Source organism: Meriones unguiculatus, chromosome X (genome assembly GCF_030254825.1).
Source record: "Meriones unguiculatus strain TT.TT164.6M chromosome X, Bangor_MerUng_6.1, whole genome shotgun sequence".
Taxonomy (NCBI): domain Eukaryota; kingdom Metazoa; phylum Chordata; class Mammalia; order Rodentia; family Muridae; genus Meriones; species Meriones unguiculatus.
In genome coordinates, this window is record NC_083369.1 from 101,826,605 (window position 1) to 101,970,783 (window position 144,179).

Here is a 144,179-nt window from a genome sequence, read left to right on the forward strand (position 1 = left end):
GAAGAACACCCTTACAAAAGCAGCAATGGTGAACTGGCTTCACACCTCAAGCCATTGGCCTTCCATGTGGCACCGGGAAGAGCTTCTAAGCTTCTGAGCCATAATTGTCCTTTCTCCTACATATTCAAAAATGACTGACTCTATTCTGAGCCATCTGTGACATGTGTCCACTACCAAACATGTGAGATTTTAAGCAAACCTATGAGCCAGCAGTCTCAGCACCAAGGCCTCAATGGATTTTGCCGAGGGCACTTGCAGTCACTATGTAAGAGCCATTAGTACATTCCAAACTGTTGTAGTTACTTAGCCTAGATGGGCTGAAACATGCTGGTATAATATTGGAAGTGACAGACTAAAATAGAACTCTTTCTGAGCAAAGAAAAGTGTGTTAATATCATGCACACATTTACCTTGATGTTTAAATCTAATTACTTTTAGTTCTTTCTAATATAAGTTGCTTTATGGTGTCAGGAAACAAATATGTCCTGGTTTTCTCTGTCAAGGGACAAAGAAAGGGCACTCTCCTGAACACAACCATTTCCCAACTGCTTCCTTATAAATTCTGCATAATTTCAGGCTGAGAGTGTGAAAGACACAAGGTCCATTAAACACCATCCAATCCACTGTGCTTTTACAAATGAGGTTACTGAGAAGGCCAGGCCCAGGTAATACAATGGTAGAGCCTGAAAGAGATTTCAGCTCTCCGATGCTGCAATGTGAAGCACAGCACTTTCAACTAGAGTACATTCATGCTACTGTCTGCATTTTTATGGCACTCATGCTGGGTCCGAGCAAGATCCCATTCTGCAGTTGTCCTTTGCTCAAATAAATGGTGTTAAGTTTATTTTTGTCTAAAGTGTTCCTTTTTCACAGTTATCTTATTTGTTTTGTTTTCTCTGTACACCATGTGTATACCTGGTGCCTGTGGATGTCAGAAGACAGCATCAGATCCCTGGTACTATAGCATTATCTGTTCCTCAAATTTTACATTTTATAAACCATATCATGTACAGGACTATTTCATAAGCTAAATAACTGCTATCTTCAGGAGTTTTACTGAGCCCAGAAACTCAATTATTGATGTGAATGAGCACTAAATACATGTTGCAAACTAAGACTCATAACCAAACCTTCGGCAGAGTACAGGGAATCATAACAAAGAAGGGGAGTTAATATGATGTGGAAAGGATAGGAGCTCCACAAGGATCAAATGTATCTGCACAGGGGTCTTTTCTGAGACTGACTCTCCACCAAGGACCATGTATGGATATAGCCTAGAACCTCTGCTCAGATGTAGCCTGTGGTAGCTCAGTAACCAATTGGTTTCCCAAAGTGAGGGGAACAAGGACTATTTCTGACAGGAACTCAATGGCAGGCTCTTAGACCTCCCCACCCCCCAAGGGAGGAGCAGTCCTGCTAGGCCACACAGGAGGACTCTGCAGCCAGTCCTGAAGATACCTGATAAAACAGGATCAGATGAAAGAGGAGGAGGTCCTCCCCTATCAGTGGACTTGGAAAGGGGCAGGGAGGAGATGAGGAAGGGAGGGTGGGATTGGGAGGGAATGAGGGAGCGGGATACAGCTGAGATACAGAGTTAACAAAATGTAACTAATAAGAAAAATAAAAAATAAACATAAAAACTTTAAAAGGGGAATGAAGGGCCAGAGATGGCTCAGCAATCAAAAGCATTTGCTGCTCTTGCAGAGGACCTGGGTTTGGTTTTGTCAGCTCAACACTATCTGTAAGTCCAGTACCAGGGGGTTTTTCTGCCCTTTTCTTGCCTCTGCAGGCACTTGTCAGAAATGTGACATATATGCTCACAAGCAGGAACACACATATGCATAAATAAAAAGATTTTAAAAGAAGTAGAATGAACCAGACATCGTAGAACATTCCAGTATTCAGGAGGCAGAAGCAAGGGGATTTCTGTGAGTTTGAGGCCAGTCTAGTCTACATAGCAATTTCCAGGCCAGCCGGTACTAAACAGTGAGATTTTGTCCCAAGATTTTCTAAAAAGCAGGATGTTCGTTCATGTGGTAAAAATATCACATTATAATAGCTTTAAAGAGGTTCTCAGATGACAACTGTTTACCACATTCTTAAGTGAAAGTATTTCTTCACACAACACATTCACTCATTGTAAGTTCATAAAGATGTATTTTATAATAACTCTCCACTATGCAAGTATGTTTATAGTAATTTGTAGGTATTTATAAATACTGTGAGAAAGGGTTCTTGCCTGATTTTCAATCTGCTTGTAATATTACAACAACAAAAATAAAACCCACAGGAACATATGGAAGGTAAGATAAATGCAATTTCAATCATCATGAGAGAAGACATTTTATTCTACTTTTCTAGTACTAAAAGAGAACAAAATTTTTTCATGTGAAAATATTACTGAAATAAAATTGTATAGAGAATAACATGAACTTTTGGGTGCTCATGTCTCTCTTTCTCCCTCTTCCTTTACTATCCTTGATTTTCTGTTCATTATACAAAATCACATCCTTTTTCTAAGTTATGTATTAAAATGTAATTTGAATAATTTATATTTCATAATTTTATATAAGTGTTTATATAACTGTTTCTATCCTACTTTTGTGTGAGATTATATTTATTGGTGATACTCTGTGTGACTTTATTTAGATCATCTGTTTTTTATTCTTTTTTAATTTTTAGTTTTTAATTTTTTTCTTCACAATTTATTCATTATGTACCCCTATTGAAGACCTCTCCCTCGACTCCCTCCAGTCACATCCTTCCTCCCTCCTCCCCTTATTCCCTTCCCCTAGTCCACTGAAAGGGGGAGTTTTCCACTATTGCCATCCTCCCAGAGCTGTTTAAGTCTCATCAGGACTGCCTGGATCCTCTTCCTCTGTGGCCTTGAAGGCCACATAACTGGGGGAGAGTGATCAAAGATCCAGGCACTAAGTTCCTGATAGAGCCAGAACCTGCTCCTTTCACTCAGAGATCCACATGGAGACTGAGCTGCCAATAGGCCACATCTGAGCAGGGGGTCTAGATCCTCTCCATGCATGGTCCTCCACTGGTGCATAAGTCTCTGTAGGACCACTGGGCTCAGATATTTTAGTATTGTTGGTCTCCTTGTGGAGCTCCTGTCCCCAAAATTTTGCTCTATTCTCACCCCTTTCTTCCTCCATAAGACTCCCTGTGCTCTACCCAAAGTTTGACCATGAGTCTCAGCATCTTCTTTGATCCCCTGTTGGGTGAATACTTTCAGAGGCTCCTATATAGTAGCCTACTATCCTGTTTCCTCTCTTCCACTGCTTCTGGTATCTATACTATTTGCCATTCTGAATGAGATTTGAGCATCTAGAATCCTCCTTAGTATTTAGAGTCCTTTTTTAATTTATTTTTATTTTTATTAATTACAGTTTATTCACTTTGTATCCCAACTGTAGCTCCCTCCACCCTCCCCTCCCAATCCCACCCTCCTTCTCCCTTCCCTATCCATGCCCCTCCCCCACTGATAGGGGAGGTCTTGTTCCCCTTCCTTCTGATCCTAGTCATTCAATTCTCATCAGGAGTGGCTGCATTGTCTTCCTCTGTGGCCTGGTAAGGCTGCTCCCCCCTCAGGAGGAAGTGATCAAAGAGCCAGCCACTGAGTTCATGTCAGAGACAGTCCCTGTTCCCATTACTATGGAACACACTTGGACACTGAACTGCCACGGGCTACATCTGTGCAGGAGTTCTAGGTTATCTCCATGAATGGTCCTTGATTGGAGTATCAGTCTCAGAAAAGACCCCTGTGCCCAAAATTTTTGGTTCTGTTGCTTTCCTTGTATATGGGAAAGCTCCTGTCCTCTCGAGGTCTTACTATTTCCCATTTCTTGATTTCTTTTTAAATTGTTTTATTTGTTTCTTATTTATTGATTTCAGCCAAGTTTGATTATCTCCAGCTGTCTACTCCTCTTGGATGTGTCTGCTTCTTTTTTTTTTTTTTAACCTAGGGCTTTCAGGTGAGCTGTTAAGTTGCTTGTATGAGATGTTTCGAATTTCTTCTTGAAGGCACTAAGTGAGATGAACTTTCCTGTTGGCACTGCTTCATTGTGTCCCAAGCATGATTTTGAGTATGTACTGCCTTCATTTTCATTGAATTCTAGGAAGGCTTTAATTTCTTTCTTTATTTCTTCCCTGGTCAAGCTGTCATTTGGTAGCAAATTGTTCAGTTTCCATGTGTGTGTAGGCTTTTTGCTATTTCTGTTGTTGTTGAGGTCCAAATTTAATCCATGGTGTTCTGATTGGATCCAAGGGATTATTGCAATCTTATTGTATCTGTTAAGGCTTGCTTTGTGACCAACTATATGATCTATTATGGAGAAGATTCCAAGAGGTGCTGAGAAGAAGGTAAATTATTTTGTGTTTGGGTGAAAGGTTCTGTAGATGTCTGTTAAGTCCATTTGAATTGTGACATCTGTTAGTGTCTTTGTTTCTTTGTTTAATTTCTGTTTTGTTGACCTGTCCTTTGTTGAGAGTAGGGTGTTGAAGTCTCCCACTATTAATGTGTGGGGATGTATATGTGGTTTAAGTTTTATTAATATTTCTTTTTAAATGTGGTTGCCCTTGTATTTCTGGCATAGATGTTCAGAATTGTGATGTCTTCTTGGTGGAATTTTACTTTGATGAATTTAAGTGACTTTTCCCATCTCTTTTCATTAATTTTGGTTGAAAGGCTATTTTATTAGATATTAGAATGGCTACTCCTCCTTGCTTCTTGGGTCCATTTACTTGGAAAACCATCTTCCAGGCCTTTACTCTCAGGTAATATCTATCTTTTGACTTATGTGTGTTTCTTGTATGCAACAGATTGTTGGGTCTTGTTTATGCATCCATTCTATTAGTCTGTGTCTTTTTATTGGAGAGTTGAGTACATTGGTGTTGGGAGAGATTAATGACCAGTGTCTGTTAGATCCTTTGATTTTGATGTTGGTTGTGGTAATGTGTTTGTGTGCTTGGCTACTTTTAGTTTTGCTGTAGTGATGTTATTTATTTCCTGTGTTTTCCTGAATGTAGTGAGCTTTCTTGGGTTGTATTTTTCCTTCTAATATCTTCTGTAAGGCTGGATTTGGGAGTAGGTATTGTTTAAATTTGGTTTTGTCATTGAATATCTTGTTTTCTCCACCTATGATGATTGAGAGTTTTTCTGGGTAGAGTAGCCTGGGCTGACATCTATTGTTCTCTTAGGGTCTGCATGATATCCATCCAGGCCTTCCTGGCTTTCATAGTCTCTTTTGAGAAGTCAGGTGTGATTCTGATCAGTTTGCCATTATGTTACTTGGCCTTTTTCCCTTGCAGCTTTTAGTATTTTTTCTTTGTTCTGTATTTTTACTGTTTTGATTATTATGTGGTGGGAGGATTTTCTTTTCTGGCCTAATTTATTAGGTGTTCTGTAGGCCTCTTGTATGCTTATAGGCCTCTTCTTTACATTGGGGAAATTTTCTTCTATGATTTTGTTGAAAATATTTTCTGGGTCTTGGAGACGGGAATCTTTTTTTTTTCCTCCATTCCTACTATTCTTAGGTTTTGTCTTTTTATGTTGTCTTGGATTTCTTGGACGGTCTGTGTCAGGAATTTTTGGATTTAACATTTTCTTTGACAGATACATCTATTTCTTCCATTGTATCTTCCACACCTGAGATTCTTTCTTCCATCTCTTATAGTCTATTGGTTATGCTAACCTCTGTAGTTGCTGTTTTCTTCCCTAAATTCTTCCTCTCCTTGATTTCCTCCCTTTGTGTTTGCTTTAATTTTTCAAATTCTATATCTTCCGATCTTGAACCATTTTTTTTAATTTCCTTCACCTGTCCCACTGCATTTTCCTATTTTGCCTTCAATTCCTTCACCTGTTTGTTTGAACTTTTCTGTATTTATTTTTTATTTCTTTCAGTGATTTAATTATTTCCTCTCTAAATGCCACAAGCTGTTTGGCAGTATCTTTCTTTACAGAATTTGTTTGACTTTATCTTCCTCTATTTTTATGCATTTTATTTGTTTCCTCCATTATCCTCTTTGTAAGCATAGATGTAAGGTTATCTTCTTGAATTTCAATTATGTTAGGGTGTCCAGGGCTACTTGCCCCTGGATAACTGGGTTCTGGAGATACCATACTGCTTTGGCTTTTGTTGATTGTGCTTTTACTATAGCCTCTAACCATCTGGCTGTCTCAGGCGTTGGTTGTTAGTTTTTGGTGCTTGCTGGATTCCTGTGGTTGGTAGAATCCCTTAGCAGGAATATTGTTGTTCCTGAAGGAGGCCTCCTCAGCTTTTTTGATGTAGTCAGGGACTGGCTGGTGCTTCTCTGAGAATTGCCACAGCTATCCTCAGGTGTATTATCCTGTGGGGTAACTGGAATCGTTGGTAATCAGGGGGGCTATCCTCTCACTGGGAGAAGTGAGAGACATCTGGAGACAGCTTCCCTGCCACTGCATTTGTTGCTCTGAATTTAGTGAGCAGCTGCTGCTGCTCTCACACTGTGTTTGCTAGGTGCAGCCCTCTTTAAGAACAAGGGAACCCTGAAGTTTGGTGAGTTTAGCAAGGAAGGTTGTGCTTTGGAACAGCACCTGGGGGCTATAGGTCATAGGTTGGAGCTCTGTGCTGCAGTACACAAGTGGTAATCATTGGCAGGTGAGAGCAGCACACAGGCATCTGGCTGGAGGCTAGAGCCTGGAGCCTGTGGGAACCCAGGAACTTTCCCAAGGATTAGCTGGGTGTCCTGAGATCAGACCTGATATTTCCCTTACCATGTGCTTTCCTCCCAACAGGGAGACCCAGTCTGTCGTGTTTTGGGGTCCACAGTTCACACTGGGATGGTAAATAGAGCAAACAGGAGCAGGAGAGTGACTCATTGCTGGTGACTGGAAGCCTGCGGGAACCCTGGAACTTCTCCCGGAAACTTTTTGGGGTTGGGGTTTGGGACAGGGGGTTCTGCTGGGTGCCCGGAGGTCGAACCTGGTGTTTCCTTCACCGTGTGGTTTCCTCTTGACAGGAAAACCCAGTCTGTGGTGTTTGGGGGCCCACAGTTCTGTCTGAGACCATGAGTCAGGTGCACAGGCAGGTCTCTGGGCTGGCAGCTGAGCACCTGCAGGAGCCTGGGACCATTTCCAGGGATTGCCTGGGTGACCTGAGGTTGGTCAGACCCTATTGTTTCCTTCATTTTGGTGTTTTCTCTCGACTGGAAAACCCAGTCTCTGACGTTGTGGGGCTCACAGTTCAGTCTGGAATGGTGATCAGAGCATGCAGGCTTGTGTCTCTGGGCTGACAACTGAACGTCTGCCAGGACCCTGGAACTCTTCAGGGATTTAGCTGGGTGACCAGAGAAAGGACCCGATTGCTTCCCACACCGTGGGGTTTCCTCTTGCCTGGGAAAACAATCACTGTTGTTTTAAGGATGATAGTTCGGTCTGTTGGTTTCTGTGCAGTCACTGCTGTCCTGCTCATCAAACACACTGTCCTCTCAGTGATGCCATCTTGGATTCTCCCCTAATTTCTTTTTTTTTTTAAGATTTTTTTTTTATTTTATATATTAATGCTCTACTTGCATGTCCACCTGAATGCCAGAAGAGGGCAGTAGAGGATATAGATGGTTATGAGCCACCATGTGATTACTGAAAATTGAACTCAGGACCTCTGGAAGAGCAGACAGTGCTCTTAACCCTTGAGCCATCTGTCCAGCCCTGTTTTTATTTATATACAAATTTTATTGTACCACATTCCATAATGTAGTTTTCTGAATGCCTGCTTGTTGTTTTTGTTATCTTCATTTTTTTTTTTTTATTCTGCCAAGCAATGCTAGTGAAACTATCCTGGCAAATGTGTACATGCATGTCCACAGGAGAAATCACTAAACCTTAGTGCACATACTTTAACTTCATGTGATATAAACAAACAGGCCATTAACAACTCCTACCAACATACATTCCCATTAACCATGATTTAAACACACATACACACAGATTTTTTAATTATTTTTTTATTTTTATATTAGTTATAGTATATTCACTTTGTATCCCAGATGTACCCCCTCCCTCACTCCCTCCCAATCCCACCCTACCTCCCTCATCTCCTCCCATGCCCCTCCCAAAGTCCACTGATAGGGGAGGTTTTCCTCCCCTTCCATCTGAGCCTAGATTATCAGGTCTCATCAGGACTGGCTGCACTGACTTTCTCTGTGGCCTAGCAAGGCTGCTTCCCCCTGAGGGGGAGGTGATCAAAGAGCCTGCCACTGAGTTTATGTCAGAGATAGTTCCTATTCCTCTTACTAGGAAACCCACTTAGATATTGAGCTGCCATGGGCTACATCTGTGCAGGGGTTCTAGGTTATATCCATGCATGGTCCTTGTTTGGAGATACAGTCTCAGAAAAGACCCCTGTGCTCAGATATTTTGGTTCTGTTGCTATGCTTGTGGAGCTCCTGTCCTCTCCAGGTCTTGCTATCTTCCTTTTCTTTCCTAAGATTCCCTGCACTCTGCCCAAAGTTTGTTTATGAGTCTCATTATCTGCTTTAATACAGTGCTGGGTAGAGTCTTTCAGAGGTCTTCCAATGGTAGGTTCCTGTCCTGTTTCCGGTTTTCTCCTTCTTCCAATGTCAGTATAATTTGCCTTTCTGAGTGAGGATTGGTCATCTTACCCAGGGTCCTGCTTCCAGCTCACCTTCTTTAGGTGTACAGATTTTTATAGGTTTATCCTATATTATAGGTCTAGTACCCACTTATAAGTGGTATATACAGTGTGTGTTTTTCTGTTTCTGGAATACCTCACTCAGGATGATCTTTCTAGTTCCTACCATTTGACTGCAAATCTTATGATTTCCTTGTTAATTGTTGAGTAGTATTCCATTGTGTAGATGTACCACAATTTTTGTATCCATTCCTCAGTTGAGACACATCTGGGTTGTTTCCAGGTTCTGGTTATAATGAATAAAGCTGCTACAAACATAGTTGAACAAATGTCCTTGTTGCATACTTGAGCATATTTTGGATATATGCCTAGGAGTGGTATAGCTGGATCTTGAGGAAGCTCTATTCCTAATTGTCTGAGAAAGCACCAAATTGATTTCCAAAGTGGCATACACAGATTTTAAAGCTAATAAAGCTCATAGATAAAACACCTATTTTGTATCAGGTCCTGGTATTTTGAAACTACTGAAGATGTAAATATACAGTTACATTCATATCTTTTCTATGTTCAAGATGTAACTTATTTTAGCCTCTAATATTAAAATCTGAAATGCCATTAGGACTTTTCCTTTTCACTTACAAGTCACATTTATTATGTCTGTAAAAGCACAACCTACTAAGTTACTTACCTGTTTATCATTTGATAGCTCATAACTTGCCATCTGAAAAGGTATATTCAGACTCTCCAACAAGATATTAACCAAGGGAGCTCAGACCACCATGTTGTTTTTTTTTTCATGTTCTAAATTACTCTCTTCATTGTGATTCTTCTCAGCTCTGATGCTTCCATCTGCTCTGCAGACTGGCTAGATTGACTTATTTGGGGAGTAATAACACTCATGAGTTTCTCTCTCAAATACTTAGATAAAATCTATCATTGAAATGCTTTACATCTTGCTTTGTTCTGGGTTTCAGGCATGTTCTGTTTAGCTTAAGGAACTTATCTTTACAAAGTACAAACATTGGCTGTTCTCAGGATGCATCACTAGACCTATTCAGTAGAAACAATCTAAAAATACTCCCTCAGAATTCAATGTGTTTATTTATACATGCGATCAAACAGCAGCAAGTAGGCCCCTACAACATACCAGGGAAATGGTAACTGAGTAGTTCATGAAATTTAATAAACAAAATGAATTTTGAAAAAGAAAAGAATATTTTTTTTTCGTTCCCAGTAGTACTACTGAGCTACACATAGCCATTTAAAGGCTAGGCTCAAAGCAAAATAGTCACTTTTTTATTAATTATTTTTTAATTTTTTTTATTAATTACACTTTATTCACTTTGTATCCCCCCATAAGCCCCTCCCTTCTCACCTCCCGGTCCCACCCTCCTTCCCCTTCTTCACAAATGCTCCTCCCCAAATCCACTGAGAGGGGAGGTCCTCCTCTCCTTCCTTCTGATCTTACCTATCAGATCTCATCAGGAGTGGCTGCATTGTCATCTTCTGTGGCCTGGTAAGGCTGCTCCCCCCTCAGGGGGAGGTGATCAAAGAGCAGGCCAATCAGATTATGTTAGAGGCAGACCCTCTTCCCATTACTATGGAAACTACTTGGACACTGAACTGCCATGGACTACATCTATGCAGGGGTTGTAGGTTATCTCCATGCATGGTACCTGGTTGGAGCATGAGTCTCTGGGAAGACCCCTGTGTTCAAATTTCTGGTTCTGTTGCTCTCCTTGTGGAGTTCCTGTCCACTCCAGATCTTAATATTTCCCACTTCTTACATAAGATTCCATGCACTCTGCCCAACAGTTGGCCATAAGTCTCAGCATCTGCTTTGATAGTCTGCAGGGCAGAGGCTTTCAGAGGCCCTCTGTGGTAGGTTCCTAGTTTGTTTCCTGTTTTCTTCTTCTGGCTTTCAGAGGCCCTCTGTAGAAGGTTCCTAGGTTGTTTCCTGTTTTCTTCTTCTTCTTCTGATGTCCATCCTCTTTGCCTTTCAGGATGGGGATTGAGCATTTTAGTTAGGGTCCTCTCTCTTGCTTAGTTTCTTTAAATGCACAGATTTTAGTGGGTTTTTCCTATGTTGTATGTCTATATGAGTGAGTATATACCGTGTGTGTCTTTTTGCTTCTGGGACAGCTCACTCAGGATGATCCTTTCCAGGTCCCACCATTTACCTGCAAATTTCATGATTTCCTTATTTTTCATTGCTGAGTAATATTCCACTGTGTAGATGCACCACAATTTCTGCATCCATTCTTCAGTTGAGGGGCATCTGGGTTGTTTCCAGCTTCTGGCTATTACAAATAAAGCTACTATAAACATGTTTGAGCAAATGTCCTTATTGTGAACTTGAGCCTCTTTGGGATATATACCTAGGAGTGGTATGGCTGGATTTTGAGGAAGCACTATTCCTAGTTGTCTAAGAAAACACGAGATTGATTTCCAGAGTGGTTGTACGAGTTTACATTCCCACCAGCAGTGGAGGAGGGTTCCCCTTTCTCCACAACCTCTCCAGCATGTGTTGTCACTCGAGTTTTTCATCTTGGCCATTCTGATGGGTGTATGGTGAAATCTCAGGGTCGTTTTGATTTGCATTTCCCTGATGACTAAGGACATTGAGTATTTCTTTAAGTGTTTCTCTGCCATTCTATATTCCTCTACAGAAATTCTCTATATAGCTCTGTTCCCCATTTTTTAATTGGATTACTTGGTTTGCTGCTTTTCAGCTTCTTTAGTTCTTTATATATACTGGATATGAGTCCTCTGTCAGATAAAGGGTTGGTGAATATTCTTTCCCAATCTGTAGGCAGTCGTTTGGTTTTGGTGACAGTGTCCTTTGCTTTACAGCTTTTCAGTTTCAATAGATCCCATTTATTGATTGTTGCTCTTAGAGCCTGTGCTGTTGGTGTTCTGTTCAGGAAGTTGTCTCCTGTACCAATGAGTTCTAGGGTTTTCCCCAGTTTTTCTTCTAACCAATTTAATGTGTCTGGTTTTATGTTGAGGTCTTTGATCCACTTGGACTTTAACTTTGTGCAGGGTGATAAGTATGGATCTATTCTTTCCTTCTGATCCTAGTCAATTAGGTCTCATCAGGAGTGGCTGCATTGTCTTCTTCTGTGACCTGGTAACTCCTCTTCCCCCTCAGGGGGAGGTAATTAAAGAGCAGGCCAATCAGTTCATGTCAAAGACAGTCCCTGTTCCTATTACAATGGAACCCACTTAGATACTGACCTGCCATGGGCTACATCTCTGCAGGGGTCTTAGGTTATCTCCATGCATGGTCCTTGGTTGGAGTATCAGTCTCAGGAAAAATACTCAATAAAATACCTGCAAACCGAATCCAAGAACACATCAAAGATATCATCCACTACGACCAAGTAGACTTCATCCCAGGCATGCAGGGATGGTTCAATATATGGAAATCCATCAATGTGATCCACCACATAAACAAACTGAAGGAGAAAAACCACATGATCATCTCCTTAGATGCTGAAAAGGCATTTGACAAAATCCAACATCCATTCATGTTTAAAGTCTTGGAGAGATCAGGGATACAAGGCACATATCTAAACATAGTAAAGGCAATATACAGCAAGCCTATAGCCAATATCAAACTCAATGGAGAGAAACTTAAATCAGTCCCACTGAAATCAGGGACAAGGCAAGGCTGCCCACTCTCTCCATATCTCTTCAACATAGTTCTGGAAATCCTTGCTAGAGCAATAAGACAATTGAAGGAGATCAAGGGGATACAAATCGGAAAGAAGTCAAAGTATCACTATTTGCAGATGATATGATAGTATACCTGAGTGACTCCATTAGAATTTCTAAGATCAAAAACTCAAGTGAACAGGGACTGTCTCTGATATGAACTCAGTTGCTTGCTGTTTGATCACCTCCCCCTAATGGGGGAGCAGCCTTAACAGGCCACAGAGGAAGACAATGCAGCCAGTCCTGATAAGACCTGATAGGCTAAGGTCAGATGGAGGTAGAGGAGTACCTCCTCTATCAGTGGACTTGGAGAGAGGCATGGGAGGAGATGAGGGAGAGATGGTGAGATTGGTAGGGAATGAGGGAGAGGGCTACAGCTGGGATACAAAGTGAATAAACTGTAATTAATATAAAAATAAAATTTTAAATTAAAAAAATCTTAAGTGACAACAGGTGCCGGAGAGTTTGTGGAGAAAGGGGAACCCTCTTCCATTGCTGGTGAGAATGTAAACTTGTACAACCACTTTGGAAATCAATCTGGCACTTTCTCAGACAATTAGGAATAGTGCTTCCTTAAGATCCAGCTATACCACTCCTAGGCATATATCCAAAAGATGCTCAAGTACACAAGGACATTTGCTCAACAATGTTTGTAACAGATTTATTTGTAATACCCAGAACCTGGAAACAACCCAGATGCCTCTCAACTGAGGAATGGATACAGAAATTGTGGTACCTTTACACAATGGAATACTACTCAGCAATTAAAAACAAGGACATCATGCAGGCAAATGGTGGGAACTAGAAAAAAATCGTTCTGAGTGAGGTATCCCAGAAGGAAAAAGACACACATGGTATATACTCACTTATAAGTGGGTATTAGACCTATAATATAGGATAAACTTATAAAAGTCTGTACACCTAAAAAAGGTGAGCTAGAAGGAGGACCCTGGGTAAGATGATCAATCCTCACTCAGAAAGGCAAATGAAACGGACATTGACTATAAGAGAAAACAAGTAACAGGACAGGAGCCTACCACAGAGGGCCTCTGAAAGACTCTACCTAGCAGTGTATCAAAGCAGATACTGAGACTCATAACCAAATCCTCGGCAGAGCGCAGGGAGTCATGTGAAAGAAGGGGGAGTTAATATGACCTGGAGAGAACAGGAGCTCTACAAGGACCAAATGTATCTGGGCACAGGGGTCTTTTCTGAGACTGTATCTCCAACCAAGGACCATGTATGGATATAACCTAGAACCCCTGCCTGGATGTAGCCCATGGTAGCTCAGTATCCAAGTAGGTATCCTAGTAAGGGGAACAGGGACTATTTCTGACATGAACTCAATGGCTGGCTCTATGACCCCCCCACCTCTACTCCAGAGGGAGGAGCAGCCTTGCTAGGCCACAGAGGAGGACTTTGCAGCCAGGCCTGAGGATACCTGATAAGCTATGGTCAGATGAAAGGGGAGGAGGTCCTCCCCTATCATTGAACTTGGAAAGGGGCAGGGAGAAGTTGAGGGAGAGAGGGTAGTGTTGGGAGGGAATGAGGGAGCAGGATACAGCTTGGCTACAAAGTTAATAAACTGTAAATAATATTTAAAAAAATAAAAATTTAATAAAGAAAAAAAGACCCCTTCCGGAATGATTGTCCAAAACATTGCAGAGAAAGGAGTAGTCACTGGCTTTTGTTTGCTCACTTGGCTGTATAGTCTGTGGCCCTGAAGAAATGAGGTTTCTGTGTTATTATACTTACTAGTGATAGGCATTTTCCTCAGACGTCCATGACATCCTAAACTAATTTCTTCCTAAACCCTGACCATTATCACAGACCTAATTGCTCTTTAAGTGGAGTACTTCTTCTCGCTCACATTTTCCAAAATGTATTCTGAATGTCTTTGCTTCCTAACAGAGTATTATCACCCAGATAGTGACTTTTCTAACGTCTATGTATTCTATACTATACTAAGAATGCATCATTTTGAAAATCTCAACAATAATATTTACTCCTCAACCAACACAAAAATAACTTGAACACGCATTTTATTTCTCAGGTAATTATCTGGAGATGAATTAAATATTTATTAATTCACTGATGGTACTGCCTCAAGAGCTCAAAATAAACACACAAAAATGTACTTATGATGGATTCCAAACAAACTCAATGGTCCAAAATTTGGAAAATTCAATCAAGTTAATGTTATAGGTTGTCTTTCCCCCTCTACCTTAAGACAAAAATTCTAACTTCTATATGGAATGTAAAGAGATTGGTAGGTCTGCCACACCCAAGTAAGAGACCTTTGCAAAAGCAAATGATAATTCAAACAAAAGTATGTAACTAGACGCTTTCCAGGGCTGAAAGTGGACTTTTTTTCTTGGTGATCTAAGACCTGACACTTTCTTAATTGTGAATCATTCATATTGGAGTAAAGAATCATTTAAGCAAAGCAATTTACCAACATTTTTAAATTTCTGATCAGACATACCCTCACCTTCTCTGTCATACACATGCAATCAGGAAGCAAAACTGAAGATAAACATTTAAGTGAAGTACTTACAAATCTGTCTTAGTTACGATTTCTATTGCTGTGATAGACTACCATAACCAATATCAGCTTGGACAAGAAAGAGTTTCTTGCATCTTAACACTTCCAGGTCACACTGAGGGAAGTCAAGGAAAGAAATCAAGGCAGGAACCTGGAGGCAGGAACTGAAGTAGAAGCCATGGAAGAGTTCAGTTTACTGGTTTGCTCCTTCCTGGCTTCCTTAGGACTGCTTTCTTACAGTACCAAGGATCACCAGTTCAGAAGTAGCACCACCAAAAATGAGCTGGACCTCTCATATCAATCACTAATTAAGAAAATCACCATAAACTTGCCTTCAAGACATTTTCTCAGTTGGACCTCCCTCTTCCCAAATGACTATGGCTTCTGACTGGTTGACAGAAAATAGACAGGAAAGCTCCCCATAAGGGAAAAAAAAGATTTTCAACTACAAATAATATCATACTAACCACAAAGAGTATGCTAAGAAATTAAGATTAGATATTTTAATGTAGAGTTAATGCAAGTACATTTGCATTGCAAGTACATTTAAAATGTAATTAAATTTTGAAGACTTCAAGAGAAATTGCTGCTATGTTTTATAGTAACACACATTCATGGCCTAATAAAATTAATATACAACAGTTACATTTATAACCAAATTCAAATACAGCATTTTGTGTTCATTGATTACAGCATTCTAGGTCATAACTGCATTTGAAACTGCAGAACTTGATATTGTCTTAAATTGCTGAAATCTCTACTAATAGCACTGTATGACATATAAGACATAATTTTGGATATTTTAAAGACATATTTATCTTCATTTTATGTGTATACATGCTTTATCTAGATGTATGTATGTGCACCATCTGTGTGCTTGGTCCCCATGAAGGCTAAAACAGACCTTCAATCTCTTGGGAATGGTGTTGCAGATGGTTGTGAGCCCCTCTGTGGGTTCTGGGAGCTGAACCTGGGCTGCCTGCTAAACCAGCTATGCTTTTAACAACTGAGCCATCTCTCTATCTAGCCCCAAGTAATAAATATTTCAATAATATCTAAAGTAAAAAAAAAATCTGCAGAAGGCAGACCAATAAGATTTTATCACCATGTTACTTATCTTCTTGGGGTCTGTGAGTTGTAGTATGTTATCCTACATTATATGGCTAATACCCAATTACAAGTGAGTGTATACCATATGTGTCTTTGTTTCTGGGTTACCTTTCTCAGGATGATCTTTCCTAGTTCCATCTATTTGCATGCAAATTTCACAATTTCCTTGTTTTTAATTGCTGAGTAGTATTCCATTGTGTAAATATACCACATTTTCTTTATCCATTCTTCAGTTGAGGGACATCTGGATTGTTTCCAGATTCCAGCTGTTAGGAATAAAACTACTATGAACATAGTTAAGAAAGTGTCCTTGTTTTATGGTAGACATTTCCTGGAGGAGAGCCAGCTTCTGAAACTATTAATGATACACTATGCTATGCTTGCAGACAGGAGCCTAGCATAGCTGACCTCTGAGAGGATCCACCCAGCAGCAGACCAAAACAGATGCTGAAACTCACAGCCAAACATTAGGCGGAGCACGGGGAAAAGTTGGGGCAAGGATAGAAGGACCTGGAGGGGATAAGAGCTCCACAAAAAGACCAACAGAACCAAGTAATCAGGGACAAGAGAGGCTTTCAGAGACTGAAGCATCAACCAAAAACAATGCATGGACTGGATGCCCTACACAGATGGAGCAGCTGGGCAGCTCAGACTTCATATAGTTTTCCTAGTGAGGGGAGAAGGGGTTGTCTCTGACATGGACTCTGTTGCCTGCTTTTTTGGTCACTTCCCACTGACAGGGTGTCCTTGCCAGGCCACGGGGGAAGAGGATGCCCTCAGTCCTGAACTGACTTGATGTGCTAGGGTCCCTTTTTTGAGATGTAAGGGAGGATGTGGGAAGAGGCAGGGACTGTGAGAGGGGGCTATGATTTGGAGGTAAAGTGAATTAATTAATTAATTAAAATAATTTATCACCTTATCTAAGCATGCAACACTGGGGTAAAGTAAATGCTTATATAGTTTATGACATACAAATCCATCCTACTTCTACTGTCTCAAGAGATGTGGTAAAAAAAAGAGCATCTCTGGTCTTGGAAAAAGGACAAAAGAAAAAAAAGAAAAGTAACTAGAAAGTAATGTTATATCCCCCCAAAAAACCTTCTATGTGAACACACACAGTTAGGTCTACATGCTTCAAAATAAGCTCAGGCTCAGAAGAGATTGAAGTTGTTGTTTTACCACCCAGTTGTCAAAGTGTTTTAATAAGTCCCAAATCCACTGGGGTTACAGTAATGCAGTCATTTTCAATTAAACCTAATCAAATATGTAATTTTATATGTCCTTCATTAGTTAGCTAAAAATTAAAGTAATTAATTTTGTCCTGAATTAAGTAACAGATATCTGTTTAAAATGATGGTTGTAAGAGTTATTAAAAAAAAAAACAATACTAAATCTTCTCAACGTTGAATCCAAATGTCAACCGTAAATAAAAGGCAAGCAGATAAACTTTGAGATTTTTCTTTTGAATTTTGATGCCATAAGCATTTTCTAACAAATTTATTGCATTGGTATTTCTCGGCTACGTTGTTTTTTTTTTTTTCTTAATTGCTTCTAAAAATCTGATTTTTATATTTTTGGAGAATTTCATTCATAAATACAATGTTTACATTTCTGAAACCTCAACTTCTTCCGCTCAACCCCTCCCATCCTCAACCAGACACTTCCTCTCAGATTCATGACTTCTTAATTACGGTTTTACACACACACACACACACACACACACACACTCACACACACACACACACACACAAACTGCTGAGTTCATGTAATGGCTCATGTCTATATGTGTTTAAGGTTGAAAAACCTGGTTTTTATTTTTTTTAATTTTTTAAAATTTATTCACTTTATATTCCAATTGTAGCTCCCTCTCTCATTTCCTCCTGGTCTTACCCTCTCTCCCTCTTACCCACTATCTCCCTCTCCTAGTCTACAGAAAGGGGAGCCCTCCTGCCCTACTGTCTGATCTAGCCCATCAAGTCCTATTAAGACTGCTTGCTTCCTCTTACTCTGCGGCCTGGTAAGGCCACCAAGCCAGGGGGAAATGATCAAAGAGCAGGCAAAGAGTCCATGTCAGAGACAGCCCCTGCTACCGGTACTGGGGAACTCACATGTAGCCTATTGGCTACATCTGAGCAGGGAGTCTAGGTCCACTCCCTGCATGGTCCTTGGTAGATGCATCAGTCTTTGCAGGCCCCCCGAGCCCAGATTTGTTGACTCTGTTGTTCTCCTTGTAGACCTCCTGTCTCCTCCTGGTCCTTTGATCCTCCCACTCTTCCATAAGATTCCCTGCACCCTGCCCAAAGTTTGGTTATTAATCTCAACATCTGCTTCAATACCCTGCAAACTAAATAATCCAATTTAAAAATGGGTTCAGAGTTAAACTAATTTCTAATTTTTAAATTATGTATTAAACAACTCTTTAAGGGACTCATGGTTTTTTTCTCATTAACTATTTCAACAAACAAAAGCAGTTCACAAAATGCTGATCCTATCTAATGTTGCTTCTTTTTCCTTCCTTCTTTTGAGATTGCATGCCATTACAAAATCCAGACTAGTCCCCCACCTCATCCTGAGTTCTAGAATTACAGCAGTGCACTGTCATGCTTGGCTTGCATTTTCAAAATTAATTCTTCAGTTATGTTAACATGGAATCAGTTTTCTTGGAGTTAATGTGATTCATTACAACCAGTTAACTTTTGATAGTGTTTAGAATAACCCTGCCTTAGATTTACCCTGTTTTAATGTTTAAAATTGAAGTCTATTCTATAGTACTCAATTCTGTGAGTGTAATATGTTGTTTCTGTATGATACTCTTTCATTGTACTTCTTGCCTTATTTAAGAAATTAACTACATAATGCCAGGATCACAGTGCCCTGTGTTTACTTTTAGAAGCTTCGTCATGCTGGCTTTTATGTTTAGATCTATGGTTCAATTCAATTAAACCTGTATAGAATCAGGTATAAGGATGGAGGTTTATGTTTTCCATGTGAATACCTAGTTGGGTAAGACCATTTTTCAAAACAGCCTTCCTTTCACCATTCCATCCACATGACACCTTGAGTTTTTTAAAGTATTACAGATTCCATATCTGAGTGATACCATATAGCATCATGTTTCTGTGCCTGATCTGGAATCCATATCACTTTGGGTAAAGATAATGTTGGAATAAGTTCAAGAAGGCTGACTGTTGTTCAACATGGGGCTATTGTTAACAGAAATTGAGTGTGTTCAGTAAAAATGCCAAGAAAGCATATGTTAGTACCTTCCAGACACAATAGGACTGACACATATTAACTCACAAGGAATGTGGCAGCATGCACAGGACCTGCACAGCTTCAAGCTAGTAGGGTCCTAGTGCTGAAAGTAGGAAGTGGCCAGGATCTTCCATCCCTAGCCCAGAAGCTATATCCAACTTACAACTGCTTGCAAAGGAAAAATTAGTTTTTTCTAATGGCATCTCCCTGGAGAAGCAAACTACTCTTTAGGGTAGGCCCAGAAATAGATGGGCAGCAGAAAATGAACTCAATGTTATTTCGGGAGGGTTTCTTTTTTCTTTGTTCATATTGCTTTGTTTGGGCATTTTGTACCTTACAAGTTTTTTTTCTTATATATTATATTTCTGATTTTGTTTTATAGATGTGTGTATGAATATGTATGTGTTTTTCATGCTTTTTGGTTTTTTCTGTATGTTTGTATTGGGTTTGGGGGATTTTCGGGTTTTTGTTTGATTCGTAAAGAGCAAGAAAAAGAAGTAATGGAGTTGAATGGATGGAAAAGTGGAGAGAATCTGTGAGATGAGAGAGGTGAACTGTGATCAAAATCTATTGTTTAAAAAAATATTTTCTTTCCAGGTCTGTAAAGAATTGTGTTGGTAATTTGATGGGAATTGCATTGAATCTGTAGATTGCTTTTGGTAACATGGCCATTTTTATTATGTTAATCCTGCCAAGCCATGAGCATGGGGGATCTTTCCATCTTCTGATATCTTCTTCTAATTCTTTCTTCAGAGACTTGAAATTTTTTATCACACAAGTCTTTGACTTGCTTGGTTAGGGTTACTCGAAGGTACTTTATGTCATTTGTGGCTATTGTAAAGGGTGTTGTTTCCCTAATTTCTTTCTCAGCCCTTTTGTCTTTTGTATACAGGAGGGCTACTGATTTTTTTGAGTTAATTTTGTATCCAGCCACTTTGCTGAAGGTGTTTATCAGCTGTAGGAGTTCCCTGGTAGAGTTTTGGGGGTCACTCACGTATACTATCATATCATCTGCAAATAGTGATAATTTGACTTCTTCCTTTACAATTTGTATCCCCTTGATCTCCTTCAACTGTCTTAATGCTCTAGCACGGACTTCCAGAACTATGTTGAAGAGATATGGAGAGACTGGGCAGCCTTGTCTTGTCCCTGATTTCAGTGGGATTGCTTTAAGTTTCTCTCCGTTCAGTTTGATGTTGGCTATAGGTTTGCTATATATCGCCTTCACTATGTTTAGATATGTGCCTTAGCAGCTTTATTTGTAATAGCCAGAAGCTGGAAACAGCCCAGATGCCCCTCAACTGAAGAATGGATGCAGAAATTGTGGTACATCTACACAATGGAGTATTATTCTGCAATGAAAAATAAGAAAATCATGAAATTTGCAGGTAAATGGTGGGACCTGGAAAGGATCATCCTGAGTGAGCTGTCCCAGAAGCAGAAAGACACACACGGCATATACTCACTCATATAGACATATAACATAGGATAAACCTACTAAAGTCTGTACATCTAAAGAAAAAAGAGAGAGAACCCTGACTAAAATGCTCAATCCCCATCCCGAAAGGCAAAGAGGATAGACATCAAAAGAAGAAGAAAACAGGAAACAACCTAGGAACCTGCCACAGAGGGCCTCTGAAAGGCTCTGCCCTGCAGACTATCAAAGCAGACACCGAGACTTATGGCCAACTGTTGGGCAAAGTGCAGGGAATCTTATGTTAGAAGTGGAAAATTGTAAGAGCTGGAGAGGACAGGAACCCCACAAGGAGAACAACAGAATCAGAAAATTTGAACACAGGGTTCTTCCCAGAGACTCATACCCCAACCAAATACCAGGCATGGAGATAACCTAGAACCCCTGCACAGATGTAGTCCATGGCAGTGTAGTGTCCAAATGGGTTCCATAGTAATGGGAAGAGGGACTGCCTCTGACATAATCTGATAGGCCTGTTCTTTGATCACCTCCCCCTGAGGGGAGAGCAGCCTTACCAGGCCACAGAAGATGACTATGCAGCCATTCCTGATGAGATCTGATAGGCTAAGATCAGAAGGAAGGAGAGGAGGACCTCCCCTCTCAGTGGATTTGGGGAGGGGCATTTGTGAAGAAGGGGATGGAGGGTGGGACTGGAAGGTGAGGAGGGAGGGGCTTATGGGGGGATACAAAGTGAATAAAGTGTAATTAATAAAAAATAAAAATAAAATATGATATTAAAAAATACTTTCAATAAAAATAAACTAAAAACACCAAAACAAGTGTATGGTCACTGCCCTCACCAAAAGAAAACAATATGATGATGATGCTTATGCTAATTAGGTAGATTTAGTCATTCTACAAACATCAAATAGTGTTATATTTAATGAAACTTTATATATGCTTAAAATCAAATATTTTAAATGTATTGCATGGAAGATGTCTATAATCTCTATGTACAGAGATATAAGCATATCTCTATATTTATGTGATAGCGTGATAACTACTGTAGTTTCCACCATGTATTTGAGTTAGGTCTTTCAAATTTTCAAAATTCTTTGGTTTTAAAGCTTTATTTTTTTTTTGTTTCTTAAATACATGTTTTAGAATACAATTTGTCTTTTCTTCCAAAAATGCCTAATGAGGTTTTGAGTTTTATACTGCTTTGAACCAACAGGTAAATTTGTTGAACTTTATGTGTAATGTGGAAAATTACACAGATTTATTTTTAATTTTTAATATTTATTTTTCTTTTATATATTAATTACAGTTTATTCACTTTGTATCTCTGCTATAGCCCCCTCCCGTACCCCCTCCCAATCCCATCCTCCCTCCCTCATATCCTCCTATGCCTAAGTCCACTGATAGGGGAGTTCCTACTCAGATTTCTTGACATTGAAAATTCCTATCTACAAACATGGTATAACGGTTTTTAAGACATGTATGTGAGCAAAGTTCTGTACATTTCAATGTAGACACCTTGCACATCTCATTATTTAACACTTTAGGCTCCCATTTAACAGTTTAGGTTGCTAGAAATACTGCTGTGTCAAACTTTAGTATATTTTCCAATTCTTTGTTGTTAGGAGATAGAATTAAAATTTATTCTTCTTCTTCTCTCTCTTTTAGTTTGTTCATTTTTAAAATTTATACCTTTATTATTTTTTTTACAGTTTTTCACTTTGTATCCTGGTTGTAGCCCCCTCCTTCATCTCCTCCAGATCCCACCTTCCTTCCTTCTTGCCCCCTATCCCCTTCCCCTAGTCCACTGAAAGGGGGAGTCCTCCTCCCCTGCCATCTGCCCATAGTTTGTCTCACTAGGACTACCTGGATCTTCTTCCTCTGTGGGCTGGCTAGGTCGTCCCACCAGGTAGAAGTGATCAAGCAGCAGGAAACTGAGTTCACGTCAGAGACTGTCTCTTCTCCCCTTACTAAGGAACCCACATGGAAATTGAGCTGTCTATGCGCTACATCTGAGCAGGGGGTCTAGGTCCTCTTTATGCATGTTTTTGGTTGATGCATCAGTCTCTGTAGTACCAGCTTGGCCCAGCTTTATTGGCTTTGTTGGTCTCTTTGGCTTATAAAATTCACCCAGCAGCTCTAGTGTATGAACCTGCACACTTTTGTGCACATGTGTGATCCACTACTCAGGACACTGTTGCCAATTATCTCCTCCTGAAGTTGCTTCACTGGGTAGGAATTTTAGTATAATGCTTAATGGAAATTGTTAGAAGGGATTTTTGTGAATTCTTTCCAGTCTTGGGGGGAAAGCTTCCAGTATTTCCCAATTTTGTCAGATAGCTGGTTGCTTTTCATCAACGAATATTACCAGTTTGAAGAAGACCATTTTCTTTCTGGTGTTTTATCGTTAATAACTATAGAGTTTTCTCAACTGACTACATACAATTTCTCCTTCATTATGTTAATATGGTGAGTTACACTGATTTTAAGTTTGTAACACAAATAATTAAAGTTGTGCATTTTCTTTTTTCAACTACACACATGAATTTTGATGTTACATTATCTTGTTCAGACTACTTGAAATCAATCTAATTCCCTCTGTATTTTCATCTTTATCCTATATGTTGTTTACATGTACACTGTTTGAAATTTAAATACTTGGAGATACTGATTGCAAATATCATACCTTGAGACTATTGGCTGGCTAGTTTGTATGTCAGCTTGACACAAACTAGAGTAATGTTGTTGGACAGAACCTTAATTGAGAAAACACCCCAATAGATTAGCCTGTGAGATAGCCTGTAGTGCTTTTTCTTAATTAGCGATTGATGTGGGAGGATCCAGCTCACTGTAGGTGGTACCTCCGCTTACCTGGTGGTCTTAAGTATTAAAAGAAAGCAAGTTGAACAAGCCATGAGGAGTAAGCCAGTAAAGAGCAGTCCTTCAGGGCCTCTGCATCAGCTCTTTTCTTAAATTATTAATTACACTTTATTTACTCTGTATCCCAGCTGTAGCCCCTTCCCTCATCCCCTCCCAATCCCACTGTCTTCCCCTTCCTTGCCCTTCCCCCAGTACATCTGACCCTAGCCTGTCAGGTCTCATCAGGACTGCCTGAATTGTCTTCCTCTGTAGCCCGGTAAGGCTGAATCCCCCTCAGGGAGAGGTGATCAAAAAGCCAACCACTGAATTCATGTCAGAGATAGCCCCTGTTCCCCTTACCAGGGAACCTACTTGGAGACTGAACTACCATGGGCTACATCTGTGCAGGGGTTCTAGGTTTTCTCCATGCATGGTCCTTGATTGAAGTATCAGTCTCAGAAAAGACCCCTGTGCCCAGAGTTTTGGGTTCTATTGCTCTTTTTGTGGAGCTCCTGTCTCCGCCAGGTCTTTCATTTCCCCCCTCTTTCATAAGATTTCCTGCACTCTGCCCAAAGCTTGGCTATGAGTCTCAGCATCTCCTTCAAAACCCTGCTGTGTATAGTATTTCAGAGTCCTTCTGTGCTGGCTCCTGTCCTGTTCCCTGTTTTCTCCCTCTTCAGATGTCCATCCCATTTGCCTTTCTGAATGAGAAATGATCATCTAACCCTGGGTCCTCCTTCTTGTTTAACTTTTTTAGGTGTACAGATTTTAGAATGATCATCCTATAATATATGTCTAATATCTACTTATAAATGAGTATATACCATGTGTGTCTTTCTGCTTCTGGGTTACCTCACTCAGGATGATCTTTTCTAGTTCCCACAATTTGCCTGCAAATTTCATGATTTCCTTGTTTTTAATTGCTGAGTAGTATTCTATTGTAAAAATGTGCCACAATTTCTGTATCCATTCCTCAGTTGAGGGGCTTCTGGGTTGTTTCCAGATTCCGGCTATTGCGAATAAAGCTGCTATGAACACAGTTGAGCAAATGTCCCTGTTTTATACTTGAGCATATTTTGGATATGTGCCTAAGAGAGCTATAGCTGGATCTTGAGGTAGCACTATTTTTAATTTTCTGAGAAAGCACCAGACTGATTTCCAAAGTGGCTATACAAGTTTACATTCCCACCAGCAATGGAGGAGGGTTTCCCTTTCTCCACATCCTTTCCAGCATGTGTTGTCAGTTGAGTTTTTTATCTTAGCCATTCTAATGGGTGTAAAAATCTCAGGGTCATTTTAATTTGCATTTCCCTGATGACTAAGGATGTTGAACATTTCTTTAAGTGTTTCTATGCTATTCGCTATTTCTCTACTGAAAATTCTCTGTTTAGCTCTGTACCCCATTTTTTAATTGGATTACTTGATTTGTTGCTTTTTAATTTCTTTATATATTCTGGATGTTAGCCCTCTGTCAAATAGAGGGTTGGTAAAGTCTGTAGGCTGTCATTTTATTCTGATGACAGTATCCTTAACTTTACAGAAGCTGTTCAGTTTCATGAGGTCCCATTTATTGATTGTTGATCTTAGAGCCTGTGCTGTTAGTGTTATGTTCAGGACGTTGTCTCCTGTGTCACAGAGTTCAAGGCCCTTCCCCACTTTTTCTTCTATCAGATTTAGTGTATCTGGTTTTATGTTGAGGTCTTTGATCCACTTGGACTTCAGTTTTGTGCAGGGTGATAAATATGGATCTGTTTGAAGTTTTCCTACATGTAGACATCCAGTTAGAGCAGCACCATTTGTTGAAGATGTTATCTTTTTCCATTGTATGGTTTTGGTTTCTTTGTCAAAAATCAGGTATTCGTAGGTATGTGGGTTTATTTCTGGGTCTTCTATTTGATTCCATTGATCCACCATTCTGTTTCTACGTTAGTACCAAGCAGTTTTTATTACTATTCCTCTGTAGTACCACTTGAGATCAGGGATGGAGATCAACAACAGATGGTCTGTTGTTGAACAGGATTGTTTTTAGAAATTCTGGGTTTCTTGTTATTCCATATGAAGTTGAGAATTTTTCTCTCAAGGCCTGTAAGGAATTATTTTGGCATTTTGATGGGAATTGCATTGAATCTGTAGATTGCTTTTGGCAGGATGGCCATTTTCACTATGTTAATCCTACCAACCCATAAACAAACTGAAGGAGAAAAACCACAGGATCATCATCTTAGATGCCGAAAAAGCATTTGAGAAAATCCAACACCAATTCAGGTTTAAAGTCTTGTAGAGATCAGGGATACAGGGCACATACCTAAACATGGTAAAGACAAATATACAGCAAGCCAACAGCCAACATCAAACTGAAAGGAGAGAAACTTAAATCAATCCCACTGAACTCAGGGACAAGGCAAGGCTGCCCACTCTCTGCATATCTCTTCAACATAGTACTTGAAGTCCTAGCTAGAGCAATAAGACAACTAAAGGAGATCAAGATGATACAAATTGGAAAGGATGAAGTCAAAGTATCGCTATTTGCAGATAATATGATAGTATACATGAGTTACCCCAAAAATTCAACCACAGAATTCCTTCAGTAGTTAAACACCTTCAGCAAATTGGCTGGATAAAAAATTAACTCATAAAATCAGAAGTCCTCCTGTATACCAAAGACAAAAGGGCTGCGAAAGAAATTAGGGAAGCAACACCCTTCACAATAGTCACTAATAATGTAAAGTACCTTGGTGTGACTCTAACACAACCGCGAAAGAAATTAGGGAAACAACACCCTTCACAATAGTCACTAATAATGTAAAGTACCTTGGTGTGACTCTAACCAAGCAAGTGAAAGACCTGTTTGAAAAAAACAAAAACAAAAACAAAAACAAAAACAAAAAACTTTAAGTCTCTGAAGAAAGAAATTGAAGAAGATATCAGACGATGGAAAGATCTCTGTATCGCTCTTGCTGTGAGTTTCTGCCCTGACTTCCCTGGTGATGAACTACAGCTGTATGATGAAATAACCCCCTTCCTTCCCAAGTTGTTTATGGTTCTGGTGTTTTATATCAGCAATAAAAACCCTAAGACACTCTACATTATTCCAGTCTCTTTAATTAATTAAAATTGGTTTCATAAATCAGCATATGTTCTATCTGAGTGCATGTTCTTTGTCTTAGAAATAATTGTGTGTAGTGCAATTGTTGAGAGCAGATTTTAAATAACTATTCATCAGTTCTGACTGTTTCTATAACAAATTGTTTTGATTACTAGTCATCTAAATAATTCAATAATTATCTAAATAATCCAACAATTAGTGCAGCAAGCTTATCAGAAGTGGCATAGCTTTCCTATGTGCCCCAGTATTTCCACTGAGTTCTATTATCCTGTTTTTTATTTCACTTTATGCATGAAACTTGGAACCAAATTAATGACTACGAGTTTGTTAGCTGCATGTAATAACAGTGTACTATTATATGGAAAACAACACAAGGCACACAAGGCACAACCAGCAGTTCATAGAAATTATATGTATATAAATCTTGTTATGTGTGTGCCATGTTTGTATAAACAGGTAAATGTCACTAACAATAAAATCTATGAGAATAATAATATATAAAAGAAATTTTCTTTCCTTTCTAAGGGCAGAGTTAATAGAAACACTAAGTTTCTTATCATTTCTTTCTATTATATTTACATTGAAGTCTTGGATGCAGGCACAGGTGCACAGGAATGTGTGGACATATGTATATGTGTATGTAGGGGAAGCCATCCACAGAGAAATAACATGTTCCTAGAATAAAATAAAAACATACATTTGCAAAGCATTCTTGGACGGTAAAGCTGGCAAAGTCCCAGTATTACAATGGAAGGACTTGTTAACAAGAGATCACAGCATATGAAATCTCTCAAACCTAGCAACCTTGGGAAAAGGTTAACATGTTTAAAAGTTTCATTTCAAACCCCAATATATTGAAAGACACATTAAATGCTAACAAGCATAATTTATTTGCAGCTTTATTTTTAATTATAGAAATATTTTTCACAGTACAGCAGTGTAATCCTAGGCAAATATTAGAAAATTCTAACCTTCAAACATTGGACAGTTTAATCATATTGTATCTGTAAATTTGGGCATTCTGAAACCTATGGTTACCCAATTAAAATCTGTAAGCTGTCTCCTAGAATCAGTCAGACATTCTTTTCTTCTGTTTAGATTTTTCATCAACTAAATAATAAATGGATTAGGATCAAGCACATGTAGATTATGTTATGTTATGCAGTGAGTTTTCATAGAGCTCTTGCATGTGTTCAAAAGCTTGTGTGACACTATGCTTGAGCCCTTCAAATAACCTACATGGGACTTTGTGGGGGAAACAGGTTATTACTTTAAAGATTTATATTATTAAATTATTAATTATTTTTCATGTGTATGAGTGTTTTGCCTAGTGTCCAGAAAGTTCAGGAGAGGATATTGAATCCCCTGGAACTGGAGTTATGGATGACTGTATGCCACCGTGTTGATCCTGAGAATGAGCCTTGGTTCTCTTCAAGATCAATAAATATTCTTAACCGCTAAACCATATCTCCAGCTCCATGATTCATATGTGTGCCCATTCACCTTCAGGGTTAGAATATACAGTCAATGTGGTTTTTAATTCAAGATACTGTTATTACAAATATATAACTGTTTCATTTAATAGTTTTTGACCTTATGTATTAACAAGGGTTCTGCTGACATGTTTAATTAGAAGAGCACCAAAACTGAAATGATATTGCTTAGAAGACTGAACAAAATCCCCATAATTATTTCAAAAACTATTGACATAAGGTCAACTGTATAAGAACTGGATGATAAAGCTAAAATATCAGTATTTCAAATGATAAAGATAATTATGGCTCTATTGTAAAGGGTCAAAGCAAAGACCCTGACACTTTAGTGTGTGTTAGATATGTGATTAATAAATGACTTAAGCAACCAAATAGGATATGGTCTGTAGCGTTACTGAGAGACCAAAGAATTAAAAACTAGGTTTTTGGGGTGCTGAGCTAAAAAGTTTAAAATATATCAGGCCAGTTGACTTTGTTGCTTTTAGGCAGACACAGCCAACTGTAGGGAAAAGCTGACCTTCATGCTCATTAGAGATATTGTTGCCAGGGGACCTGCAGGGATGGTCCCCAAGGCATTCCAAATCATACCTTTGCTCCTGAAAATAGTAAAACCTACCCAAGGCCAGCACAGGACAGGACTGAAGCCCCAAGGCTGGCAGTTTCCCCTCACCTTCCCCTCCTCTGACCTGCAAAAAGGCCTGAACACTTTCCCATAGCATTCATGGTCCTGGCACTTTCCCATAGCAAACAGTTTTGAAATGTAGCATCCCCTTTTTGCTGTATTAACCAATAGAAGATTGCCAGGCTAGAATCCCCTGCTTTGGGTGCACTGGGAGGGACTGGGACCTATAATCACCCACAATCCAGCGCTCGTGGTTCTCAACTGGATATCAATGCCTTAGTGTCTGTGAGAGTCCAGCTTGAGCTGTGAATAAAGATCCTCATGTGTTTTGCAATGGACTCAATTCCCTGGTGGTCTTTTGGGGGTCTCACAAATTGGGTATAACATTACAAAAGCCCAATCACCAGCTAAATCATCTGAGCTCTAACTAAATAACATGTCTACATAGCCTAGAATTTCATACCAATGTTTTTCACTCAGCAAAAGTTAGCCAGCTTCTACGTGACTCTGTAGCACAGCAGAAGTAACGAAAATGAGAACATCTCTGGGATCTCTGCTGCTGGAGAATATATGACACACAGAAACCAGACACTTTGACTTGCTACCCATGCATGCCAGCCTGAAGTCACCACAGCCCTTGCAAACACACCTACCATTGACCTAAGAATCTTCATGGAGAATCTTCTTCCTTAGAAGTGCTCTGAAGACCCCCTTCCTACAATCTATTATTTCATTCAGACTGTAAAACTGTAATGGAAATCCATATTAGAAGCTTTATTGTAAAATGACTTACCCAACCACCTGCTGACTGTGACAGAAATAATTTGCTATTTCTATTTTATTAATTAATTTGTTTATTCACTTTATATCGATTGTAGCCCACTGCCTCCTCTCCTCCCAGTCTCACCCTCTCTCCTACTTCCCCTTATCCACCCTCCCCTTCTCCTCAGAAAAAGGACCCCCCCCCCCAAGTTCATCAAACAGCAGCAGGACTGAGTGCATCCTCTTCTCCCGTGGCCTGGCAAGGCAGTCTCCCTAGGAGGAAGTGATTGAAAAGCAGGCAACAGAGTCCAATGTCAAATATAGCCTCTGCTTCCTTACTAGAGCACCCACATGAAGCCAGAGCTTCCCATCAGCTAGATCTGTGCTATTAAACACAAGGAAATCATGAGATTTGCAGGCAAATGGATGGAACTAGAAAAGATCATCCTGAGTGAAGTATCCCAGAAGCAGAAAGACCCATATGGTATATACTCACTTATAAGTGGATACTAGCCATATAGTACAAGATAAGCAACCTACTATTTTAATGGCAAATGTGACAGTTTTAGCGCCTCTTCCCTGCAGGGGCAGATAAGTGGGATCAGTTTGTGACAGGAAACAGACAAACCAACCAACAAATAAACACAAATTTTTGGAACCTGAAGGTTTCATTTTTATTTGGAAAAGAAGAGTTACAGCATGAAATGTACAGAAGATAATAGGGCACAACTAACTTGCGACATGAATTATAAGCATAAATTCAGAAAAAGAAACAAGCAGGAAAACATTACATTTCAAATACAATTTGTAAACTACTCTCAGGAAAAGTTCATCTTAGCACATAGAAAAGGGAATAGCCCTGAAGAGAATTTACTAATGCTCCTCAGCCCCCAGGACTTCTGAACTCTGCCGTCATCTTGCATAAGTTAAAAGGAGCACTAGGTCTAAAAAGCAAATTAAATCATGATGTTGTGCTTCCCTTGGCCTTAACTATTCTACAGCCTTAAGTTTAACTTAATCAATAATAAGCTAAATAATTCAAGGCACGCTGCTTGCATTTTGCTACAAAGAAGACAGAGAAGAAAACAATTTTCAAGTCAAAATTATTATGAGATGAGATTTTATGTGGCACAATGTCTTACACACTTAAGTACGCAATTTAAGTAATAAAAAGTACTACAAGTAAAATGCTTTTAAATAAAAGAAAAAAGTGTTGGTTCTTTGCCATATTCAAATACATTAATCTGAAAAAAATCCCATCATTTTGGCTAAAAGTCTTTTGAGCGATTTTTTTTTTTTTATTTCACATTGGCTGAGAAGCAGGCAGACAAGAGCTACTTGCCAGTTGACACAGTAACTTCTTTAAAGCAGCAAAGTCACCTCTGACACAGATGTCTGCAATAGAAGTAGAACCCATAATTTTCAGGTTAGTTTGGTGTGTGTGTGTTAAAATGTTGCATGTGTGTGTGTGTGTGTGTGTGTGTGTGGTGCTTCTGAAACGGGGTCTTACTTTGAAACTCAGACTAGCCTGGAACTTACTATAGAGCCCAGCAGCCTCAAATTCTCAATTATCTTGCCTTGGCTTTCCCAATGCTATGGTTACAAGCATACATCACCATAACTGGCTTGGTTCTCTGTTCCTGTCTTTGTAAAGTGAAGCTAAATGAATAGCTCATTTCAACTTCTTTTTTTTAATCCATATACACTTGTGCTCATATTGTATGAGCATGTGTATGGGTTGCAGGTGTGTGGATAAACGTGAACATGTGGGGGGGGGTGCGTGCATGAGTGCGTGCGTGCGTGCATGTGTGTGTGTGTGTGTGTGTGTGTGTGTGTACATGTGCATGCAGAGACCAGAGGACATCATGTGTCATTCTTAAGAACATCATCTACTCCCTTTAAGACATATCTCTCAAAATGTCTTTTAAGCTTTAGGGTAAAGGTGTTGTGGGCTGTACCAAAATGTTATTGTATGTTTTCCCTGGTAGCAGGACTCAGAAAGGTATTCTGAAAGGAACTCTGCTGGGTTTTCCTGCATTCCCAATGCCTGTGATTAAAGTATCAGTCAACTTTATTTTCTGACTTCATAACTTGATAAATGCTAAAAGACCCAGTTCTGACAAGCCCTTCCATACCATCTACAGTCAGGGTTCAAATACAAACTGCTTTCCTCTGACTTCTTGCTCACATTTGACCAACTAATCCAATCTAATTCATCTACCAATAATATAAATTAAGGAAATGTCATTTATCATTATAGTTGGTTTAAACCAGCTGGTTGCCAATTATAGAAAGCAGACCATTTCTTTTTAAGAAATTAAATAGGTCTGGAGGGTCAGGCTTACATTATACTATTATTTGCCTCATTTACTCCCATTTTCACATTATTCTGGAAAGTTTTATATGGTTTATCTGATATAAAATAATAGAATATATTGGATTCAAAACCATATGAGAGAAAGGATGTCTTTTCTGCTATTATTTTGTTTTTTAAGACAGGGTTTCTCCAACAGAACCAGGAAATTTGAACACAGGGAACTTCCCAGAGACTCATACTCCAACCAAGTACCATGCATGGAGATAACCTAGAACTCCTGCACAAATGTAGCCCATGGCAGTTCAGTGTTCAAGTGGGTACCATAGTAATGGGAAGAGGGACTGCCTGTGACATAATCTGACTGGCCTGCTCTTTGATCACCTCCCCCTGAGTGGGGAGCAGCCTTACCAGGCCACAGAAAATGACAATGCAGCCACTCCTGATGAGGTCTGATAGACTAAGATCAGAAGGAAGGAGAGGAGGACCTCCCCTATCAGTGGATTTGGGGAGGGGCATTCGTGAAGAAGGAGGAGGGAGGGTAGGATCGGGAGGGGAGGCGGGAGGGGTTTGTGGGGGGATACAAAGTGAATAAAGTTTAATTAATAAAATAGTGAATAAATCACAATAAATGATAGTAATAATAAAAAAGTTGGGAAAAAAACAAAAACAAAACAAAACATGGTTTCTCTCTGTAGCCTTAGCTGTCCTGAAACTCACTTTGTAGACGAGGCTGGTCTTGAAATCAGAGGCCCACCTACTTCTGCCTCCCAAAAGCTAGAATTAAACTTATGTGCCACCACCAGCCCTGGCTCAGGATGTATTTAAATAAGCCAGATATTAAAGATACTTTCACTAGTTTTTTAACTTTAAAAAAGGTAACTCACTTTTTAATAAAAATAATATTTACTCAGAATTATAGGTTTCCCAATTTAAATCTTAATTATCTTTTTAATGTATAATAGAGTATATTTTCAATAGTTGTAACTTAAAAAGTAAATAAAAGTTCTTTTTAAATTTTTGTATGTGTAGTATATATGCCTGTGGCCCTTGGAGGCCAGAAGAGGACATAGGATCCCCTCAAACTAGAGTTACAGATGGTTGTAAGCAATCCTGTAAGTGTTGGACATCAACGCACATCTGCTGTCACTCAAAATATGAGAACTCCTAAGACAGACAATTAAGGCAAATATCTTGCTAGCCCTTAATTTCTTCCTCGGTAAATTATAGCTAACAAAATTTAACCCTTCTCACATTAATACTGTTAATATTAATTAAGAAATGATTGTATTTAAAAAAGAAATAATTGCACAAAGTAAATTTCTAAAATATATTTGTAGCTTCATAAGTCTGGGTCTATCCCTCTTGCCTATGTAAAAACACAGCCTTGGACAAAATTATACAGAACTGCTTATACACATATACAAAAGCACATGGGGGAGGGGGGAAGCCTATGGATAGCACTGAGTTAATTTTCAAGATTTGGTATTGTCCTCTAATTATAGGAGGTGTCACCACTGGGAAGAGAATACAAGACATTTCAATAATATTTTTGTTAACTCTCTGTGAACTAATAATTTCAAATATTAAACTTAAAGAAAAATTCTATATACAGAGAGATGTGTTCTAAAATAGACACTTTACCTTTTTTAGAAAAGGCTAAAATTGACAAGGTCATGAAATCACACATTTATAATCCTAGCAGTTGACAGCCTAAAGCAGAGGGCCAGTCTGGGCTACCATAGAGGGATCCAGAATGGAAAAAGATAAAAAATAACAACCATAGTGATATATTTATAGGCATTTGGAAACTGGTCATTTACCTAACTTCAGTAGTGTTCTAAGATGTATTCTGTATAAAGAGAAGTGGTTCATGAGTGCTTACAAGATTCACTTCAAATCTTTTCATTATGGAATATACTCAATAAGGATCCTGACAAATTTTTTTTCTTTGCGTGCACTGTTTATTTCATCAGTAAAAGTGCCTCTGGAAATTTGATTTAGTACATCATACTAACCATTTCTGTCCTATCTTCTCCACTGTCATTGTAAGCAGGGCACAAATAGTTGTTTGAACATTCCACTGCTGCAGCGCCTTCTGAAGATGGTGGCATCTCAATCCAAGCTAGATGAAAAATGACAAGTGTAGCAGTTAAAGGATCTGGTTTTCCACCACATAAGCAAGCTCACCATTACAGTCAAAGCTGTGCCCTTCAGTATGCTAACATTACTGCCTTTCTCTATATAATAAAATTGCATTTAGGTTGCACTATTTTTGAATTTGACATTTCAGAAAGGAATAGACTATAATATACTTCTTTTTTTTTATACTCACTTATAAGCAGATATTAGACATATTATACAAAGTTAAACAGCAACAAGTCAAGTAATACAATTAAAAAATGAGGTACATAGCTAAACAGAGATATTCCTCAATGGAGGAATATTGAATGGGAGAGAAACACTTAAACAAATACTCAATGTCCTTAGTCATCAGGGAAATGCAAATATAATGACCCTGAGATTCCACCTTATACCAATCAGAATTGCTGAGATCAAAAATTCAAGGAATGAAGCCTGCTGGAGAGGTTGTGGAGAAAGGGAGACCCTCCTCCATTACTGGTGTGAATGAAACCTTGTACAACCACTTTGAAAATCAATCTGGTGCTTTCTCAGACTACTAGGCATAGTGCTACCTCAAGATACAGCTATACCACTCTTAGGCATATATACAAAATATGCTCAAGTATACAAGGACATTTGCTCAACCATGTTCATAGCAGCTTTATTCATAATCTCCAAAATCTGGAAACAATCCAGATTTCCCTCGATTGAGAAATGGATTTAGAATTTGTGGCACATTTACACAATAGAATACTACTCAGCATAAGTTTCTTTTCTGATTGCAATACACTTGAAAATTCTTGAGTTATACAAGATGTCACTAGCCATCTCACTGAGCCGTAACTTTAGGAAGTTTGCCTCCCTTTTCTCAAGTATCCACATAGCCCACTATTTTAGTACAAAAGCTAATTTTAGCATTGGTATGTCTACAAAGAACAGAATTTCTTTGATAATATAAAAATGTCTGTAGAATTAAAAACTGTAAAAGGGATGAGCAGAAAGGCTGTTTTTCTAGGTGGTTGTTTTAAAGTGTATTTCAAAATAAATATTATAAATAATAAATGGATTAAAACCTTAAAAAAAAGAACATAATTGTGACTATAGTGCTCACTTTAAGGTAGCTGTTCATTGAATATTGGTATTGTGATTTCCAGAAGTAGAAGAGAAGTAAAGAAGAAAATGCCAAAAAGCAAATGAATAAAAACAAAGGACCCAATATGGGTGGTGGAAGAAGCAAGTGGTTTCTCATGATCATTGTATTGTGCTTTCTGTTTGCAAAACTCCTCCCACACTCTTTCCTGGAGCTTTGAATCCTTCTGTATAGCAACTAATGTCTCATAATTCTATCTTACAAGTACATAATAGACTGAGCTATATTGGGTTGCCATGGGTTTGCCATATGAAGAGTACAAAGATCATAATGAATGTGGTAGATATAAATGATCCAACTATGAATAGGGACTACAGAAAGGACTCCATGTTTGTAGCAGCTTTATTTGTAATAGCCAGAAGCTGGAAACAACCCAGATGCCCCTCAACTGAAGAATGGATGCAGAAATTGTGGTACATCTACACAATGGAATATTACTCAGCAATGAAAAATAAGGAAATCATGAAATTTGCAGGTAAATGGTGGGATCTGGAAAGGATCATCCTGAGTGAGTTGTCCCAGAAGCAAAAAGACACACATGGTATATACTCACTCATATAGACATACAACATAGGACAAACCCACTAAAACCTGTGCATCTAAAGAAACTAAGCAAGAGAGAGGACCCTAACTAAAACGTCCAATCCCCATCCAGAAAGGCAAAGAGGATGGACATCAGAAGAAGAAGAAAATAGGAAACAACCTAGGAACCTACCACAGAGGGCCTCTGAAAGCCTCTGCCCTTCAGACTATCAAAGCAGATGCTGAGCCAGATGGGCAACTGTTGGGCAGGTGAACGGAATTTTAGGTAAGAACTGGGAAATAGTAAGAGCTGGAGAGGACAGGGTCTCCACAAGGAGAGCAACAGAACAAGAAAATTTGAACATAGGGAACTTCCCAGAGACTCATACTCCAACCAAGGACTATTCATGTAGATAACCTAGAACCCCTGCACAGATGTAGCCCAGGGGAGTTCAGAGTCCAATTGGGTTACATAGTAATGTGAAGAGGGACTGCCTCTGATATAATATACTTCTTTGAAATTTAAGAATGGTTGCAAGTTGAGGATTATGGGCATTATTAAAATTAGTGTTAAACATTTTCAGAATATATTATCTTTCTTACCTCCACACACACACACAAAATGGTTCTGAATGTTCATTAAATAATATTTTTATTAATTCCATTCAAATAATACTTGTTAGACTCTGCCTGGTGTTGATATTATTTTGGCTTAGATTGTCTCTCTCAGTAAGCAGAAAGCATGTATTACACATCCCAAGACTTATAAGAGCCTGCATATAGTCAGGCACAGTAGTGTACACCTTTGATCCCAGGATGCAAAAGGCAGAGACAAGTAATCTCTACAAGTTTAAGGCTAGCCTGGTCTACAGAGCAGGTTCCTAGTAAACCAGTGCTACATAGTGAGACTGTATATCCATCTGCCCAAAAAAATGAGTTTGTAGGTAAAAGGTATGTCTCTTTTGTTCCTTCTGTCCTTCCTTCTTCCTTCCTTCCTTCCTTCCTTCCTTCCTTCCTTCCTTCCTTCCTTCCTTTATTTCTTTCCTTATTTATTTTTAAATTTTTGAACTGATTAAGATGAAGTAATCTCTGATGGTTAGTTTTAATGGTCAACTTGACACAACCTACAATCACATGGAAAGACAGTCTCAGTGAGGGTTTGGCAAGATCATGTTGGCTCATGAGCAAGTCTGTGGAGGATTGCCTGAAAGTGGGCAGCATTATTTCTTGGTTTGGAACCCTGGACTTCATAAGCATAAATTAACTTATCCAAGCAAGCTATTCATGAAAGCACAGAAGCATGAATTCATTGTTTCTCTCTGCTTCCTGACTGTGGATATGATGGTGACCAGCTGCTTCAATCTCCTGTGACTATGACTTGCTTGCTGTGATAAACTGTAACCTGGAATGGCAAACTGTGATAAACAATCCCTTTCCTCCTAAAAATTGTTTTTGTCAATGTATTTCATCACAGCGACAGAAAAGAAACTAGGCCAAATCTAAGTCACAAACTTGCAGAATCTCATTTTGGGCATTAAAACTGTCACCTTGGAAATGTTATCTCAACTTTCTCTGATGTGGTTTCCCCACCTGTGAAAGGAAGGCATTAACACTAGGATAACTTTGTTGCTGGGGTTGGGAATCACAATATAACGATCTAAGGGAACTAACCTCTAAATAGATAACTAAAGACTGAATAAGGTCATCATTGCCTATTCCTCCTCAACTAGTGCTGCATATTTGGCATTTATCTGGGAGTCTATGCTATTGTTGTCAAAGCTGTTTAGGAGCTCTTGTATGTTTGTATAGCACCTTGTACCTCCCTATTAGGATACTTAACCACATTCTACTTTAAGTGCTTGCTGAATTATCTACCTTCCTAGCATTGCAAAGATGGTAACAGTGTGTATTTTAGTTAGACGTCAGAAGCAATTCTACAAAGTCCCTGATGCACATGTTAACATTTGGTGAATCAAATGTACTGAGTAAATAATTTCAAATTCTCATACGGAAACAACTATCTCAGCTCTAGTCACAAAAATGGTAAATGATCAGTATATCCATTGAAGCCAATATATGTGTTGCATCCATTCCTGTGTCCCCTATTGCAAGGGATCAGCATTATATAAAAAGTTGGCCAAAATTCAGTAGCAGGACCTCACACCCAAAGATATGAGGCAGAGAAAGAAAAAGAAAAGAAATTGTCTTCTATACATCCGAGTTCCCAGGTGATACCAATGTTATCAGTCCAGGACCCACAGAATGAAAAAACAGTGCTTTGCAGTGTCCACTAGGGTGTTTTTAGTGTGCAAGAAATGAAAGCCTTCTTAAACAGTTTAACTTCCTTTTCTTTATAAAAATAATAAGACATGGTTAAAATTTTTTCCCACTTAGCAACAGGAGTTAAGAACTCACATAATTATGACTGGCATCTGCACATAACCAAGACAAATACCTGTGGAATTTGCTTCTGCCTGAAATGGCACAACTGTCTCCCTGAACTCTACCATGGCACTGTCTTGTTCCACTTCTGTTCCTCCTTCAACAGCATTTATAATAGTTTCCTCTTGCTTTCTGAAAAGTCACATATAAAAATAGGTGAGTTTTGCATAGTCTAAGAATAGTGAGAAATTAAAATGGTCTATCTTAATACTTTGTGTTAAGAATAAGCTGAGAATCCATTCCAAAAGCTGATGTGCCCTTATTTAAGTCTGTATAATAGTTGATAATATGAAACAGCTTCAAGAGCTTAAGGCCTAGGATTCAAGCCAGCAGGCTCCTTTCATGCAAAGATAAAACTGCTTCCTTCTAGACCTAAGACAAGTGTATGTAGAATCTGTGTTGTTCTGAAGACTTTTCATCTCAATATGTCAGAGGTAAGGTGAGTATAAATATATAGGTAAATTTTTAACCTAATCTCACTGGTAAGTTAGTACCAGCTTCTGTTACAGCAACTACTGGATATAACATAAAGTATTCACTTTTGTTTAAACAACATGAAGCTTGCAAGTAAAAGACCTTCAAAGAAGCTTGATTTTCCTTAAGATCCCAATGAAAACAATGTGTTTATGTTATCTGATGAGTTACTGCTATCACAGAAGGTTGGTTCTTATCTGAGATATTGTAATTTCATTGTTTAGTGCTACATACAACAAACAAACAGAATATGGCAAGAATAGTATTCTGGGGACTGAAGAGATTACTCAGTGGTTAGCAGCAATTGTTGCTCTTGCAGAGGGCCCAGGTTCAGTTCCCAGTACCCACCCAATGGCTAGGAGCTGTCTGTAACTCCAGTTGCAGGGGATCCAGCACCCTCTTATGACCTCCCTGAACACCAGGCACACATGTGGTGCACATATACACATGTAGGCAAAATATTCATACACATAAAAAGAAATACATAAATCTAAATAAAATTTAAAGAATTATGTTTCTGAGAGAAAAGATCACTTACTCAGCATTCCCCTGCTGAGAAGAAAGTTGATCTTGTTCTTTTGGCTGATCCTGCTGGTTTTGGGCTATCAAATAAAACAAAGCCTATGTGTCATTCAGAAGTCATGTGTCTTTACTTCTTTCAAGGCCAATGACAGTCATACACACCACAGGTGTGGGAGGAGAAACAGAATGGGAGAGAGAGAAAGAGAATCTCTCTCTCTCTCTCTCTCTCTCTCACACACACACACACACACACACACACACACCTTTCAGGGATTTTAACTGGCCAACAAACAGGAAGGGCAGTCTGACGTTAGAATATGGAAAGTCCAAACCATGTGTTACTTTATTCAAAAAGCACGAGCTGGGGGACTGGGGTGTCAGCTCAGTGGGCAAAGTAGTTTCTGCACAAGCATTTGAATCTCCAAAACTAATCCTCCCCACCAAAATAAACCTTGGTCTCAGCACTCATACAGTAAGATGAGAGTGGAGACAGAATTCCTGGAAGCTCCAGGGCTAACTATCCTGTCTCATGCAGCAAAAGAACATGAAAAGAGGTCCTACCTCAAACAAGGTAGAATGTAATTGGTCCTCTAATCTCCACATGCTCATTATGCAAGCATGCACACATTTATAGTCACATACACAAGCATTTTACATGTCTATCATACACACAAACATCCATGCACACATACACACACAGATATTCTTTTTCTTAAGTGTAAGTTCAAAAGTACAACCAATTAATTCTCCATCCCAGCCTTACTGGATACTGGTTCTGTGAGGTTCTCACAGCAGCCTCTCAGGAAGGACTGGAAATTGACACTTTTTTGATTGTCAACTGTTTCTCAAACACCTTTAAGTTCAAATTGTTTTTTTTAAGCTCTCTGACCTCAGTGTTACTTTTTTCAGTTTAATAAATCCTTTCATTGTTATTATATTTTAATCCCCATTCCCAGAAAAAAAATTTTTTTCACAAAATCTAAGCTAATGAGTTGTCATTGTGCTTCTCCATATAAAGCACACATGCTTGAAATTGCCAGTCAACAGCAGGGAGGAGTAGAGGGAAGAGAAACCATAATCAGAATATTTTATGTGGAAAAGAACCTATTTTCAGTAAAAGAAAAAAATGAAATTACCAGCCAAAAGTTCCTGCGGCTTCAACAGAATTTTTCTTATTTCTTTTAACCATAACAGCTTCACATCAATAGTTGGAGCCTAAAAATTAAAACAGAAGGGAAAATTATGTTTCCTTTCTAAAAGAGTACTTTTATAATAAAACAAATGCAATCAAACATGAGTCACTACAAAACAACAGATTCAATTTCTACCCTCTTGCTTCTTAAAGCATTTTGGAGGCAGATCATTAACCATTTGATTAGAGGAGATATTATCATAAAAATCATTCTAAAAGTACCTCAAAGATCAAAATAACTATTACAGAAAATGAAGAGATCTTTTTACTTATTTTTGCTTTACTGGATACACACACACACACACAAATATATATATATATATATATATGTATATATATATATATATATATATATATACATATATATATATCACTTTGTTTTAATTTTGGTAAAACAAATCAAGCTCTAATATTTCCAAACCTAAAATCAATTTTGTAATAATGTTGAAAAACTGATACTGAAATGATAAATGATAGAGTCCTCAAATACGCTGTCATTGTTTATAAAGTAGGTCTATTATATGGTACCAATTATATACAACATGTCTGCATGTATGTTAAATGTACCAAAAGCCTTCAGGGCCTGTGGAAGCCAGAAGAAGCAGTCAAATTCCCCTGGAATTGGAGCTAGTTGTGAGCTACCAAGTAATTGTATGTTACCTGTTGTAGGTGATGGAAACTGAACCAACTTTTAATATTAATGTTGGGCTGGAAAGATGGGTCAGTGGTTAATAGCATGTTCTGCTCTTGCAGAGGATCTGACTTTGATTTCCATCACTCACGTGGAATAGCTTAAAATGGCTTATAATTCCAGCTTCAGGAAATCTGTTGCTCTCTGCTGGCTTCCAAAAGCACTGCACAAATGGACAAACACACACACACACACACACACACACACACACACACAAACACACACACCCCTAACATCCTTAGCATAAATGCTATGGGAGTAACAAGCCTGGTATTGCAAAACCAGCTAAGAACCCTGGGTGGGGAAATCTTTAGGCTTCAGGGGTAATTATTTTGTTAAGTGGACATAATATCAAACTGCCCTCTAAACTGATATCTCTCTACCTTAGTGCAGCTCTCAGAACTCGTCAGAAATGTTTATTTTGTAGAGTTTGAAGGTTAACAAAGAAGACCACAACTGCTAAAAGTATGAAATTAATTGACTTTGGATTCCTCAGACATAAAAGGTCATCTATATTACACTCCTTCCCTAAGGTTCAAAAAACATCACAGAAGAAGGAACAGAAAAAAAAAAATGAAGATCCAGAAGTTGGGAGACACCAGAACAAAACTGCCTTCTGGACATTACAGGACTGCTGCACTCGAGAATTCACAGCAGATGTGGTTGTCTACACAAGACCTCACAAGACCAAACTATTCAACATTTCAACATGGTGTGGGAAGGGATTCATGCTAACTGGGGAACAAAGGATAGTTACTGGCTTCTGGATTAAAGAGAGCCAGTTTTCTTTAAGAGTGAGGCTCCTAGTAGGTTCTCCAGTGGATGCCCCCACAATGAAGAATACAAATTGAAATTTATGGCTTATTAAATTTATAGAAGGAAGGAAGGAAGGAAGGAAGGAAGGAAGGAAGGAAGGAAGGAAGGAAGGAAGAAAGGAAGGAAGGAAGGAAGGAAGGAAGGAAGGAAGGAAGGAAAGAAATTTAAATCTTAATATTGGTTATGATTTCCAGAAGAACAACCAACCTGAACAATGTAAATTTCTTCCTTCTCACCATACCGTATTTCAAACTTGCGGTTATCACCTTTCACGTTTTCTGTGATTCCAACTTCTTCCATCTACAACAAATTAAACTTTTCCTGAAAACTGACTATAAATATGGAATTACATTCATCATATTCTACCATAATATAAAGGAAACAGAATGTCTCACTTAAGCAAAACACACATTTTATTTTCAATAAGGAGGAGATGGAAATGAAAAGTATCACCATAGGCATGAGAACTTAAGTGCTTTTGTGGAAGTATACACTCAGAATTCAGATGTTGTGTTCCATTCCAGTGCTTGGTATGAAACAAATTTTTTTCAGAAGTAAAAGTAATTAAACATCAATGGGGAAAGCCACCTGAAATTAGTCTATTTCATTGATGTCTAAAGTAATTACTGACAATATCAATTTGCTCTTACAAGTTTATTCTCCATGAGATACAAACAAAAAATTTATGGGTTAGGAAAAACCCAGCCAAGTTCACAAAGTTTTTTTCTATTCCTACCAATCCCTCAGTTTCAAATTCAAGCAAAATATTTAAGCTGAAAGAGTGATAACTTTAGCACCACTAGTAAAATGTGTGTAGTATACAACACTAATTCCTTCCCTATTGCTCTCTTCTCACCCTTCTTTGTGCTTTGAACAATTTTCTTTTACAAGTTATCCTTGGCTAATGCCACGTGGGACAACTTCTATCCCTTGTGTAACATTTTCTTTAAGTCCTTCTCTGCCTTTCCTTTTTCTTTTGATCCCTTCCTAACTGTCTGAAGGAATTTCACACTGTTCCACTTATGAACCCCCCAGATGACCCTAATTAAAACTAATAAACATTAAGTGCAGTGCTCATAAGATTCCTGCATTAAGGTAAAGGAAAACAGTTATATTTAGAAATGCAACTCAGTTGTGTTAAAGAGCCTCTGACATCCAACTTGAATGTAGTCTAAAGTAACTTTCAAATGCTCCCAAATATATCCTTCCTATAGCAGTCTAATCTGCTCAGATATTAAGAAATAATAATACTTATGTTGAATCTTTTTGAAATGTGAATTATGTTTCAGCATATGTTTCTGCATAGGATGATAGGTAGCAGGCGTACAGACTTCAGAATGAGACACCAGACTAGACTTCCATCTATTTCTAGCATTCATCGGCTATGAGCCTTAGTGTAAGGTGCTAGGTTTTTCTCAAATTCCATTTTTTTCGACCGTAAAATTGGGAAAGCATGTATTTTATAGAGTTGATATAGGGATAGAGTTATTGAACAGCAAGTTCCTATCATGTAAGTTTTTGTGGGGTTGTGTGCATTTGTGTATGTGTGTTCACTTGTATATGGGTACACGTGTATATGTACCTGTGTGGGGGCCAGATCTATTTCACAATAGCTCTCCAATTTATTTACTGATGCAAGGTCTCTTGCTGAACCCAGGGCTCACCTGACTCAGCTAGTCTAACTAGCCAGATGACTCTGGAGATTCCCTAGAGCTGAGATTACAAGCGGCAGCCACCCCACCCAGCATTTTACTTGGCTGCAAGTGATCTGAATCCCAATCACTTGAATGACAAGCTCTTTACCCTTCTCCCAAGTTCATAATGAGCTTTCAGCCTATGGCTTTGCTTCCTATCCTTTCTCGTATTTGACTTGCAACTGTTTTACTATTTTCCATTGCTAATATATCAGCACATCGTTATTGATTAAATACATTTGGAGGTTGCCCTGAAAAATCGAACCATTTTATCTGACACAAAGTTAGCACTATCTGCATAAGTGATAAATAAATCAACAATTGTTGATGATAAGCAAGCACATTATCTGCTAGATCTGAAGAAGCCATATCTCTTTATTTGATTATGTGTGACCTGACATATGGTTTTCTATGGGTGCTAAGTGTTTGCATTACAGTACATAGTCATTAGGAAGACAGGAGAAGGCTGTATAATTTGAGTTTGATGTGATGTAGTCAAGACAAAAATCCATTTCAGGAGTCAGAAGTTGTTCAGCTATGTTCAGTGGCGCAGTGACCAGTCATGACAGACTCTCACAAGTAAGCAAGAGAAAGCAAGCATAATGAGAGCTAAGAAATAGTTTAACTTCCATATTTCTTAGTCTACAGAATAGCCATTTTTCCAGGAATCTTCATCTAAAATTTTTCAAGTATCACCGACTAATTCTTTTCTATTAAAGATACTATTATATCAGAGAACCTAAGAAAAATCAGACAGATTTTCTTCTTTTAAATTTCAAGTAGTATTTATTTTCTGTATCTGGTAAATCACTAAGCCCTTATTTCTGCCTTCCATTGAAAGGTTTCCTGCATCAATTCTTCCTTCTGTTTCCATGGTAACTATTGTAATCCTTCTGGCCTCATTACCTCATCGGTCCTTCTTTACTTTAATGTACTTCAGAAACACTCTGTTGATATGCCTATCATTGTTTCAAATTTAAAATAGAATAGAAAGTCAATACAAATAAGAAATTCTGCATTAGGTAGTCACTAGGTCACCCCACAAACAGAATGTGAATCAAATTGGTTTATGTCAAACATGCCTACAAAGGTGAAATACCTTTTTCAAAAACTGCATATGTAGATGGAAAGATCTAAAACCTGTCAGAAAAAAAATTCTATGTCTTGGTTGCCAGCGGATGTTTATTAAAGTCATAAATAACGCAGATATGTAAAATTAGAGATAGATTATAAAAGTAACTGTGTACTTGTGATGAAGCTGTGAAGCTACTGTGGATTCAGATTTGAATAGAAAATGAATAATGGGTGGTGCTGGGAGGCAGGGTGACCCTGGGTAGGAATTTTGTCAGATGTAGCTAGAGACAGCTGACCAGTATAAGGAAAATAAAAATCTTGGCCCACTTATCAAGTGGCATCCTTATACTAAGTTCTTAAGCCCATGACAAGTCCATCAATATAAGAACAACTAAATTTTCATCAACTCTCAACTATACTGAGAAAGGCAACTATGAAAGAAAACATTCATTGAAAATGACTAAAAGGAAAAATGTCTAAAATAGTAGTAACTGGAGAATTGAAGGCAAAAATCTTCTATCTTCCAATTATTCTATAAACAAATTTGTTGTTTTTACAATTTAAACATGAAAGATAAATTTTATTACATTTAAAATAACCAAATTTATCAATTATAACTTTATGTGATTGGAAGTATTACTGGGCTGCTAAATGACTTTCACAAACAACAGTGTCCTAATTTTAACACAAGACTAAGGTCAAGAAACAAAGTTATTTGGGTTCTAGAGAGAACAAAATAATTTAAAAGAATAGTAGAGAATATATATGGAACCATTCCAGCTGTAAGTAGATACCCAGAAAGAATGAGACTAAGGAATGGAGGAAGGAAAAAGAAAGGAAGGTGGGAATATTGAAAGCACAATAGTTCTCGATTTTGAAACAGGAGGGAGAAGGGGGAAACCCCCTTTCCTCTTTGTTCTCCTATAACAAAGGCTTTAACAAGAAGAAGGATATTATCCAGTAACATTGTAGGAGTGCTTATAGGTGAGCCAGTTCACTGGAGTGCACCTTGGACAATGTTGAAGACTACAGGGATGGGGAAGTTGAATTAAAGTTCTGCACATGGGCCCAACCCCTTGTCCTGATTTCAGACTCCCAAAACCCACGTAAAGCTAGATTTGGTGGTACTTGCTTACAATTCTAGTATTCCCACTTCAGGAAAGGCGATAAAGACAGGTGAGTTCTAGAAGCTCTCCAGCCAGCTAGACTGGCATACGTAGCAGTGAACAATAGAACGAAAACCTTGCTTCAAACAAGATGGAAGGTAAGAACTAACACTTGAGGTGTCCTAAGCTATCCAAAGTAGCACCGTAGGATACATGTGCATGTACTAACACATGCATTGTTTTGTTTTGTTTTCTTTCCTAATTCTTTTGTTTGTTTGTTTTCAAGACAAGGTTTCTCTTTGTGTAGCTCTGGCTGTCCTGGAACACACTCTGTAGACCATGATTTCCTAAACTCAAAGAGATCTGCCTGCCTCTGGTTCCTGAATGCTGGAATTAAAGGCATATGCTCCCACCACCCAGCTTAAAATTCTTTTTAAACAGTATAAAATCCATTCATTAAAGTGAAAAAGATGTATTGAAGGTGGAATACATATAAAACAATATGGTATTACACAACATGGGTTTTCTTACGTTTAGGCAGTGCTTAAAACTGTATGATGGGTATCTATAAGCACTTTCTCCAGATTCAACACGCCTCTTACAAAACATAACAGCTTTTTCATACAAGAAAAGATGTCTCTGCATGGGTTTGAATCTTGCAAAATCCTTCATTTTTGTAGCACCTTTCCGGTGTCCCAGCCAAACACTGAATGCACCTTGCAAAACCATCTTGCCCAGCTCATTCAGATTTCCCTAGAATAAAAATATCAAAGCCAGTTTGTAGATGGAAGAGCTATAGTCATGTATCAGACATTAACATCTTAGTGTTTATCTTGACTTAAGCACACTTTGCCTGCTTTTTTTTTTTTTTTCCAAATCATAACATAAGACTTTATTGCTGAGGACCCATCACATTTTTGCCACAGGCAATGGATAAATCAATCTGGCACTGACCCTGTATGTTTACCCTTTACAAGCTAATCTTCATAGTACTAGAAAGTACTATGCAGGCTTCTAGAGGGATAGTCAGTTGGCATTAACCAGCTGTGAAATATGTAAGCTACAATAATGATAAGGATGTCAGAATATGCCAATCGATATAATAATGGCATTATGTTAGGGTATAATCAACTGTTTTCTTACCCTCCCCTCTACTTTCTTCTATTGAAAAAAATATTTTTTTTCACACAATATAATCTAGTTGCCGTTATTGCTCTCCAAACTCCTCCTGAATCCTCCCTATCTTTCCTGCCATCTGGATCACACCCTTTCTGTCTCTCTTTAAAAAAATCAAACAGACATAATCTAAGGAACAATAATAAAACAAAACAAGATAAAAACACAACCATAGAAACTGGAATAGGACAAAACAGAAGAAAAAGAGCCAAAGAAAAATCACAAAAAAAAACACATATAGACTCAAAGACATACACAAAATTCACAATCCCATAAAAACAAAAGCCACATAATACATACAGAAAGAACCTGTGAAAGAAAATTAACTCTCTTACAAAACATTATGAGACAAAGAACCTCCATAAATGCCATTTGAGTTATTTTTGTGTTGCCGATCTACTGCTGGGTACTGGGCCTGCCCTTAAGAGTAGTTTTTAAAGCACGTTCACTGCACTGTAACTTTTTACTTTAAAATATGCAATGTCTCACATATAGTTTAAATTGCTGTGAGGCTGTAGCATAAAAGAACCTTCCTTTTCTTTGGCTTCATGGCATTTCCCATGTAGAGCTATTTCAATTGGAGCAATGCTCATATCTTTTCCTCATTCTTGATTAGTACATGATATATTACTACTCCAAGGTTCCCCTCTGGATGGAGCTGACCTGGGAAAAGGTGGCAAGCCCCAAAGATTTGGCCCTTTTATTCATATCTACTCAAGACTAGAGCAAACAGCAATTCTGAGACATTATGTCTGCTTAGATGACCCAAGCATTTATTCAAACAAAATCTCCTAAGTGCCAGACTTGAAGACAGGCTGCTACAGATCAGGAAAATGCCATAAAATTCCATTTGACTGCTGATCTGCAGCCAATTCTCCACTTAGTATTATCAGGACTAATGCTTATATTTTTATTCCCATTTGTCTGCCTCGTATATGATATTTCTCAATTGAATCCAAGAAATAAAAAAGAGATTCTGACAAGCTTGCACCCTAAAATTCCAACAGTCACTAAAATTTACTTACAATATAGCCATCGATTGCAATCTGATGCATGGAGTCATTCACTGACTTCAGTAAGTCCAGCATTGTATCAAGTGCCTCCTTTAACTTACTCGTTCCTTCTCCTTCTTTGCTGTACTTTAAGAGCTCCTGTAATTAGAAGTCAAGAATTAAACTCAATATTAATCACATATTAAAACTGTTGGAAATGAATAATTTGAAGTTAATATGTTTTCGAGCAGTAATCCAGAGGTATTGTCATTTTTAGAGTTATTTCTTTCATATTGTCTGTCATATTAACATTATATTTAATAACAATGTCAAAATTAGGGAAGAAGTAGAATAATGACTAAAGAGTATAAAACAAAGGGCATTCAATGCTTTTAGAGCTAACAAAATAAAAAAAAAAAAACATCAGAGATTCATTTTTAAGCAATTTCATGAGTTTTCCCCCTCTACATATAATAATTTGTCAATTGTGATACATATAGTTAAAAGAAGCTATGCTGTATTTATACATAATATAGAATTTACTAATCCTTTCTTATTAAAATAAGGGAGTGCCATTTGCATTTTTCATTGAAAAGGACAATAGAAAATATAATGTCAAAATGAATAAGTATATATTTAGATCTTAATACAAAAAAAATATTTCAGAAAACATTATGCTTAAATATATATAAAACTGGTACGGAGGATCAAGAGCTAACACTCCATACACTCACAACTTAATCACCTTGTGACTATCATTTGTACAACATCATGAAAGAGCACACTGCAAACATTTTACAGTTAAATCTGGCCATTGCTCTCTTGCTAGTGCTTCCTAGTCAACCACTTCCTTTTAAATGATTACCAGATCTGATTAAAAAAAAAAAACAGTTAAGAGTAGGGGTTAGAGAGATGGCTCATTGATTAAAAGCACTGACTACTCTTGTAGAGGACCTGGTTTCTATTCTCAGTACCCACATGGTGACTCAGAACAGTCGATAACACTGATGTCCTCTTCTGGCCTCCATGGGTACCAGGCATGCTACACATACATACATGCAGGAAAACACTCATACACATAAAATAATTTTTAAAGTAAAGATACAAGCAAATGCCTCATGTAATTACCTTTAAAAGCAACTGGTACTTAGTGATTCGTTGAACTGGTTTGAGCAAATAGGAATCAAGACCAAGTCGATGTTTTAATTTTCTTTGACATTCCTATCATTAAAAGATAATGATCAGCTTGGTACAGTGGCACATGCCTTTAAACTTAGCATGCTGGAGGCAGAGGCAGGCAGATCTCTATGAGGTAACGATCAATAAATGTTAAATTAAGGAATGTAGAGGGGACACAGGAATCAAACAAAATATGTATGAAAATTTCAGATAACCAGGATTAACTTCTCAGCATCCGTACAGTGACTCATTAGAGTTCAACCATAACTCTAATTCCAACGAATCCAGTTCTCTCTTTTGACTTCCACGGGCAACAGAAACACATATGGTGTAGAGATATAATGTGTGTACATGTGCATGTGTGTGCTGGCAATATACATACACAGAACAAAAAATAAATATTTAAATAATTTTAATAAATAAAAATAAAAAGCCATGTACCTTTGAAAAGTGAAGTGTCAAGAATTCACTGATTACAATCCAGAGATGAATTTTTTTGTTTTTGTTTTTGTTTTTGTTTTTACTTTTTTCAAGACAGGGTTTCTCTGTGTAGTCTTGGCTGTCCTGGACTCACTTTGTAGACCAGGCTCGCTTTGAACTCACCGAGATTCGCCTGCCTCTGACTACCCTAGGGACTCCATGCCTGGCTCAATTTTATATCTTAAGGAACATGAATCAGAAAAATCACTGCTGCATATAGTACAAAAATTAAGAGAAACAAATACCTGGAAAACTGTTATGAATACTGCTTTAAAAACTGATAGCACATGCCTACAATCCCAGTATCAAGAAGAACAGGAAGGTGCCAGCCAGAGCTACATAATAGAGAGGCCTTATCTCAAAAAAGAAAGGAAAGGAAGAGGAAGAAACAAAGGAGGAAGGGAGGGAAGGAAGGTAAGAAAAAAGGAAGGAAGTACTTGGAAGGTAGAAAATTGCAGTGTTTCAAATACTACATATATTCACATTGGTATAAACTGCATAAAATTTGAAAATGCAAAAAATGACAGTAGGTTAGAATGATTAAAACATTCTTCACTGTGTCCACGAAAATTAACAAAAGACCAGACCCACAGGCAAAGGCCCAGAAAAGAAATAGGTTGTGCTAAATATAAATCTAACTGGGTATGAGAACAGAGTATTTTTAAGATCACAAGAAAAATACAATATTCATCAACTGGTGCTGCATTTCATTCAGTAATTGGCTTGCTGCTGCTATAAATATGGGGGTCATGACATTGAGTCCTGGGAACAGTGTAGGGTCCATAGTTAGGAGAAGCTGAGGGTAGTTAGGGTGAATGCGCATATGGGAAGTGCATAACACAAATGGACTGGGAGAAAGATATACCTGAATAAGATAGAGGGCCTTTCATTGGATATGAATAGCATTCAACATATAATTCAAATAAGAATAATCAACACATAAAGATGATAGACTGATACATGCATTTGATCTCCTTCATAAAAATGCAACTAGAATATTAAAACATTTTTTTCTCAAGACAAAAAGAAAATAATTGAGAAGAGAGGAAATGTTTGTAAAACTTAAAAACAAATTCACACGATATCTAATTATAAGAGAGAAAAAAGTAAAAAACATCTCACTTTCATGTTACAGAAAGCCCACTTTCCCATTTCAAAAAGATACCCAGTATCCTGAAAAGATAAAAGTTCAAAGTAGTTATGAAATAAATACTAACGGGTATTTGGTGAGGATGTGGAACAATCAGAACTCCTACACTATTGGTAGTAATAGAAACTGCAGTCAATATGGAAAACTGTCTAATAGCTAGCTATTAAACATAACCAAGCATGGTGGCTTACACATTGAAGCCCTTCAGGTAGCAAGAGCAGATGTGTCTCTGTAAGTTCAAGAATGAGCTGGTCTATATAGTGCATCCCAGGCTAGCTAGGAGTATACAGTAAGATCTTGTTCAACATTAAACATAGAGTTGCCATAGGTAACTCCTAGGTATATGGTTATCATTGAGTTACTCCTAGGTATATAAACAAAAGAAAAAAGAAAAAAAATGACATTTTTTTAACACTGATAGAGATGACTCAGTGGCTCAGAGTACTGACTGTTCTTCTAAAGGACCTGAGTTAGATTCCTAGCTCCCACATAGTGGTTTACAACAGTCCCAACAAATACAAAACCCTCTTATGTCCTCTGAGGATGCTACATGCACATGGTATACAAACAAACATGTAGGAAAAACACACATATATGGTAAAATAACAAAATTACTTAAAATGTTTGTAATAGCTATGGTAAACAAAAGATAGAAACAAGCCAAAAGTCTGTCAACTAATGATCATATTAATCAAATATGATCTAACAACTCAGAAAAATATTGAGACAGAAAAATAATAAAGTATTGTTATGTGCAATTGCATGACGTTCAAAAAATACTATGTTAAGTAAGACGTTCTCAATCTGTGAGTCATGACCCCTTTGGGCTTACATATCAGATATCCTACATATCAGATATTTATGTAATGATTCATAACAGTAGCAAAATTACATTTATGAAGTAGCAACAAAATAATTTTATAGTTGGAAGTCACCACAAAATGAGGAACTCTATTAAAGGGTCACAGCATTAGGAAGGTTAAGATCCACTGTGTTAAGAAAAAGAAACCACGTAATAATACCATATAATGTATGTTTTTGCTTATATGGAATGCTCAGAATAGGTAAATCTACAAAAACAGAACTCAGATTAACAGCTGAAATGAACAATTGGAGAAAATCAGTGTAAGAGGTGACTATTAAAAGGTACAAGGTAGTATAAATATCTCCTTTTCTTTTTTTGGCTTGATCAATTAATTGGTTGTTATTATTTGTCTGTTTTCAAAGGCAGGATTTCACTATGAAGCTCAAACTCAAGACCCTTCTTCCTCAGGATTGTCAGCGCTGGACTAACAAGTGTGCTAGGACTGACTTTAGGGTGGAGATTTTTAATGGTAAAAGTGTTCTTAAATTGATTGTGTTGATAATCATAGAATCTGATGAATACAGTTAAACTACTGAATTGTATACTTTAAAGCAGTGGTTCTCAAACTATGGCTGATGACCCCACTGGACTTGAATGACCCTTTCACAGGGGTACCCTAAGACCATCAGAAAATACAGACATTTACATTGTGATTAATAACAGTAGCAAAATTACATATTATGAGATCACCACAATATGATGACCTGTATTAAAGGGCTACAGCATTAGGAAGGTTGAGAAACCCTGTTTTAAAGGGATGAATTTTGTAACATTTTATTTATATTATAATAAATCTATTACCAAAACCAAAATTATACAGACATTAAAATTTAAAATAAAAAAATTAAAAGCTGTAATAAGCACAACTCAGTCATACACACACCAAACAGAAAAGTAAATCAGAGGGCCTTTTCGACTAAGGGATATTAAGGTTCAACTTTAAGATCAGATTATCATACTGAAAACAAGGAGTTGAAGAGCTATCTATCTAACAACTTTGAGACTCACATCCTTTTTCCTTAAGCAAAATAGCCGCCAATTATGTTTATATTTAACAGCAGTCTGGATGATGTAAGCAACTGGAGAGAAAGTACCTAAAGATACATGTAGTAAGAATGTCACCCTCACTCTCACCCATCACCCCGTCTCTCACTAACATACCAAAGGAAACAACCTGATACAAATAATCCAAGACCAAGAACCTTGCTCAATAAACCCAGAAATGCACAAGAAACTTTCAGTCCAATTTCAGATGCTTCTCCTTAACGTAATCAAACAGACAATTAACAGGCATTTATTTCTTCATTAGCATTATGAAGAAATGAAGAAAAAGAATAGAAAAGCAAATTGAATGCAGTTGGAAATATGCAGAGAGAAGAAAACTTCTTTAAAATGAAAGTCTATTATCTTCATATAGACAAATGAAAAAATTTGAAACAAAAATCAGAATTCCATTAAAAGTTATTTGGAGAGTACAGAAAATTTTTAACTGGCACAGCTACTGTGGAAATCAGGATGGAAGTTCCTCAAATAACTAGGACAATAGCTCAGTTGATAATATATTTGCTTTACAAGCATGCAGACCTGAGTTAGATACCCCAGAACCTGCATTTAAAACAAAGATACAATAGGCAGTGGCTGTGCACATCTTTAATCCCAGCAAGCATGATGCAGAGACAAGCAGATTCCTGAGTTTGAGGCCAGCCTAGTCTACAGAGTGAGTTCCGGGACACCTAGGGCTACACAGGGAACCCTCATCTTGAAAAAAACAAAATGAGAAAGAAAGAAGAAAGAAAATAAGAAAAAGAAAGAAAGAAGGAAGGAAGGAGAAAGAAAGAAAGAAAGAAAGAAAGAAAGAAAGAAAGAAAGAAAGAAAGAAAGAAAGAAAGAAAGAAAGAAAGAGAGAGAGAGAGATAGAGAGAGAGAAAAGGAAAGAGTAAAAGAAAAGAAAACAACAATACAGATGTGCATGGTGGCTCCAGCACTTATACACTTACTATCCCAACACTGGGGAGAAGGAGCTATAGGCAGATCTCTGACATTTGGTTGCCAGTTAGCCTACCTCCTACTTAGCTTGTCCCAAACTAATGAGAGACTCTGTCTCAAAAAACAAAGGAATAACATTAAAGCTTGATCTCTGTGTGGAACTTCTTAGCATGTGACAATTTAGAAAGCTAAGTAACACTTCTTGTTTTTATGTTTATTTTTGCCCAACTTTTAAATACAATATATTTATGGAAATAGATCACCTGTTGCTTAATTTTTAGGAATTTATTTGAATTATGGTTGCATTACTTAGATAATCATAAAAATTTACTAATAAGCTGAGGCAGGTTTGTTATTTTTTCAAGTTACTAGAAATGTTTGTGCAGATAAAAAGAATTTTCTTCAATACCATTGCCAATTACTAAAAATATAGTGACAAGGAAAACAAGAGTTAGCATGATGTATCTTGTTTGAACATGTATAATATTAATATATGTTATTCACAAATGTTAATATAAATTATACACACACATATATGTGTATCATGAAAAGATTGGTAAAAAGATAGTAATTTGTTGAGATTTCATCATGTGATGCCTTTGGTACTCTGACCGGCAATTGCTTATTATTTTGATTCTTGAATATTAGTGAATTTCTGTGGGCTGGAGATGTGTCTCCATTTTTCTACATAGTTGTCTGTGCCTTAACTGTTTCTGACATGTTTAGCACTTTTTCTTTGAGTCATCTGAGAACTGTGTCAGTATGTTCTTTCTGTTCACTAATGAAAATGTCAAAAATCAAGCTTGAAAGTATTAAGTTAAAGTGATCCAATCAGAAAAAAAAAATTTGATCTCTGGCCTCAACACCACAGTCACACATGTGCATGTGTACTCATGCCTGCATGTGCACACATACGTACACAGGTATCTGCAAATATATGAACATATGCATGCATACATATTTTTAAAAATTAAAACTAGAACTACCATATGACCCAGCTATACCACTCCTAGGACTCTAAATCAGCATGCTAGATACTTGCACATCTATATCTGCATCACCATTCACAGCAGCCAAGATATGCAACAAGCCTAGATTCTCTTCAACAGATGAATAGACATTAGAGTATACAGTGGAGTCTTATTGGGTCATAATGCACATAAAACTAGGTCATTTTCAGGAAATGTTAAGTAAAATAAGCCAGACTCAAAAGAAATATATAATCCAGAATACATACAGAGAGAGAGAGAGAGAGAGAGAGAGAGAGAGGTATCATTTATATATAAAAGAAGGGGGACTACTTGAAAAGAGGAAGGGAACTAGGGAGATTAGTATAGGAACAAGAAAGGGTACTAAGAGATGACTATGGTCAATACACATGATCCACTTAAATTCATGTTATAAAATCCATCACCTTATACAATAAGTATTATGCCAATAAAATTTTAGGTTAAAACATGACAGATGTAAACCCCTCAATTAGGAAGAATAGCAGATAATTCCTGAGAGCAAAACAGGGCGACAAAAAGCTTGGGAAACAGAAAAAAAGGATAACTATAGGACTGGTCCAGGATTCCAACATCAGTACAACAGAAATTCCAGGAAAAGAAAAATGAAGAAATTAGGTCTGGATGTTCCAGTTTCAGAGTGATCAACAAGGGCCAAGGTAAAGCCTAGGGTAAGAATGTTTGCCTAGTCTATAAATGGCCCTAGATTTTACACCTTTACCACAAAATTAAAAAAAAAAACAATACACAAATACCAAGATAATGCATGAGAATAAAAATAAAGCCAATAAACAAACTCTAAGTCTTAGGTTCCATATATTTCAGAGTAACATCCTACGTCATAATTCTTTACTTTTCTGAGAATAATTATTTTTTAGTTAAAATTTTATACTTGGCCAACTTTACAAGCAAAGCATTAGAGCACAATAAAGACATTTGCTCATACAAGTTCTCAAAAATGTATCCCCTAACATACACACGTTCTAAATAAACTATTAGATTTCTTCTACCAAATAGAGAGCAAAACAACAAGGACATGAAGCTGGAGCGATGGCTCAGCAGTTTACAGTACTTGTTGCTTTTACATAGGACATGGGTTCAGTTCTCAGCATCCACATAGTGAGATACAACCATCTAAACTCCAGTTCCATGGGCTCCATTACCCTATTCTGATTCCCATAGGCACCAGGTATGCACGTAGTACACATGCTTACATGCAGACAAAACACACATACACATAAAATTAAACAATTTGTTTCTTATAAGACTTCACATGTAGACAGGAGGACAGAGCATTGAGAAGTACCTCCAAATGATATATACCAAGATCCTAAGATGAAAGCTGTAAGAAGGTCAGAAACTCTAGAAGGTATTTCTTTAGGATGAAATTTAAAGACAATTAATGCATGTAAATATATAGAGAACACATTTTTTATGCTTCCTAAAATTAGAAAAGATCGAGGTATGAAAAAAGCAAAGCATATTGAAAATTAACTGAGCAAAAAGAAAATTGTAGTAAAAACACAAGGGAAGAAAAAGCCACCAAATTTTACTATATGAGTCATCTGCACAGAGAAATTCCAGTCTTAATAATTGAGTTAAATATAACCAATTGATGTAACAAAAATATACTGGAAGCTTTGGAGAAAAATAATTTTATGTGGATATGGTCATGGGACAGAGGATGAAACAGTAAAAGAGATCTAAATCTTCATTTTCTCAATCAGGAAGGAAAAAGACAAGCATGTTTTTGGAGATAGGCAAATATCAGAAGTAGCTAAAAGTGGTTGCCTCTGAGGAACAGCAAATATATATTTATATGCATAAGTGTCCTTATGTACTTAGGTTGAGAGCAAAATTCCTGCTTCACTTACATACATATACAATTTAGCCAAATCAGAAAATGAAATTGCTAATGAGAAATATTCCAATATCTTCCCAAAGCAATTATTCAATACTTAAATAATTCATACCTGGAAAAAGGCACATTCTGAATACTTCCTCCAAATTAACTCTGACCTGGGTTTATTCTGACAGTACTTGGCATAAATCTGAAAATCATCCTTCTGTAATGAAGCACAAATGCAAATATATTACCAATTTATAAATACGAATTTTTGCTCACAAAAAGGTTTCAAGAGAGTGTGTACCCAACCATGGTAGTGAATGTGACATAAAAGGACCTGATTTGTGTTCAAGGACAGCACACCCTTTGGGCCAGAAAGCAGGCTACATAATTCTACAAGCAGTTTCAGAATCCTGCATACCAAACTTGGCAGTTGAGCAAGAAAAGCCTTATCTTTTTAAACTATGTATTATCATGATCTAATAAGCACTAAAAATGAGTTTTCTGTACTATTAGTCTGCTGGATGTCTAAATAAAGGAGCTTGAAGCTAATTTCTTAGTTAGTTGTAGCCCTTGGTTCATCACTGGGACGTTATCACGTTTCAGCACATGGCTGCACAATTTGCTCTTCCTTGGATCATCTTACCTTTATCATCTATTGGTCTATCTCCTACTCCCACTTTAACTTTCATCTCATGAAGTCCATCTGTATAGCCAATGTTTATACCCTCAAGCTATGGACAATGACCTTCAATTGAGCCCTATAGTACATTTTGTATACCTCTAATGAGTATAACTCATCCTATACATGACGTAGGGTTTCTGATTCTCTGCCTAAATGCTCTTTATCTTGGTGTCCATATTGCTCAGCACAGTGCTTAGTAGACAGAAAATATTAAGTAGATGAGAATTAAGTGGACATATTATCAAGAAGTATTTATCAAACCAGTACTGCCACTACTTTTTGACAAGAACTCTGCCAACTTTGACAGGTACAAAAATACACAAGATACAAGACCTTCTTATCAGGTTGGAAAATAATTTGTGTACACATGTAAAGGTTCACAGTAAATATAAAATCTCCTATGAATAGCAAAGCATTGGATAGTTTTAAAAATGGAATCTCACTAAGTAGTCCAGGATGACCTGAGACTCACAATCCTGATTCCGTCTGCTGTGTGCATGTACCACCATGTCTTGGAGAGTAGTGCAGTGTTTAAGAATTAGACTTCAAAAGATGTTGAACCAACTGCTAATTTAAAATGGTGGAAATGAATTTGTCCATAGTTAATATGTTTTAAGTATAGAACATGCTGATAAATCTAAGTTCTTTCTTAGTCCTATTTTCTTCTCATTCCTCATTTTTCTCAGACTTATCTCTTCAACACTTTCTGAGCTAAGAAAATTATTCTAAAATTTCAACAATCTCTTCTGTCCAATCCCAACTTGGAAGGGGTTAGTCTTTCAGGAAGGGGAGAAACTAAATAACTAAATGAACTGTAAAAAAAAAAAATTTTATGGCTACATAAGAGTCTCTGCCTGGCTCTTTGACCTCCCCACCCCCCAAGGGAGGAGCAGTCCTGCTAGGCCACAGAGGAGGACTTTTCAGCCAGTCCTGAAGATACCTAATAAAACAGGGTCAGATGAAAGGGGAGGAGGTCCCCCCTATCAGTGGACTTGGATAGGGGCAAAGAGGAGATGAAGGAGGGAGGGTGAGATTGGAAGGAAATGAGGGAGCTGGGATACAGAGTTAATAAAATGTAACTAATAAAAGAAAGAAAGAAAGAAAGAAAGAGAGAGAGAGAGAGAGAGAGAGAGAGAGAGAGAGAGAGAGAGAGAGAAAGAAAGAAAGAAAGAAAGAAAGAAAGAAAGAAAGAAAGAAAGAGAAAAAAAAGAATATGTAGACAAGATCAGGCCGGAAAAAAAAAAAAAAAAAAAAAAAAAGAGTCTCTGCCTTATTATGCCTTTTTTTTAAAGGCATCTTTTATTCTGACTTTAACCAAGTTCAGAGTGATTATATTAATACGCTCTCATCTCTTGCATTTTCATAGGTAGGGTGGTCTATTGGATTCCATTGATACTACCTGGGTAACTGAAACATTTAATACCATAGAAGACAAATATTCCTTAAATATCCCTTACATCATTTTTCCAACAAAACAGTTTTACCTTAAGTGCTTACTGGAATTGATGTGTCTTTTCCAAAGACATTAAAGGGAAAGGGGAGCATACCTTGTCTCCAAGTCTGCTTTATACAGAAAATACTTTTGGGGTTGCCAATATTTATACAATTTGAAAGCAACTAATCAGACTAACCCTTTCCAGGAAGCAAGGTCCCACTCTTTCTGGAGCATTAGAGCAATCTTCCAGGCTGCTCATGAAAATGCTGAAAAATTTTCAGAGAAAAAAGTTAATTATTACATATAATAATAAACCAGTCAGTAGCTCTACTTTCCCCATTTTCTGAGACAGGGTCTCTTTATGTAGCCCTGGCTGGCCTGGAACTCATTCTGGATACCAGGCTAGCCTGGAATTCACTCTGGATATCCAACTCTTTCTGCCTCCCAAGTGCTGAGATTAAAGGTGTGAGCCACCACCACCCAGCAATAACTCTTTTAAAAAATAAAATCACCAAAAAATTCAATTTGGCAATTACATACTTGTTATGGAATTCATATATTTCTGCCATATTTCCAAAGAGAACATCCTTTTTATTTCTCAGGAGAGGTGGCATAAGATCAAACATCTGCGGATTGTCCATCTCAGATCTGTAGCCCTATTAAAAATAGGTCAGTTTTTGCATTTTTAATATTTATATTAATGCTTGTTTGGGCCACTGACAGTATAAGAACAGTAGAATATACAGATTTGTGGGTACAGTAGTTTGCACTTGAACATTTAGATCCCTTAGTTATCAGTTATCTGTTGCTTTTTTTTTTTTTCAGGTACAAGCTTATGGATGACTCATTTCAAAAGACTGTCCCTCTAGTCTCTCTATTATCTCTTTTTTCTGCTCTCTCTCTTTCTCCTTCTTTCTTTTTTCTCTTTTCTTAGAGCAGAGTCAATCCCAGTCTTTTATTGTTAAATCATCTCATTATACATTTTTTCTACATGATCAAAACCCCTTTTTTCTTTCCCCAAAATATTGGATTTTCCCCCAAAGACCCACAAATGAGAATAAACAGAATACAGCAATCTGTACTCTACATACATGGTACAGTGATTGTACCCAAGACCTCACAAAACAAAATATACCAAGCTGTACTCTACATACATGGAACAGTGATTACATTGCAAGCAATAATAATAATAATAATAATAATAAACCCAGTGATTTAATCAGACAAACCTTCACATCATAAGTCATCTACGCAAAATCTTGTGATTACAATAAGTGGCATAAGAACAAAGAAGCTCTAAACAAACTGGACTATTCTTAAATCTTAGCTGCTGTTTGTGGCAGAGCAAGTTCCTTCTGAGATCTTTCTAAACATCTTTTGAAATAGGAGTGATATTCAGAGTGTCTCTAGCCCCTTCTTAATAAACTATACAAGGCCCATGTAATCTCCTTATTCTGTCCCAAGGAATCATGTCTATGTGACCAAGTCTTTCTAGAAAAGGAATTTAGTATGAATCCAGAAATTTCTCTAGCATCTAATTCCTTTCTGACTGCAACAATCTGGGGGTTGGGTGTGGAAACTCAAATAATTCCTGATATGGTTTGATATCCATGAGCTGACTAAGGTTTTTCAGGAAACACTCAACACAAAGGCCTCTATAGATTCAACCTCTACAGATAATTCAGTGTTCACTGCCTTTATAGCCAAGAAGAATACTTCGTCCATACTGGTTGTTTCTGAGCCATTTCCCTATCTCCATCATTCTGACTTCAAGAAAAGAAAAATTATTTTTCTAGTTAAAAGGCCCTAACAGATTTTTTAAATTTTTTTCTTTATTATTATTATTATTTATTATAATTTATTGACTTTGTATCCTGGCTGTAGCCCCTTACCTCATCTCCTCCTAGACCTATCCTCCCTCCCTCTTCTTCCCCTATGCCCCTTCCCTATTCCACTGATAGGGGAGGTCCTTCTCTCCTACTATCTGACTCTAGCCTATCAGGTCTCATCAGAACTGGCTGCATTGTCTTCCTCTGTGACATAGTTAAGCCACCTTCTCTATCTGTGGCATTCTTTCAAATGCAGGATAAGGAAGTCAAGGCTTCCACTGTACAGTCAGAATAGAAAGTAGTACTTTTGCCTTCAAGGCTTTTATTGTAGTGTTGGAAACCAAACAGAAACCAACTATGAAAAATTATAGAACAGAATATAAAGTTCTTCTTAAATTGAAAGTAAGTGCTTAGATCTCTTTACAGACCAAATTAGTATCATGGCATTTGTGTCAAATGAGTATTTTTATCCCACCCTCAGTTCTTTCCATCTCAACCTCTAAGTAGCAGCCCGGGAATAATTATAGCAATGCACCATGTCACTAAGAGAACAGCTTCACTTTTCTGTAAGAAATTCTGAATCACGTATCCCCACTACTGAGAGGCAATGTAAATGTAATCACTTAAATAATATATAGTCTCAAATAACAGCAAATACCCACTGATACCATGGGACAACAATTGACACAGACAAAAACACAAAACTGCTTAGAATACATTCTAATGAAAGTAGCCAGGGACTGGTAAGAAAAATGGAGAAAAAAAAAAATTGCTATACTTACCAACAGAACAGTAAACAGCTCTCGAACATATGCCCTCTCTGACTCTATCAGCTCATTCACGACATGGCTGCAATGAACAGACCATACTTATCAGTTAATGTCCTACTCTCATATCACATTAGAATAATCTAAAGCAGTGGGTTGTGACCACCTGGGGGTCACATATCAGCTATGTTGTATATCAAATATTTACATTATTATTCTTATTTATAATCTTTAAGACTAGTCAAGTGCAGTAGTGAGAAGTGGAGAAAGTGTAAATCAGGAATTCAATCTGTAACTGAATGTGAACAATTAATTGAGATAACTCACTACCTTCAGACCAGCCTACATTATAATTCTTTTTTAAATGTTTTTATTATTATAATTTCTTCACATTGTATCCCAGCTGTAGCTATCTCCCTCATACCCTCCTAATCCCACCCTCAATCCCTCTTCTCCTCCCATGCCCCTCGCCAAGTCAAACAATAGAAGAGGTCCTCCTCCCCTTCCAGCTGACACTAGCCTACCAAGTCTCATCAGAACTAGATGCATTGTCTTCCTCTGTGGCCTGGTAAGGCTGCTCCCCCATCAGGGGGAGGTGATGAAGAGCCAGCCAATGAGTTCATGTCAGAGACAGTCCCTGTTCCCCTTACTAGGGTACCAATTTGGAGGCTGAGCTGCCAAGGGCTACATCTGAGAAGGGGTCTAGGTTATCTCCATGCATGGTCCTTGGTTGGAGTATCAGTCTCAGAAAAGACCCCTTTGCCCAGATTTTTTGGTTCTGTTGTTCTCCTTGAGGCACTCCTGTCCCCTCCAGGTCTTTCTATCTCCCGCTTCTTTCATAAGAGTCCATGTACTCTGCCCAAAGTTTGGCTATGAGTCTCAGCATCTGCTTTGATACACTGCTGGGTAGAATCTTCCAGAAGCCCTCTATGGTAGGCTCCTGTCCTGTTTCCTGTTTTCTCCTTCTTCCAATGTCCATCCCGTTTGCCTTTCTGAGTGAGGATTGATCATCTTACCCAGGGTCCTCCTTCTTTACCTTCTTTAGGAGTATAGACTAGAGTGTGTTTATCCTATATTATATGACTGCATTTCACTTATAAGTGAGTATATACCATATGTGTCTTTCTGCTTCTGGGTTACCTCACTCAGGATGATCTTTCTCTTTCCCACCATTTGCCTACAAATTTCATGATTTCCTTGTTTTTAATTGCTAAGTACTATTCCCTTGTATAAATGTACCACAATTTCTGTATCCATTACTCCATGGAGGGATATCTGGGTTGTTTCTAGATTCTGGTTATTATGAATAAAGCTGCTATGAACATGGTTAAGCAAATGTCCTTATTATATACTTGTCCATATTTTCGATATATGCCTAGGAGTGAAATAGCTGGATCTTGAGGAAGCACTATTCTTAATTTTCTGAGAAAGCTCCGGATTGATTTCCAAAGAGGCTATAAAAGTTTACATTCCCACCAGCAATGGAGGAGGGTTCCCTTTCTCCACATCCTCTCCAGCATGTATTATCACTTGAGATTTTTATCTTAGCCATTCTGATGGGTGTAAGATGAAACCTCAGTGTCATTTTGATTTGCATCTCTCTGATGACTAAAGACTCTGAACTTTTATTTATTTATTTTTAAACTTTTACTCTGAGCTTTCTTTAAGTGTTTCTCTGCCATTCAATATTCTTCTATTGAGAATTCTCTGTTTAGCTCTGTACCCCATTTTTAATTGGATTAATTGATTTGTTGGTGTTCAACTTTTTGTTCTTTGTTTCAGATATTTAGTCCTCTGTCAGATATAGGGTTGGTAAAGATCCTTTTCCATTCTGTAGGATGTCATTGTGTTCTGATGACAGTGTCCTTTGGTTTACAGAAGTTGATGAGGTCCCATTTATTGATTATTGGTCTTAGAGCCTGTGTTGTTGGTGTTCTGTTCAGGAAGTTGTCTCCGTGCCAATGAGTTCAAGGCTCTTCCCTCACTTTTTCTTCTAACACATAGTGTGTCTGGTTTTATGTTGAAGTCTTTGATCCACTTAGACTTTAGTTTTGTGCAGGGTAATAAGTGTGGATGTATTTGCATTTTTCTACATATAGATATCCAGTGAGATCAGCACCATTTGTTGAAGATGTTGTCTTTTTTCCAGAGTATGGTTTTGATTCTTTGTCAAAAATCAGGTGTCCATAGGTATGTGGATTTATTTCTGGGTCTTCTATTTGGTTCCATTGATCCACTAGTCTGTTTCTATGTCAGTACCATGCCATTTTTATTACTATTGCTCTGTAGTACAGCTTGAGCTCAGGGATGGAGATACCTCCAGACGATCTGATGTACAAGATTGTTTTAGCAATTCTGGGTTTCTCGTTTTTCCATGTAAAATTGAGATTTGTTCTTTCAAGTTCTGTAAAGAATTGCGTTGGTACTTTGATGGGAATTGCATGAAATCTGTAGATTGCTTTTGGCATGATGGCCATTTTCACTATATTAATCTTACTGATCCATGAGCATGGGAGATCTTTCTATTTTCTGATATCTTCACCTATTTCTTTCTTCAGAGACTTGAAGTTTTTTTCAAACAGGTCTTTCACTTGCTTGGTTAGAGTCACACCAAGGTACTTTATATTATTTTGTGGCTATTGTGAAGGGTGTTGTTTCCCTAATTTCTTTCTCAGCCCTTTTGTCTCTTATATAAAGAGGGGTGACTATCTTGTATAGTTAATTTTGTATCTAGCCACTTTGTTGAAGGTGTTTATCAGCTGAAGGAGTTCTCTGATTGAATTTTGGGGGTCACTCATGTATACTATCATATCATCTGCAAATAGTGATACTTTGACTTCTTCCTTTCTGATTTATATCCCCTTAATCTCCTTTAGTTGTCTTATTGCTCTAGCTAGGATTTCAAGTACTATGTTGAAGACAGAGTGGGCAGCCTTTCCTAGTCCCTGATTTCAGTGGTATTGATTGAAGTTTCACTCCATTTAGTTTGATGTTGGCTATAGGCTTGCTGTATATTGTCCTTACTAGGTTTAGGTATGTGCCTTGTATTCCTGATCTCTCTTGAGACTTTAAACATGAATGTGTGTTGGATTTTTTTTCACATGCTTTTTCATCATCTAAAAAGATGATCATGTGGTTTTTCTCCTTCAGTTTGTTTATATGGTGGATTACATTGATGGATTTCCATATATTGCATCACCCCTGCATGCCTGGGATGAAGCCTGCTTGGTCATGGTGGATGATATCATGATGTGTTCTTGGATTTGGCTTGCAATATTTTATTGAGTATTTTTACATTAATGTTCATAAGAGAGATAGGTCAGTTCTCTTTTTTGTTGTATCTTTGTGAGATTTATGTATCAAGGTAACTGTGGCCTCATAGAACGAGTTTGGTAATTTTTCTATTTTGTGGAATAGTTTGAAGGGTATTGGCATTAGCTCTTCTTTGAAAGACTGGTAGAATTCTGTGTTGAACCCATCTGGCCCTGGGCTTTTTTTGGAAGGAAGACTTTTGATGACAGCTTTGATTTTCATGGGGGATATAGGACTATTTAATCTATTTACCTGATCTTGATTTAATTTTGGTAAATTGAATCTATCAATGAAATTGTCCATTTCATTTAGATTTTCAAATTTTGTGGCATATAGACTTTTGTAGTAAGCCTTAATGAATGTTTGAATTTCCTCAGTGTCTGTTGTTATGTTCCCGTTTTCCTTTCTGATTTTGCTGATTTGGATAGTTTCTCTCTGCTTTAGTTTGGCTAACGGTTTGTCTATGTTGTTGATTTTCTCAAAGAACCAGATCTTGGTCTCATTGATTCTTTGAATTATTTTCCTTTTTTCTAATTTATTTAGTTCAGCTATGAGTTTGATTATTTACAATCATCTATTCCTCTTGGGTGTGTATGCTTCCTTTTTTCCTAGGGCTTTAGATATGCAGTTGTTTGTATGAGATGTCCCAAATTTCTTTCTGAAGGCACTTAGTGCCATGAAGTTTTAGCACTGCTTTCATTGTGTCCCATAAGTTTGGATAAGTTGTGCCTTTATTTTAATTGAATCTTAGGAGGTCTCTAATTTCTTTTTTTGTTTCTTCCCTGGCCCAGCTGTCATTGAGTGAGAGTTGTATATTTTCCATGTGTATGTAGGCTTTTTGTTATTTCTGTTGTTGTTGAGGTCTAGTTTTAGGCCATGGCTGTCTGATAGGATACAAGGGATTATTTTGATCATCTTCTATCTGTTGAGGCTTGCTTTGTGCCTGATTATATGGTCAATTCTGGAGAATATATTATGATTCTTAAGAGTAGCAAAATTATTGTTATGAAATAACAGTGAAATAACTGTATGGTTGGGGAGGTCACTTAAATATGAAGAACTTTATTAAAAGGTTGCACCATTGGGAAGGTTGAGAACTACCAATGTAAAGTAAAATAAGCTAATATATTGGAACTACCTGGGGGATTTGTTCTGGCATCAAAATATGAAGCTTGTTTGGTTGTTGAAAAAAGAACCACCTAGAAGGCTCTTAAGTAGACTTAAAGAAAGAAGTCCAGGTGTGGTGGCACACACCTTTAATCCTAACACTTAGCAGTTAAAGGCAGAAGAGTCTGAGTTCAAAGCTAACTTGCATTTCAAGCCAGTAAGGGCTACATATAAGAGTCTTTGTGGAGGGTGCAGAGAAAAAAATGCTCAAGGGCCATGTGTTAACATAAAAATGATTTCTAATTCACTTACACTGAAAACAAATTTGTTAGAATCTTACCCTGAATGAATGGTAGGTTTTGCTTTTTCTTTTTCTTTTTTTTTAATTTAATTTTTTTATTATTAGTTACATTTTATTAACTCTGTATCCCGTTTCCCTTATTCCCTCCCAATCCCACCTTTCCTCCCTCATCTCCTCCCTGCCCCTTTCCAAGTCCACTGATTGGGGATCTCCTCCCCTTTCATCTGACCCTGTTTTATCAGGTATCTTCAGGGCTGGCTGCAAAGTCCTCCTCTGTGGCCTAACAGGACTGCTCCTCCCTTGGGAGGTGGGGAGGTCAAAGAGCCTGCCATTGAGTTCCTGTCAGAAATAATCCTTGTTCCCCTTACTATGGGAAACCAATTGGTTACTGCGCTATCACAGGCTACATCTGAGCAGAGGTTCTAGGTTATATCCATACATGGTCCTTGGTGGAGTGTCAGTCTCAGAAAAGACCCCTGTGCCCAGACATATTTGGTCCTTGTGGAGCTCCTATCCTTTCCAAGTCATACTAACTCCCCTTCTTTCATATGATTCCCTGCACTCTGCCTAAGGTTTGGTTATGAGTCTTAGTATCTGCTTTGAAACACTTCTAGGTAGGGTCTTTCAGATGCCTTCTGCAATAGACTCCTGTCATACGTCCAATGCACATTTGTTTTTCTAAGTGAGGATTGATCATCTTACCCTGTGTCAGCTTTCTTGTTTATCTTTTTTAGGTGTATAGATTTCATTATGCTTATCATATCTTGTAGGTCTATACAAATGAGTATATACCATGTTTGTCTTTCTCCTTCTGGGATACTTCACTCAGAATGATCTTTTCTAGATCCCACCATTTGCCTGCTAAGTTCATGATTTCCTCGTTTTTGATTGCTGAGTAGTATTCCATTGTGTAAAAATTCCACAATTTCTGTAACCATTCCTCCATTGATGGACATCTGGGTTTTTTCCAGGTTCTGGCTATTACAAATAAAGCTGTTACAAACATGGTTGTCAAATATCCTTGTTTTGTACTTGAGCAAATTTTGGGTATATGCCTAGCAGTGGTATAGCTGGGTCTTTAGGAAGCACTATTCCTAATTGTCTGAGAAAGCGCCAGATTGACTTCCAAAGTGGTTGTAGCAGTTTACATTCCAACTAGTAATGGAGAAGGGTTCCCCTTTCTTCACATCTCTCCAGCATGTGTTGTCACTTGAGTTTTTCATCTTGGCCATTCTGATGGGTGTATGGTGAAATCTCAGGGTCGTTTTGATTTGCATTTCCCTAATGGCTAATGAGGTTGAGCATTTAAGTGTTTCTCTGCCATTCTATATTCCTCTACAGAGAATTCTCTGTTTAGCTCTGTTGCCCTTTTTTTAATTGGATTACTTGGTTTTCTGCTTTTCAGCTTCTTTAGTTCTTTATATATACTGGATATTAGCCCTGTGTCAGATAAAGGGTTGGTGAAGATTCTTTCCCAATCTGTAGGTGGTTGCTTTGTTTTGATGACGGTGTCCTTTGCTTTATAGCAGCTTTTCAGTTTCATGAGATCCCATTTATTAATTGTTGCTCTTAGAGCCTGTGCTGTTGGTGTTCTGTTCAGGAAGTTGTCTCCTGTTCCAATGAGTTCTAGGCTATTCCCCACTTTTTTTTCTAACCGATTTAGAATATCTGGTTTTATCTTGAGGTCTTTGATCCACTTGGACTTTAGTTTTGTGCAGGGTGATAAATATGGATCTATTTTCATTTTTCTGCATGTAGACATCCAGTTGGACCAGCACCTTAATAGCTACATTTCCTAAGATCTAATATCAACTCCTTTTCAAAAAGAAAGAAAAAAGATACTAGTCCATTAAACACTATTTTCCCCAGTTCTCAGTAACTTTCTGGTTTTTGTTTGTTTATTTTGTTTTGTTTTGTTTTGTTTTTTCCCTCTCTCAGACAGGTGATAAATTCATTATAGTCACCTTCACATAGAAGTACAACTTAAGATTCTGTAGCAACATTGTCTGCCATCTATATAAAATGATATAACTTTCCTTTCCATTTGATTTCAAAATTATTTAAATTTTACTCCCCTCTCTAATATAAGCAATCTCTTTAACTTCCACTTTTGTACATTTCTGTTTTTTTTTTTTTTTTCCTACTTTAAAGAATTTACACCCTGGCTTTTTCCAAAATGAGTTTGTTTAAATTACCTTAAATAATCTTGGGATGCATACTCCATGCAATTTGATACAAAACTCTGTCTATTTTTTTTCTTTTTTTTTTTTTAGTTTTTAGTTTTTTACATTAATTACAGTGTATTTAGTTTGTATACCAGTTGTAGCACACTGACTGTTTCTAAGAAGAACATATGAAACTTTCCTTTGTTTTTGTTGTTGGCTTTTTGTTTGTTTTTGTTTTTGTTTGTTTGTTTTTGTTTTTTGAGACAGGCCTCAATGTAGCCCTCCTGTCCTAGAACTACATAATCAGGTTAGCTTCAAACTCAGAGATTCACTTACCTCTGACTCCCAAGATCTGGGATTAAAAGAATGTCCCTCTAGACCCACTTCGTATGAAACTTATATGTCAGGATTTTTAGGCTTAGAATATTAACATAATAATAGAAAAGGGTAATTGTTAATTTTCTGTGAAATAGTATCTATAATCCTGTATAGCTTTTGACAAACCCCTTCATTAATTTTCCTTTTTTTAAAAATGAAAGAAATGGTATCACAGTTAGCTTTAGCTGTCAATTTGACACAAAACTACAATAGCCTGGAAAAACGGAAATGTCAACTGAATAATTACCCATTCTGTTTGGTGTGCAGACATGTCTGTGGGGCATTCTCTCAATTTACATGAGAGGCTCAGCCACTGTAGGTGCTGCCACCCCTGGACAGGTAGTCCTGCCATTAAGCAGCACCTCCCCCTGGCCTCTGTTTTAGTTCCTACCTGCAGGTTCCTGCCTTGACTTTTTCTCATGATGGACAATGATCTAGAAGTGTAAGTCAAATAAACCATTCTTTCCCCAAATTGCTCTTAGTCACAGTCTTTATCACAACAACAGAAACCAAACTAAAACAGATGGGACTCTGTGTGCAGCATGCTTATTATCAAGAATGAAGTGTCTCTTCTGTAGGAAATAGAACTTACACACTTGTGTTCTTACTACAAGTTAGAACTCATTGTTACGGCAATTCATCTTACCATATCTCACACTGTGTAAACTAAATGTATTCATTCTGTTTCCCAATTATTTTTCAATAAAACTGGGAAACGGGAGTTGGAAAGATGGCTCTGTGATTAAGAGCACATGCTGCTCTTATAGAACACCCACATGAAAACCCTAAAAAGTAGACTAGGATATAGTGTAGTGGCAGAGCACTTGCCCTATAACCCATAGTACTACCATAGAAAACTCAAGTCTCATAAAACAGTTCACATCTGCTCCAACCTAAATCCAGAACTTGTGACACCTTGCTAGTGTTCTTTAATGTCCTCATTAGGACCCTATTTTGCACACTGAAAATTCTAAGTACATAAAACTTGGACACTGAATCAGAACCTCCCATTACACACACACACACACACACACACACGAATGTAGGTTAAAAAAGAAAGCCTACTTCTTTAAAATATCCAAGCTATTGTCCAGTCTGGGAGACTGCTCAGAATCCCTCTTCTCTTGGCTGTCCTGAATAACTTCAATCTGAAATAATGAAAATAAAAGTTCAATCATGTCTATGTAGTTATAGTACTTTCTCAAATACATTTATATAAAATTAACTTCAATCCTAACTTTGAAGATAAATTGATATACAATACTGTATTTTTCTAAAAATGACTTGGATATATACAAATTAAATATATGCTTTGAGTTACCTAAAAGCACAGATTTAAGGTACTAACTCAGATTTATTTTATATACTTCTATTTATGTCAAAAAAAGGCTACTTGCTGGTCTACTATAATGACAGTAAATACAACTTCGAGCACCACTATGTTACCATACATAGTGAACTAAGAAGCATCATAAATGTTATTTCCATTGGAAAATAACTTCATGTGTCCTGTTATCCCCTGTTAATTAATAAATCTGATGTTAACAGAACTTATCAAAGACCATACCATCAATAATAGAGAGTCTGGCATTAAAAGCCAGGTAGTCCAGGTACAGTTTGCACTGCTATGCTGTAATGCAATGCCTCTTAGAGGTATGTTCCTGGGAGCACTTACTACTAAGGACCTACAAGTAATACATAGGGTCCTACAGCTGTGAGGAGGTTGCTCTGCATATATTAACTTGTCACAAAAAACTGAGAACAAAATCTTAGACACATGCGCTACCTGCTTTCTCCACACGAATACACCTCAAGAAACTCAGTGGTTGCCTGGAATGGCGGACAATAGTGAGTCCCCTGTGTACTATATTTTTCCCATATATATTATGTATATATATATATATATATATATATATATATATATAATATGATTTTAAAATGCCACGTACAAATTAGGCACAGTAAGAGATTAATAGTAATAAGTCATAATAAAGTGTAATTTCTCATAATAAAATATTATACATAGACTCTCTTTTTCTCTAGAATTTTCTATTTAATAGGCCTCAGGTAACTAAGGGGGAGTGCTGTACCCATCAAAAAACAAATAGTAGTTTGGCACTCTAGAAGCAGAAGCAGATGGATCTCTATGAGGTTGAAGTGAGCCTAATCTACACAGTGAGCCCTAGGACAGCTCAAAAAACAAAAAGAGGAGGAGGTAAAGAGGAAATAAAAAAAGAAACATATATGCATTTGAATCTTCAGTCAGTCTCTGAATGGTCCATGCTAAACTTCCCTCTATCCTTTGTTTCTGCAGTGCTACACTCATTCATGAAAGAAAGCACCATATGTAGAAAGGTCAAGTATTACGTAGGTGTGTGGAGATGGGCAGTATGAAGAGGAACTGGAACTGATACACAGTGTTCTACAGAAATGAGTCTGAACTTAAGCCAGGACTTCAAAAAAAAAAAAAAAAAAAACATACTTACACACTGGGACTATGCTAGCATAGCAATTGGAAATGAGGCAGCAGAATTTTATTATACATGTAAAGTTTTCAAATTCACAAGGTCAGTGTAATGAAAAACCCAGGTCTGAAAAACCCATACTAATTCTGCAATTATAGCAACACAGCAAACTTTGAATTCATTAATCAAACATACTTACTTTTATGTTGCTCTGAGTATGAGTCTTTCTCCAAGATTGCTTTACTGGTAAAGAAATGTGAAATAATGTTAAACGAGAATTAAAGTCAACACTTTTAATGAGAACACATGCATGTTTACTAAAAAGAACGTTAATGATTTAATATATGTTAGTATTTTACATCACTCTATGAAAGACAGCAATTGGTTAGAAGTTTATATATAATCCAACTTCTCTTGGAGCATGATTTTGCTATGTACTACCCATTTTCTCATTCTCTAGACATCCACTTACTTGTCAAAAGAAAAGGGTATAAAGTGTTCACAAATATGCTATTTACTATGCATTCTGCCACATAACCATGCAATCAGATTGTAGTCCACTTACTAACTGCATCAAAGATCTTTGTGAATCTAGCCCCACATTTATGAAAAAAAGGGAAGACAGGGGACAGCAGTAAGGAGGATAATGAAAAGAACAAATTATGGGGCAGTCAAGATGGTTCATCAAATAAAATTGTTTGCCGCTATACCTGATGAGCCAAAATTGATCCTCAAGACATATATGGTGGAAGGGGAGAAGCAAACCCAGCAAATTGTCCTCTCATCTACATATGTGTATGGTTTTACACACACACATATTCAAAGAACAAATTATGTGTGAAAATGCCATAAAGAGAGTCATGACTTTGGATCATGCATGGACTGAACCTAGATCCCCTGCACAGATATAGCACAGATATAGCCAATGGGCAGCTCGGTCTTCATGTGGGTTCCCTAGTAAGGGGAGAAGGGGCAGTCTCCAACATGCATTCTTTTGCATGCTTTTTGATCTGGTAGGGCTGCCTCGCCATACCACAGTCCTAATGTAACTTAATGTGCTTGGGTGAATTGGTGGGAGAGGATACCCTTTTCTGAGGAATAGAAGAGGGAGAATGGAGGAAGAGTGAAGGAAGGTAGGACAGGAAGGAGATGAGGAAGGGGGCTACAATTGGGATGTAAAATGAATAAATAAATCAATTAAAAGAAAAGAAAGTCATTACTTAATATGTTAACTTGAAAATTAATGTAAAAATCCAAGCTTATCCTAGTTATAGTTATCCACCATTTATTTGGCACTTAGAGCAAACAGGCCCTGATCTAAGCTCAATGCTTTGGGTTTTTTAACTTTTTGTTTTAATTCTCAAATCTATAGTAAGAGATAGAAAACAGCATCTATCTTATTTTTCAGAAATCACTAAGGTTAATATCTTATTCAGGAAGTAGAGGTGGATTTAAACCCATACATGTTTCTAATCACTACACAAAATATTTTGAAAGCAAGAAAAATACTCATTAAAGGAAAATCAAAGTTCAAAGCCTTAATATTTATTTCTTAACAATAAATTTCCAGCACTGGGACAAAATAAAACACGGTTGTGGATGAACTGGAAATAAGCCCAAAAGAAGAGCACTGGCCTAGCATGTATTCAATTCCCAGCACTGGAAAAAAAAAGATGGTTTTCACAGAAACAGGCAGAGTCAGATGTTCTTTAAAAGTAAAAGGCATAGACAAAGACTATATTATGTTCCAAATCATGAAGGTTGCTACTGATCTGGTGTACATGAATACTGCTTTCAGCATGGAAGAAATATACCTCTTATCCTCCTCTCCTTGGCTAGAGCTAGTGTCAGGCACATTCAGGGAGTGAACAGTCTTTCATATTATCAAATATATGTACGTGACTATCATTTATTACAAAGTATTGACACATGAAAGCTATATATAACTATACATTAGACTTAGTATTAATTACCATATAAACTCAGCTTATTATTATTATTTATAATTTATAATTTATTCACTTTGTATGCCAGCTGTGGCCCTCTCCCTTGTCTCCTTTCAGTCCACCCTCCCTCCCTCTTATCTCCCTATGCCTCTCCCCTAATCCACTGATAGGGCAGGACTTCCTCCCCATTTATCTGACCCTAGCCTATCAGGTCTTATCAGGACTTGCTTCATTGTCTTCCTCTGTGGCCTGGGAAGGCTGCATCTCCACCCACCAGGGGAAGGTGATCAGAGAGCCTGCCACTGAGTTAATGCCAGAGACAGCCAATGTTACCCTTTCTAGGGACCCATTTGGAGACTGAGTCTATGGGCTATATCTGAGCAGGGGTTTGAGGTCATCTCCATGCATGGTCCTTGCTTGGGGTATCATTCTCTTCAAGAATCCAGAGCTCAGTTAATTTGGCTCTGTTGGTCTCCTTTAGGAGCTCCTGTCCCCTCCAAGTCTTTCTATCTCCTCATTCATTCATAAATTCCATACACTCTGCCCAAAGTGTGTCTATGAGTCTCTGCCCCTGCTTCAATACTTTTATCAGTAAAGTCTTTCAGAGGCTCTATGCAGTAGGCTCCTGTCCTGTTCCCTGTCTTTTCCTGCTTCCAATGTCTTTTGCATTTGCCCTTCTGAATGAGGATTGAGCATTTTCCTTAGGGTCTTCCTTATTTAAAATGAGCTTCTTAACAAGTACCAGTGTGCCTCACCTTAAAGATACCTAATATACAAAATCTAAACTTATTTCTAAAAGTAAATTATGGATTGTTTGCAAATACATTGAGAGATGCAAAAGAGTATATGCATGTATCTCTGTAACACGTCTTTCTCTGAAAAATGAGACAAATATATTCATTCTTTCAACAATGTAAAGGCATACAAAATAACTGGGCACCTGTGTGATATGGAAAGTTAGCTCTGTGTTTGGGGGTATGCAAAGATGGCTTGCAAACAGATCCTGTCCTTGCAGAGCATCCTGCCAAGCAAGCACAACAGCAAACTGATAAGTAGTTTGTAACTGAGAAGAAATAAGGAAATGTTTTATTATGTGGGATGAACACCTGACTGAGCCAAGTTACAAGGCAACAGCGGAGTAGAGAAAAGCTTGTCTGGAGAAAGTAGCCTCAGGATAGGAGCTAGCAAGGAAGCCATGGAGCAAGAGGGGGAAAGTAGTGCAGAGAAACAACAGTCTGCAAACTCCAGCAACTAATATGGAAGAGAAAAGGGGGGCAAGGAGAGTGTGGCAATGGGAGCCAAAGACACTATTATCAAGGACACCAGTGATGTTATTTTGGACTCAGAAACTGGCAGTAAAAAAAAGTAATGATGGCAGTAACTAGATGTACAGAAGATATATTTAGCAATAAAACCAATCAATGGTATAGGAATAAGCAGGAACAACTAAGTCTTGATGAGTGGGGATGTCATAATACCAGTCAACAAGATGAGAAATGGCAGAGAAACAATGAGGAGATGTTCAACATCTTTAGCCATCAGAGAGATGCAAATCAAAACGACCCTGAGATTTCGTCTTACACCCATCAGAATGGCTAAGATCAAAAACTCAAGAGATAACGCTTGCTGGAGAGGCTGTGGAGAAAGGAGAATCCTCCTCCATTGCTGGTGGGAATGTCAACTGGTACAACCACTATGGAAATCAATCTGGTGCTTTCTCAGACAATTAGGAATAGTGCTACCTCAAGATCCAGCTATACCACTCCTAGGCATATATCCAAAAGAGGTTCAAGTACACAAGGACATTTGCTCAACCCTGTTTGTAGCAGCTTTATTTGTAATACCAGAACCTGAAAACAACCCAGATGTCCATCAACAGAGGAGTGGATACAGAAATTGTGGTACTTTTACACAATGGAATACTACTCAGCAATTAAAAACAAGGAAATCATGAATTTTGCAGGCAAATGGTGGGATCTAGAAAAAATCATCCTGAGTGAGGTATCCCAAAAGCAGAAATACATACATGGTATATCCTCACTTATATAGACCTATAAGATAGGATAAACATACTAAATTATGTACACCTAAAGAAGATAAACAAGAAAGAGGTCCAGGGGTAAAATGGTCAATCCTCATCTAGAAAGACAAAGGGGATGGACATTGGAAATAGGAGAAAACAAGTAACAGGACAGTAGCCTACCACAGAAGGCACCTGAAAGACTCTACCTAGCAGTGTATCAAAGCAGATGCTGAGACCCATAACCAAACCTTTGTCAGAGTGTAGGGAACCATATGAAGGAAGGAGGAATTAGTATATCCTAGAGGGGACAGGGAGCCCCACAAGGTCCAAACATATCTGAGCACAGGGGTCTTCTATGAGACTGTTTATCCAACCAAGGACCATGCATGGATATAACCTACAACCCCTGCTCAGACATAGCCCATGGTAGCTCAGTATCCAAGTGGGTTCCCTAGTAAGGGAGACAGGAATTGTTTCTGACATGAACTCAAGAGCTCCTCCCCCCACCTCTGAGGGAGGAGCAGCCTTGCTAGGCCACAGATAAGGACATTGCAACCATCCTGAAGATACCTGATAAGCTAGGGCCAGATGGAAGGAGAGGAGGACACCCCCTCTCAGTGGACTCAGAAGGGAGCAGGGAGGAGATGAGAGAGGGAGGGGAGGATTGAGAGGGAAAGAGGGAGAGGGCTATAGCTGAGATACAAGTGAATGTATAAAATTATTTAAAAATAAAAAATATTTAAAAAAAGAAAAGTTTTACAGGGTTTGTAGGAGAGATATGTTCATTTAGGATATGGTGAGAGTGTTTTGTATGGAAATTTTCATGTAGTAAATACAAGTCTGAAGCTTAGGAGACAGATCTAGATTAGAAATAGAACTTCTGGAGCCCAACCATATCTTTACACTTTATTTTTACTGGCACTGCCCTTCCAAAACTTCCCTTCATACTCAACATGAATTCATCAAACATACTATCACATCGTGCTAGTTGCCAGGCACTGTGCTAGGTGGAAAATTCAAATTAATGACAAAAAAAAAAGAACTGAACAAGGAAAAACAGAATAAAAAACTAATTTGACTCATTTTGATGAAAAATTATCACACACTTTGATTTGGTCAAATACTTGGTTCACCAATTTCAAGTTTTGAAATCTTGTCTGGCATATATTAAAAAACTGTGTTAACCACAGATCCATAGGGTAATATGCAGAAGTTTTGTAGCTTAAATAGTGATCTGGTTTCATTTACAAAGCATAATGGATAGTGGAGAAAATCATATATCCATCCCAGCCATTTATTCATTAAGGTACCTTCTTCTTCATGAATACACTAGATACTCTTAAGTTAAAGCAAATTCAAGCGATTCCAAACACACATTTTTATTATGAGATGTGGGAGTCTTTAAAAGTGAAAAAAAAAGCCTGATTCACATTAATTTTACTAATTATTTTTAAGACATATTGTTTATTTTGAATTATGTTTATGTGGATGTGAGTAGACAGGTGGGTATATAGATGCCAGAAGAGGGCATTAGATCCCCTGATACTAGAGTTACAGGTGGTGGTGAGCTACCATGTGGATGCTGCAAAGTGAAATGGTGTCCACTAAAAAAGCATGAAATGTTCTTAACCACTGAGACATCTGTCCTGCCTCTGCTTCATTCTTTTTGTTAAGTGTTATTTTGTGAAAGAAAAATGACTTTAGAAACATACTCTATTCTCTACACAGTCTTTTTTTAAGGTAAGTTCAATGTTGAGAGAGAACTATGGATGATTAGTATGAAAAAAATAGTTATTTACGGGTTGAATCCATGAATGAACTGCTGCTGTTTTTAGATGACAAACTAGTTTTTCATGTGTACAAACTCATAAAGTGTATTCATGATAAGTAATATAATAAAGATGGGTACCTTTTGAAAAAAGTTTACATGCTTGAAAGAAAGAATATCCAATTCCCACTGCAGAAAGAAAGTGTAATGCCATTAAATAAGAATACGAGAAAGAAAAAGAAATGAAATAATACAAAACAAAATTTTCTTTGAAAGACTAATGACATGAATGGGTCTTGGATGATGTGGTCACAAACCAAAGTTCTCTGCTTCAGGAAGACTTGAGCTTTTGGGGTCTATTAAAAAAGGAGATTTAATCAGACAGAAGTGATAGTCCAATTTATTGAGTAATTCTTACTTTCTGCAATTCTATTTGAGTTTCTCTTTATAATTGCTTTCTAAGCCAGAAGATATTTGTCCCTACTTTACAAACAAGGAAACTGAAGCCATCAATGAGTAACTGCCTAAGATCGCACAGCTAAAGTATCCAGAAATCTAACTGGTGCCTGCTTTGTGCTCAGAAATATCAACTGTTGGGTTCAATCAGTTCATTTTGTTATTCTTATTATTGTTGTTCTTATTACTTTTTTCAGTATCTTTGATATTTCCAATATCTTTAGTATATTTTTTAGCATAGTCAACATTATTCATTTAAATCATTGCAGGATAGGAGCCTCACAAGGACCAAATATATCTGGGCACAGGGTTGTTTTTTATTTTTCTGAAACTGTTTCTCCAACCAAGGACCATGTATGGACAAAACCTAGAACTTTTACGAAGCTCGTGGTAGCTCAATAACCAATTGGTTTCCCATAGTAAGGGGAACAGGGACTAACTCTGACAGGAACTCAATGGCAGGCTCTTTGACCTCCCCACCTCCCAAGGGAGGAGCAGTCCTGCTAGGCCACAGAGGAAGACTTTGCAGCCAGCCCTGAAGATAACTGATAAAACAGGGCCAGACAAAAGGGGAGGAGGTCCTCCCCAATCCGTGGACTTGGAAAGGGGCAGGGAGGAGATGAGGGAGGGAAGGTGGGATTGGGAGGGAATAAGGTTGTGGGATACAGCTGGGATACAGAGTTAATAAAATGTAACTAATAATAAACAATAAAAAAATAAATCATTGCTCACACAGTCTTATTTTAAGTATGCGTGCACTTTGGAATTACTAACCATGTAACTTCCAACGCATTTGTAACTTGATCCATGATGGAGATGAGTTGTACTTATTCGTTACCTCTGCCTCAAGCCTTCTTTGCATTTCAAAAGTAGTTTCCTGCACTAGTAAAGTGACTAATGCAATTTAACTCAAAGAGACTGAATTTAATCATGTGTTTACTCACTAAACTAACTTGTACAAAAGAGCAAACTGCTCTCTCTCCAAGAGCTCCAGAATTAGCTCCAGGAAACCCTTGTAAGAATAATTCTTATTTTCAGAGTTTCAGGTTCAACACCATTACAAGAATAATATTTTATAGAACTTAGAAAGAAATGGGATGTTACACAATTAAATAGTTTAAAGATTAAAACAAGAAAATGGAACCTGTAACAAGAAATTACTAACAAAATTAGCATTTACCAGCATCTATTTAAAAAACAATCCATCCTATTATATAAGAAGACACTTGAAAACAAGCATTACATAACAACCAAATAATTGCTTACTGGAATAACAATAACAATATATATTTGTAGTTACATGAATGTACATATGACTTTCATGTCTTTTTGTAGAAAACGTAAAAGTCTAAAGCTAATAAAATCATCACACTCTTTTCTCAAGCTGACAGTATTCAGAGCTCTTACTGTGGTTTATGAACATAAAGGAATCTTATTCTGACTTCTACCTTGTACAACATATTTAAACATAAACAAAGAGGCTAAAAGTTTTTAGAAGAATTTAGTAGATATATCATGTGCATCAAAGGAAACAATGGGAAGACAAAAAAGAAACAGAAAACTACTTTACCATGTTTAGGTGAAAAGAACATTGCTCTTGGTCTCATCAAATTTTCAGGTGCAGGAATCACACACTGAACTGGCCTCTCAGGACTATCTTTCAGGTTCTTAGAACCTGCCTGTTGGTTCTCAAATATACTTCGAATATTTTCAAGCTTGAGTTGTACATTCTGCATTTGAGCCTATGATTTAAATTAGAATTCTATGAGCTAGGGTTGGAGAGATGGATCAGCAATTAAGAACACTGACTGTTCTTGCAGAGGACCTGGATTCAATTCCAAGCACCCACATGGTCACTCAGAACCATCTTTAATTCTAGTTTCTAGGTTAGCCAAAACCTTTTTCTGGCCTCCATAGGCACTAGACATTGTACATAGTACACACATATACACACACGCATATACATAAAATAAAATAGAAAATCATATGAGCTGCTGTGCCTAGACTACATCCATAATCTCAGCACTTAGGGGGCAGATGAGAGTAAATCTCTGTGAGTGCAAGGCCAGCCTAGTCTACATACCTAATTCCAGGTCAGTCAGGGCTACATAGCCAGACTGATCTTAAAAATTTTATGTGAGTTATTACCTGAAGTGAGTCATAATAACTATTACATTCCTTAGATGTAGTTAAAAAATAATTTCAGGACTGAGGAAATGGCTCAGTCACTAAAGTACGTGCTACATAATCATGAAAACCTAAGTTCAGATCCCCAGCAGCCATATAAAATTCAGACACAACAGGAACATCTGTAAGCTCAGTGCTGGGGTTGCAGAGACAGGAGGATCTTTGGAGCTCATTGACCAGCCAGTCTAACTGAATCAATGAGAGCTCCAAATTCCTGGAGACTCTGTCTAACAGTAAGGAGAGTGACTAAGATAGATACTTAAAGGCAAACTTTGGCTCTCACTTGTATGCACACATGTACATACCCACACAAACGTATTGATATGTATCAAGGTGATAAATCTTTAGAATATATGGTGGTAGGATAATTTTTAACTGCTTTTGTAGACCAGAGAGAAGGCTTTCTATACAAGTATGAGGGCCTGACTTTGAATCCCAAGAACCCACATACAAAGTGGGGCACAGGAATGTGCATGCATAATCCCCAGGGTTTGCTGGCTTGCCACTCCAGCTAAACCAGCAAATGCTAGGTTCAATGAGAGACCTTGTCTCAAAATAAGGTAGAGAGAAATAAAGAAAGATAGGACCCCTGTTTGTCATGTGCTCATACGCAAATGTACAAATTCACATACAAACACATAGCACAATCATAGAAACAACTTATTTTGAATGTAAAATACAACCAGAGCAAATTTAGGAAAGAAACAACATATTAGTGTATTCTTTTTGTGTAAATGTAAAACCAAAGTCCCAATGTAAAGAACCTGAGGTCAGGATGTGTCAATCATAAAAATGATCATAACACGCCACTCCACTTAGGTGCCCTTCTCTGAGGATGAAGAACAAAATATATGTGAAAGCTCATAGCACATTTAAAGCACTTAAAAATAACAGAGTTGGGTTGAATGCAGTAGCAGGAGGCCAGCATAGTCTTTATGAGGAGTTTCAGAAAAACCAAGGCTATAGTGAAAATCAGTCTCAAACAAACTTAATATTAATAAATAACATTAATAGACTCAAAGCTCACAATGAAAGTCATCCTTAGATAGCCTTTGGATTCTCTAATACATGACAGTGACACTATCATCCCACAGTCCAGTCCTCAAAATGACTATGTATATACACACTAATATAAAGTTGGCTGTGGTATAGTAAAACTCTTACACCATTGTAATTACTTTGCTTGTATGTCTTTGAATAAAATGTTTCTCACCTTGAGTTCAGGAGATAAGAGCACATCAAATTCATATTGCAGATTTTCAATATCATAACTGATGAAAGGCACAGCCATTTGAAGAAAATTCTCTACATCATGAAGGGCTTTCTGAGCTTCTTCTTTAGTCTGAAACTTATCTGCTCCCTGATTAGCCAGGAGGCATTCCCCTTGATCACAGCACTGACGTGCCTGATGAGGAAAATCACAGAAATCAAAGCAGCAAACATGAGGATGGATAAAGGGAACATAGGTTTACCATTAAAAGAGCTGTGTCCAGTTTTTGTTTTATTATCACATCTTAGTGAAGGGGAGAGGGATATGGGTGGGTGTGCAAAGCATATCTGTGACATAGCACACAAGTGGGAGTCAGAGGACAACTTTCAATTCCCTCCTGCCAGCACATGGCCCTTTTGGATTAAATTCTGCTAATAAAGCTCATCAGCAAGTGCCCTTACCACTGAATGATCTTGTGGGTTGGAGATGTCTCACTTCTGTCAATCAGAATTATTTTCAGAGGCTAGCTATAGGGGCACACAATTTTAAAACCAGTACTCAGGAGGCAGGTGCAGGTGAATCTCTGTGAGTTTGAAGCCAGCTTGGTCCACATAGTAAGTTTCTATTCAGCTAGAGCTATGTAAAGAGATTCTGTCTCTATAAGAAAGAAAGAGAGAGAGAGAAAGAAAGAAAGAGAGAGAGAGAGAAAGAAAGAAAGAAAGAAAGAAAGAAAGAAAGAAAGAAAGAAAGAAAGAAAGAAAGAAAGAAAGAAAATGAAAAAATGCTTTCAGAGCTATTAATAAATGGCATCTGGTGGTGCCCCCAGAAATTCTGATTTAGTAGTGCTGGGCTGCCAGCCAGACATTTATACCATTAAAGCTCTCCACAGGTAATTGGTGATACACAGCCAAGGTTGGGAAGCACTGCATTTACTTCATAATAAGTAATTTTTTTCTGCAGCAGGAGTCTGGCCATTTTCTCAACACTAACAGTTTACTTGCATGTTATTTTCTACAAATCAATGACTGAAATATGAAACTCCTAACAAAATATATCAATGCTTAATAATTGTCAAGGGCAAGAACAAAGGTGGGGTTTTTTGAACCAGAAAAAGAGAGGTGCAAATTAGCATGATTATATTCAGATGTGATATTGATGAGTGACACTCCCGTTTATATTCCTCTGCTGTGAACAGATCTGTAGGGTGGCGTTTCCATTCACTGCTTCATCATAAAATAGATCTTAACCACAGGAATGGCAGAATATTTTTTAGTCACCCGTTAATGTTTAGTACCAAACTTTATAAAATGTGGAAGGAATTTCAATCTTCTGCAAAATGTCCCCTAGGCTTTGAAGTGCTCTGACTGCAAAACATCACCAGGTTTCAGAGATAGACTTCCATCACCACCATGGTCTCCACTTTGAAAACAGGGCAAATGGTACTATACTGAATCTACCATAGATAGTTGCATAGGAAGACAGACTGGGAAACCACAATCAGGTTCAGTCTTTAAGACCTTTTACAAATTTAAATCAAAGCTATAGACACTGACCCCTTGACCTCTAAGAAGAGGAAAGATGTACTATAAAGCATGTATGTGAGAAGATGAAAGGGGTACCGTAAGACATATGGTCAAAAAGTGAAGATTAGAGAACCCAAGAAGAAAAAGAATTATGATCCTTTTCAGAAATGGGTCATTTTTTTTCATCATATTACCTGCTGTAGGAGTTTGTGCATTTTGAAAGTCCTGCTGAGCTGCATCCACTTTGCTCTGATCTCATTAACTAAAACATCAGAAAGGTAGCGTAGCTCATTGCACCTCTGACAGATTAAATCAAGTGCATAGTGGTGATTCGATGCAAGCTTGTGGCCATGTAGTATCACAAGCCGGGCTTTCACTAACAGTTCCTGATTTGAAAGAAGAGAAACAATCATGACTGTATGATCTCTTCTCAGACAACATGGGTGGGGTGGGAGAGGTGAAAGGATCATTAAAAAACACATTTAACAGGTGAAATATATGGCCACAAATCATGATTGATTTCATGTCATTTTCTGCATTCAACAAAAGAAAACACACACACACACACACACACACACACAAACCTTACAGGGATAATGATTAGTTATAGCAGAGACATCAACCATCAGAAACTGGCAAATTTGTAACTATAAAACAAAAGTCAACTACCTCATTTTACTCAGGCTATAAAGACTGCCTTCTAGTATTCACAGACATAAAACAGAAACATACACAGCACTCAGTACAAACACCAGCCAAATGAAAGTTAATATATTTCAATTTCAATTCCAGTTACCTGAGTGCTTTTGGTATACTTCATTATTCAGGTGAAGAATGGAGACATAAGAAGATTAAATTATGTATCCAAAGACACATCCTTAATACATACCAGTAGGAATTTGGTCACATATTGTTTGTCGTTAGAATTGGCTTCCTACTGTTAAAAAAAAGTCCTTGTGCAGTATGTAGCCCAAAGTAAGTTAGGTAAATTTACCTAAGAAAACTGCATGGCTTTCAGATAGTGTTACTACAGAAAATACAAAACCAAACCTGCATTAAAAAACACACTAAAATATTGTTGGTTGTTCATCAGAAAGACAAATTTAAATGGGTATCATTCTCAATATACATTTTTTCTACCATCTCCAAAACAATTTACAGTCTTGTTCCTACAGATGGCCTTCTAACAGATGCCTATAACTTTAATGATTTCCTATAACTACATAATGTACCTGCAACGCCATCATAAAATGAATTTTAAGCTAATACTCTGTCGATTATATAGTTATGAGAGGTTAAGTAAAATAAGCATTTATACCAGGTCCTAGTGAAACATAAATACAGCAAACATTAAAATGTTTTCTTATGGGAGGTGGCTGTACCGGGATACAAAGTAAATAAACTGTAATTAATAAAAATAAAATAAAAATTTTTTAAATGTTTTCTTACCTGAGATTTTTCATCCAAGATCTCTATTTTTTTAAGTTGCTGTTTTACTTGAGCTAAGTTCCCTGTTACATCACCCAGTTCTCTTTGTTGATCTAATAAAATTTCAAATTGAGTCATAATCTAGAAGAAATAAAGGTTTAAAACATGTGAATTTTTTTTTCAATGCAATTTATTCAGGAACATTGAACAATCCTCGGACCCCGGGGAAAGCCAGCCCACAGCTTAAATAGCCTCTGGGTAGCCAACCCAGGCGTGCCACGGGGGCAATGCAGATAGGTCCACATACATGGAAGCAAGCCAGATCCTCGGCCTTAGCCAAATGTGGAGTTGTTCGTGACAGAGAGCACTCACCATCGGGAAGGTGGAAGGCGGAAACCAGCTCCATCTTTAAGGCATAGCATTCCGCAGCTCTCTACAGTTCCCCCTTTTTGTTTTAGACGCATCAGGCAAGAGTAGAGGTCTGATCTCTGATATTAGAAATAAATTGGGACTTTGTACAGATGTTCATTTAGGTGTCATCCACCCAAAGAGCATCAGACCCATCCGATAACCTTTTTCTCAGAGGCGGGACCTGGGGCATCAACCCGCATGCAATCAGACATGCTCTTCTCTGGGTCCAAAGCGGCTGACCCTGAGTGCAGTGCTTAGCCTCGCATCCTGAGCGTATCATTTTAGCTTTTTATGGTATCCAACCATGCTTGGGGAGAATGTCCTGCTTCAATGGCTGTAAAGGCCTGAATGATCATGGCTGCATCACACTGTTGTGAGACTCTAATCTTGCATATATACCACAGGCAAACCAAGGAGACCAACACCAGAAGGCCTGTTAACACTCCCATGCCCGCCCATTCCTTCAGATGATTCATGGCTGCAGCAATCCATGTTGATAATCCTGTGGCTAGTCCTGCGTCCACTCTGGTAGAATTTACTGTGACAATGGCCACTCTCAGCTGCTCATGTGAATTTTTAAAGAGTCACCTTTAGTAATGATCACATTACATAAAAATGCCATTAAATAAGAATGTCAATATGAGAAAATAACACATAAACAAAATATGTTCAGCTATTTTGTTCAAAAAAATAAACATAATCTGTTAAAATGAAGATTTATAGATATCCGTGCACATATGATTTATTAAGATCATTGTGTACATGTGAAGTCATATATAAGCAGGCATACTTGCATAAATATGTGTACATGCATATGTATATGTGCATATGTGTGTATGTTTTCCCAGCTATGTAGTAACTGGCACAAAACCTCCAATAGCGATGATCACACCTTGTACCCACATACTTCATCTTTGATACCATTTCCCATAAAAAGAAACCAAGGTTCCTCAGAAAAATGCCTGCTTCCAAGGCTAAGCCAGAAAAAAGAAAAGATGAGCTTGAATTAAGTGTTCATGCAAGAAAGGAAGGAGGTTATTTTTTTCAAATCTTGACAAATATCACAAAAACAGAGTAGCCAGTTTGAAACATCAAAGTAGTTAAGAATAGCATCTAAAGACAGAGACTGGTGAGATGACTCAGAGGTTAACAACGACCTCATGGGCACCTGAACTGATGGACATACATGCACACATCCACATAATTTTAAAATAATAAAAATAAATCTGGTGTGGTAATTCACACTTTTAATGCCAGCACTCAGGAGACAGAGGTAGAGTGATATGAGTTCCAGTCCAGCCTGGTGTATATATAGTAAGTTCAAGTCCCGCCAAGGCTACATAGTGAGAGGTTATTTGTCTCAAAACAAACAAACAAACAATAAATCTCTCTTTTTATCCTTTACAGGGCTAGAGAGATAGTTAAAAAGTAAGAATGCTTACTGTTCTTGCAGAAGACCTGGGTTTGGTTTATAGCACCCATATCAGGTTCTTACTCATTACTACCTATGACTATAGTTCCAGGGGATCCAACGACTTTTGGTCTCCACAGGCACACACACAAATGCGCTATAGATAAATTAATGTAGACACACACACACACACATACACACACACACACACACACTTAATTAATTAATTAATTAAGTCTTTTAAAACAAAATCATTTAAAAAAAAGAATAACAATGAGAACTGTGGCAATAACTCTGTCAGTAAAAGTATTTGCCATACAGATATGACAGCCTAAATTTAATACTTAGAACCCACATTTTTAAAAGTCTAGGATAGTGGTATGTGCCTGTAATCCCACTGTAGCAGAGGTAGACACAGGAAGATACATAAGGCTCTCTGATCAGCCAGCCAATGAGAAACCCTATTTCAAAAACAAAAATAGATGTTTTTTTATGATCTCTGGTTTCCTCAAATTCATATATCTACACAAAACTACACATGCACACATTCATGGTATACATAGACAGACAGACAGACAGACAGACAGACAGACAGACAGACAGACAGATAGATAGATAGATAGATAGATAGATAGATAGATAGATAGATAGATAGATATGTCACATATATATGACATTATTGGGTTAACTGACTGTTAACCCAAGAATTAGAATAATAATGGCAGGTAACATAAAGGTATTTTATTGTCATTGAATGTAGTGATTTTGATAACTGAACTGTGATTCTGTAACACAATGTTTTTACTATGAGAAAAAAATAAAGTGTTTAGCAGAAAATGGCTATAACTATGATATGTGCTTTCTAAAGATCACTGGTATTGTTTCCTTAAAAAACTATCTTATAGCCTGAAAGCACTTTGTATTGAAAATAAGTTTAAAGAACCAAAATGAATGAAGATAAAGAAAGACAGACTCCGGCCTTGTCATACTCGATGACATGTCAGTGCTTTGTCATGGAAGAAGTGAAGGCTTTAATGTTAGCAGAGATTTTGTTTGTTCCAAGTCAAAGAACTTGTCTCCTTTATTCTCCCCAACATAAAAACTGTCATCTTGCAAGACTGTCCTTCTAATGCTCACAAATAAGGTCTTCCATCACACGGAAAGATCTGTTTTAACTCACCTCTTGAAATTCTTGCTCAAACTTCCACAATTGTAGGTACTGCTCCATTTTTAGTTGGTGTTTTTCCCAAAATCCATCAAACGCAGTTTCCATATCATGCACTTGAACCAGCAACCTTGACAAACACAAGCCAAAGAATTCCTTAAAAATAACCACTTGGAGGAAGGTATGCAGCTAAATCCAGGCTGTTTGTTTAGAATTTAACCACTCCCAACCAACATGATATACTGTCCTGCCATGGACCCAAACTGACAGGGTCAAGTGAATAAAGACTGAAATCTCTGAAACTGCAAGCCAAAATAAATGTTTCCTCCATAAAAACAAGAAAGAACAAAAAAAGTTATAGGCAAAGGCCAGATGTGGTGGGACACGCCTTTAACCTAGTACCAAGGATGAAAAAAAAAAATCAAATCTCTATAAATTTAAGCCTAGGTCAATTTATATGGAGTTCCAGGTCAGTCAGAGCTACATAGTGAGACCCAGTCTCAAAGAAAAAGGGAATTATAGGCAAAAACAGTCATGACACTATGACACTTGGCTCAAGCAAAGAAAAATCAGTGTCTGGGGAACTTAACTTAATTCTGCAAGCAAACTAATATCTGCAAGACCAAGGCAGAAAAGAAGTTCCCAGACTTCCAGGAGTCCAGAAATTCTTTCATACCTAATAGCAACAAACAATGTAAAATTCCTAATTTGAAAATATAAGTTACTTTTAAAAGATGGGAATGCTTACTTATTAATAGTTTGCCAGTCACCACTTATTTGCTGAGGGCAGTCAAGACTTGAACTGACATTTTCTTCAGTGTTAGGCACTTGCAGGTTTGTGAGCAGAACTTTTCCTTCTTTGGTTACAGCTGTTAAGTCATTCTATATAAAGATACAGCAGGATGTGTCAGTCAGTTAGTAATTGAACATGAATGACTTGAAGAGAACAGCTATGCAGCTATAGAGGATGTATGTCATAGGATACTGAAGCAATTCTAGCATGGTCTTTGTTTTCACAGTATTTCAGGATCAAAGAATCTGTAAATGGAGGCCCTATGGCTAGGGAGATGGTTGAGTTAGTTTTAAAAAAGTGTTTAACTCTAAAGCATGAAGACCTGAGTTTGATATCCAAAAAACAAACATTTTTTAAAAGCCAGGTATGATGGTCTACATTTATCATAGCTGTGCCAGGAAAGTAAATATAAGCAGATCCCTGAAGCTCATTGTTCAGTCAGCAGAACCTACTTGGAGACTCTGTTTAATAATAATAATAATAATAATAATAAGGCAGCCGGAAAGATGCCTCAGTGGTTAAGAGCAATATCTGCTCTTTCACACGACCTGGATTCAATTTCTATCACCTACACAGTGGATCACAAGTCCAGTACCAAGCTAAGACATGGGGGTGGCACAAGCTTGTAACTAGTGAAAGCATGAGAATCATGAGTTCAAGGACAGCCACAATCGTGAACTTAAAATCATCCTTGGCTACAAGAAACCCTGTCTTAAACAACAATCACAACAATAATCAGGCATCATCATCACAGTCATCACCTTACTGAATGCAGGGATTTACTTCTAGATTTTAATTGAAATAGATCACCCTATACAGAACTCAAAAATGTCAGGGCACCCAACATACATATTATGGGTGAGGGAGATAAATAATACTCAGATGCCTGATTTTCCTTGTTCAAATTTTCCTCCAACATTTTGAGGAAAGTACCTCTACATTGTCAGAATTCTTTCTCTCCTACCACAGACAAAACAAAATTAGTTCTCCAGATGACTGAAGAGTTGCCTCAACAGTTAAGAGTACTTGCTTCTCTTGCAGAGGACCCAGGTTCAGTACCCAGCACCACATGGGAGCTAATAATCACCTATAACTCCAGTTACAAGGGTCTGATGCTCTCTTCTGGTCTCTGAAGGCACCAGGCACACATGTGAGGCTCAGACATTCATACAAGCAAAACATCCATATACATAAGGTAGAAATTAAAATATATATTTTTTTTCTATATATCTTCCATCTTCCCTATGTGAAAATCAATGTAAAATGAATATATTAAATACATTTCTGGAACAATAAATACCATGTGGCAGGGTGTGGAGTATACATCTGTACTCCCAGAACTCAGGAGGTTGAGGAAAATGTTTTCTAAGTTTGAGGTCATCCTGGGCTACTGAGTGACTTCTAGCTCATCCTGGGATACACAATGACAACCTACTTCACAAACAACCAAAGCTTAGTGACAGAATATTTGCCTAGCATTCAGGAGGGCCTGGGTTCAATTCCTAATAACACAAAAAAAGATTGAGGACTGGGAATGATCAGGAAAATTCATGTTTTCCATTTCTAATCAGACATACCTTCAACAAATGATACCTTTCAGCACGAACTGCCAGAATCTCTTCTATTGAAGGAATATCATTTGGTAGGTCTGTTTCAGCCAGTTCTATCCCAAAGGATTGCAACATCTGAGCCATTTCTTTAACTGTGACAGCAAACTTTTCAATGGCCTGTAAAAAGTCAGAAGATCCTTCATGGAAACTGACAACATGTCAAAATTTGGATCGGTAATTTGTATTGCTGTATACAACAAACATATACACTATGAACTCTACTAGGAAAAGTTGGCACTAGCCCTGACAATGCTAACTCTGCGTCTAAACTTCTAAGACACTAAAAAGCAGTGTCAAAAATCTTGAATGCACTTTTTTACATTTCTGGGCTTATTCCTTGGAAATTATTTCTATGCCATGTGCTGAGTAATGTGCTATACAGCCTCGAACATCAGTGTCTTTCTTCCTTTATCAAACTCAGCATGTAGCAAAACTGCTTTATGATAAGTTCACTTCTACAGAGACATGAGAACAGCAATGCCATTCAAAATTTATTAGCATTTGTGATCACAAAGCATGATGACCTAAGGAACTGGAAAGGAAGTTGTTACAACAATTCATTGCAGGTACTGCCAAAGATCTGAAATTGTTATCCCAAAGGTTCTGTTGTCCTAAAATGGCAAGGGAGGCTGCACTGTTTTGTTTCCAAAATCAGTCCCTCACGGGAAGACAGTGGAAATGCAATATAAACCACCTGTCAGGCATGTATCTCAAGATATTTGTTCATTCATTTAGGCTTTGTAGATTATTTAGGGCAAGACACTGCTCACTCTGGCAGTTAACCTTCATGTGAACACCTGAATTGCTGAATGAACCTGTCAAACACAGTTTGAATGAGGACTAGTAAATGTGACCTTGATTTAGTGGTACTCATTGTTTTCTTCAGAAGAGTTCTCAAATTGTGTGGTTAAAAGGTAAGACACTTAAATCATAGGCATTATTTTACCTGGGTCTGAGACCACAGTCCTTTACCTCTTTGAAAATCTCTAAAGCAGGATTCTGTCTAACCTAATAGCCTTGAGAATGCCAGTAGGCTGAAATGAATATACTTTCATTTTTCTGAGAATCTCCCATGTACCAAGCAGTGAGTCAAACGTTTTGTACACATTATCTCATTTAATCTTCCCAAGATCCTTATGAGATCATATATTATCAATCTCATGATTTTCTTTTTTTTTAATTTTTTAATTTAATACAATTTATTCATTTTATAGCCCAGCTGTAGCCCGCTCCTTTATCCTCTCCCAACCCTGCCCTTCCTTGCTCTTCTCCTCCCATGCCCCTCCCCAGTCCACTGATAGGGGAGGTCTTCCTGCCCTTCCATCTGACCCTAGCTTATCAGGTTTCATCAGGATTGGTTACATTGTCTTCCTCTTTGGCCTGGTAGGACTGTTCCCCCCTCAGGGGGAGGTGATCAAAAAGCCAGTCACTGAGTTCATGTCAGAGACAGTCCCTGTTCCCATTATTAGGGTATCCACTTGGACACTGAACTGCCATGGGTTACATCTGTGCAGGGGTTCTAGGATATCACCATGCATGGCCCTTGGTTGGAGTATCAGTCTCAAAAAGACCCTTGTGCCCAGATTGTTTGGTTCTGTTGCTCTCATTGTGGAGCTCCAGTCCCCACCAGATCTTTCTATCTCCCCCTTTTTTCATAAGATTCCCTACACTCTGCCCAAAGTTTGGCTATGAGTCTCAGCATCTGCTTTAATACCCTTCTGGGTAGAGTTTTTCAGAGGCTCTCTGTGGGTAGGCTCCTGTCTTTTTCCTTGTTTTCACCCTCTTCCAATGTCTATCCCATTTGCCTTTCTGAATGAGGATTGAGCATCTTACCCAGGGTCCTCCTTTTTGCGTAGCTTCTTTAGATGTACAGATTTTTGTATGTTTATCTTATATGTCTGATATCCACTTATAAGTGAGTATATACCAGCTGTCTCATTGTGCTTCTGGGAAACCTCAGTCAGGATGAACTTTTCTAGTTCCCACCATTTGCCTGCAAATTTCATGATATCCTTGTTTTTAATTGCTGAGTAGTATTCCATTGTGTAAATGTACCACAATTTCTGTATCTATTACTCAATTGAGGGACATCTGTATTGTTTCCAGATTCTGGTTATTATGAATACAGCTGCTACAAACATGGTTGAGGAAATGTCCTTGTTGTATACTTAAGCATCTTTTGGAATATGCCTAGTGGTATAGCTGGATCTTGAGGTAGCACTATTCCTAATTGTCTGAGAAATCACCAGATTGATTTCTAAAGTGGTTGTACAAGTTTACATTCCCACCAGCAATGGAGTAGGGTTCCCCTTTCTCCACATTCTCTTCAGCCTGTGTTGTCACTTGAGTTTTTGATCTTAGCCATTCTGATGAGAGTAAGGTCTCAGGGTCTTTTTGATTTGCATTTCCATGATAAGTAAGGATGTTGAGCATTTCCTTAAGTGTTTCTCTGCCATTCTATATTCCTCTATTGAGACTTCTCTGTTTAATTTTGTACCCCATTTTTTGATTGGATTACTTGATTAGTTCAACCTCTTGAGTTCTTCATATATTCTGGATATTAGCCCTCTGTCAGATATAGGGTTGATTAAGATCCTTTCCCTATCGTTTTATCAATCTCATTTTATAGTTAGAGAAAGACTTGGAGGGGTAGTATTATATATTGTCTAAGATCCAAGATACAACTCAGCAGTGTCAGGATTTGTACCCAAACCCTCATCTCTTTGTTATTACATGATCACAGGAAGGGATGGGCAAAGGATCCTCTTCTTTTTCACTTGGCCTCTTTTCAATTGCTTTCTTTAGTGACTCTTTATCATTTCTAGATATCGCTTATAGAAAAAAAAAAAACAAAAACAAAATGTTGAATGATATATGTAGGTGAAAAGTAGGGGACCCAAAATCTGCTTTTTCCCAAATAGGAAAAAAAAAATCTCTAGATAGAATGAAGGATAGGCTCTACAGTAAGGGCAGAAGCAACATACATTTCTGAAGATGATCCATTCACTGTGGCAGTACTGCAAGGTGCCGCCTAACTCAGGGGTTAATTGCTTGTCATCAATGTATGTCAGCAAATCACTAACTGAGCTCAGCACAACAACCTATGTAAATAAGCAAGAAAGACACTGTTAACTGCCCTTCATGACATCCCTCTACCAATCTGCAAAATGAATTTCAATAAACACTTAGCAGAATGTTATCCAGTATAAATGCTTCAAGCAGTTATTTCCTGTGCATTCCCCACACACCTGGATGCATTAACTCTCCTCAGAAAACAACAGTTTTTATTTACAAAACAGCTCTATCACCCAAAACTAGCTTCTATAGAAACCAAAACACCTAATTCTTCTTTGTCTAGAAGGTTTCATTATTAATGAACAATCTTACACACACACATATACATGCTCATATACATATACATGCACACATACACACAAAGAATTTATGTGCTCAGAATAAAGCAAAAGGACTCTATACACTAATTTACAATTGAGGTATTAAATATTATGACACTATATTCCAAATCATAAAAAACATATAAAGGTACATTTTCAAAATAAAGACCATGGCACTCTGAGATAGCTTAAAATCATGGCATTTCACATACATAAACCACAAAATGTTAGCTGAATAAAAAATTCTAATCAAACTCATAGATATATGCACATATGTATAACACAACATATTTTTCAAAAGAAACTGCTTTGTTATAAGTTGCCTGAACTAGTCCTGTTTAACAATAGAAGCAAATGTCTATAGAACATTTCACAATTAAAATTTTGAGAGACAAATTTTAAATGTTACAAGAACACATGAAACAAACAGTATAGGTACGGAATACATAGGCTTAGAAGGACCAAAGATTCAAGCAATAATCTTACTGGTAATTTCAGCAAAAAATCCTCCTGGCTAAATCGAAATCCAATGTCTGTGAAAGTCCGCTGAATAAAACTGGTAGGACGTAAAACCAGGACTAAGTGTAAGCTCCCAGGAAAAGAGGCCTGTAGCAAGAAATAACAAAAGCATGAGCAGGCACATAGTTGACAACACAACCTCCCAAATGAGGACAAATCAGAAAATACAGCATTGGGGGAAGCAAACATTAAAGTCATAGAATTCAGTAAAAGGTCAACTTGTTTAAACGGATGCTGATATTATCTAAAAACATGGAAACGAAAATAAAAATAACAAAGGGTTATCAAGCCAGATCCTTATAATGTCCAAGTGGGAACATTATAAGGACACAAAAAGGCCCTAAGGTGCAAAGAATTAGACTCTAAAGCCTTATCTTGAAGTTAGCTTTGTTCTTAATGGTTTCCTTATTTTATATAATTTCAGTATTTGAATATTTCAATATTTATACTTATTCATATGGTATGATATAATTTTATATATACATATAGCTTATAGTGATCAAATCAAGTTAATTAGCATTTCTTTTACATCAAACATCACCATTTCTGTGCTAGGAACTTTCAAACTCTCCTAGTTATCTTGTAATTACAGAGTGTAATTAATTCTGCCATATAGGACACAAAACTACTTTCTCCTCTGTAACTGTACACCTGTAACTGTTGGAACCTATTATCCAACGTCACGGTATCTCTTTCCCCTCTCCCTTCCCCTTCCTATATTAAGTGACTCCTGGTCTATGTTCCACTTCAACTTTTGTAGCTTCTACCAATGAGTGAAAATATGAAAGTGTCTTTCTTTCTGTGCCTGGCTCATTTTGCTCATTAAAATTCCATCTCCAGTTCCATCCATGTTACCAAAAAAACAATGGATGGCATGTCATAGTTTTAATGAGTGTAAAAAACATTTTATCTTTTTATTCATGGATGGGTATCTCAAATGGTTCGACACACTGTCTATGGTTGATACTGTTGCAATTGACATGGATATACAGGTATTGCTTTGAGAGACTCATTTCAGTTTCTTTGGATATATCCATAAATGGGATTATTAGATTATATCCTAATTGTAGTCTCAATTTTTGTTAAGAAACTGTTTTCAATAATGACTGCACTGATTCAAATTCCTACCACGTACAAGTAGTCTCCCCCCTCTTTGTCTTTGTCAGGATGTTGTTTGGGGTCTTTTACATATTAGCCATTCTAGTCTTATGATTTTGCTTTAAATGTCCCTGATTAGTGCTCAGGATGTCTATATACCTGTTTTGTATTTGTATAATTTCTTTTAAAAATGCTGTTTAGATGATTTGCTCATTTTTAATTAAACTGAACGTTTGAGGAGTGTTTTGTTTAGCTATTGAGGTTTTTTTTTAATAGTCAAGTTATTAATCCTTTAGTGGACAAATAGTTTACAAATATTATTCCCATTCTCTAGGCTATCCCTTCATTATGTTCATTGTTTCCTTTGTTGTATAGAAGTTCTTTATATTAGTTTCATCCTGTTTGCCCACTTATGCTTTGAAGCCTGAATTTTTAGTTATATATGTATATAGGTATGTATCCATATCTATATCTATACATATCTATATCTATATTTATGTGTGTGTGCATACTTACACATATATATACATATATATGTATATCAATGATACTAATTCATTTAAGAACTCTTTCTATATTTTCTGGTAGTGTTAATAGTTTTATAGTTTTGTATTTTTGTATTTGGGTCCTTGATCAAATTTGAGTTACTTTTTTTGTGAGAGATAGGAAATTAGTTTCATTTGTATATGTACATCCTCAATCCCATTTATTATATGTGCTCTTAGATCTTTTTGTTGACCCTGGAATAACCCAAAAAGGCAAAGGGAACTGAAATATTGTTTATCTGCACTAAACAATGGATGAAAACTATATCATAGAATCACATTTTTGCTTTCATCTAAGAAAGTCTTATTTTCATCACTAGGTGCTCACTCCAAGAATTTAAATGAAAGATTATTAAGTGCTTTTAGGCATCAAGGATTGTACAGAATAATTAAATGCTATCTCTGTCCAAGAAAATAACAGTTTAATAACTGAGTTTATTAATAATCAGTAACACTACTCCACGGTAAGTCAAAAAATGAAACAAAAGAATTAGAATAATGTACACAAGGAAGCAATTAATATCACAAAGCCTGTGAAACATGGGTGAGCCAAAATGGCCCAGAAGAAAAAAAGAGAAATTAATTGAATCAAAATGTCATACTAACTTTTGAGTATTTCCTCAGCTTCTTGAAGAAAGCTGGCACATAGTAGGCAGTTCTACCTTTTATTTTTATAATAAAAAAACTGACCAACAGTGAATTAGGATTTAGGACTAATTTTAGTTTGATAGAACCAAGCCTGACACCCCCAAAATTCACCAGGAACTAGTGACCCACCCCAAAGTCACCAGGAACTAAGCCAAAGGTCACCAATTACAGGAAGATAATAAAACTCCCTACCCAAGGAATAGCCTAGAGGTAACCACAAGAATGGGAAGGTATTTATCTTATCTTAGGGTGGGGCATCTGTGCTGGGCAGTCCACCAACCTGGTAGTAGAACTTTCATGGCATGAAATACCTAACATTCCTGAGGTCTACAGATAGTTTGCTCAATGTTAGTTAGCCACAATTACCTTGTAACAAGCTTTCTCATGTTGAATATCACCAAATTGTAAAGCTGCTAAGCTGTAGTTTCCCAAACCTCCCTGTAAAGCAATAAAAACCCTCCTTCCCCTGATCTTGGGCTCTACACTCTATAACCACTGCATTGGTGATACTGTGGGCTCAAGCTCCAATTTGTAATAAAAGAACCTACTATGTTTGCATCAGAATCAGCTCTTGGTGGTCTTTGGGGTTCATAAGACTTGGGCATTATTAGTTCACAGTGACAAGAGTCCATCATGTGGGAAACTCAATGCTGAAAGAACATAGGAGAACTGGTCACAGTCAAGAGCAGAGAAAATAATTGAATGCACCAAGACTGCTTATTTTCTCAGCTCACTTTCTCCTCTTTTATAAAGCTCAGGATCAGCTGCTTAGGGAATGGTGCCACCTATGGTGAGCATGGTCTTCCCACATTGTAAACAAGACAATCTTCCATAGGTCAATGTGATCCAGATAATTATTTATTGAGACTATCTTCCCAAAGGATTATACACTGTATCAGGTTGACAATTAAAGCCAACCATTGGGAGGCTCCAAGATGGCAGTGACCAGTACACACCATATCTGAGGGGCAGAGGATCCAAAATTCTGATACTGGTGAGTGGATGGGAGGCTAAAGCCAGAGCAATGAATCAGAAGTTTTCTGGGCGAGAGTGGACAACCTCTGAGCTGGGACAGAATGGATCCAGGACCCTCACCCCTGTGGATGTCTCCAGGGTCTGAGAGTGGGGAACTGTTGACCCCTTGCACTTTCCTGTGCTCTGGCCTCAGCAGCTGCCCCAACTATGTGCTCCCTGATCTAGCAGCCAAACAGCAGAAACCACTGCAGGGTCCAAATTTGAGAGTAGACAACCATGGACCCCCTGCATTTTCCACATATGCCTCTGAGTGAGTGGAGCTGAGCCCCAGATCAGGGATTCCCTACACTAGCAGTCAGACATTGGACAACCACCAACATCCCCACTGTGGCCAGTATTGGGATTCTTGGGACAATGTTCTCAACATTGAAGCCACTGTTCTTTGGGTGGACCAGTGGAGTCCAGGCAAACAATTCCAGGAGCCAAGATGGTGCAACCCAGACAGATCTGAGTGCCTGGAGCAAAGTACAAGAGGCCTATGGTCCACTGAGCCATTCAGGGCACCTGGGTGCATGCTCTGTGCCTACGAACCATGCCAGCATCCACCTGTGCTTATGCTCCAGCCTTCCAAGAATCTACATGTGCAAGCACCCTTTCCTTCAAGGAAAACTTCTACCCACACTCCTGTGCTTCATCTCAGGCGTGCAGGGGTAGTTCTTTATGCCAAAATCCATCAATGTAGTCCGCCATATAAACAAACTAAAGGAGAAAAACCACATGATCATCTCTTTGTGTGGGTCTGGCAGGAGCTGAACTAGCCTGGTATTTGATTATATTATGTATACATTTTTTCTTCCCCTGAATTTCTAGGTGCTTTTCCGAAGATAGTAATTATTTGTAAATTTTGTTTTAATTAAGCTTTGAAACAGTTTTTTTTTTTTTTTTTAATGTTCCAGAGACTGGACTTGTTTTACGAAATAAAGCTGAACCTGAGACTCTGAAAAAAATTCCAACACCCGATCAGATTTAAAGTCTTGGAGAGATCAGAGATAAAAGGCACATACCTAAACATAGTAAAGGTGATATACAGCAAGTGTATAGCCAACATCAAACTAAACGGAGAGAAACTTAAAGCAATCCCATTGAAATCAGGGACAAGACAAGGCTGCCCACTCTCTCCATATCTCTTCAACATAGTTCTGGAAGTCCTAGCTAGAGCAATAACACAGCTAAAGGAGATCAAGGTGCTACAAATCAGAAAGGAAGAAATCAGAGCATCACTATTTGCAGATGATATGCTAGTATGCATGAGTGACCACAAAAATTCTACCAGAGAACTCCTGCAGCTGATAAACACATACAGCAAAGTGCCTGGATTCAAAATTAACTAAAAAAAAAAATCAGTAGCCATCCTGTATACTAAAGACAAAAGGGCTGAGAAAGAAATTAGGGAAACAACACCCTTCACAATAGCCTCAAATAACAAAGTGCATTGGTGTGATTCTAATCAAGCAAGTGAAAGACCTGTATGAAAAAACTTCCAGTCTCTGAAGAAAGAATTATAAGAAGATATGAGAAGATGGAAAGATCTCCCATGCTCATGGATCGGTAGGATTAACGTAGTAAAAATGGCCATCCTACCAAAAGCAACATACAGACTCAGTGCAATTTCCATCAAATTACCAACATAATTCTTTACAGACCTTAAAAGAACAATTCTCAATTTCATAAGGAAAAAAACAACAACAACAACCCAGATTTGCTCTAAAATAATCCTGTACAATAAAAGAGCTTCTAGTGGTATCTCCATCCCTGATCTTAAGCTGTACTACACAGGAATAGTAATAAAAACTGCACGGTACTGTCATAAAACAGAATGGTGATCAATCAAATCAAATCTAAGACCCAGAAATAAACCCACACACCTACAGACACCTGATTTTCGATAAAGAGTCCAAAATCATACAATGGAAAAAAAAAAAAAAAAAAGACTGCATCTTCAACAAATGGTGCTGCCCTAACTGGATTTCTACATGTAGAAAACTGCAATTAGATTCATATTTATCATCCTGTATGAAACTAATGTCCAAGTGGATCAAAGACCTCAACATAAAACCAGATACACTAAACCTGTTAGATAAAAAAATAGGGAAGAGCCTAGAACTCATTGGCACAGGAGACAACTTCCTGAACAGCACATCAACACCAACAGCACAGGCTCTAAGATCAACAATGAAAACATGGGACCTTACAAAATTGAAAAGCTTCTGTAAAGCAAAGGACACTACCATCAGAACAAAATGACAGCCTACAGACTGGGAAAGGATCTTCACCAACCCTATGTCTGACAGTGGGCTGATATCCAGAATATATAAAGAACTCATAAAGTTAAACAGCAACAAATTAAGTAATCCAAATAAAAATGGGGTACAGATCTAAAAAGAGAATTTTCAATAAAGCAATATCAAATGGCAGAGAACCACTTAAAGAAATGCTCAATGTCCTTAGTCATCAGGGAAATGGTAATCAAAACAACTCTGAGATTCCATTTTACACCCATTAGAATGGCTAAGATCAAAAACTCAAGTGAACAGGGACCTTCTCTGACATGAACTAAATGGCTGGTTCTTTGATCACCTCCCCCTGAGGGGGGAGCAGCCTTACCAGGCCACAGAGGAAGACAATGCAGCCACTCGTGATGAGAACTGATAGGCTAGGGTCAGATGGAGGTGGAGGAAGACCTATCCTCTCAGTGGACTTGGCGAGAGGCATGGGAGGAGGTGAGGGAGGGAGGGTGAGATTGGTAGGGTATGAGGGAGGGGGCTACAGCTGGCATACAAAGTGAATAAACTGTAATTAATATAAAAATAAAATTTTAAATTAAAAAACAAAAACTCAAGTGACAACAGGTGCTGGAGAGGTTGTGAAGAAAGGTGCACCCTCCTCCATTGCTGGTGGGAATGTAAACTTGTACAACTACTTTGGAAATCAGTCTGGAGCTTTCTCAGAAAATTAGGAATAGTTCTTCCTCAAGATCCAGCTATACCACTTCTAGGCATATATGCAATATATGCTCAAATATACAACAAGTTCATTTGCTCAACCATGTTCATACCAGCTTTGTTTGTAATAGCCAGAATCTGGAAACAACCTAGATGTCTCTCAACTAAAGAATGGATACAGAAATTTTGGTACATTTACAAAATGGAATACTACTCAGCAATTAAAAAGAAGGAAATCATGAAATTTGCAGGCTATAAAAGTTCATCCTGAGTGAAGTTTCCTAGAAGCAGAAAGACACACATAGTATATACTTACTTATAAGTGGATATTAGACATTTAACATAGGATAAACATACTAAAATTTGTACTCCTAAAGAAGCTAAACAAGGCGGGAGACCCTAGGGAAGATGCTCAATCTTCATTCAGAAGGGCAAATGTAATAGACATCAGAATTATGAGAAGACAAAGAACAAGACAGGAGCCTACCACAGAGGACCTCTGAAAGACTCTACTGATCAGGGTTTCAAAGCAGATGCTGAGGCTCATAGCCAAACTTTGGACAGAGTGCAGGAAACTTATAGAAAAGGGGGAAGATAGTAAGACCTGGAGGGGACAGGAACTCCACAAAGAGACCAACAGAGCCAAATAATCTGGGCCCAGGGGGATCCTGCAGAGACCATTGTTCCAGCCAAGGACCACACATGGAGAGGACCTAATACCCCTGCTCAGATATAGCCCATAGGCACCTCAATCTCCAAGTGGGCTCCCTAGTAAGAGGATCAGGGGCTGTCCCTGACATGAACTCTGTGGCCAGCTCTTTGATTGTTTCCCCCTGGTGTGGAGCCTTGTCAGGCCACAGAGAAAGACAATGCAGCCAGTCCTGATGAGACTTGATAGGCTAGGGTCAGAGGAAAGGGGAAGAGGTCCTCATTATCTGTGAACTAAGGGAGAGTCATAGGAGGAGAAAGGGAGGGATGGGGGACTGGGAGGAGAGCTACACGTGGGATACAAAGTGAATAAATAATAATAAATAACAATTATAAACAAACAAACAAAAGCCAACCATCACAGCAGCGAAAAATAATTGCTACATAAAAGAATTCCAAAATATACTCTGGGGAGCAGAGGTAGGAGGATCTCTGTAATTTCCAGGTCAGCTTGTTCTACTAAGTGAGTGCAGGACAGCCAAGACTGCACAGAAAAACTCTGTCTCCAAAACCAAAAACAAAAACAAGAAAGAATTCCAAAGTAAAATAAAAAAATAGGGGAATACTATACAAGATTAGCAATGAAAGGGTAAACAGCATGGCCCAATATTAATGTATGCCACATATTAAATATCTACCCTATGCCAAATATTTTTGCTAACAAATATAGCTCTACTTCACCATCGTTCAGTGAAGGAATTAGGTTGGCTATTTTACAAATAAAGTGAAGCTTCAGAGTGCTTAAGAATAACTCATGAGGCTTTGACTTGTGCTACCCTACCTTTTGAGATTTCCCATCAAGAAAGGTAGAGGAAAAGGATTTGAAGTGGGAGAGATATTAGAGATGTCAGCAAGAACCACAAGAGGAGTGAGTTTGATATTTCCCCCTTAGAAGTAAATAAGTCTCTAGGACATGGTACCAGAGCACCATGCTCAGATATACATTTTATTTTATTTTATTTTATTTTATTTTATTTTATTTTATTTTAAGTTTTTCTTGTAGTGCCAGGAATTGGGTCCAGAGCTTTATGCAAGTGCCCTACCACAGAACTACATTCCTAGCCATAACTTCTTAAAAAGATATTATAAGTCTGGAGAAAGAACTGAATCAGGCTTGAGATGGCCTTAGAGAATGTTACAGTAATCCAAGTCAGATTCTAAACCAGAACAAAATTAGCAGGAGTCAGGGCAAATTCCAGAAAGTAGCATCATTAAAACATAATGATTAAGTGTACTTGATAAGAAAGGAGGGACACAGTGAAATTCATCCCAAGGTTTGAGACTTGGATAACCCAGATGGGAACCAAAAAAAAAAAAAAAAAAAAAAAAAAAAGCAAGACAAGATTCTGGTTCCTTTCTGTAGATATCATGCAGATTCATTGAGTCTCATGGAAGAAGGGGAAATAGTGGTACACGGGATGGGGTGGGGAGGGGACAGGAGCCTCACAAGGAGACCAACAAAGCCAAAAAAAGCTGGGTCCTGGGAGGTCCTTCAGAGACTGATGCATCAACCAAGGATCATACATACATGGAGAGGATGTAGACCCCCTACTCAGATGTAGATAGCTCAGTCTCCATGCGGGTTCCCTAGTAAGGGGAAAAGAGACAGTCTCTGCTCCTTGACCACTTCTCCCTGGTGCGGCGGTCCAGCCAGCCCACCAAGGAAGAGGATCCAGAGAGTTCTGATGAGACCTGATAGACTAGAGTCAGACAGTAGAAGAGGACTTACCCTATCAGTGGATTAGGGGAGAGGGTTTAGGGGAGGAAGAAGGCAGGAGGGTAAGACAAGAAGATGAGGGAGAGGGTTACAACTGGGATACAAAGTGAATAAATTGTAAAAAAAAAAAATAACAATAATAAAAAAAAGAAAAAAGAGATAGCTCTCTGTGGAAAGGGGGAGCAAAGGTCTAGTCTGAGAATGCACTCATCAACCTCAAGAGGAAAGATCAAAGCATAACAAAGCAAACTGTATAAAAATGTTTCAAGTATACTCATTATAAGCTTAATACACTACTAACAATTGAAAGAAGCTATAAAACAAAACTAACAATGAGTTTATAAGAACTTCCTGTACCCCTGTTCAATTTAGTTCAGCAGTTAAAAGTAGTCTTATTTAAAAGTCTATTTAAAAAAATAAAAGCACACACACACATAAAGTTAAATAAATCTTAAAATATTAATTAAGCTATGAATTATGTTACTCATTGCCTTTATCTAGATACACCCAATTCAACTTGATTAGATCTGGGACTTTGGATTCCACAAATTATTTAGGATGTTTGTTATGTATTTATAGGCAATGGTTTAAACTGGTTTAAGTATACTACCTTTGTCTGCCTTGTATCAAAGTAAATAAACTGAAATAAATAAATAGATAAATAAATAAATAAAATTTAGAAAGAAAAATAATAATAATAGCATCAGTGAGATGCTAGATCTCAGGGCTGAAGAAGTGACTCGGCAGTAAAGAGTACTGGCTGCTCTTCTAGAGGGCCCAAGTCTATTTCCTAGCACCCAAGTCAGACAGCTCACAACCATCTGTAAGTCCATTCCCAGGGAACCTGTCACCTTCTTCTGTCCTCCTCAGTTACTGCATGTACTACATGAATGTAGTTAACAGAAGTACATTCTAACAGACACTCATACACATAAAATAAAAACAGAATCTCAAAAAATTTAAAACCCAGATCTGTGAGTTGGAGACCAGCATGGTCTACAAAGTTCCAGGCTAGCCAGGGCTATATAGTGAGACACTGTTGATAGACAGACAGACAGATAGATTAGATGGGTAGGTAGGTAGGTAGATAGATAGATGGATGGATGGATGGATGGATGGATGGATAGATAGATAGATAGATAGATAGATAGATAGATAGATAGATAGATTAATAGATAGATAGATTAATAGATAGATAGATTAATAGATAGATAGATTAATAGATAGATAGATTAATAGATAGATAGATTGATAGACTGGATAAAATGAATGAATGAATTTATAAATGCACGAATGAAAAGAAGATAGATACATAGATAGATGAATAAATAAATAAATAGATTAATGATAGATAATAGATGAATGGACAGATTATTAAATAAACAAATAGATTAATGATGGATAATAGATAGATGAATGGATAGGTAGATAGATAGATAGATAGATAGATAGATAGATAGATAGATAGATAGATAGATAGTTACATACATACATACATACATACATACATAGAGGTAGGCTTGAGAAACAGCTCACTGATTAAGAGCATTGGCTGCTCTCCCTGAGGACCCAAGCTCCATTCTCAAGTTCCAGGAATTCCAAAGCCTTCTTATGGCTTCTGAGTACACTTGTACACACACACACACACACACATTAAGAACATATAAAATATTAAAAATGAAATAAAATAAAAGTATTGGTATCATGTAAGAGTCTGATTTCTTGTTTCTCTTGAGAAATCAAAGACTAGACAGTGCTTGGGCCCATTTTCCCAGCATGATAATCCTTGACATGGGCTCACTGGTCAGTGCCACATTTTTGGGTGTTCTCTAATTCACCACAGTGCTCCTCACTTCCACTTCCTGTTGCTCCTCAACATAAGGAAGTGTGCTGGTGGACATTTGCTATACTTTTTAGGCTAGATTGTAACTAAATCCTGACTACTTCACATTTGCACTACCTTCCTCACGTATGGTATAGGCATTTCAATTTATCACCTTTGTTTCACATTTTAGGCTTATGGACTGAACTGTAAACTGATTCTTATACTATCCCCATTATGATTCTCCAAATATTCCCTGTTGATGGAGTCTGGTTTTGCAGTCAGGTGAACTAGGATTTTTTTTTTAATCTTTTATTTTTTCTTATCAATTACATTTTATTAACTCTGTATCCCAGCTGTATCCTGCTCTTTCATTCCCTCCAAGTCCCTCCCTCCCTCCCTCCTCTCCACCATGCCCCTTTCCAAGTCCACTGATAGGGGGTGACCTCCTCCCCATTCATCTGATCCTGTTTTATCAGGTATCTTCAGGACTGGCTGCAAAGCCCTCCTCTGTGGCCTAACAGGACTGCTCCTCCCTTAGGGGGTGGGGAGGTCAAAGAGCCAGTCACTGAGTTCCTGTTAGAAATAGTCCTTGTTCCCCTCACTTTGGGAAACCAATTGGTTACTGAGCTACCACAGGCTACATCTGAGCGGAGGTTCTAGGTTATATCCATACATGGTCCTTGGTGGAGAGTCAGTCTCAGAAAAGACCCTGTGCCCAGATATATTTGGTCCTTGTGGAGCTCCTATCCTTTCCCCATCAGACTAACTCCCCTTCTTTCTTATGATTCCCTGTACTCTGCCAAAGGTTTGGTCATGAGTCTTTGCTTTGAAAACACTGCTAGTTAGAGTCTTTCAGATGCGCTCAGTAGACTCCTGTCATACGTTCAATGCACATCCCATCTGTCTTTCTAAACGAGGATTGATCATCTTACCCCATGTGAACTAGGATTTTAATTCTGCTTTTATACTTCCTTTTACCATGTCAGGTAGCTTATTCATAGGTTTGAGGGATCAAGGTATAGACATAAAGAGATTGACTATTCTGCTCACCATACTCAGATTCTCCAGTTGTTAAATGAAGATGTAAATAGAACTTCTTAATGTTAAGAAATTAGGACACTGTTTTAGTAATGCTCACTGTGAATGGGAGTCACAGAATAAGCATTGGCTAAATACCGATACTCCTTCCCTTGCATGCTTAAGGCTTTGATAAATATTTAAAAATATAATTTAAAATGTATCTCATTTATATGCTCTTTTTGTTTGGTTATTAAAGAGTACATGTTCTAAGAATATATGGTGCTTTACTAGTACGTATGAGGTCTTGGGTTCATTCCCAAGCATTGTAAACAATGAAAATGTCACCTGAAAAAGGGGGGGGGGAATCTATGAAAAGGATTCATGTAAGGTTGTAGATTCATTTCTTTACAGGACAAATTGCTAAGTACTTGTTCAGGGCTGATTAAGATTATGGGACTAGGATTGAAAATTCAGTGTACTTGATTTACATGTGAACATAGAAGTTATAGCTAATATACCTGGTCTGAACTGTGTGCTTCAATTTCATAAAATAAACGACTGATAAATCAGGTGAAGTATTCGATGCAACTTACTTGTTGAGTAGCTGCATAGCTGTTGATCTCAAATGTCTCCTAAATTTGGGACTATCTATTGAGTCAGCATAGTATCTACAAAGATAATTTCAGAATCATTCTATACTGAAAAGTACTGCAAGTGTAACTCTATAGGCAATAAAGGAACTACTCATCTTTTGATGGTGCAGTTTCCTTTAAAGGGCTATCTTTGACGTTTCTCTCCCTAAGCACTATATTGGAAAAATGTTATGGAGAACTTCACTTTTCTAGCTCTCAGGCATTTGGAACCAGTGTTTAGAATAGTAAGCAGAGAGAATGGCTTTTAAAATGAAGGGAGGAGTAAATGAAAAATGTTCCCTCGGGGGAATTGAGAGTAAGACAGGCATCCTAATTTAGGTCTATTTCTTTGTTTATTTTACATTTTATTTATGTATATGTTTTACTGTGTGTGTGTGTGTCCATGTTACCATATGTGCAGAAACCCAAAGAGACCAAAAGAGGATGTCAGATCCCCTGGACCTGGAGTTACAGATAGTTGTGAGCCTCCTAATATGGTTGCTGGGAACTAAACTCAGGGCCCTCTATAAAATCAGCAAGTACTCTTAATGACTGACGCATCTCTCTAGCCCCTAATTTATGGCTATTTATAATCATGATTTATTCATTAATTTAATATTACATTCTTTCTGAGAACTTAAATGTCATTTAAATGTTTGTGGATTTTTATAAGTATCTCAGACTGAATGATAAAGCTCCCAGGTTATGTTGGATATGATGGCTCATGTCTGGAATGGTAGCTCTTAGGAGCTTGTCCAGGGCTCATATCAAAACATCTGTATTAAAAAACAACTGGTTGTATCATTGCTTTAAGAATCTAGGTTTTGTTATCTTTCCCTCCTAGAGAATAGATTTTCTTGCCTTTAACTCAGACCAACCCCAGGACTGCCCAAGTATATAGTCTTTCTGTTGGTTGATTGGTTGGTTAGCTAGTTGTTTGGTGGTTGGTTGGTTGGTTGGTTGGTTGGTTGGTTGGTTGGTTGGTTTCCCTTAGACAAGGTCTTATTGTATCTCTCCTAGCTAACCTAGAACTTGCTATGTTGACCAAGCTGGTCTCAGATTTGCAGAGATCATCTGACTGTCTCTGTCTCCTTAGTACTGGGATTAAAGGTGTGCACCACCATGCTCAGAAAAACCCATATTTTTAAAGAGGAGAAACAACTGATAATTTTGTGAAAACATTGTGGAGCACCTCTGTGGGTTACAACTGCTGAATGAGAACATTAATATAGCTACACATGGGCATATATATATATATATATAATCACTCTACATTCTGTGCTTAATATGAGAATTTAGATAGAGGAAATTTAAACTGATAGACCCCCTAACAGATTAGCATTAGTTTGTCCAAAAGAAAAATTAAAGCCTGAAGAACTCAACTGGTAAGGCCCTAAGTCTGAGAGTCCAGAGTTCAAGATTAACTTGTCCATATGGGCATACATATAAGAAGACAAACAAAGCATTTTATTCTCTATACACAGAAATACTCATAAGGATGAACTTCAAGATAGTATATTTTATACAAGCATTTTAATGAAAAAATCAAACAGCATATCATAACAGATATGCAGAGCATAGCAATCACAGACCATGACAAATGAGCTGTGATGTTTCACTTTAGTAATATAGCATTTGCAATTGCTTTAAGAATATCTAATCTGTATGGTTATATAAACATGAAAAGGCACATTTTATACTTTCTCCAAAATCAAACTCTACATTTTAAATCCATAAATAATTTTTTTTAAATTTTATTATCACTTATACAATTCAATTTGTATCCCATGTGTGGCCCCCTCTCACCCTCATCTCCATAAAGAAGAACTTGTCAAAAAAAGCAAAGAGAAGTAATCATAGGTCAGTCTTATTTTTTTTTGTTTCTTCTTTAAACAAAAACAAAAGAAAGAAAAACTGTAGAAAAATCAACACTGGTTTGAGTTTCATACAGATATTTTTATCTTTTGAGTTCCCAACATGCGACTACTTAAAGGCACAGGAACTGTCACAGGGCTTGGACTCAAGTGTCTAGTCACTGACCACAGCCCCAACACAGCTATCTGCAGCAACTCTTCCTGGTTCTTCAAAGAAACAAACACGAAACAACTTCTCTACTATCTTTCCCTCCTAGAGAATGGATTTTCTTGCCTTTAACTCAGACCAATCCCAGGACTGCCCAAGTATATATAGTCTTTCAGTGATGCATAAACCTGATTCACCATTTAACTACTAAAGTAATGTTATTTAATATTCTTCTGTCTGATAATTTTTTAATGTTTTTATTTATTAATTGATTATTTATTACAATTTATTCACTTTGTATCCCAGCTGTAACCCCCTCTCTCATTTCCTCCGAGTCCTACCCTCCCTCCCTCTTCTCCCCCTCTGTCCTCCCCTAGTCCAGTGATAGGGGTGGGCCTCCTCTCTACTATCTGACCTCACATACAAGGTGGATAAACATACTAAAATCCATAATCCTAAAGAAGCTAAACAACAAGAAGGACCCTAGGGAAGATGCTTAATCCTCACTCAAAAGGGCAAACAGGATAGACATCAGAAGCCAGAGAAGACAAAGAACAGGACAGGAGCTTATCACAGATGCTCTCTGAAAGACTCTACCCAGCAGGGTATCAAAACAGATGCTTAGACACATAGTCAAACTTTGGGCAGAAAGCAGGGAACCTTATGGAAGAAGGGGGACATAGAAGGACATGTACGGGACAGGAGCTCCACAGGAGATCAACAGAGCAAAAAAAATCTGGGCTCAAGGGGGCCTGAAGAGACAGATGCATCAACCATTCATGAAAGGGACGTAGACAGATATAGCCCATAGGTATCTCAGTCTCCTTTCCATGTGGGTTGGTAAGGGGACCAAGGGCTGTCTGATACCTTTAAGGAGGCAGTTCACTCATCCTATGGAAAAAAAAAATATGGGCATTTTGCCTGCATATATGCCTGCATTTTGCCACCATGTACATGCCTATTGTATGCAAAGGCTAGAAGAAGGCATAGGATTCCCCAGGACTGGAATTTCAAATGGTTGTGAGATGCCCTGTATATGCTGGCAACCAAATCTGAGTGCACTCTGGAAGAGCAGCCAATGGTCTTACCCACCAAGCCATCTCTCCAACCTCTCTAGTTATTTCTTTGGAAATATTCAAAGTGAATTACACAACATATAATGTTGCTTAATTACTATTTTAAGAAGTAGTCTCTATTCTTATAGCATTTCTTTTTTAACCTTTTGGGCAAAGAAAGACACTGATATTAAGGGCCTTGACTAAAAGGCAATACCTACATCCTAGGCTCCTTACACACACTGTTCAACTTGGCCTTCCTACTACTGTAGGTATTATCCTTTCTTACAAATGTACAAAGTAAAGCCAGTGGGTAAACAGTGGTGTTAAAGCCTATCTAGACCATAGATTTTTTTTCTTTTTTCTTTTTTTTTTCTTTTTATTATTAGTTACATTTTGTTAACTCTATATCCCGCTCCCTCATTCCCTCCAAATCTCACCCTCCTTCCCTCATCTCCTCCCTGCCCCTTTCCAAGTCCATGGATTGGGGAGGACCTCCTACCCTTTCATCTGACCCTGTTTTATCAGGTATCTTCAGGACTGGCTGCAAAGTCCTCCTCTGTGGCCTAGCAGGACTGCTCCTCCTTTGGGGGGTGGGGAGGTCAAAGAGCCTGCCATTTGAGTTCCTGTCAGAAATAGTCCTTGTTCCCCTTACTATGGGAAAACAATTGGTTACTGAGCTACCAGGGGCTACATCTGAGCAGAGGTTCTAGGTTATATCCATACATGGTCCTTGGTTGAGTGTCAGTCTAGACCATAGATTTTTATAGACAATTAACCCTTCATATACACACAGATTTACTCTGCAATTTAGAAATGAATTCATTTGACTGTACAAAATGGGACCAATAACAATTTTTAAAGTTATGAAAACCAATTTACCATCATGTGGTCCACTGAATGTAAACTGTTATAAGCTAATATTGTGATGGAATGTGATATCATGGGAAAATCCTATGTCCTAGAGCTACAGAGAAGAGTTTTCTATGGAAAAGCCACTTCAATTATCTCCCCAACCTACTCCCATCCCCACTCTTCAAGAGTACAAAACATATGAGTTACCAAGTGTTGCCAAGCAACTTGCCAAGAGCTCTGGGGAACAAACAAGCAATACCCCTTCCTTGTGATTTGTCCATTTTATCCCATGTATGGCTTCTAATCCTATCCTCATCATCCAGCTATTCATTTTGTTTCCAGTGGTAATCATTTTAATCCTTTATTGAAACTTCACATTGTGTTAAACCATCTTGTTCAGCCTATCATAGCTTCCAGAACCAGCCCAAATCCAAAAACACCTTCCCAGTTAGGCCCAAATTTTTCATTCAAGTCAAGAAAAGCAAATTTTTCTATCATTATAGCTCTAGGCTTCAGAATCAATCCACCTGTTTCTAGAGGGTCCACTTAAAGTAATTTATTTGATGGAAATAAAATTCATGGGAAAAATCAAGGAAAGGTAAGAAAAACACATAGTGACTTAAGGTACAAACAAATACCATCTTCTATGGAAGGCCTTCCCCATTCCCAGCTTGAAGTTCTTTTGAAATAGGTATTTACAAGTATACTTTACTTCTCTGCTATACTGAGAGCACCCTTAGCTAGTAGCTATTATGCATTTACTATTGAAACTGCTGTCATAGGTAGCTCAGTGAAGCTACATCTGTTCAACTGACATCTGTGTGCTGTATTTCTGTATACATAAGACTGTTCAGCATTGAAAAATATGTATGTACAGAAAAGAATTAGGAACTTTCCAAAAGGTGAAGTCAAGGTAGCTTTGATAATAAACTGCTAATGTCAGTTCCAGGAAATATTGCAAAAACACATTCACAGACATTTTACATGCATCATAATTGTCTGTTAAATGTGTGAAGATATTATTCTCATAACATAAAATCATCTGTACACTTATTTTGATATCAAATAAGTGTATAAGATAAGTGTAATTTTTAAGGAGCATTCTATCCTAAAACCCTTATTAGGAAAGTCATTCATTCAACTACTGGCATTCCCCGCCAATCAGTAACAATGTAATTCTTTACTTTCCTTGTCCTGAGTTGAATTTTCATTTAATTGAGCTTTCTTCTATAAGTAATTCTTTTACTTTTTAGTTTTGTGCATGTTACCTCAATAGTTGAGCAGGCAAGTTTGTATTTTAAGCTATCACACCAATAACATGAAGTTTGTTGTTATTTTTTTTTAAGGTGACATCTAATGACTCATATCATAACCAGTTTGTTATTAAATTAGCTGGGGTTATTTCAATGTTTCTTTAAAACAAGTTGGAAGATCATGTTAGAAATTTCCTGAGTAATTTAGAATATGAATATATGAATGAATGAATGAATGAATGAATGAATGAACTGTAGGTAGGAAAGTTTCTGGAAAGTAACTAAAAGAGAAACTTGAAAATTTTAGTCTAGGTTAGAAAACAGGTCACAGATACAGATACAGGAATGTATCTTAAAACAGTTGTCAACAGACTAGAATTTTGCATCTTGAACATGCACATTTCTAAAATAATTGCAACTACAAACATTTCCTGTCATTACAGATATTTAAATGTTTCCACGTTTAAAGTGACAGCTAAGCAGGACTGCCTTTTTAAGTGCTGATGAAATTACCTCCAGACCCCATCCAGATATCTACTTGACCAGTGTCCAAAAAAAAAAAAAAAGCATAAATCCTTTTGTTAAATATTCTTTTAGCTGGTGAGTTAAAGCTATGCAGACAAACAATTCCAAATTGCTATTACACTCTTAAACAAATGACATTACCAACATTACTCTCTGATAAACTTGGTAACACTTAGATTCTAAAGCGATATTCAACCTCTGTTTCCTTAAATTACCCTAGGCCAGTTCCACAGTAAGCACATCAAGGCAGTTCACAAAAATACAAGACTCCATTCTCCCCGTCTTTTCTGAAAAGCCCCACTCAGCAGTTTGTGCTGTAGCACCATGCTGCAGCATCCCTGCACTTGAACTTGGGAATAGGCTTTCCAGGACTGCAGGCAGAGCTCTTACCGCATTCCTTCTGAACCTCATCTTGCCTCTCGGGGGATTTGCTTCTGCCATCTCACCTATACACAATTACACTCTTCTTTTCCGATTGTCAACGCAACATTGATGAAATACAAGCTGCTTCTTGCGTGGTATTTAAAACCAACAGCAAAAAAATCCCTATCAAACAAAGCTAAAGCTGCGTCCATTACCACCGCGGCAGAGCTGCAAAAAAAAAAAAAAAAAAAAAAAAAATCCACTATCCTTGATTAGTCAGCTGACAGATCCTCCCCTGCTGCTCATTGTAATTCAGAGTTGACACGGTCCCCCAACTACTTAGCCTGATTGAACCTTGTGGATTAGCTTGTGCTGGACTATTCAGGAAGATCAGGCACGTCCTAAGAGTGGAGGAAGAGGGGAAAAAAACCCACTCTCCTCCTTAGGAACAGTCTGGATGGAACTGGCTTGCCTCTGCGTAGTTAGATTTTTTAAGGTGGAATGCGAAGATTCTTTGTGAAGGTGGTACTCACTGATACCTTGTCCTCTTGTCCTGCCCTGGTCTGAGACATTAACTTCAATTCTGTATTGTTTTACTACATTCTATTCTTCATTTAAGCATTGAGAAATACATTGTAATATTGTATCCATAATCTAGAAAGAACAAAACATGTATGCAAACTTTTTAAGATGGAGAAGATTCTCCCTCAAATTAACCTTCCCCCAAAACAGTTAAATCTGTGGTGGAATCTTAACACAAAAGGTGATTAAGTGACAGACATTTCATTACACAATATGAGTGTGTGTGTGTGTGTGTGTGTGTGTGTGTGTGTGTGTGTGTGTGAAAGCATTACATTTTGTTCATTGATAAACACAATTTTTTGTTGCTGTTTTTTGTTTTTTTTGAGACAGGGTTTCTCTGTGTAGCTCTGGCTGTCCTAGAACTCACTTTGTGGATCAGGCTGGCCATAAGCTCAGAAATCTGTCTACCTCTGCTTCCTAGAGTGCTGGGATTAAAGGCTTGCACCACCAGGCATGGCCAAATTTTATTAATATTTATTTTAATTTATGCATATATGTGTGAGTCTAAGTATGTATCTGTGTACCACATTCATGTGGGAGCCTATGGAAGGTAAGAGGGAGGTCAAATCCCCTGGAACTGGAGTATGGGTTGTTTGTGAGCTGCCATGTTTTATCCATTAAGAGCATATAGACCCAGGCCAAAGAGATGTTTTGTTTAGCTAAGGGTTTATGGATCTCTTTTATTCTTTCTTTTTTGTTTGTTTGTTTGTTTGTTGTTTTGCTTTGTTTTGTTTTCAGCACAGAGTTTCCTTGTGTAGCCTTGGCTATCTGGACTCACTTTGTAGACCAGGCTGGCCTTGAATGCACAGAGACCCATCTGCCTTTGCCTCTGCCTCCCTGAGTGCTGGGATTATAGGCGTGCATCACCGCACCTGGTTTGATAATAGTTCTTAATCAAGAAATAGAGGTAACAATGCTACTTAATAACTATGACTGCTTTTGAGAAGAAAAAATATATTCCTGAAGGTTATGTTGTAGTTGTTGTTTGAGACAGGATCTCATATAACACAGACTGGGTTCAAGCTCACTATGTAGCTGAGTATGACCTTGACCTGCCTGTTCTACTTCTGCCTCCTTATGATGAGCATTACAAGCATGAACCACCATGCCTGATTTATGTAGTGTTGGGAATGGAACCCAGAACTTTGTAGGCAAGCACTCTACCAACAGAACTACAGTCAGTGCTGTTATTTTATTACAGTAAATTGTTTTAATACTGTGGTGTCTTCTTTTCACTATGTGATGATTAGTGGTAAGTGTCAATCTGATAAATTCTAAAATCACCTGGGTGATGGATGGGCCTCTGTATGTGTCTTTGGGGAATTGATTGTTTTAATGGTGTACATTGAGGTGGGAAAACCTGCCCACTGTGGGTGGCACGATTCCCAAGGCAGTGAATCCTGAATTGTGTGACAGTGGAGAAAGTGAGCTGTACATTACCATATACACATTCATTTCTCTGTTCTTTTGGCTGAGGATATAATGTGATCAGATGCTTCAAGTTCCTGGGACTCCTCTGCTATGAAAGATTATAGTCTAGAATCAGGAGCTTTCTCCCTTCTGTGGCTTTCCCAAGAGAGTTCCACCACGGCAACAGAAAAGGAAATTAAGATGCACTGTTTATGATTAAATACTTTTTATAAACAAATAACAGAAAACCACTACTAAATGATCCCCAAATAAAGAGTAACTCACAATAAATATGAAACAGATGGCCTTACTCACTTTGCTATTATATCTGGCTCCAAGTGTTACTACACTTTTAATGTTTATCAACAAATAATATAGCAAAAAAGGTACTGACTCAGAACTTCAACAACCTCAATATTTGTCATGCCTTTGCAACTAAATAAACTTCCTCTGGTGGGAGTGGCCTCTGAGAAAGTCAGGAGACAGAGAAGACCAAAGGAGCAAGAAGTTCCAGTAAAAGGACAAGAGATAATAATAATGTGCTACCCCATTCGGAAAGCTTAAATGGATTTTTCACCAAAAAGGAACAATAAATGTTTGAAAATACATATGATTTTCTTGGTTTAAACATCATACAATGTACAGACTATGAAACCTTACATGATAACCAATAAATACGAAACATTCATATTTTTATATAACTGCTTAAAAATAAACAACTCCTACTGTATTGTTTATTGCTTAGTTCCCTATTTTTGTAAAAATAAAGTGACAGAAATAAAAAATAATAAATGAAAAAAGAATTTATCATGGTTGATTATACTGTAATCTCAAAGATAAAGTACAGTAAGTCCTGGCAACATGGTTCTGAGAGAGAACATGGGCTGCAGAAAATCTCTCCAGCTCAAAAAAGTCTGTGACCTCCTCATCTAACTCATTTTCTTTTAGAGGGAGGCAGCAGTATATCCTGGAGAGCTTGATAGTGTAAATCTATCATGGCTTTTGGGAAGGTTGTATCGTGTCTTTTAGGAAAATTATATTCTCTTTCTGAATCTTTGAAAACTAAAGACTACATTTTCAATTGGAGAGATATAGAAATCGGGGGGGGGGAGGGCTCACATATGTATTCTATCCTAGGAAAAATAAGTGTAGAAAGATTCACACCAAAATGTTAATAGAAAGGCTTATCTCTGGGTGGCTGGAACACCAGCTGTTGCTTGAAACTTTATTCTTTATATTGTGCTATGTGCCATGGGTATACAACATAGCTATCTCCATTTTCTAAAAGGTTTCATAAAATATATGCCTTCGTCTGAAAGTCATACAAAACCACAAGTATTTGCTCACTTATAACTTGAACCATCAATTGCTCATTCTTTCCCATTAGGATTTATATTGGAGGGAGTTCTTTACTTCAGAACTTAACATCTTGTCCCTACTTTCCCTTCTCATATCAATTTTATTGTCTCCGCCCTATCATTATCAAAAGAACACACACTTTCAAAAGGCTAAGTATATATAAAGGAAGAAGCCACAACTATAAAGTGCATGGTACTTACTGAGATTTTCTGGAGGGAAATTTTGAGGGAAGACCATGTATCTAGTCTTCGATCCAGAACAATAGTAAAGTGGGAATCAGATCCACTTTGCCTATAAAAGAAAAAGAAATGATAATTCCTGTCAGTAACAACCCTATTTGTTAGCTGTTTTTATTTATGATTATGTATTTTACAGTGATATATAACTGAAGACATGTTTAGATTTAGAAGTGCTAATTTAGCCAGGAGTGGTGTTGCACACCTTTAATCTCAGCATTCAGAGAGGCTGAGGCAGACTAATCTCTGTAAATTTGAGGCCATCCTGGGCTACAGAAGTGAGTTCCAGGACAGCCAGCGCTACACAATGAGACCTTTTCTCAAAACAAACAAACAAACAACTTCTGCTATCTTTAAAAATTATTTTAAAACTAGATTTCAGAATGAGAGATATTACTAGATATAAAAAAGTTCAAGAGATTTTTTTTTTTTTTTGGTTCTGTTGCTCTCCTGTGGAGTTCCTGTCCTCTCCAGATCTTACTGTTTCCCACTTCTTTCCTAAGATTCCCTGCACTCTGCCCAAGAGTTGCCCATAAGCAACAGAACCAAAAAATCTGAGCACAGGGGTCTTCCTGAGACTGATACTCCAACTAAGGACTATGCATAGAGATAGCCTAAGACCCCTGAACAGAGGTAGCCCTTGACAGTTCAGTATCTAAGTGAGTTCCATTGTAATAGGAACAGGGACTGTCTCTGACATGAACTGATTGGCCTGCTCTTTAATTACCAACCCTTAAGGGGGGAGCAGCATTACCAGGCCACAGAAGAAGTCAATGCAGCCACTCCTGATGAGACTTAATTGACTAGGATCAGAAGGAAGAAAAAGAAGACCTCCTGTATCAGTGGACTTGGGGAGGGGCATGCATGCAGAGGGTGGAGGAAGGGAGGGATTGGGACCGGAGGAGGGAGGGAACCACAGGGGGGATACAAAGTGAATAAAGTGTAATTAATAAAGAAAAAAAGTTCAAGAGAGCTGGGCATAGTGTTGCATGCCTTTGATCCCAGCACTTTGAATGTGAAGGCAGGCAGATCTCTATGTTCAAGGCTATCCTGGTCTAAGATTGAGTTCCAGGACAGAAAAATTCTGCCACATTAAAAAAAAAAAAAAAAGTCTGTATTCCCTCCCGTATTTATTCTTTAAACTTTCTTTATCAATACTAACTTCAATCTTTTAAATAGGAAAATGAAGAACCTGGAGAGATGGCTCAGTAGTTAGGAATACTTGCTTCTCTTCAGAGGTTCTGAGTTTGGTTCCCACTCCACAACCACCTGTAACTTTAGTTCCAAGAGATCCATTTTCTGGCTTCCACAGGTACACACAGAGACTTGGCATTCACTTACACAAAAACACACATATACATGTAAAATAAAATAAAAATACAAAAATGAAATACATGATTGCATGATAAGGGTGATTTGGAAAACGGATTTGGAATCCTGAAATCTTGGTGATGTGAAAACTCAAAAACCACTGTATTTCATAGTATCAAATTCACACAGCAATTTATCAATGATCTTTTCATTTACTTGAAAAATATATAGTAGCTGGGTAAGGCAGAGGCAGCTCTGTGTGAGTTTGAGGTCAGCCTGGTCTACAAAGAGAGTCTAGGATAGCAAAGGCTACACAGAGAAACCCTGTCTAAAAAAGAAAAAGAAAAGAAAGAAAACTATATAAATAAATATATTGTTTTTCACAGCAGACTTCTCTTTGAGTTTGAGGGAAGGCAGTATAATAGATAATATAACTTTGATTTGCCCTAAAAATACTTTTAAGCTTCAATAGTTACACTATACATTTAATCTTCTAGAGCTTGATTTTTGTTCATAAGGCTCTTCAAAAAAATTATGTTCTTTATTCTTTTGGGTTAATAAATGGAAACTGCTCTCTTTAAAAATTTATGTTGGCTGGGCATGGTGGCACATCTCTTTAGTCCCAGTACTCTGGAAACAGAAGTAGGAAGATCTCTGAATGTGAGGCCAGTCTGGTCTGCATAGAGAAAAGTGCATAGGGAAGTCCAGGCCAGCCAGCCAGCTGGGTCTACAAAGTAGGAACCTGTGTTTTATTAGTAAATAAATAGATAAATTAATAGTTATATTCAATATAAATATAATCTCTCTAAAGTATTGCATGTGTGTGTGTGTAAGAAGGGGATATTGGGTGTTCTCCTCTGTCATTCTCCACTTATTCTTTTGAGATGAGGTTATTTCCCTAAACATGGGGATCAAATTTTCTTTGCTAAACTAGAAACCAAAAATCTAAGATTCTCTTGTCTCCATCTCCTCATAGTTGGGTTTACAGGTGTATGTGACATGCCTATCTTATTACTCAGATGTTAGAATCTGATAAATGGTCCTATTGATTATGTAGCAAACATTCTTAATGTTGAGAAATCTCTTCGGCCCTTCCAAAGAGACGCCTAAGTTTTTCATTTTAACACACAGTAATTCCGGCTGATTTTATTATCAAATTATCCTGCCTAGTAGCTCCCAACACAGCTGCTGATTATAAGATACAGTCTTTATATGTAATCCTTGAACAAAAAGAAAAATGTCTTCCTTCACTCTTAACTAGTAATGTATCCTTTTATGCACAACTGTCATACTTTGTGATAGCCAGCACTTGTAGAGTACTCTGTCTGTTTACATAGATTCTCATATATTTATATATTTTCTCCTCAGTCTATGTTTTACAGTATTTATTTATTTATTTATTATTTTTCATATTAATCACCGATTATTTACTTTGTATCCCAGCTGTAGCCCTCCCCCTCATTCCCTCCCAATCCCACCCTCCCTCCCTCATCTCCTCTCTGCCCTTTACCAAGTCCACTGATAAGGGAGGACCTCCTCCCCTTTCATCTCACCCTAGATTATCAGGTCTCTTCAGGACTGGCTGCAATGTCCTCTTCTGTGGTCTAGTAAGGCTGCTCCTCCCTCGGGGGGGGGGGTGTCGAAGAGCTCACCATTGAGTTCATGTCAGAAATAGTCCTTGTTCCCCTTACTAGAAAACCCACTTGGATACTGAGCTACCATATCTGAGCAGGGGTTCTAGGTTATATCCATACACGTCCTTGGTTGGAGAAACAGTCTCATGAAAGTTCCCTGTGCCCTGATATATTTGGTCCTTGTGGAGCTCCTGTCCTCTCCAGGTCTTACTAACTCCCCTTTCTTTCATATGATTCCCTGCACTCTGTTGAAGGTTTGGTTATGAGTCTTAATATCTGTTTTGATACACTGCTAGGTAGAGTCTTTCAGAGGCCCTCTGTGGTAGGCTCCTGTCCTGTTACTTGTTTTCTCCTACATCCAGTGTCTATCCCATTTGTCTTTCTAAGTGAGGATTGGTCATCTTACCCCATGTCCCCTTTCTTGTTTATCTTCTTTAGGTGTATAGATTTCAGTATATTTATCCTATGTTATAGTCTATATAAGTGAGTATATACCATGTGAGTCTTTCTGCTTTTGGGATACCTCACTCAGGATGATCATTTCTAGGTCCTACCATTTGCCTGCAAATTTCATGATGTCCTCGTTTTTAATTGCTGAGTAGTATTCCATTGTGTAAAAGTACCACACTTTCTGTATCCATTCCTCAACTACAGTATATTTTTAAATATATTTATAATCTAAGTATCTGTCAGCCTCCCCTTTTGTTTTATTTATCTACTTTAGGGGAATTTACTTACCATTTACAATAACAGTAATAGAAACTATTCTAATAAGCAATCTTCCTGTTATAACCTTTAAGTGGATATTTGATATAAAACAAGATTTTAGAATGTAGTGGAATACTACATGCCTTGCAAGAGATGTCAAGTAATTGAGCACTTTTGCAATTACATCCTCTGGAATGAATCTGAAGTTACAATTTTCCGGAAATGTAATGATCCAGGCATTGTCCTTTCCCCGGCCACCTAAAATAAACCAAATTAACAAATTGTGTGACAAAACATAATACGGATTTTCATATTTAAAGATTATGATTAGAAGACTGTTTGGGGTATCCAAGATTTTTATAAGAATTACCATATAAACCAAAACAACAATAAGTAAAATTTAGCACAGTGGTTTCTAAAAAAAAAAAAACAAAAAAGAAAGAAAGAAAAACAAAGTGGACAAAATGAATAAGCAAGTAAGAAGAGAATTTCATGTGATATGTGTAATAAATGTGGCTGAAGAAACAGATGATTCTGCTAAGTTGGACAACTAAAGAAGATTAAGCAACCACTGTGTATTCTAAGGTTGTGATCCTAAATTCCAAATGAGAAACTGGAAAACTTTATAAAACTGAGCACAAGGAGTTACAGTAAGCAGGAAAGGAAAAAGAGTAGTATACACAGTAAATGATCTAAGTTACAATTAAAGTTCAAAAATCAGGGCTAGAGTGATGGCTTAGATGGCAAAGCCCTTTCACACTCCATACAAGTGTAAACTTTAGTGGTAGATCATGAAGAACCCAAATAAATATGGCAACATATGCTACTTACTAGAAATGAGAGAGTAGAAAGAGGCAGAAATCTACCCTGTTATACTGTCTAATATTAAGAAAACTAGATTTTAGAGCCAAGAATATTACTAGATATGAAAAAGTTCAGGAGAGCTGGGCATAGTAGTGCATCTTTAATCCCATCTATGTAGTGAGTTCCAAGACAGACAGGGGTACACAGGGAGACCTGGTTTTGAAAAAGTCCAAAAAAGAAGAAAGAAAAAAAAGAAAGAAAGAAAGAAAGAAAGAAAGAGAGAGAGAGAGAGAGAGAGAGAGAGAGAGAGAGAGAAAGAGAGAAAGAGAGAGAAAGAGAGAAAGAGAGAGAGAGAGAGAGAGAGAAATCAGTGTCTAGAGAGATGGCTCAGCAGTTAACAGCACTCAGTGCTCTTGCAGAGGACCCAGATTCAAATCCCAGCACGTACATGTGCCTCACAATCATCTGAAACTCCAATTCCAGGGGAGTTGACATCCTCTTCTTCACTCCACAGACACCAGGCATGCATATGATGAACATACATGCACACAAAATATTCATACATAAAAGTAAATCTAAAATATTTTTTTAGCAAAGTACATTTGAGGGACTGGAGAAATGGTTTCACAGTTGACAGTGCTCTTGTAGAGGGACTGACCAAGTTCAGTTCCAAGCACACATGTCAGGTGGCTCACAAGCACCTGTAACTTCAGTTCCAAGGGTTCCTACACCCTCTTCAGCCTCTGCAGGCACCTGCACTCATTTGCACAAGCAGAAACATAATTTTTTAAAAGCAAAATTCGTACTTTTCAAGTTCATTAGATAATGTTTAAAGTGCCAACCTATCAAAGGGACACAACCTTACATGCTTATGCACTAATAGCAGAGCTACAAAACATACAAAATAAAACTGATGATAGAAATTTCACCACCCAGCCCTCAACATTTGACAGAACATAATCTCTCTCCCCCTCTCCTTCTGTGCTGGTTATTTTTGGTCAACTTGACACAACAAGAAAAACCTGGGAAAGGGGAACCCTCAAATGAGAAAATGAATTCATCAGAATGGACTGTGGGCATGTCTGTGGGGCTTTTTTTAAATTGATGATTGATGGGGATGTTTCCAGCCCAATATGAGTGGTGCCACCCCAGGCAGGTAGTCCAGGTTTTTTAAGGAAGCAAGCTGAGCAAACCCTAAAGAGTAAGTTAGTAAGCACTTTATCCCATGGCTACTGGCTCTGCTCCTGCTTGAGTGACTATCCTGACTTCCTTTACTGATGAACTGAGATTAAAACTTGTAAACCAAACAAACCTTCTGTATCAGTAATGGTCCTCTATAGGAAAAGATCTGAACCAAGAGTAGCCATCACATCTCAGTTCCTTTTGGTCATGGTGTTTATCACAGTAATAGAAAGCAAACTAAGACATCCTCTTCCTTCCCTCCCCTAACCTCACTTCCCCTCTCTCTTCCCAAACAGGCTGGGGAGCACTAGTACTATGTAAGCAAACATCACCTTTCAACGGAAATGATACATGGCTCCTCTAAGGGTCAGTTATCCCTGGCTGACTAATAAATTTTAATCTATTAAACTTACTACCATTGGGAACACCTACATGTACTGTGCTAGATAGAACATCTGTAATAAAAGAACGAAGAAAATCTTTAAATTTTAAGTGGGGGTGGTAATCATATTTGCCTATTGGAAACTTTTTTTTTTTTTTCAAAAGAAAGTGTAAGCAGAAGCATAAAAAAAAACACAAAAATGCTGTGGACAAAAGAAAAGTGAAAAGTGTGTAGATGGAGGCAAAAATCTCCAAGGATGGTTCTCTTCCAAACACGATTTGGGCAACACAGATGGCTTAGTGGTAGAACACTTGAATAAAGCAAAAAAGTACTTAAGACACAAGACTTCTACCACTGTCTGAGAAACACAAACAAGTCTTTTATTTTTATTTTTTATGTATCTGTGGTTTGCCTGTATGTATGTCTGTGTAAGGGTGTCAGATACCCTGGAATCTGTGGAGTTACAGAGAGCTGTGAGTTGCCATGTGGATGTTGGGGAACCCAGGTCCTCTGGAAAGAGCAGCCAGTGTTCCTAACCATTGGTGAGCCATTTCTCTAGCCTCAACAGTGACAATCTTAAAAGCAAACCTACTCATAAGTAGCCATTGGATGTCTTAGGCTTCATATGGGCCCACTAGTTAGGGGAGATATCTCTGACATGGACTATGTTGTTTGCTTTTTCATCACTTCCCTGATGGGACTTCCTTACAAGGCCACAGGGGAGGAAGATGAACTCAGTCCACATGTGAATAGATATGAGCTGGGGAGAGGGGATGCAGGAGAGAGGATGAGACTGGACGGAGAGGAAGGAGCAGCCTATGATTGAGATGTAGATTGCATTAATTAATAAAAATGAAAAAAGCGACACACAGCTAAATTTACTATGACAGAATAGTTATGTCCTCTATCCATTGGTGATATACCCCAGACAGAAACTACTAAATCCAGTGCACAAATGTGTGTGTGTGTGTGTGTGTGTGTGTGTGTGTGTGTGTGTGTGTGTGTGTTCTAGGGCACTTCAGGATTACACACAGTACCAGAGTTAATCTGTCTTCCCTTGTTTTATGCATAATTCAATTCTTATCTTTTCTTTCTTTTTTTCAGGACTAGGTGAGGACTGAACTCAGTTCCAACATCACCCAATTTTTATGCTTTAGGTTAGGGCACCATTATTAAGAAAAAAGATTAGGGCCTGGAGAGATGGCTCAGCAGTTAAGAGCATGAGCAGCTCTTGCAGAAGACCCTGAGCAGCTCAAAACCAGTTCCAGGGGATCTTATGCCCTGTTCTGCAAACATCTCATGCATGTGGCACACAAACATACATGTAGACAAAAACACCCATACACATAAAAATAGTAAGTATAAAAAGAAAAAGGGCTGGATGTGATAGAATGAACCTTTAATCTCAGAAATTGGGAGGCAGAGGCAAATGGTTCTCTATGAGCTTGAGGTCAGCCTTGTTTATAGAGCATGTTCCAGATGAGCCAAGGCTACATAATGAGACTCTGTCTATGAATGAATGAATGAAAATAAGAAATAAATAGATAGATGGATAGATAGATAGATAAATAAATAAATCTAGACCACACCCTTCTAAGACACATATTCCCCCACTGTGGGTATCTAAAGACTTAATCTAAAAGTCAAATATACAAGAGTAGTAAGGTTGGTCTTAATTACATGTTTAAAACTATCTAAAAGTCCTTAATTATTTGGAGTGTCCTTTTGTAACTAGATCTATAACATATAAATGATTATTGAAACATTTTACAAACAAATGTATGTGTGTTTATATATGGATATGGTTAGCAAGCTATTTATATAAGTTTCAAATGAATTCTGCCGACCAGTTCATATATTCATCTCCCCTTAAATTCATAATAACGTTTGCTTACCAGACAGGAAGGCAATGTCTTTCATTAAGAAATGATTGTTGTCCTTTAACTGGAGGAACAGGCCAGTTCCTATGACAAACAAGAAAAGAAACAACAGCGATGCTAAACTGTAATTAGAACCATACAGAAATCCTAACTCTGCCCAAAAGAACTCTGGGGCCCTTAGCAGATTTATATATATATAAATAGACACACCAGCCATCATCTTCTCTTTCTGCCCTCGGCTACAGGGAAAGGTGTCTATGCTCTTTATGACATCACTGGGTGTCATAGAACCAATGACTCGCATTTCAAAATCTATGTCTAGAACAGAAAAGAGTCAGTCATCAGAAAACTAAGAACAAGGTACAAACAGCCTTGGTTTCTTTAATGTGTAGTCAGACACACACTGTCTTCCACTTCTCATTGTGTGACTTTGATTTCAAAGAACTTTATCAGCAATTACAAAGCACACTTAGAGTTCCTATAAAAAAATTTGGATTCTTAAAATATCCCATGGTAGGTATTATTATCCTTAAGTTAATAAGAATTATTGTACAATGGTTCATCACATGTTTATGAATTAGAAACACATGGATTCAAATCCAGTTGACTGCACTTCGTAGGCTATACAAACTTGGACATGCCAAACTTCAGTGAGATAAGACTCACTGAAGCTAAGTTTTCTCATCGGTAACCTGGGCATCATAATACCTACCTAGCAAAGTGTTGTTGTAATGTAAAACAGCTCGCATATAGTAAATACCTAATAAACAGTGCTGTTTTAAGTCACTGTCCCTGAATTATTTCATGTTTTCAGTTGCCCTAGATCCTAAATGATAGCTTGCAATGTTCAAATCTACCCAACACTACAGGGACCAAAACTAAAAGTCTATTATCTACCTCTAGTCCATGAACAAGGATAACTTTTTAAAAGAAAATAGGTCATTGAGCTAGGATATTTTGGACTGCTGTTTTAATGCCTGTGGTTTCACATCTCTTATTGAAGTGATATTTTCCACTTGCTCTCTGATACAAAGAACTTTCAAAGTCATCATATTTTATGGTGTCAGGCTGATGGCACACCCTTCTCAGTGCTCCTGAAATTGTCTCATATAGAAGTGCTTTATCAATAACAAGCCTCCTCAAAAATATTAAGACAAAGCTGCAGAATATCATACCTTATCGAGTGACATGCTCAATTGGAAACATAGAGTAGTTAACTGGTATTTTCATAAATACAAGTCATTAAAAACACATGACTTGGGAGCCCACAAAATGGCCTAATGGTGAGCCTGACAACTTGAGTTTCGTCCCTGAGACCCAGATGGTAGAAGGAGAAAACTGACTCCTCTAAGTCTTCTGACCTCCACACAGGCACAGTGCATAAAGTAAATGTATAAACATGTAATAACCTTTGGCCAGAACATAAAAATTAATCTTTAAAATTTTCTTGTAATTAATATATATGTACATACACTTATATTTACATATGTTTAGATTCTTGGGATGTCCCAAGCCAAAGTGTATACATTAGCATATTTGAAAATAATTTATTCATCACATAGTGCCTCAAATCTAAAATAATGCTTATAACAGTTATAAATGTGTCACACATTGACATTTTTAGACATGGAGATATGGTAGAAGGATCACAGAATAAGAGGCTGGATTTTTCTCTGTCTTCACATGCTTCCAAAACTAGTAATGGCCTAGCATTTGAATAAAAGAACATTGGAAACAGGTGTGGTAGCAAATGACTATAATCCTAGCACTTGGGAGGTAGAGACAGGTGGGTCTCTGAGTTCAAAGCCAGCCTGGTCTTCATAGTGAGTTCTAGGACAGCTAATGTTGACTAGGGAGACCCTGTCCTAAACAGCATCAGAACATAGAAGCATTCCTCTACAGATTTCCTCCTGTGATACAAAAGTGAAAATGAGTATGATTCATATTTCTCTTGCAAACTCCTTAAACTCTTAAATTTCAAAGTATAAGAAGTAAAAAGGTTGGAGATGCAGTTTCATTAGTAGCATGCTTGAAGCCCTGGGATTCATCCCAGCAACAGATAAACCACACATCTTGTCATTCATTTGTCATTGCACCTAGAAATTACTCAGGAGGATGCAGGAGTATAGAAAACACTTGAGATCATACTTGAGTACATCAAATTTGAGGCCACCCCTGGTTGCATTAAGACCTACGCTCTAAACTCTCCCCCAAATTTTTTTAATCAAACTCACATTACAGCATTTCAGGAAGCTGACCAAGCTGCTCTATAACAGATAAATAAAAGGTATGCATTCCCCTTAGTTGATATATACAGCAAGCCCTAAAAGGGCTAGTTGAGAGCTGGAGAAATGGCTCAGTGGTTAAGAGCATGTATCGTTCTGGCAAATGACTTCAGTTTAGTTCCCATCTCCCAAGTGCCTGTAACTCCATCTCCAAGGGAACTAAAACCTCTAAGGCCTTATGAGCATACATATACCCACATACAGATACATATGATGAAAAATAGTAAATCTGCTGAAAAATCTGGTATGTATCAAATCAAACAATCAAACAAAAGCTGAAAACCAAAGAGAAAATTTCCTGCACTTCATTCACTTATGATAAGCATCAAGCTGTTAGGTTTTTTGTTGTTTTTGGTTTTGTTTTGTTTTTTTTTGTGTGTGTGTGTGTGTGTGTGTGTGCATGAGTGTTCTGCCTGCTTGTATGTATGTGCACTATGTGAATATAGTACATGCAGAAGCCAGAAAAGGGCAACAGATCCCCTATAACCAGAGTTATAGCTGCTTATGAACTACCATATGAGTACTAGGAACTGAAATGAACCTAGTCCTCCATAAGAGCAGTAAGGGTTCTTAAGCACTGGGCCATTTCTCCAGCTCCTATTTTCTTCATCATAAATTTACAAATAATCGTTACTTCTTTTATCTCAAATAAGGAAATAAGTTTAAGAGTTCAAAAATTTAAGTGCTTCAAGGTACAGAAATTAATATATTTGGAATGACATATAAAAGGAGGGTATATCCATCTAATAAAATGTTCTATTTTTAATGTATCACTTGCAGAAATTCAGAATGTGTATCACCTAGTTATACCATAGTTGTTAAATGTCATAAAGATGTACTTTATATTCATTCTAATTTAAGACAGGCTTTTCCATAGCCTAGGCTAGTCTCAAACTCATTATGTAGTCCAGGCTAGACTTAAATGCCTTATCTTCCTGCTTCTACCTCCCAAATGTTGGAATGACAGGTGTGTGCCATCACAGTAGGATTTCTTTCTCTTTCTCTCTCTCTCTCTTTCTTACTTTCTTATTCTTTGGGGTGGGCGTTGTTGTTCTTTTTGTTGTTGTTTTTTGAGACATGGTTTCTTTGTGTAGCCCTGACTGACCTGGAACTCACTCTGTACCCCAGGCTGGCCTCCCAAGTGCTGGAATTAAAGGTGTGTGCTACTGCACCTAACTTTTTTCGGTCTTTCAAAAAATATATTAATTGAGAAGCACTATAGGCCAAATACTATCCTAGGCCACTTTGAATAAATGTTCTACTAAAAAGTAAAGAATCAAATAAATTTATCAAACTTGGAAAATCAAATGCATTGCCATATTTCCTAACAAATACACACAAATCCGTGGGTACTGGCTATGTGTGCAATGCTCCCCATAGCATAGAATTTTTTGTTTTTTGTTTGTTTGTTTGTTTTGGGGTTTTTTTTGTGGTTTTTTTTTTTTTTTTTTTTTTTGGCTGTCTGGTTGGGTTTTTCCTTCAGAAAAAAAAAAAGGCCAACAGAAAAAGTGTTGTGTAGACATACTTTGTTCAAAATATCCAACTATTTATAGGCAAAATGGCTGCCTTATAAGGTAGAGACAACCAGTCTTGTAGTCTCACTATTTGCAGTTTTCTTTTTTTAATTAATTTTTTATTTTTTAACATTAGTTACAGTTTATTAACTTTGTATCCCAGCTGTAGCCTGCTCCTTCATTCCCTCCCAATCCCACCCTCCCTTCCTCATCTCCTCCCTGCCCCTTTTCAAGTCCACTGATGGGATGGACATTGGAAGTAGAAGAAAACAAGTAACAAGACAGGAGCCTACCACAGAGGGCCTCTGAAAGACTCTACCTAGGAGTGTATCAAAGCAGATGCTGAGACTCATAACCAAACCTTGGGCAGAGTGCAGGGAATCATATGAAAGAAGGGGGAATTAGTATGACCTGGAGAGGACAGGAGCTCCACAAGGACTAAATATATCAGGGCACAGGATCTTTTATGAGACTGTAACTCCAACCATGGACCATGTATGAATATATCCTAGAACCCCTGCCCATGGTAGCTCAGTATCGAAGTGTGTTGTCTAGTAAGGGGAACAGGGACTATTTCTGACATGAACTCAATGGCGAGCTCTTCAACCACCACCACCACCACCCCCCGAGGGAGGAGCAGCTTTGCTAGGCTACAGAAGAGGACATTGCAGCCAGTCCTGAAGAGAGCTGATAAGCTAGGGTCAGATGAAAGGGGAGGAGGTCCTCCCCTAACAGGGGACTTGGTAAGGGGCAGGGAGAAGATGAGGGAGGGAAGATGGGATTGGGAGGGAATGAGGGAGGGGGCTATGGCTGGGATACAAAGTAAATATCCTGTGATTAATATAAAAAAAATTAAAAAATGTTGTGAAAAGAAAAAAAAAATTCCTAGTAAATAACCACCAGGTGCTAGTCACTGTCTCACCCTGAAGCAGAATCTAGCATAGTTTCAGAAAGGTTGCAAAGAATCATCTGTCTGGTCTGCTATCCTTCAGATAAGGCATGTGACACTTGTACTAAGAAAAACACACTCGCCAGACGAAAGGGGAGGAGGTCCTCCCCAATTCGTGGACTTGGAAAGGGGCAGGGAGGAGCTGAGGGAGGGTGGGTGGGATTGGGAGAGAATGAGGGAGCGGGATACAGCTGGGATACAGAGTTAATAAAATGTAAACTAATAATAGTAATAATAATAAAATTTAAAAAAAGAAAATCACACTCAAATAGCAATTATAAACTAGATACAACTTGGTAGCCTCCATTCTTTCCAAACCACAGCAAGAACGTTTATAATCTTTTGAAAGAAAGTTCATTACTTTTACAGTCTGAAATTCTTTTATTCAATATTTATTTTATTTATGTTATGTGTCTTTGTAAGCCTAACACTGTGTATGTGCACCTAATCATTGAAGACTACCTCTGGGGTGGGACCCTTTCAGCCGCTCCAGGTTCTAAAGGATTTGAAGGTGGTCCAACCAGATTTCAATCTCTCCTAGACCAGACACATTTGCATGGGCTGCAAGTGAAAGGTAGTCATTGTAAGCACTGATATTCTCATGTTTATGTGTGTGCATAAAATGCAATGACATGCAAAAATAAGGCATTCTGATTCAAATGAAAGGTCTTTAAAATCTAGAAAAGGGTAAAAACCTGCACTGCCACACAGCTTTTCATACTCCCCCAGTTCTAAAGCTCTTTTACAACTTGATCAAATCTTTAAAATTTACAGATGATAGAAAACTTGGCTAAATGCAAAATATATGTTAAAGAAGCATTTTTTTTTTCAGAAATGTGTTTGCATCATCTTCAAAATGATTGTCAGGGAAAAGCTATTTTATTAAAAGAATTTTTTGTTTTGAATAATTCTGAAAACACACCTTAAAAACAAAACACTTAGACATGGTGGTGCTGTTAGTATTTAGGCAGCCTGCTTCTGGGTTGCCTAGCAACCTATGATGTCATCATGTGTCACCTGCCAGGTACTCACACCTGGCAGGCATGGTTAAGTTGCTCCTTAAAAGGATCAACCTGCCACTTTGTCTCTCTCTTGCCCTCTTATTCTGCCACTCTCCTGCTCTCTCCCCTTTCTCTGTCAGGCGGTCCTCTCCCTTCCTCCTATCATGTCTTGCTCTCTTCTCTCTCTATCTTCATCTCCATCTAATAAATCTCTTTCATATAAAATTTGTCGTGTACATCATCATCAGTGGTCCTAACAGGTGCCTTTTCAGCACTCTTAATGGCTGAGGTGGAAGAATTACATAAGATCAAAGTTAATATGCACTATAGTGATTTCCAGGTCACCCTGGGCTAGACTGAGACCCTGTCCCAAAAAAAGAAAAGGAAAGAAAAACAAAAAGTACTGAGGAAAGAAAGAAAGAAAGAAAGAAAGAAAGAAAGAAAGAAAGAAAGAAAGAAAGAAAGAAAGGAAGGAAGGAAGGAAGGAAAGAAGGAAGGAAGGAAGGAAGGAAGGAAGGAAGGAAGGAAGGAAGGAAGGAAGGAAGGAAGGGAGGGAGGGAAAAATGAAACACTGTCTTTAGCACATGATTTTATTTATTTATTGTTTTTTTTTTTCAGATGGGGTCTCTACATAGCCCACGCTGTCCTGGAACTCACTATATAGCCTAGGCTGGCCTCACAGAAACCAACCCACTTTTGCCTCATAAGTGCTAGGACTAAATATGTGTGCTACCATACCCTCCTACCTTTATATTGTTTTCAGGATTGAAATTCAGGCTAGATTTGCAGGTTTGCATGCAATGATGCCTTTACCTTCTGAACCATCTTGTGAGAGACAAAAGAATTAAAAATTAGGGTTTTTTGGGGGGTTACTGGATTAAAGTTTAAAACATAAGCCTGAAGAAAGGCCAGAAACATGGAAACATGTCCAGCTACCTGAGGGGAGGAACCAGCCTTACTGCATTCTTTCCTGCACAGTAGAGATACAGCTGAGAGGAAACTGGCTCAGATGGCCCCTATCCCTAATGATAGCCAAACAAAGGAAGCAAGACCAATTAATGGTTTTGACACCTTCCCATAGCCAATCAGTTTAAAACGCAACATTCCCTTTTGTGTTTCAACCAATAGACACTTGCCAGGCTGGAATTCTCCTGCTTTGGGTATGCTGGGAGGGACTGGGACCTTTAAATCAACCTCCTCCCCCTGAGCTCAGCTCTCTACTCTCAACCACTGATCCTGTGAGGGTATAGACCTAGTTGGAGGGGTTGGATGCCCTGCTCCCCTATCTGTAAAGAGTTAAAGAGAACCCAATTATCTGTGAGAACAAGGCAGGTAGCTCCTGCAGCACTGCTTTGCCACTGTCCTACTTTTGGTTTTTCCACCGCAGGAGTGGTAGGATCTGCTGTCTGGCTCTGTGTGTGTTTTTTTGCTTCACAAGTTGGGGGGGGGAATCTAGCTCTGTGTGTGTTCTTCTGTTTGATTGTCTTGTCTGTTGCTGCCTGTTTTTTGTGACTGGGACTGACTGATGACATGGGACAGACTCCTTCTAAACCCCTGGACTTAAATTTTGCCCATTTCAGGGAGGCTTGAGCCATGCTCCACAGGCTCTGGTGACAGAGGCAAGAAGGCGCCAAGGGATGACTACAGTGTTTGGAGCCCCAAGTTTGGCACCTCTGTCACTGCTCTGGTCTCTGGTCTGGCAAAGCTTGGGCACTGCTCTGGCCCCTGGTCTGGCAGAGCTTGGCTACTGCTCTGGCCCCTGGTCTGGCAGAGCTCGACAGGTGTGTTGCTACTCCAATTGAGAGACCAAAAGATAAATTAGCAGCTATTATTAAGACCTGAAGTAGGTACAGTAAAGAAGTCTAGTAATGCCCTGAGGGGAAGAGCCACCTCCCTGCATTCTTTCCCCACCCACTAGAGATAACAGTTGCTAGGAAACTGGCCCATCCCCCTAGGGAGGGACACCAGGTCATTATGGTCTGGGGACTTTCCTATAGCCAATCAATTTAAAATGTAGCATTTTGACCAATAGATGCTTGCCAGGCAGGAATTGCCCCTGCCTTGGGCATGCTGGGAGGGACCAGAATCTATATATCACCCAACTAACCTGGGGGCGGCGCGCTCAGCTCCCACCGCTTTGGCGGTGGGGCTGTGTAGGCCCAAGCTGCAACTTGTAATTTACAATAAAAAGACCCTCATGTGTTTTGCAACAGAGTCGATTCCTATAGATCTTTTGGGGGCTCTCGAACTGGGTGTAACACAATCTCTGGTCTGGCAGAACAATAGTTTGCTGTTTCAAGCTCTGGTATAGTTGGATGGAGCCAGATTTCAGGGCAGGCCACGCCTAAGGGAACAGGACAGAGCACCTATCGAGACACGGGTCACTGTTCCTTTGTTTTTTGCTTCCTATTCCTTTCTCTTTGCATGCATTGTACCCAGTACATTCTCTGTGTGTATGTGAAGGTTTATGTTTTTGTTTGCTTGTGATAATCTCAGTAGGCTGGTGACCAAACAGCTGTGCACCATGGTGATTTTGCCTGTCCCATGCTCCCAGTGCTACAAGTTGGGGCACCTCTGGTCACTGGTGGGAGCAGGCAGTGCAAGCTTGCCCAGGCTGATGGAACAAAATGCTTGAAATTACAGCTGGATGGAGTAAAAAAACGTTGTGTCTGTCTATTTAAATATATGTATGGCCATTACATGTTTATCTCTGGTTGATCTTAAATGATATGCTTAAAGTTTAAACTCAAACTCTTGTTTAGAACATATATGTGTGCATATGTGTTTATAACATCTATAGAAGCACAGATGTTTTTAAATAGCAACCATATGGCCTGCTATATGCCATGTGATGCAACTCTGCCATCTTGCAATTGCCACATGGTATATAGTAGGGCAAAAAAATATTACAAAACATCTTAATGAATTCTGTTTATCATCCTATCTCCTTTTTTTTTGTATAAAACTGCATCTTCTTTATTTTGCATACTTTTAATTTCAGAACAGAATAAAACAAACAAAAAACCACAATACACAATACCCAACCCTGCTATTCTGTGGGAGGGGATTTTTCCTGCCTTAAGGCACAAGGCCACAAGGATAGGATAGAAGAAATTCCTCTAGACATGAACAGAAACCATCCTATCTCCTTTTAGACTAAGAAGACAAGTCTCATTTTAAATTAGTATTGATTTTAGAGATTAAATTGTTTATATTGGTAAAATTTGTTTTTGACCTTTAAAATTATGGTTATGCTTTATGATTTTACTCCTAAAAAGGGTACTTTATTTTGATACTCCAAAAACAGATTTCTTCTAAAAATGTGTTAAGCCCATGGGACATTTTAAAGTTTATCAGGTATTTTATAATAATGTTCTTATGGGAGATATATATATATATATATATATATATATATATATATATATATTCAGTGTGTGGTTTTTCAGCCCTGGTTTGTGAAGGTCTATTCAGATTAACAGGTAGATTTCAAGTATATGCCTGGCTGCCAATTCCCAAATAAATGGATTAATGCTGTTTCTTTCTGGCTGACAGGTCTGATATGGCCAGAATAGTTCCAACTACAGTTTAAAATTATTCTATATTGTTCTGTTATGCAGTTGGTTATAAAATCTATTTGATTACAATGTTAGCTCCACAGTGTTATACCATGGGAGGCAGCAACACCATCAGCAACATCTGATGGCTATGTTTTAAATTGCCAGCCACAGGCAATATGTGGCTAGCCGCCAAGTTGGTTCAAGGATAAAGAGGGTGGAGCTGTGGTTTTAGTGCTATCTTTGTTGAGGGCTGCCAGTTATGTTCAGTTCTCTGTTTCACTAAGCACTAAAGGGACAAAATGAAACCAAACCTTCAGCACCGCTATACCAAATACTCCAGGGGGAACAGAGGAAGATTTTGTCTTTCCCCCTCCCTGTCACTCTTTCCCAGTCCCTAATCCACCGCTTCAGCTTCCAGAGGCTCAGATAAATGGCAATCAACAACCCCCAGCTCAGAACAGCTCAGACCCAATTGAGAATGAGAAAGGAGTGGAACTGGCTCCAGACCTAATGAGCCCTCAGGCAGACCCTTCTTGTGCAGAAGGAGATTCCGCTGCCTGGCTCCATGGATGGGGCTTGCAGATTCCACTGTCCTGCCACTCCATGCTATGGGGTGCCCTAATGACTGAGAGGACCAGCCCCACCATTACTGGCCCTTTGCTACTAGTGATTTATATAACCAGAAGTTTCAGAATGCAAACTTTTATGATAATTCTAGGAATTTAATTATCTTCTAGATTTTGTCCTATTCACTCATCAGCCCACTTGGGATGATTGCTAGCAGCTTCTCCAGATACTTTTCACCACAGAAGAAAGAGAGCTTATCCAAACTGAAGCCCAGAAATTGGTTCTGGGTGACAATGGCCAGCCCATAACTAATGTAGATACCATCAATACTGCCTTTCCCCTCTTGTGTCCTGACTGGGACTACAACAGAACAGAAGGTAAGGAGAGGCTCCAAGTCTACGGTCAGACTCTATTGGAGGGTCTCAAGGAGGCTGCACAGTAAGCTGACCAATTTGGCTAAGATAAGGGATATTCAGCAAGGTATGGATGAAAGTCCAGCTGCCTTATTTGTAATAGCCAGAAGCTGGAAACAGCCCAGATGCCCCTCAGTGGAGGAATGGAGGCACAAATTGTGGTATATCTACATAATGGAATATTACTCAGCAATAAAAAACAAAGAAATCATGAAATTTGCAGGTAAATGGTGGGATCTGGAAAAGATCATCCTGAGTGAGCTATCCCAAAAGCAGAAATATGCGCACGGTATATTCTCACTCATATAGACATATAATACAGGATAAACCTACTAAAATCTGTACACCTAAAGAAACTAATCAAGAGGGAGGACTCTTGTTCAAATGCTCAATTCCTATCCAGAAAGGCAAAGAGGCTGGACATCAGAAGGAGAAAAGAGGAAACAAATCAGGAGCCTTACACAGAGGACCTCTGAAAAGTTCTGCATTGCAGACTACCAATGTAGATGCTGAAACTTATGGGCAACCTTTGGGCAGAGTGCAGGGAATCTTAGGAAAGAAGTGGGAAACAGTAAGATCTGGAGAGGACAGGAACTCCACAAGGAGAGCAACAGAACCAAAAAATCTGAGCACAGGGGTCCTTCCTGAGACTGATACTCCAACCAAGGATTATGCATGGAGATAACCTAAGACCCCTGCACAGATGTAGCCCATGGCAGTTCAGTATCCAAGTGGGTTCCATTGTAGTAGGAACAGGGACTGTCTCTGACATGAACTGATTGGCTTGCTCTTTAATTACCTCCCCCTGAGGGGGAAGCAGCATTACCAGGCCACAGAAGAAGACAATGCAGCCACTCCTGATGAGACCTAATTGACTAGGATCAGAAGGAAGGGAAAGAAGACCTCCCCTATCAGTGGACTTGGGGAGAGGCATGCATGCAAAGGGTGGAGAAAGGGAGGAATTGGGATGGGAGGAGAGAGAGAACCACATGGGGGATACAAAGTGAATATAGTGTAATTAAAAAAGAAAAAAAAAGAAAAGAAAAGAAAGTCCAGCTGCTTTCCTAGAAAAAGAATCATGCCTGCCTTCCAACAATATACTCCTCTGGATCTGGAAGCCCCAGAGAATATGACAGCCATAATAATATCCTTTATTAATCAAGCAGCACAAGACATAAGACACAAGTTGCAGAAGGTAGAGAGGTTAGGAGAAAGAAGTATACAGGATTTGATAGCAATGGCAGAGAAAGTTTACAATAACAGGGAAATTATGTAAAAAAAGATGGCAAAGGCTAGTGATAGGCAGACCCGCAACCTGGCCAAGATCCTACTTGCTAGTCCAGCAGAAGATGCCAAAGAAAGGAAAGGAAAAAACTGAGGAGGATAGTCAATAGTCAAGGTAAGGAAACTATGCTGAAGAACAGACCCAGATGGGGAAAGAACACTGTGCTTACTGTAGGGCAGAAGGGCATTGAATTAAAGACTGCTCTAAGAATGCGGTGCACTGCCGTGCAATGCCCATTCTGGCTATCGATGAATTGGATGACTAGGGGGGACAGGGTTTGGACCCCCCTCCCTGAGCCTAGGGTAACCCTAAAAGTGGAGGGGAGACATAGCAATTTTTTGGTGGATACAGGAGCCCAACAGTCAGTGCTCCTCCAGCTGGAAGGACCCCTTTCAAACAAAATGTCATGGGTTCAAGGGGACACCGAAATAAAACAGTACCCATGGACTACCTGAAGAACAGTGGACTTGGGAATGGGCCAGCAATCCCATTCTTTTATGGTTACACCAGAATGTTAATGGGATGGGACTTGTAAACTAAATTAGGGGCTCAAATACACTTCTCACTGAAGGGCACCCAAATCTTGGATAAAACAGGAAAACCTATCCAGGTTTTAAGTACTACTCTGGTAGATGAATATCGTCTACAGGACACTGCTCTGTCCCCTGATTCCACCATTGAGACTTGGCTGGAAAGATTTCCACATGCTTGGGCCAAAACGGAGGGACTGGATATGGCCAAACATTGCCCCTGCGTCTTTGTGGAGCTCAAACCAGGTGCCGATCTAGCCAGAGTTCATCAATACCCAATGTCATTAGAGGCAAAACTGGGCATTTTCCCTCACATTCGAAGATACTGGACTCAGGGATCTTAAGGCCATGCCAGTTGGCCTGGAACACCCCCTTCTACCAGTAAAGAAGCCCCACTCCAATGATTACAGACCTTTGTAGGGCTCATGGGAGGTAACTGAGCAGATGATGGACATCCACCCAACAGTGCCTAACCCATATACTCTGATGAGCATGCTCCCTCCCGAACATACAGTATTGACCTAAAGGATGCTTCCTTCAGCCTTCCCCTAGGCTCCAAAGAGTCAAGATTATTTTGCTTTTGAATGGCACAATACAGACAGAGGACTGAATGGACAACTGACATGGACCAGGCTCCCATAAGGATTCAAGAATCCGCTGACCATCTTTGATGAGGCACTGAATGAGGACTTAGGTGAGTACTGTGCCCAGCATCCTCACCTCACTCTCTTACATTACGTAGATGGTCTACTTGTGGTAGCAGACAGCCAAGAAGCTTCCATGGTCGGCATGGAGCACCTGTTACAGACACTGGGAGATCTAGGATACCGGGTCTTGGCTAAGAAGGCTCAGCTATGTAAACAACAAGTTCAATATCTGGGCTACATACTCAAAGAAGGTAAGAGATGGCAACAAAACAGTCCTCAGAATCTCAACCCCAGAAAGCCCCCACCAAGTATGGAAATTCTTAGGGACTGCCAGGTTCTGTAGGCTATGGATCCCAGGATTTGCAGAGATAGCCAAGGCCCTCTATGAGGCCACTAAAGAAAGACCAGAAGATTCCTTTGAACTGAGACTCACCAACAGTCCTTCAAGACATTAAAACAAGCCTTATTGTCAGCCCCTGCCTTTGGACTACCTGATGTAACTAAGCTACTTCACTTGTTCATTGATGAAAATAGGGGAATTGCAAAAGGGGTTTGGACTTAACCACTTGGCTCATGGTACTGTGTTGTGGCCAACCTACCCAAGAAACTGGACTCAATGGCTGCAGGATGGCCTCCATGCCTTTGTATTATAGCTGCAGTAGCTCTTCTGGTCAAAGATACTGAGAAATTAATTCGGGATCAGGAATTGACCATCACTACTCTACATGCCACTGAGTGAATACTAAAGCAGCCTCCTGATTGTTGGCTCAATAATGCCCACATGATGCATTATCAAGCATTGCTATTTAATCCTGCCAGAATCACCTTTCAGGTACCTGCCACTTTAAACCCAGCCACCCTCCTGCCAGACACAGACCTGGAAGCTCCCCTCCAAGACTGTGCTAGAATCCTGGCTCATAACCTAGAACCTCCACTCAGATGTAGCCTGTGGTAGCTCAGTAACCAATTGGTTTCCCAAAGTGAGGGGAACAGGGACTATTTCTAACAGGAACTCGATGACTGGCTCTTTGGTCTCCCCACCCCCGAAGGGAGGAGCAGTCCTGTTAGGCCACAGAGGAGGGCTTTGCAGCCAGTCCTGAAGATACCTGATAAAACAGGATCAGATGAATGGGGAGGAGGTCCCCCCCATCAGTGGACTTGGAAAGGGGCACGGTGGAGATGAGGGAGGGACTGGGAGGGAATGAGGGATCGGGACACGGCTGGGATACAGAGTTAATAAAATGTAACTGATAAAAAAAAATAAAATAAAAAAAAAAAAAAAGAATCCTGGCTCATATTCATGGGACCATATTTGAAGGACACCCCACCGTCAGATTTGGAAGAAACATGGTTCACTGATGGGAGCAGTTTTATCCAGGATGGACAAAGGTATGCGGGGACAGCTGTAGTGTCATTAACAGAGATCATTTAAGCAGAACCATTACCAGCTCAGAGAGCTGAACTCATTGCTCTGACAATGATGCTGGGAAAAGACAAAAAGCTGAATGTATACATGGATAGCCGGTATGCTTTTAACACTGCCCATATCCATGGGGCAATATACTGGGAGATGGGCTTACAGATACCAGAAGGAAAGACTGTTAAAAACAAAGAAGAAATACTAGCTTTATTTAGAAATACTAGGCACTCTGATTACCGAAGAAATTGGCAATCATCCACTGCCTGGGCCACCAGAAAGCTAACACCTCTTGGGTGACCAAGGAAACAATCTAGCAGATAAAACTACCAGAGAGATTGCTCTTACAACTAAACTGGTATTAACAAATTCTTTACCCTATCCAGGGAGTCCTCACTTGCCGGAAGACCCAAGGTATACAAAGGAAGATTTAGATCCGATAAAACATCTACCCATGACCCAATGCTTAGACAGATGGTGGTGCTCAGCAGATTGTAGTGTCATCAGCTAGTTGAAAAGCTTCTGCTCAAAATGTATTGACCCACTCACATGGGGACAAAAAAGATGCAGGATTTGATACAACATTCACACATCATGCAAGGTCTAAGATTATAAAAATTGTTACTGACTGCAAGGCATGTCAATTGACTAATACCACCTGAAACTCCATCAATCCCAGTTCCAGAATGCGTGGAAATAGGCCAGGAGCCTATTGGGAAATGGGCTTCATTGAGGTAAAACCTGGCAGGTATGGATATAAGTATTTGCTACTTTTTGTAGGTACCTTTGCAGGATGGGTAGAAACCTACCCCACCAAGCATGAAACTGCACAAATCGTGGTGAAGAAAATACTTGAAGACATCTTGCCTAGATATGGCTTCTCCACCTTGATAGGGTCAGACAGTGGACCAGCTTTTGTGTTCAGGTAAGTCAGGGTTTAGAAAAAATCTTGGGATAGATTAAAAATTACATTGAGCTTATCACCCCCAAAGTTCAGGACAGGTAGAGAGAATTAATGGAACTTTAAAAAAGATCTTGACTAAATTAACCTTGGTGACTGGCAGAGACTGGGTATCTCTTCTTCCCCTGTGCAATACAGGGTACTCAACTCCCCTTATAAGATAGGAATGACTCCTTTTGAAATCATGTTTGGAGTACCATCCCTTATTATCCCCAACTTACAATATGACATGCTAATGAATATAAAGATCATTATCTTATTCATTTTCTCCAAGCCCTGCAAAGGGTACACAAACACGTGTGGCCAAAATTAAGGGCCCTATATGAGACCAGCCCACCACCTGACCCACACCAATACCATCCAGGCGACTGGGTTTATGTATGATGGCACTGATAGGAAAATCTCCAGCCTCGCTGGACAGGACCTTACATCGTGGTTCTGATGACACCTACCACCTTCAAAGTCGACAGGATCACCTCCTGGGTTCACCATACCCATGTGCGGCCAGCCAACCCTCTTGAAGTTTGGGGAGACTTTCTGTTGGAATGGCGGGCAACGCCCAACAAGGACAATCCACTAAAACTCAGGTTCAAGCAATAGGGATTATAAATCTTCCGTTAATCTAAGCACGGGGAACTGTTAATCCACATGTTCCCTATAGTCTCACTTGGCAAATTATAGATGGGATTACGGGAAAATTATTATACCAGACTTCTCAAACTCACCCTCAAAACACCTGGTTCCCTGACTTACAAATAGACTGTAAAGACCTCACTTCAATTCATAGGATGGGAGTCTCTGGCAACACAGAAAGTATTTCTATATCTGTCCAGGGCATGTAGAAGACACGAGTAAAAACATGCGGGGGAGAGGAGTCTTATTTCTGTGCCTCCTTGTCCTATATGTCCTCTGAATATATATAGTGAAATGCCCCTGTTAGGGATGATTTAATATTGTTGGTCAGATTGTGGCCTCACAAGGTCAGGAAAAGGATGTAATCCTATACAGATAAAATTCACTCTTAAGGGAAAAGCAGCCACTGTATGGGAATTGAGGAAGACATGGGGAATCCACCTATATGACAATCTATCCTGAGACCCTGGAAAAATATTTACAATATGACTAAAGTTTTCACTCCCCAGCAAAGAAAATTCGAAATCTATAGCAGTTGGGCCTAACAAGGTATTGGCTCCCAAAAAAAAAAAAAAAAAAAAAAAAAACTGACTCAAGTGGTTAAAATTCAAAAACAGAATCAGGAGGGAGAGACAGACCCTACCTGGAATTTACTTGTCAGAACTTATCAAGTCTTGAATGCCTCTAGGTCAGATCTAACTGATTCCTGCTGGTTATTCCTAGATGTTCAACCTCCTTATTATGAGGGAATTTCTATTGAAGGAAACTACTCCCTACCCACTGAAATAACTGCTTGTCGATGGCAACAATCAAGGGGCCCCCATGTTACCCTCCAATAATATGGGGCACAGGTTTATATATAAGACAAGTAACTCCTGATATCCAACACTTATATACTATTACTCAAGCTCCTAGCAAACACGCTTATCTTATACCCCCTGAAAATAACTGGTGGGCCTGTAAAATAGGACTGTCTCCTTGTGTGCCCACTCAAGTTCTCAATCAAACTGGTGACTTCTGCATTTTAGTTCAATTGATTCCTAAATTAATCTGTCACTCTGGAAAAGGAGTGTTTCAAAGGTTTGAGACAGCAAACTATAGGACTAAAAGACAACCTGTTACGGCCGTAACACTGACTGTATCACAAGGGTTAGCTCTGGCAGGAGCCAAACTGGAATATCCTCACTAATGTTACAGGACAAAAGTTATCAAGCTCTTAGAAACACTATAGATATGGACATAGAACACATAGAAACATCCATTTCTCATTTACAGGATTCTTTAACCTCCCTGTCTGATGTGGTATTGCAGAATAGGAGAGTACTAGACCTGCTTTTAATGCAACAGGAGGTTTATGTGCGGCGTTAGGAGAAGAATGTTGCTTTTACATCAACCATTCAGGTATAGTTAAAGAATCTATGGCCTTAGGAAGGGAAGGTTGCAGAAATGAAAGCTTCAGAGGAAAAAAAAGTCAGTCTTTGTTTGAGTCAATGTTCAATTGGTCCCCCTGGTTGACTACACTGATTTCAGCATTAACAGGACCCCTAATTATATTACTACTTCTGCTTACACTCAGTTCTTGCCTAATCAATAGCTTAATAACTTTTATTAGAGAATGAATGAGCACCATGTACATGCTAGTACTAAGATCTCAATATCAAACTATAAGTCTAACTCAAGAAGAAATACCTACTCCACTTGGTCCCATGATTGGGCCCAATAGTTACTAGAAGAGGGGGAGGGAATGAAAAATCTGAGCACAACAGACACCATTTTGGTACTAGCTTCCATCTTGTAATTGACCTAGATCTCACCCCAGAACCTGAAAAACGTGTTTGTACTTGCAGGAAATCATAACATTCCAGATGACACACTGTGCCTACCCTGACACCAGTCAATCAGGAAACAGGTTGAAATGACTGTTGTCCTTGTGGTTACTAAAACAATTTTGTTTTCCTCGTGGTTGCCAAAATAGTTACTCCAACTTGCCTTTAGCCAATCACTACGTAACAAGCCTGTCCTTGCTAAATTTCACCCAATCATATAACCGCCAAGTCTGAAGCCCCTTACCCTTGCTAAAAACCCTATAAAAATCAGCTTCTTTCTAGGCTAGGGGCTCCTCGCCTCTGATTGCTGTGTCAGTTCATGCTGGGAGTCCCAGCTTAAGCCTGAAATAAAGGCTCTTTGTTTTCACAGATTTCTGACTCCTGGTGTAGTTGGTGGTCTTTTGGGGTCTCATGACCTGGATACAACAAAGCAACCTGGGTATTTTTTAATGCCTATCTCAGAAACAAACAAACAAAAACTGAGGGAGGCAGAGGCAGGAGGATAGCTGTGAGAGTTCAAGGCCAGCCTGGTCTACAAGGCAAGTCCAAAACAACTAAAGCTACACAGAGAAACACTGTCTTGAAAGAACTAAAATAATAATAATAATAATAATAATAATAATAATAATAATGTTATAATATCCTATAGTGTGTGCCCTAGCCAAAGATGTGCTTATCTTTGTGGACAGGTAATTTCTGAAAATACTGAAAGACAAAGTCTCTCAAAGAGCTGCCAGTCTCTCCACCCCTTATGGTATCCCTATCCCCACCCCCACTAAAACACAGCACAGTGATTGGTATCCTTTAAGTGCTACGATGTGTTGCTATGCCAAAGTGACTGGGGAATAGCAGCATGTTAGAAACTTCGAAGGATCAAGAAAATGAACCTAGAACAAAGAGAAACTCCTGTCCATAGAAACACCCCCCCTTTTTTTTTTGTTGTTGTTGTTGGGGTTTTTGTTTTATTTTGGTTTTGATGAAATGGGCATTTGCAGCTTAGAAGTAGAGCATTTGTCTAGCATCCATCCACAGGTCTCTTTCTCTCACATCCATATAAGTGTGTGTGTGTGTGTGTGTGTGTGTCTTTGTGGACACTCACACATGTGTGTGTACATGTACATGTGGTCATATGTGTGTTAGGAGTGGTGGTACACATGAGGGTGTACTAATTCCAGCACTGAGGATTATTTCAAGGTCATCCTGAGCTACAAATGTGAGACCCTATTTCATTTTTAAGTGTTTTTCTATGAGGTTGGTTTTTAGCTCTCACTGCATCCAGCTAGTGCGCAGGTTTCGATTGGTTTCTTTTGTAACCTCCCAAATCCATTTAAATTGCCCTTAAACCCTGAAGGAGTGTGTGCCACACTTCCCTTAATGATTTTTTATTACACAGAAAATAACATTGACCACTTCCAAACAAAACACTCACAACCAAAGGGCTCTTTGTTACCAAGCTTTAGACAGAGCTCTGAGCTTCCTGTGGTTTAACCAAAGACGTCCTTCCAATTAGTGAACAGCTTCAAACAAGAAGTCGAATTTGGAACATGCACTGTGGCTACCCGATTTGAGAAAAAGAAAAACGACACCAAGTCTAGTTTTTAATGCCCAAGCTCCCATTATAAGGAACAGCAGAGGTTAAGCACCACAGAAGCACAAAAGACACAACCAGTAGCTGGCATATATTCCTGGACTCCCAATGGTCCTATAGGAACTTGAAATCCTTGGACACTCCGTACGCTCTGTTATAAACCAAGCCCAAAGCCAAGCAATTTCGACGTGTTTAACATGTGTGCATCAAACCCCGCTTTACACCACTTTGAAGCATTTACCAAAATAACAGTGGCAGCAGTAAGAGATTTGTTAGCTTTGGTTCTGTCCCTCCAAAACAAGAAAGAGATTTTGCCATTGTAGTAAGAGCCCTGAAGAGGCGGGAAGCTCATGGGATCAAGCCGGAAAGATGTGACGGTCCTAGTGAAAAAATCCCAAATTCTTGGCTGCAGTTGCCTGCAAACTCCTCCAACTGCAGGGCCACAGCTTTCAGAATCCGAAAGCCTTTTTTCCTTGACCTTAGCACGTGTTAATGAAACAAACAGCAACCACCCACACAAGTAAATAAACCACGCTTTTTAAATTACAGGGAAGTGCATCCTCACCCTCAAGGAGGCACCTAGGTGAGTGGGAAGTGGGTAGGGGACTTGGGATGATCTCAACTTGCCTAGCAGACTTCTAGGGGTCTGCCCCCCCCGGACTCGGGACACACAAACACCCTCAGCAGTGCAGCTGGCCTGAGAAACCAAGGACCAAAGCCTGGGTAGCTCCAAGCTAGGAGCACCACCTAAGTGTGTGTGTGTGTGTGGGGGGGGGGGTTAGAGAGGGAAGAGGGGAAGAAAAGAGGAGAGAGAGAGAGAGAACACAACCACACCAGAGCCTGGGGAAGACAAAGTGCACCAGCTCCCCCCACCCCCCACCCCAGCAGGCTGGAGAGGGAGCCAGGAAGAAGGGAGAGAGAGCTCGGTGTCCCAGGCTGCTGGGTAGGAGTGCACCGGGAAGTGATAACTCACCTGCGAGGAAAACTGCCTGCAGCAAGCAGAGATAGTTCTTCCCATACTTCTCCACTATCCTAACGCGATGCAGGGCTATGTCCATGTCCACCTGCACTAGGACCGCCCGCGTGAACGGCACAAAAGTGCAGCTCTCTGAGTTCAGTTGGAGATTCCTGGTCCAGGGCGCCTGGGCGATAGACCTAGGCAAGTGCCTTGCTGCCAGCCACTGTGAGGCCAGGGTGGGAGAAGGAGCAGGAAAGAAGGAGGACTCTGCTGAAGCTGGCCCTGCTGGAGGGGGCCCTGCTTCCGCCATCCTATGCTGGACTCACTGTTTAGGGACCCCAATCTCAACCAGCCCCTGTGGGACTGTAGCCGGCAAAAAGCCCGCCTGTCCAAGCACAGACATGGCCGGAAGGGTCGCAGTCTGCGCAGCTCTGTGGCTCAGAAGACTAGAGCCCCCTAGCTGGGACCGATGATCCCCAGGACAGAGAGCTCAGCTGGGCGGGAGCCCAGAAATTTGCAGAGACTTAGGCTGCAGAGACTTCGGGACCCTGGCAGCAGAGCTCTTCCGGCCTCAGCCACTGAGAGTTGAGAGGAACTCTCCCAGTGGGTGTACACCCACGTCCCCGCCTAGTTTCCAGTGGGATGAACAGAGGCGGGACACCAGAACCAGAGCGGAGAGCCGCTGCAGAGATGCTCACGGAGGAATAGGAAAGGTTGGCGCAGGTGGTGGGAGGGACCGCCGGACCTCGAACTCTGTGGGGGCTGGAGTCAGAGGTTCCTTTGCTTCCTGCTTTTCTGAGTGGGGCGTGGGTGGAGTAGGGATGTACAGTGTGGGCACGTGCAGATAATATTGTTGAAGCACTTTGATGGTGAAAAAAAAAAAGCAGCTCTGGATAGTCGGAAAGAGCAGGCATTCAAGCCTGAATGCACCTTATCTGACCCTGTCCCTCACCAGCCTGCAAGGGCTCAAGCACACTCACTCACATGTCTACCCTTGTTTCCCAAGGGCTAGGGTCCTGGTAAGCCCCATAATACACTGGGGCTGCCATCATTTTCAGATTGTGATTTGCTTTAGAAAGGACACAAGAAAACAGAAATGGGTCAGTGAGATGACTCTGAGGGTGAAGGCACTTGTTGGGCCAACCTAGTGATCTGGGTTAAAGGAATCCATTAAATTAAGGTAAAAGAAGACAACTGACTCCTCAAAATTGTCCCTTGACCTCTATATGCACTGTGACACATACATTATGCACAAAAATATATAATAACCGAAGTAGGGTCTGGAGATACAGGTAAGTTGATAGAGTGTTTTTTTTTGTTTTGTTTTGTTTTGTTTTTGTTTTTGTTTTTTAAGTATGCACAAGGCACTGGGTTGCATCCTTTAGGAGGAACCACTCTGTAGGATACAGGTTATTTCCAGCTACATAGCCCTTACTAGGCCAGCTAGACTACTTACAAAAGACCCTGCCTCAAAAAATGACATACACAATTAAAACCAAAAACTGCTATGCCCAAGTCTTGTGGACTCTAAAGACCACCAAAAAACTGATTCCAATTCAAACACAGTAGGGTCTTTATTATAAGCTAGAGCTCGGGCCCAATCCATCACAAACACAGCGGTTCAAACAAAAACAAACACACACACATACACACACATGCACATATGCACACACACACAAAACAAGA

General features: G+C 38.5%; 1 protein-coding gene across 3 annotated transcripts; it reads right to left on the reverse strand.

Annotated features, from left to right (window-relative positions):
• Window positions 1-30,198: 30,198 nt before the first annotated feature.
• On the reverse strand, window positions 30,199-111,311 carry Mcf2 (MCF.2 cell line derived transforming sequence). Of its 3 annotated transcripts, XM_060374489.1 has the most exons (25): window positions 110,902-111,311; window positions 92,599-92,718; window positions 91,702-91,818; window positions 88,685-88,834; window positions 87,063-87,196; window positions 86,330-86,444; window positions 83,349-83,468; window positions 82,094-82,285; window positions 80,380-80,571; window positions 78,550-78,721; window positions 70,986-71,029; window positions 69,387-69,469; window positions 61,074-61,140; window positions 59,003-59,118; window positions 58,659-58,728; window positions 56,470-56,562; window positions 48,958-49,050; window positions 47,863-47,988; window positions 46,193-46,414; window positions 41,995-42,087; window positions 40,225-40,303; window positions 39,105-39,168; window positions 38,106-38,224; window positions 33,873-33,979; window positions 30,199-30,935 (listed from the first exon to the last, which is right to left on the reverse strand). In XM_060374489.1, exons 1-25 carry the CDS (start codon window positions 110,950-110,952, stop codon window positions 30,903-30,905), a joined length of 2,772 nt encoding a protein of 923 aa, XP_060230472.1. In that variant the 5' UTR covers window positions 110,953-111,311; the 3' UTR covers window positions 30,199-30,902. The 3 variants fall into 3 exon arrangements, with proteins under 3 accessions (XP_060230472.1, XP_060230474.1, XP_060230473.1); XM_060374491.1 differs by lacking the exon at window positions 91,702-91,818; XM_060374490.1 differs by lacking the exon at window positions 30,199-30,935 and having other exon boundaries at window positions 31,186-33,979.
• Window positions 111,312-144,179: the final 32,868 nt, after the last annotated feature.

Coding starts and splice junctions, on each gene's coding strand:
- Mcf2 (XM_060374489.1), bottom strand. CDS start 110,952: ATGGCAGAAGCAAATCCCCCGAGAGGCAAGATGAGGTTCAGAAGGAAT. Junction 83,469..86,329: donor TTGAGCAAGAATTTCAAGAG/GTGAGTTAAAAC, acceptor TATTTCTTCTAG/ATTATGACTCAATTTGAAAT. Junction 38,225..39,104: donor TCTCAGCAGGGGAATGCTGA/GTAAGTGATCTT, acceptor GTGACTTTTCAG/AAAGCAAGAGGAAACTATTA.